We start from the raw sequence: 144,179 nt of genomic DNA, 5'->3' as shown, positions 1-144,179 counted from the left end.
CTTGTGTGAAAGGAAGCTTGTGAGTGTGTGTGTATTTCTCTCTCATCCCGTACTTCTTGAGCTCGCTTCCTCCTTTGTAGGACATGGGAATACTTTTTTACACACATACAAAGCATCCAAATTTCCTAAGCTTGACCATTGGATTCAAGCTTTGAATTTTGGAACCTTAGCATTCTGAAAATCTTAATGGGTTGAACCTTAGGGTCTTTTAAGCTCATTGTTGCACAATGATCTTTTGCAGATGGCCCCCCCTTTGGATCCCTATTTTCTCTCCTTTGGATCCCTACTGTGGCCGATCTGCCAGCTTAACAATTATTCTAACTTTTTTTCCCTGGTACTTTCCCATATTAATGATCAGTTTAACATGAGAAAATCATTTAGGAGAATTAGAATTAGTTATTATGACATTACCTCTCTCTTGAAATCATAGTTGTCCTCGACTATGGGGTAGAGAAGATAAAGCATATTCATTAGTCATTTTCTTAGTGGGTAGAGGAGCCCTATGTTACCCTACAAGATCGTTCCAGAATGGATGACTAGTCCATTTGGCGCTTGAGAGCCTAAGCTGCCGCAAGCATATCTGCACATTAGTCCTATAAATTTTCCATAGTAGAGTGACAAGCTCCACTTGGTGTTTGGGAGACGTCGTCTCCGATAAACTTGATCTAAGCATGCATACTACTTCATTTTTTCTGCACAATAAATAAAAAGAGAGTCTTATAAGACAAAACTTTGTTCATTTTTAACATTTGTACATTTGCTTACTCTAGGGAAGCATGTAAGCATTGACAAGTTTAGGTTAACCTTTAATTGGATGCTTCATCCATCTAGCATCTTCAAAAGAAACTCTTAAACTTAATAAGATATTGTTGGATAGTCTTAGCGCCTCTTAGTACCTTGTCTTCATGTCGGAGAATGGACTCGGGCTGCATCAACTCTATAGTAGTTCTTGAGGTGGCTCTCCTTTGTAAGGCTTTAGTAGGCTCACATGGAAGCATTGTTATGAGCCAATGGTTGGGCAACTTGAGTTGACAGGCCATCTCATTGATTGGTCTAAGAATCTGAAAGGACCATAGTACCTTTTTGCTAACTCAGTATAAGACTTTTGGTGTCCCGAAAGATTCTTGCCCGTCGTGGGCTTAATTGAGCCTTGGGAAATTTAAGTAAGACCCAATCATTTTATTTAAAGGTTTGGGCTCTTCTGTGCTTGTCAGCAGTAGCCTTTTGCCTTTGCTGTGAGACAAGATAGCATCCTTAATCTTTTGAAAAGATTCCCTTAAATCTCGGCTATACTCATCTGCAATGAAGATCTTCCCGTTTACCTTAAGTAGCAGGGTTTTTTTAATCTTCTCTCAATTACCTCAAAAGGGCTTTCCGTGGAAGTATGTACAGTGTTATTGTAGGCATACTCCACTAAGGGTAAGTACTTTCCCAATTGGGATCTTTGATCTACTTCCGTTACAGAGGCTTTTAGTAGATCAAGGATTGTTAGGTAAGCTATTTCACTTTGGCCAACCATTTGTGGGTGATAGTCCAAAAAGAAATTTAGCCTTGTCCCTAAATTCTCAAAGAACACCCTTCTAGAAAATACTGGTCATTCTAGGATCTCTATCCAACACTATGGACATTGGCAAGCCATGGTACTTGAAGATTTGTGATATGAAAAGGGTTGCCATTTGATGGGCTTTGATAGTCTTTTTGACTGGTATAAAAATTGGCTCGTTTACTGAACCTGTCTACTATCCTCCATATTTATGTATTCCCATGGATAGACTTAGGCAATCCAAAGATAAAATCCATGGATATGCTCTCCCATGGTGAATTAGGGATTGGCAAAGGTTGAAGCAATCGAGGTTGCTTGCCTCTATCAAACTTTGTCTTTTGGCATACCACACATTTAGAAACATACGATTGTATGTTAGGCCAAGAAATATGTTTCAATCTCCTTTAGGTAGATTGAATCCCTCTATGCCCCGCATAAGGAGGAGCATGAGATTCATACATTACTTCCTCACGTAGTGAGTTAGTAACACATAGTCTATTGCCATAGAGAAGATAACCATCTTGTAAAGTAAACGGTTCCTCTTTCTTCCCCAATGCAAGGTCTGAAATCACATCTCTAGAATTGGATCAATACCATACTCATCTATCATAGAAGATAGATCATTGTGAGTTGCTATGGAAACCGCATTCACTCTCGGCCGTCTTGAGAGTGCAACGGCTACTTGATTATGCTTGCCTGCAATGTAAGTAATATAAAAATGAAATTGCGAAAGGAAATTTTCCCACCTCATTTGTTTGTCGGAGAGCTTGGTCTGCGTCATGAAGTACTTAAGACTCTGGTGATCCGTTGCAAAATGAAAGGAGTCCCCAATAAATAGTGTTTCCATGAGTCTAAGGCATGTAGAACTTTGAGAAGTTCCTTTTCATATATGCCTAGAGCTTGCTCAACAGGGTCGAGCCTTCGACTTTCATAGCCTATGGTGTGCCCTTCTTGGAGAAAAATAGCTCCAAGGCAATCACCACAAGCATCACATTGGAGCACAGGTTGAGAGATAAGCTTTTCTTTAAGCTTTTTGAAAGCATTTTCTCCTTGGCAGACCATGTATACCTAACATGTTTTTTTTGTTAGTTCATGTAATGGTCCTGCTATTAGTGAGAACTTTCTATGAAGCGTCTATAGTATGCACACATACCTATAAAGCGTCTTAGTTCATGAAGATTCCTTGGTTATGCCATCCTGTTATGACCTCTAAATTTGATGGATCCATTTGGATGCCATCTTGAAGATTCCCTAGTTTAGGCCATCCTTTTATGACCTCTAACTTTGATGGATCCATTTGGATGCCATCTTGAGAGATAATGTGACCTAAATACTGAATCTCTTGCAAGAAAAATTCACTTTTCTTTCGATTAACATAAAGATTATTCTCTCTTAGAACTTGAAATGTTACCTAGAGGTGTTTCTTGTGTTTATCCAATGAATTAGAGTAGATGATGATATCATCAAAGAACACTCCAGTAAAGGTTCGGTGAGGCCTGAATAGCTTCTCCATCAAGCGGTTGAATGTGGCTGGTTCATTGGTCAAGACAAAAGGCATGACAATATATTCTTAAAGACCAAACGTAGTGTCAAATGCGGTCTTTACAATGTCTTGATCAACTATCCTTACTTGGTGATAGCCACTTTTTAGGACCCTTATAGCTTATCAAATAGGTCTTCTACTCGTGGAACGGGAAACCTATTCTTGATAGTGATCCTATTTAGTGTTCTATAGTCAACACACATACGATATGTGCTGTCTTTGTTTTGCACTAATAGCACAGGTGAGCAAAATGGAGATGATCTAGGCCTAACCATGCCCTTCTCAACTAACTCATGCACTTGCCGCATAGTCTCCTCTTGCTGAAGTTGAGAAACTCTATAAGGAGGTTTATTAGGCGGTGAACTTCCTGGAAGAAGTTCAATTGCATGGTCATCATTGCCTCGTTTAGGAGGTAGCTCACAAGGGATGTCGTCAATAAAGACATCTTGAAACCCCTTGAGAAAATTCGATAACTCTAATTCTTTGTGATTGTTTATATTTTCTTTTGTTAAAGCATTAGGTTCATTTTGAGAATCTTTAACAAAAATCATCTACACGGAAATAGAGCTCTTTATTGACTTGTTGAAAGCTTGTGTAGCTACAATGGGTATGGTGTTACCCATTTTCTTAGCATCTATGTACATATCTTTTTGCCCTAACCTAAAGTAGGTTCTCCTTTCAGGGAATTTAACATTGGCAGCCATGCGATCAAACCATGGTGCCCCTAGGATTACATCCTCGTGCTTGAGAGGAGAGATAAAGAAGTCCTCTTTGTCCACGTAGCTTTGGACATGGAGTCTCAATTTCTTGTTTAAGGGAGCGACTGAAGCTTCTTGCCCTTGAAAGCACCATGTGAGGGCAGGACATCTCCCATCTCATAGACTTGTGAGTAGAACCAGGGTCAAAGAGATAAAACCATCATGTTCTCCTACCTTTTCCCCAGCATGGCATAGAGGAGATCCTTTGTGGTGAGTTTCCTCCTCTTGGATTTTGACCAGGTAGCTCTAGGAGGCTCATGGCGGTTGTTCTTTTGGGGACAAGCGCGGTACGCATGCCCTTGCTCACCGCACTTGAAACAACGGTTATCCTTGCGATAACGCTCAAGCTCTTCAGGAGAGAATTTTATTTTTGCCTTCGTAAACTCGCTTCTCTTTAGCTTTGTTGGAGTTGCCCTTAGGAACTTTTGGACATTGTCCTTCCCCTTACGCTCATTGGAACCCTTGTTTCCGTGGGCTTATAATTTCTTTTAGACCCTGTTTGGAAATTGATTCGAGAAGCCACCATAGTATGGTGTATAACTGCCGATATGGTGCGTGGCCTTTGGAGTTGACATACTCCGCCATTTCTTCGGTTAAGCCCGCAAAAAATTGTTGCTTTTTCTCTCCAAAATCCAACTTTTTGAAGACAGTGGATTTGAGTTGTAGGTCCCAAAACTTGTCTACATATTTGTGGATGGATTCATTGGGGGAGAGCTTTAAGCTTCGCCATTCGGTGAGTGCTTTGTCTTTGGCATCGGTGGCCAAAAACTGCTTAATAATGGAAGCTCTTAAAGCTTTCCATGTTCGTGGAGCTTCACCGTTGTCCCATAGGCTAGACCACCATTGCCTGGCTGAATTTTGAAAGTTCATAGTTACATGGCATAGCTTAGAGGACTCTGTGAAGCCCTCATCTCCCAAATGCTGCATTGAATTGTTGGATAAAGGCCAAGACTTTGTCCGTAGCACCCAAGGTGCCATTGTAGGTAAGGAAAGAGATTCTCTTTCCTCCCTCTTGAACTTCTTGAGCTTGGGCGACCTCTTTCACGTGGCATAGGATTGTTAGGAAATAAGACGTAGCTAAATAGATAATTGAGTAGATTACTTAATGGAGAGAGACAGATTTATATACACGATATTATAGAGTAGAGAGAGAGAGAGAGAGTACACACGATATACGTGGTTCACCCAATGTGGGCTACGTCCACGGGAAAGCAGCCACTCAATGGCTTTAGCACTTCAAAACAAGAAGTAGTTTACAAAGGGGTTATACCCTTAATGGAGCTCCCGCCTTGCTTCACTCTCACCACCTCACACTCACCTTGTTGCATCAACTTTACACTATGAAATGTGTGTAGAAATGGCCTCCTTTTATAGGCCAAAAGGGCTGCCCTCTCTTATGAGAGACAGCCATGTGTAGCCGCCCTTGTGCGAATAAGTCCAAATCGGACCCTCCAATCCGCCCATGTGTGGCCGCCCTTGAGAAGACAAGTCCGCTTTTGAATTCGGCCACCGGCCACCGGCCATTGACTTCCGACCATCGGCCATCGGCCATTGACTACCGGCCACCGGCCAACCGACCGGTTGTTTTCCGACCACTTTTCGGCCGCCGTCCGGCCATAATATTCCGGCGAAAAAGAATATTCCGACGGAAAAAAGTCTCAGGGGCGGAGAATATTCCGACGGAAAAAAGTCTCAGGGGCCTCCGCCCCTGAGGCCTTTAAAGTTGCCCCTGATTCTTGTCCGTGAAAATTTTTGTTTCCGGTGAGTAATTTTCCTTCACGCACGATGGCTTCTCCTCATAATGGGGGCCTTACAAATGTGCGCTTTTACCACAGAAAATTACAAGGGTAAATCAGGCTCCATACTTAACAAGGATTTCCTATGGCCTCTTCTTTTTGATGGTTCAAAGATTTTACCATCATTTTCTTCAAAAGATGAAGAATTTGAGGAAGATGGAGAAGAGGGTGACCTCTTTCTCGCCTTGACTTCTTTGTCTTCACCATCACTTTCATAAGAGGAAGAGGATGAAGAAGATGGAGAAGAGGGTGTTCTCTTTCTTGCCTTTTTCTTCTCTTGATTTTTGTCATCCCTCTTTGACTTATAGTGTAGAGAAGTGTGTGATGGTCTTCTCCGTTTTGGAGGTGATGGAGAGCGTTTAGCCCGCCGTCTTCATGGAGACATCTCCATCGAGGTGGCGGGAGGCTCACTTCTTTCTCGTTCCTTCAGGGGGACTCTTGAATTTTCCTTTTGGAAGGAGATGCATCATCAAGAAGCAAATTTTTGAGCCCTTCGTATGGATCCTCTTCTTCTTCCCGAATCTGAGAGAGGCCTCTTTTGAGAGTCTCACAAGGAGGCTTCCTAGGTACTCTCTTGTAAGTGATAGTAGTATAAGTGATAGCCTTTTGACATGTGTCCCCCTTTCCCCTTTTGTGAGAGCTTTAGGTATTAATAAATGCAACTAAACTCTCATTGGACCCCTTTCAATCCTGGCCAATAGGAATCAGGCAAGCCATTGGGCTGCTGAATGCTCATTGGATCCCTTGGGAGACTGTCCAATAGTCTTCTAGAGAGCTTAATTCTTATTGGTTCTTTTATTAAGTGTTTTTAAATTAATTAAACTATATTTCTAGCCTAATTCTCATTGGTCCACCTCCATGGCCATCCAATAGGAATTGAGTACACCTTGTGGGCATCTCGGCTAGGGAGCTTACATATGTCCCTCTTTCCCCTTGTGAGCAAAGGAAGGTTGTGTGTGTGTGTGTGTGTTTCTCTCTCATCCCCTACTTCTTGGGCTCGCCCCATCCTTTGTAGGACTTGGGAAGACTTTTTAACACACAAACAAAGCATCCAAATTTCCTAAGCCATTGGAGTCAACCTTTGAATTTTGGAACCTTAGCATTTTGGAAGTCTTAATGGACTGAACCTTAGGGTCTTTTAAGCTCATGGTTGCACATTGCTCATTTGTAGATGCCCCCCCCTTTGGATCCCAATTTCCCTCCTTTGGATCCCTACTGTGGCCAGTCTGCTAGCTTAACCAATATTCTAGCTTTTTCTCCCTTGGTCCTGAGGCAAGCTTTTCCATGCATGGGTACCCCCCATATATTTTTTCTCTTTTACCAAAATTATTTCCGATTATATAAGTTACTTTTGATTTTTCTTCTCTTTTTCACAAACATTTTAGCCTTTATTAAATAAATAAGACTTATGCTAATCAATCACGATGTAGCATAAATAAGCTTTCTTTGTTGATCTTTTTTTTGAGCTTAAATATTAAACATATATATTCTAAATTACATTATATATATTTTTTAGTATTTTCTAATATATTTTCATGTATATATATTATTCCACCCTACCAAATATTTTATTCACTAGTTTTCATTTTCAAACCCTCAACCCCACTTTCAAATTTCAATAATACCTCCATCTAGATGATTGCCAATCTTTTCAAAACTTTAGGTCATGTTTTCATACACATGAAGGAGCTTACACTTGAAGGCAAGATAGAAGTCCACTCAAAGGGGACCACCAAAAGACCTTTGCAGCCACAAATAATACATTATTTGGCTGAATTTTTTAAGTAGAGAAGAATCCCGAATCTGAAGGAGTGTTCAACATGAAAGATGTAGCTTGTGAGCCCCACTTTTAGCTCAATTTTTTTCAAAATTTTTGGAGTTATGAACGCGAAGCTATGATCTTTGTGGTGGACCCCAATTTTCTCGTGTAATGGTGACACAGGCCATCCCCAATTTTCTTCCCTCTAGAATGGCTATGGTTCTACAAGTCTTCAAGCATGATTACAAGAGACAAGGATCTTTTAATGAGGTCTTGGCTAGTCTAGAGTGATTCTCTCACCATTTTTGGAGGATCCATCATCATCAACAACTATCCACCTTCGAAAACCTCTCTTATAAATTTCTTACCTCTCTCCTCTCCCTAATAAGCTTATGTCTAGCCAAAGCTAAACTATTGTAAATATCTCCTATCCTCTACATCCTACCCACATTCTCTCTTCTTCTGTCTCTATTGACTCTGGTATTTTAAATAATGAGGAGACAAGATGGGAGCCACAGTCACATGCACCCCATTTTCCTAGTCACCACAGTGGGTCACTCACTTCAATTAGAAATATTGCTAAATCCTCTCCTCCTTCCCTATAAGGTACTATGACATAGTAAGATTATCCGACAGTATCTTATTAAGTTCAAAAATTATCCTTTTGAAGATGCTAGATGGATGCAAGGAATCCAGCTTAAGGATAGTATGAACCTTGTCAACGCTTACAATGCTACATTAGAGTAAGCAAATGTACATATTTCTTTTAATGATCAATGTTTTGTCTTATAAGACTAATTCTCTCTTTATTGTGCACAAATTTAAGTGGTATACATACTAAGAATCATGTTTGGGATGATGACGTCTCTCAAACACCATGTAGAATTTGTCACTCTACTTGGGAAGATCAAATGGACTAAAGAGCAGACATGCTTGCGGCAGCTGATAGGCCTAAGAGAAATTCAATCTTGTACCTAGATTTTTTGAGAGACCTTTCTAGAAATTACTGGTCATTCTAGGATCTCTATCTGACACGATGGATGTTGGTAATCCATTGTGTTTAAAAATCTGTGATATGAAGAGAGTTGCCATTTGGTGTGGCTTAATAGTATTCTTGACAGCGATAAAGTGTGCTTGCTTGCTAAACCTGTCGACTATTGTCCATATTTTTGTATTCCCATGGATAGATTTTGGTAATCCAAAGATAAAATCCATGGATATACTCTCCCATGGTGAATTAGGAATGGGCAATGGCTAGAGCAATCCAAGTTGCTTCCATCTATCATACTTGGTCTTTTGGTATACTACACATTTTGAAATATACTCTTGTATGTCCACTTTCATGGTAGGCCAATAAAAGTACATCTCTACTCCTTGAAGAGTAGGTTGAATGCCTCTATGCCCCACATAGGGAGGAGCATGGGATTCATACATGACTTTCTCATGAAGGGAGTGGGAACACATAGCCTATTGCCATGGAGAAGATAACCATCCTTCAAGGTGAATGTTTCCTCTTTCTTCCCCAAAGTAAGGGCTGACATTATGTCTTTAAAGTCAGGTTCAATAGCATACTCATCTATCATAGAAGGTAGATCATTGTGAGTTGCTATTGACACCACATTAACTTTTGGTTATTGTGAAAGTGCATCAGCCAGTTGATTGTGATTACCACCAATGTGGAAATTAAAATTGTGAAAGAAAATTTGCCCACCTCATTTGTTTGTTGGAAAGCTTTGTTTGCGTCATGAAGTACTTGAGACTTTGATGGTCTGTTCTTGAGATGAATGGAGTCCCCAATAGATAGTGCTTCCATGTATCTAGGGCATGTAGAACAGCTAACAGCTCTTTCTCATAAATGCCTAAGACCCGTTCATCCGTGTTGAGCCTTCGGCTCTCATATGCTATGGCATGCCCTTCTTGAAGCAAGACTGCTCCAAGGCAATCACCACAAGCATCACATTGGAGCTCAAATGGCTTTGAGAGATCCAGAAGAATAAGGACTGATTGGGAGATAAACTTCTCTTTGAGATTGTCAAAAGCACTTTTCTCCTTAGCAGTCCATGAATACTTAACGTTTTTCTTTGTTAAGTCATGTAATGGTCCTGCTATTTAAGAGAATTTTGCTATGAAGCGTATATAGTATGCACATATACCAACAATAAAGCTTCTTAGCTCATGTAGATTCCTTGGATTAGGCCATGCTTTTATTACCTCCAACTTTGATGCATCCATACGGATACCATCTCGAGAGATAATATGACCTAGGTATTGAATGTCTTGAAGGAAAAATTCGCTTTTCTTTTGATTGAGAAAAAGCTTATTCTCCCTTAATGCTTGAATTACTTGGAGATGTTGCTTGTGTTCCTCCAAGGAATTGGAGTAGATGATGGTATCATCAAAGACTAGCCAATGACCATTAAGCAGCATAAGTGATAGCCTTTTGACATGTGTCCCCCTTTCCCCTTTTGTGAGAGCTTTAGGTAATTTAATAATTAAACTAAACTCTCATTGGACCCCTTGTGAGACTGCCCAATAGTCTTCTAGGAGACTTAATTCTCATTGGTTTCTTTTATTAAATGTTTTTTAAATTAATTAAACTAGATTTACTCTAGCTTAATTCTCATTGGTCCACTTCAAGGGTCATCCAATAGAAACTGGGCACACCTTGTGGGCATCTGGCCTAGGGAGGTGACATGTGTCACTCATTCCCTTTGTGTAAAGGGAGACTGTGTGTGTGGTGTGTGTGGCTTTCTCTCTCATCCCCTAGAAGAAGGCTCCCTTGGACACAACCTTTGAATTTGGAACCTTAGCAGTTTTGGAAGTCTTAATGGGCTGAACCTTAGGGTATTTTTAGCCCATTGTTGCACATGGCTCTTTTGCAGATGGCCCCCCCTTTGGATCCCTATTTTTCTCTCCTTTGGATCCCTACTAGTGGCCGGTCTGCTAGATTAACCAATATTCTAGCCTTTTCTCCCCTTGGCACTTCCCCACATTAAATGATCAGTTTAATATGAGAAAATCATTTAGGAGAATTAGATATTGATTATTATGACATTACCTCTGTCTTGAAATCATAGTCGTCCTCGACTATGGGTAGAGAAGATAAAGCATATTCATGAGTCCTTTTCTTAGCGGGTAGAGGACCCCTATGTTACCCTACGACATCATTCCACAATGGATGACTAGTCCACTTGGCGCTTGAGAGCCTTAGGCTGCCGCAAGCATGTCTGAACATAGTCCTATCAGTCTTCCATAATAGAGTGACAAGCTCTACTTGGTGTTTGGGAGACGTCGTCTCCGCAACTTGATCTAAGCAGCATACTACTTTCATTTTTTGTGCATAATAAAGAAAAAGAAGTCTTATAAGACAAAAAATTTGTTCATTTTTAACATTTTGTACATTTGCTTACTCATTGGGAAGCATGTAAGCATTGACAAGTTTTAGGTATCCTTTAATTGTATGCCTTGCATCCATCTAGCATCTTCAAAAGGATAATTCTTAAACTTAATAAGATATCGTCGGATAGTCTTACCGCCTCTTAGCACCTTGTCTTCATGTCGGAGAATGGACTCGGGCTGCAGCACCTCCTCTTGGTCCTCGATCTCCGGTGGGTCTTCAATAGTTGGTTCTTGAGGTGGCTCTCCTTTGTAAGGCTTTAATAGGCTCACATGGAAAGCATTTGTTTATGAGCCAATGAATGGGAAACTGAGTTGATAGGCCATCTCATTGATTGGCCTAAGAATCTGAAAGGGACCATAGTACCTTTTTGCTAGTTTAGCATAGTACTTTTGGTGGCCCGTAGGATTCTTGCCCGTTGTGTGCCTTAATCGAGCCTTGGGAAACTTTAACAAGACCCAATCGTGTTTTTCAAAGGCTTGGGCTCTTCTGTGCTTGTCAGCAACAACCTTTTGCCTTTGCTGTGAGATAGAGATAGCATCCTTAATCTTTTGGAAAGATTCTTGTAGGTCTCTCGGCTATACTCATCTGCAGCGAAGATCTTCCCATGTACCTTAAGTGGCAAGGGACTTTTTGATCTTCCCTCAATTACCTCGAAAGGTGCTTTTCCTGTGGAAGTATGTACAGTGTTATTGTAATCATACTCCACTAAGGGTAAGTACTTCTCCCATTGGGATCTTTGATCTACTTCCGTTACATAGGCTTTTAGTAGATTGAGAATGGTTAGGTTAGCTATTTCACTTTGGCCATCCGTTTGTGGATGATAGGCCGAAGAGAAGTTTAGCCTTGTCCCTAAATTCTCAAAGAGACCCTTCCAGAAATTAATGGTCATTCTAGGATCTCTATCTGACACTATGGACATTGGCAAGCCATGGTACTTGAAAATTTGTGAAATGAAGAGGGTTGCCATTTGATGGGCTTTGATAGTCTTTTTGACAGGTATAAAATGAGCTTGTTTACTGAACTGTCTACTATCGTCCATATTTCCATATTCCCATGGATAGACTTAGGCAATCCAAAGATAAAATCCATGGATATGCTCTCCCATGGTGAATTAGGGATTGGCAAGGGTTGAAGCAATCCAAGTTGCTTCCCTCTATCAAATTTTGTCTTTTGGCATACCACACATTTAGAAACATACTCTTGTATGTTCACTTTCATGGTAGGCCAATAGAAATATGTTTCAATTCCCTTTAAGGTAGACTGAATCCCTCTATGCCCCGCATAAGGTGGAGCATGAGATTCATACATTACTTTATCACGTAGTGAGTTAGTAACGCATAGTCTATTGCCATAGAGAAGATAACCATCTTGTAAGGTAAATGGTTCTCCTTTCTTCCCTAATGCAAGGGCTGAAATCACATCTCTAAAATCGGGATCAATAGCGTACTCATCTATCATTGAAGATAGATCATTGTGAGTTGCTATGGAAACCGCATTCACTCACTCTCGGCCGTCTTGAGAGTGCATGAGCTACTTGATTATGCTTGCCAGCAATGTGAGCAATATGAAAATGAAATTGCGAAAGGAAATTTGCCCACCTCATTTGTTTGTCGGAGAGCTTGGTCTGCGTCATGAAGTACTTAAGACTTTGTGATCCGTTCGCAGAATGAAAGGAGTCCCCAATAAATAGTGCTTCCATGAGTCTAAGGCATGTAGAACTGCAAGGAGTTCCTTTTCATATATGCCTAGAGCTTGCTCAACAGGGTCGAGCCTTCGACTCTCATAGCCTATGGCATGCCCTTCTTGGAGCAAAACAGCTCCAAGGCAATCACCACAAGCATCACATTGGACCTCAAATGGTTTTGAGAGATCTGGTAGTGTAAGCACAGGTTGAGAGATAAGCTTTTCTTTAAGCTTTTCGAAAGCATTTTTCTCCTTAGCAGACCATGTATACCTAACGCTTTTCTTTGTTAGGTCATGTAATGGTCCTGCAATTTGTGAGAACTACTCTATGAAGCGTCTATAGTATGCACACATACCTATAAAGCTTCTTAGTTCATGAAGATTCCTTGGTTTAGGCCATCCTTTTATTACCTCTAACTTAGATGGATCCATTTGGATGCCATCTTGAGAGATAATATGACCTAAATACTGAATCTCTTGCAAGAAAAATTCACTTTTCTTTCGATTAACATAAAGTTTATTCTCTCTTAAAACTTGAAATATTACCTGGAGGTGTTGCTTGTGTTCCTCCAATGAATTAGAGTAGATGATAATATCATCAAAGAACACTCCAGTGAAGGTTCGAACAGCTTCTCCATCAAGCGGTTGAATGTGGCTGGTGCATTGGTCAAGCCAAAAGGCATGACAATGTATTCGTAAAGACCAAATGTGGTGCGAAATGCGGTCTTTACAATGTCTTGATCAACTATCCTTATTTGATAATAGCCACTTTTTAGGTCAATCCTACTGAAGTAGGTCGATCCTTGTAGCTTATCAAATAGGTCTTCTACCCGTGGAACGGGAAACCTATTCTTGATAGTGATCCTATTTAGTGCTCTATAGTCGACACACATACGATATGTGCCGTCTTTCTTTTGCACTAATAGCACAGGTGAGCAAAATGGAGATGAGCTTGGCCTAACCATACCCTTCTCAACTAACTCATGCACTTGCTGCATAATCTCCTCTTGTTGAGCTTGAGAAACTCTATAAGGAGGTTTGTTAGGCGGTGAACTTCCTGGAAGAAATTCAATTGCATGGTCATCATTACCTCGTTTAGGGGTAGCTCACAAGGGATGTCGTCAATAAAAACATCTTGAAACCCCTCGAGAAAATTGGATAACTCTAATTCCTTTGGGTTGCTTTTATTTTCTTTTGCTAAAGCATTAGGTTCATTTTGAGAGTCTTTAACAAAAATCATGTACACGGAAATAGAGCTCTTTATTGACTTGTTGAAAGCTGGTGTATGTACAATGGGGATAGTGTTACCCATTTCCTTAGCATCTATATACATGTCTTTTCCCTGAACTTAAAGGAGATTCTCCTTTCAGGAAATTTAACATCGGCAGCCAGGCGGTCAAACCATGGTGCCCCTAGGATTACATCCTCATGCTTGAGAGGAGAGATAAATAAGTCCTCTTTGTCCACATAGCCTTGGACATGAAGCCTCAATTTCCATTATTAAGGGAGTGACTGAAGCTTCTTGCCCCTTGAAGGCACTGTCTGCGGGTAGGACATCTCCCATCTCGTAGGATTGTATGCCTAGCTTGGTGGCTAACTCCATAGATATAAAATTGTGAGTAGAACCAGGGTCAACGAGAATAAAAGCATCATGTTCTCTTACCTTTCCCCAAGCATGGCATAGAGGAGATCCTTTGTGGTGAGTTTGGTGAGTCTCCTCCTCTTGGATTTCAACCAGGAATCTCTAGGAGGATCTAGGCGGTTGTTCTTTTGGGGACAAGCGCGGTACGCATGCCCTTGTTCGCCGCACTTGAAAACCGGTTCCCTTACCTACGATAACGCTCAAGCTCTTCAGGAGAGAGTTTATTCTTACCTTTGTAAACTCCCTTCTCTTTAGCTTTGTTGGAGTTGCCCTTAGGAGACTTTTGGACATTGTCCTTCCCCTTAGGCTCATTGGAACCCTTGTTTTCCGGGGGCTTATTATTTCTTTTAGCCCCCGTTTGGAAATTGATTCGAGAGGCCACCATAGTATGGTGTATTACCGCCGATATGGTACGTGGCCTTTGGGAGTTGACATACTCCGCCATTTCTTCGGTTAAGCCCGCACAAAATTGTTGCTTTTGCTCTCCAAAATCCAACTTTTTGAAGACAGTGGCTTTGAGTTGTAGGTCCCAAACTTGTCTACATAGTTTGTGGATGGATTCATTGGGGGAGAGCTTTAAGCTTCGCCATTCGGTGAGTACTTTGTCTTTTGCATCGGTGGCCAAAAACTGCTTCATAATGGAAGCTCTTAAAGCTTTCCATGTTCGAGGAGCTTCACCGTTGGCTCGTAGGCTAGACCACCATTGTCTGGCGGACTTTTGAAAGTGCATAGCTACATGGCGTAGCTTAGAGGACTCCGTGAAGCCCTCATCTCCAAACGCCGCATCGAATTGCTGGATAAAGGCCAAGACTTTGTCCGTAGCACCAAAGGTGCCATCATAAGTAAGGAAAGAGATGCTCTTCCCTCCCTCTTTGAATGTCTTCCGCTTGGACGACCTCTTCCATGCGGCATAGGATTTCGTATGGCCTCTTCTTTTTGATGGTTCAAAGGTTGCACCATCACTTTCTTCAGAAGGTGAAGAATTTGAAGAAGGTGGAGAAGAGGGTGACCTCTTTCTCGCCTTTTTCTTGTCTTGATCTTTGTCGTCTTCACCATCACTTTCATAAGAGGAAGAGGATGAAGAAGATGGAGAAGAGGGTGTCCTCTTTCTCGCCTTTTTCTTCTCTTGCTTTTTATCATCCCTCTTTGAATTGTGGTGAGGAGAAGAATACGATGGTCTCGCTTCTTTCTCGTTCCTTCGGTGGAGGCTCTTGAGTTCTCCTTTGGGAAGGAGATGCATCATCAAGAAGTAAATTCTTGAGCCCTTCATATGGATTCTCTTCTTCTTCCCGAATCGGAGAGAGACCTCTTTTGGTAGTCTCACAAGGAGGCTTCCTACGTGTTCTCTCGTCATGGTGATGAGCTTGGAGAATCCCGTGAGCACGGACCTACCGTTGCACTTCACTTTGGAGAGATGGATTGCCCATGGCTTGTTGAAGCCTAGAAATAAGATAGTTAACAAGCATTGAAGCATCATTAGTAGCTTGCTCATGAGCGAAATCAAAGTTATCAACATTAATTTCACTCTCTTTACTATTATCAACCATTCTAACAACTTTTAGGTGTAAACTTTTTAGGTGTACTTTGACAGTTCAAGCCCTAGTTGCTACTCCTCTTTACCCCTTTAGAAAAAGCACTCAAGCTACTGTACCCGCGGCTCGAATACCATTAATTGCAAGGAATAGAAGAGAGGGTCTTTCGACACCAAAACAACACCGGCTCCTGTCAAGCTTATAATAGCTCAATAGTGGTTAAGCCATAGGCAAGCCCCGTAGGACTCCACTATTAAGACCATAGCTCTAGACGGTGATGCCCTATTAACTGCACAAAGGCAGGCGCACTGCAAGGCTGAAAAATCCCTATTCTACTTACTCACAGGCAATCAATAATACCAACCATTTGTAGCTAGCTTGAGGACCTCCCTTCTTGAGCAAGAAAAGAGAAACCTTGTGCTCTGATACCAATGTAACATAGTGGGCATTTCATTAGAATAGATTCCTAATGAGAATTACAAGAGTGCTTGGGTGGAGAGAGCAACAAAAAGCATAACACCTAGTTAGATAGCATCGACAATACTTTCAAAAGAGAGAGAAATTAAGCTAATGACAACAGTTGAGGACCGGATTTGCATGGAGCCGGTCCCCCCTCCAAAAGGCTTTGTATTATGGTTTCTCTCATCAAGAGAGACATCGTACAATACAATTCTTTGTGTTACTTCAAGACTAGCTAGTGCAATGAAGATGAAAGCTTCATGCACTAAGCAAAACACATAGCAAAAACAACTTGAATTATCCCCGTTCTTAGACCCAAGACCTCACCCACCTTTGAAGATGGTGAGAGCTAGCAGGGTATGAGAGTAGATTGAGAGGAAGAAGGAGTATCTTACGAGAAAGATGTACATCTACTCACATAATCACTCATATTAGCATAGCTTAGCATGGTAGAGGAGATGAGCATGCATTGAAGCTTGGCTCTTGGTTGGAGTTGCATCCACATGCCAAGAGTGTGTTGATGTAGGCTTCTATCTCACAAGCTTGGAGTAGGTGATGAGCTCTCCATTAAAGCTTGGGAAGAGATAGTCTTCTCTTTCTTCACACATGAGATTGTGTGAGTGTGTGTGTGATAATCCTTGCAAAAATCAGCCCCCTCTCTCTCTTGGGCGAGCCCTCTTGCTATTTGCTCTTGCTGAGCCCTCATTGGCTCTCCCCAAGTCAAGCCAATGACTATTAAGCAGCATAAGTGATAGCCTTTTGACATGTGTCCCCCTTTCCCCTTTTGTGAGAGCTTTAGGTAATTAAATAATTAAACTAAACTCTCATTGGACCCCTTTGCCTCCTGGACAATAGGAATCAGGCAAGCCATTGGGCTCCTGAATGCTCATTGGACCCCTTGTGAGACTGCCCAATAGTCTTCTAGGAGACTTAATTCTCATTGGTTTCTTTTATTAAATGTTTTTTAAATTAATTAAACTAGATTTACTCTAGCTTAATTCTCATTGGTCCACTTCAAGGGTCATCCAATAGAAACTTGGGCACACCTTGTGGCATCTGGCCTAGGGAGCTGACATGTGTCCCTCATTCCCTTTGTGTAAAGGGAGCCTGTGTGTGTGTGTGTTGGCTTTCTCTCTCATCCCCTAGAAGAAGGGCTCGCCCCCTCCCATGTAGGGATATGTGTTGACTTTGGAGAGCACACAAAGCATCCAATTCCCCCTAAGCTTTAACCCTTTGGACACAACCTTTGAATTTTGGAACCTTAGCATTTTGGAAGTCTTAATGGGCTTAACCTTAGGGTATTTTTAGCCCATTGTTGCACATGGCTCTTTTGCAGATGGCCCCCCCTTTCGATCCCTATTTTCTCTCCTTTTGATCCCTACTGTGGCCGGTCTGCTAGTTGAACCAATATTCTAGCCTTTTCTCCCCTGGCACTTCCCCACATTAAATGATCAGTTTAATATGAGAAAATCATTTAGGATAATTAGATATTGATTATTATGACAGTCAACCGTGTACAGAATGATTGGAATCAACTTGAAAAGTGTGTTCGTTCGCTACCTGCGTGGTAGATTGCGAAAGTCTTTGCTTGAAAGTATAACTGGGAGAGATTAACTATGATCCTCAATGCAGATAAAACTGTGATCCTTAATGCCTATGGGGTGATGTAGCAATCACCCGCCGGGTCTTACCCCAAAACAGTATGTCTATAGACACTCTGTAGTGCTATAGAGAGAGCAGGAGACCCACACAAGTGATCTGCCGAGCTCTTATGGACAGCCATGCTGTCACAACTGATTGCTGCATCTATACTTTCTTGTAGAGATCAGCTGATGTGAGTTGAAGATTAGTAAAAACTCAACTTGAGTGTCTCATGTAGTGCAAAAATGACACCCTAAACTTCCGTAATGACAAGACTCTTCCCTTGTCAATTAACGTCAATGTGTACTCCACTGGGTAGAGCTGTTCAATCCTGAGAACAATCATCCAAGGAATACCAATAGGTGGGTCTTACCCTTGGCATGACAATGGCTCTTAGCCTGTTTGGCTCATAGTCCTTATGAAAAATAGTGTTCAATCGACGAACTGTTGAAGACTAACTTGAGTAGCATCTTGGCCACGTGCTAGCTGTGAGTTAGAGCACCTTGGCTCAAGCTGACTCACTAGAAAAACATGTATCAAAAGCTTCTTAGAAGATTAGAGATAGAGAACGAAAAGAAGAGCATGCTGGGCTAAGGAACTTGCCTTAAGTTTTTAGAGTGTGTGCCCAAGCTATGTGCTCTTACACATCTTATGCCTGACTTGCAACTTATCGTATAAGCATTCCCCGGTTTTCCGGTATGACTCTTGCATCGAGAGAGGTAACAAAAAAACACAAAACTCATTCCGATCCACCTACCTTGCAGGGGTCATGATTGCCCGTGAAATAAGTCCTAGAATTAGGCTCCTTTTGGTGTTGTGTGTTGATATCAACCAAAAATCATATTAAACAATCTATCCTTAATCTTTCCTTGACAGAGTTGCGAGTGTGATAGCGGAAGCGTAATTGCATGAAGTGGGGGAATTGAATCCACGTCACTAGCATGCCTTGCATGCAGAATTGTAAGCCCTTGCGGAGAGTGATGGCATCAACCGTGAGAACCAAAACCATAAGTGCTATGCACAGTTTAGACTGGTAGGGATTCTGTGAGTGATATTCCCTATTTGCTTTCCACAACTTTGACAGTAAATTGCCAAGTAAAGTGTAAAAAATAGGAAAAAACTTAAACTTGGCTAACCTGGTCGTTGCTGTAACTAGTTGTCCTGAAATGTGGAAGGAAAAACTTGTTCCAAAACGGCTTATAGCCATATCTGCACAGACGCCATCGTATATCCTATACACCTGTCTGGTACATAATGAAATAACCTGCAAACACATTGCCTATTTCTTCGCAATTTTGATGGTGAAACCATATGCCAAACGTGCAAAGTCTCAATACAAAATTGAGCAATTATAAAAGCCGTGCTTCACATAAATACTTCTATGCTCATAGCGTAGAGATATGCTTGCCAATTTACCGAGAAAAAGAAAGTCGACGTTGTTGAGCATTTACTGATAATTGACCTTGTTGAATTGGCCCCATGTACTGAAAAGCAGAAAAACTTGCAAAATATGTACTATGTACCTGCTTGGCTTGATTACGTTGTCTTTGGGATATACGTAAATATTGTCCCTGACATATATGTAGATATGGAGCCCTCCTGCCGGAATCCTTGCTTCCCCCCAAGTCAGCGACCATGCCCGGCCTTGCCCTTACTCGCTAGGTAACTTTGCCTTGGTGGAGCCTTGTTCGTTGTGAAAACATGATGGAAGTACCATCGTGCAGCTTATGATGGTGGTATATCGAAAGTAATTCCCACCACTCTGTGGCTTTGTCGAGCAAAATGCCGTACCCAAGGCATATAAATATTTACCTTAAGGACACAAAGAAAACGTAAACGAAGAAAATAAAAATAAAAAGAATTAGTCGGCCATGCCAACATCTGTACCATACCCATTGTAGGCATTGCATGTACTTTCGTGAATGCAATTGAGTAACAGTACCAATTGGTAGCAACCTGCGGTGCATCATCATTCATGGCTACCTTGATTGGACAATAATAATTCTTGAAGCAAGAATTAACTTGTGAAAATATCTGGAATATCCCCTGCAATTGACATCATACATAAAACGAGAAAACCTTAAAAACATGAAACCTCAAACCTGTGGATTAGTCTGAATCCTTGTGCTCTTGTTGAACCTTGGTCCAGTCAAACCACTAGCACATCCCTTGGAGCATCATTAGAACATGCTATTGGTCGAGTTTTTTCGTGAAAGTTGGCTAACACTTTGTGTTGCCCAGTGCAATCCTTGATCGAAGTGAAATCATCGGTGATTTTGGGACAAAAACACCCTGGCAAATCTCTTTCCAAAGATGCGGAAGCACTTTGCTTCGCTTCCTGTCGATTGTGATGAGCATGCCGTATAATATGGCCGTGCCAGTAGCAATGCTTGAGGCCCTTACTGTGCCGATTGTTGCTTGCCATCGGCATGATGCTAATTCCTTCCCGTCCAAATGAGTGTGGTAGATGTCGTGTTGCTCGCATGCCTTGCATGCCTTGACAAGTTGAGGCCTTTTCAAAACTAGGCAGTCGTGGTACTGAGATGACATGAAAGAGTTGTAACCAAGTGTTGCCCTGTGTAGATTCGGGGAAAAATTTTCAAAAACTGCAGCAAATCAAATACACAGGAAAATTTGGTGAAGAGATGCTCGTGCACTCTGAAGCCCCTACTCCGAACTAGCTTGAAAACAGCGAGGCTCGACTGTGTTGTGGGTGAATGGGTTCTTAATCAATCAAAACCCAAAGTCCTTGGCCCTTGGCCAAGTGTGAAGGCCATCGAGAAAAAAAAACTCAGCCATAGCAACGGGCCGCTTGCGCAGGAGAAGACAGAGGGAGAGAGTGCGCCATTTGGGCTTTGCTTCCTAATGGAGTTGTAGCGTGATTTTCTCTACGCATGAGGAGGCGCTCCGAACGACCCTGCTTTGGCTTGATTTGGCACAGGTCGACTGGCGGCCTACTCTTGTGTTAGCAGCCCCTCCCACGCGGGTAGCGAGATTCCCTGCTTGTACTCAAGGGGCCATGCCCGCCCTGCAGAATCGAGAAGAGCACATCGTCATGGAGCTTGCCCACTACCCACCTCCATGGAACTCCAAGAGAGAGACAAGGAGAGAGAGAGAGAGAGAGAGAGAGAGAGAGAGAGAGAGAGAGAGAGAGAGAGAGAGAGAGAGAGAGAGAGAGAGAGAGAGAGAGAGAGAGAGAGAGAGAGAGAGAGAGAGAGAGAGAGAGAGAGAGATCATGCAACTCCCTCTTCCCTAGCCCTTCCCTTCCCCCTGAGCTCTGATACCAATGTAAGACCTAGGAGACTAAGACGTAGGATCCTCCTCCCCTACCGCCCTTTATATAGGCCTAGCTCCTAGCTCTTGCCCTAAGCGGATCCCCAGTCCACACTGGTCCCGTCCAGGCCCTTGGCCTAGGTCCCTGACCCCCTAGGTTGGGCCTTGCCCCGTAGGACCCTTGTCCTGACAACCAAGCTTTGGCCGCATCTACCATCATATCAACCTTGCGGCAAAGTATCATCTTCATGCATGGTTGCCAACAACCAGCACGCAAGGACGATGTCCCCCTCTAGGGTAAACTAACGCAATTACTTACAAAAGGCTTGGGTCTTCAAAATAAATTACAAAATTTCATGAAGTCGCCCTCCCCTAGCATTCGTTAGTGGACTCATGAAGTCCCCTTTTCAAGGGAGACGTGTCGTGTAGTGACACATCAAATGCCCCATCTCAGCTCTCTAGCTTAGCAAGCAACTCCAAGATCCTACATAGCAACAAAGATGTGGGTTGTAATGGAAATTGAGAGATGTGGGGTTCAGAGATTGCCTTTTGGCCAAATATTTCTCTGTTGTCCCCACTTGGGCTAATGGGCGTTTTCCTTAGTTGACACTGCCTTTGCTTTTTCCTTCCCTTTAGCTGGTGGTTCTGTTGCCGTGTCCTTGTCCTGTTCTTAACTAGCATCGCGAGTTTCTGTGTCATATGATACGGTCATCTTTGGTGACCTTTCTTTTTTCACCTTATCCACGAAGTCTAAACATTAATGTGTATTGGGGCCAAGATTTCCCAATATAAAAACTTCCAGTCCTTGACCAAATTTGGGATTTGGCTTTATCCGTCTGTTGCACAACAGTGTATACAGGAACTAATTGATGTTGATCGTGGCTTCTTAATTTTTGAAATCCTCGTAACTAATGGTCTCAACGATGAATCGATATACTGAGTGCATTCCACTGTCGCTATTGGAATGCCATGTGAACCATCCTGGCGCTTCTTCCTTGCCTAATCATCCTCCTTTAGAAATTTCTTACGTTGTTAGCTATTGCTGGTGTGGGTTTTTGTGCATTTGGGGTTTTGAACACATGGGCCAACTCACCAGGTGCTAGTTTCTATTTTCGGTCCGTTCACACTGCACTGCTGTGCTGTTGTCAGCTTGATAAGTAGCCATCACCTGTTGAGTGGTTCTTGCATCAAAGGGTAGCTGCTGCAACCTCTACCATTTCCTCTAGCGCCGTAATTTTAGCAAGGCTTGCTCTTTTTGTTGGAACACATATTTTGCGATTTTGCTGTGTGCCACCACATCTATAGCTTCTACTACGGATCCATTCAAGCTCTCACCTTCTTCGATCATGGTGTCTAGCGTCTCTTGTATTTTCTGTGAGGTTTCCTTTTCTGCCTATACATGACTCTATCAGGTTTGTGTAAAAGAAGACAAACACTCCTTTACGAAGTAACGAGGGTTTTCGAGTAATGTAAGGGCAACTATTGAGGGTGTCATCCATCATGTCAACGTTGTTACAAAGTATCATCTTCAGACTTCGTTGCCCACAACAACCACGGATGTCCTGCTCTAGGGTAAAGTGATGCAATTACTTACAAATGCTTATGTATTCAAAATAAATTACAAAATTGCATGAAGTTGCCGTCCCCCAACGTTGATTCTATCAACATTGGCTACTTGCCTAACGTACGCCTACCTTGTCTCTATAAATTGTATGTATATAATATCATTCAGTACAAGTGTTGACACTTGGACCATTCAACCATATCCTCTCAAGAGCTACCAATGCCCTTTGTATTTCTTCTATTTTTGTGTCAACTCTAGAGTTTCATGGACATAAAGCAGTAGACATGGAATCATGTAGTTGCCCATGTTGAGTGTACCTTTGCATGGGAAGAGAGGTGAAATTTCATGCATTGACTGTCCCAAGTATCATTATAAAGCAAGTCTCCACCTTTTTCTTCTAGGTCTTCTAAGTAGCCTATAGGCACATAGTCTAATGGGACTTTATTATGATGCATTAATAGTTATTTATTGCACAGGTCTGATAGTATGCAAAGCACGCTTGATCTATAGGCTATGCAATTGGTAGCTACTTTATGGATACTTTACTAGTGGAGAGATCTTTATGAGCAAGGGTCATTTTATGTCTAGGTGGACATTTGTTATCATTTTTGAGCATTGATATAAATTTATAAGTAAATATGTGCAAGAGGAAAACACTTAATTTTGCACACTTGGAGCTTGTACCTAGTGCTCTATGCCTTCCTCTCTCCTCTCTCCTCTCTTCCCTCTCTCTCTCTCTCCTCTCTCTCTCTCTCTCTCTCTCATATAGGGGTAGCACTCCAGTCTAGGAGGTGTCCCACATAAGCGCTCTCATGCTCTCCTTCACTCTCTACCTCATGCTCTATCATGGATGTTGTGCCAAGGTTGATAGTTATGTGCAATTGGTATTTCATATATGCTTTATGTGTTCTTATATGGGGCCGCTATGGTCTTGACTATTGCAATGGTATCAGAGCCCTAGCTATTCTCTTGGGCATAAAATGATCATGGCTATGAAGATTTTTTCTTACAACAATTGAAACTATTTTTTTCTTTGTTTTCTTTTTACCATTGCAATGGTATCAGAGCCCTAGCTATGCTCTTGGGCATAGAATGATCATGGCTATGAAGAATTTTTCTTACAACAATCGAAACTATTATTTTTCTTTGTTTTTTCTTATTACAATTAAAAACGGTTTTCCATATGCTTTGATGTCCTTTGCATAATTTGTGTACTTGCTGTGTGATATGACCCTCCTCATTAGTTGATGAGGAATATCAATCGTTATTGCATAAATATTGTGTATAGAAATGTACAGGCATTGTAGAACCGTGTAGAAGAACAATAAAGCTAATCTAAAATACAGATTATGTAGATATGTCACAAGAAAAAGAAGAACAAGGAAGGATAAATTCTCTAAATCCTTTAAATTTTGTAAAGAAAGCGTGACACCCATCAAAATTACAATCCTCCATCAAATCCCTTATTATGACTTACATTACCACCCTGATTAACATAATACTCACCTCCTCTCGCTATCAGTCCCCAACCACAAAGCCCTCCCACCCCTTGAAAACCATAGTCACTTTCCAAACTAACCTTCTCATTGCCCCCTTTTTCTGTCCTGCGTAATCGCCATATGCATAACCAATACAATCCCCCCCCCCCCCCCCCCCCCCCCCGCCCCTCCAAACACAAATGAGCCTCATTCCCCCATACTTAACATGCCGGACATAAATAAAAAAAATTATAGAAACTCAAAGACTTGTAGCGGAGCTGCCACTTTTCAACACCTACATCAATAACAACACCCCATTTTTAGCTGATATGGATCACAAGTACTATCACCAAGGCATTGCATTATATGACATTCAAACCACCATACTCAGCACCTACATCAATAACAACACCACTTTAGTTGCTATGGATCACAAGTACTATCCCCAAGCGATGGCATTACATGACATTCAAACCACCATACTCAAAGAAAATGCGGTAGGCCATGATATCTAATGGGCTTTCAAGGTCAAAGGTATCTTCCACGGGGGATGCAAAATTGTCAATTACCTCATTCCAAATACACCACGTGCTTGGCACAAATACTTGGAGGGGTATCCCGAATTCTAGGGTATATGCATGGTAAGGTGGACTGAATACCTATGTCTTGGACGTTGGTAGTGGAATGGTAGCTCCGTGTTTCTAAAAGCATGGTGAGAAAATTTAGAGAGTTGTGGCAATAATAAAGTAAAAAGTTGACCCACATTTTACTAGCAAAACCCTAGTATGCGTGCTCAAACAAAACCTTTACCCCTCATTTTGAAAAATGCATGAGAAGGGGGATGGGAGTGGAGCGAGATTTTTGAGCGAGCTTTTTCTAAGCCTTTCACTAAAGGGGTGATTTTTGGGAAAACACTTTCCACGTTGGAGAGGGGAATGAGGAACACACCCGAAACAAACACAGATGCCGCTCTATAGCTCAAGGCCTTCACAACACCCCAATACTCTCAAAAACACCTTCAGAAACAACACGATCTCGACTATCACACACACTGCACGATACCGACACACATGTACGATCACGATCCTTGGGGATGGATCACGATCAATGATGAGAAATCAACCCACACTTGATAAAAGAGACCTGAAGCACCCTTCAGAATCAGATGCACACCCACACGAGGTGCCAATTTCACTTCCACACACCCTTAGTGCTCGAGCTCTCCATGCTGGCAGGGGACAAACCCTATGTAGAATACGCACCCGCTGCTGCCTGCTACGCCCTCTTCACACCTTGCCTACCCATTAGAAGACACTACTCCTATGTACAATGGCGTGCCCAGTCTATATCTTACCGAAGTAATAATGAATTAAGAAAGGCATCCGCATGAGGCCCACATGACAATATGTATTCCAATCATCGACTACGCTTCTTTCTCTCTCACTCTCGTACCACACAAAGGACACACAACACTGCCAAAAAGAAAGCAAGGCAAAAGAGAGTAGAAGGGGAATGGGGGTAATGACAACATAGAGAGGATGGGGGCACTTGATTCAATCCAAAAAACGACGGTACAATCGCTCCTCAGAGCGCATTCACATCTATCATAGCTCTACTCAGCTTCGGCTTCACCTCCTTCCTTTTGCTCCAGCTTCCCGATAGCAAAAAATGGTGGATCTCCTTCCTCTTGGTCTTCTCCAACTAGACAAGCTTCTCGTTGATCTCCCAAAACAGCCCTTGCGAGCTCCTTCGTTCCCACCAAAAAGAGGCCCTCCCTCGATGAGCTGAATTTGGCCCTCCATTGGCATGTGCCTCCCTTGTTTTAGTTCATCCCTCTATTTTCGGACCTTGTATGCATGTGAGGCTACCTTTGGCTGCTATTCTTAGCACCCCTTCCTTGAGTCCCAAGCCATTGCACAAACACCACTTAGGTGGGGCACGATGACCTGCACGTGACCTGCACGTGACCACACCCAACCCGGCAACGATGTCAGCACTGTGCTGCGAGATAGTTGAACGTCCAATGACGATGAACGCCATCAATGCACCTCCACCCCCATCAAAACCGTCGGGCATACACCCGTGTACAGCCTACAGCCATGTCGCGAGCGGAATCACCATGGTCAGATCCCTCGAGGTCTCTCACCATGCCACATAGATGCTTAATGAAGGGTCTCCTGTAGCCTAAGTACCCCGGTTCGGACCCCTGCATGTGGGTTTAATTCCTCGACGTGGTGGTCTCACAAGCATTGGACCTCCAAACTCCACAAAAACACTTCAGAGAATCACCAAAACAACTGCTTTTTCCTTCAACTTCCAAGCTTTCCACCAGTTGCCCAACGCTCTTCTCCCTGAGACCATAAAATGGAACTTGTAAACCGGGTTCCCGGATATCATCCCGTGCAAACACCTCCCCGTTTTGACTTGGTCAGCCCATCAACCAAGGCAATCAAAACTACCCAAAATCATCCAGCAATCCTTGGTAGGCAACTGCCGCCAATTTCAACCGCCTGTATCTTGATCGTTGCCGGATTTCGTGACATGCAGTCACTTCCTGTGGCCTTCCCTTGCCACATAGAACACATAGAAATGTTGTAAAAGATTCAAAAATCTTTGATGGCACACCGATCGAGGCGATCAAAACCATTGTCAACTGTAACATTTAATGGCCTAATAACTTGTGTGTAGCAAAATGAGCATGAACATAGTGGGCATTTCATTAGAATAGATTCCTAATGAGAATTACAAGAGTGCTTGGGTGGAGAGAGCAACAAAAAGCATAACACCTAGTTAGATAGCATCGACAATACTTTCAAAAGAGGGAGAAATTAAGCTAATGACAACAGTTGAGGACCGGATTTGCATGGAGCCGGTCCCCCCTCCAAAAGGCTTTGTATTATGGTTTCTCCCATTAAGAGAGACATTGTACAATACAATTCTTTGTGTTCCTTCAAGACTAGCTAGTGCAATGAAGATGAAAGCTTCATGCACTAAGCAAAACACTTAGCAAACACAACTTGAATTATCCTCGTTCTTAGACCCAAGACCTCACACACCTTCGAAGATGGTGAGAGCTAGCAGGGTATGAGAGTAGATTGAGAGGAAGAAGGAGTATCTTACGAGAAAGATGTACATCTCCTCACATAATCACTCATATTAGCATAGCTTAGCTTGGTAGAGGAGATGAGCATGCATTGAAGCTTGGCTCTTGGTTGGAGTTGCATCCACATGCCAGAGTGTGTTGATGTAGGCTTCTATCTCACAAGCTTGGAGTAGGTGATGAGCTCTCCATTAAAGCTTGGGAAGAGATAGTCTTCTCTTTCTTCACACATGAGATTGTGTGAGTGTGTGTGTGATAATCCTTGCAAAAATCAGCCCCCTCTCTCTCTTGGGCGAGCCCTCTTGCTATTTGCTCTTGCTGAGCCCTCATTGGCTCTCCCCAAGTCAAGCCAATGACTATTAAGCAGCATAAGTGATAGCCTTCTGACATGTGTCCCCCTTTCCCCTTTTGTGAGAGCTTTAGGTAATTAAATAATGAAACTAAACTCTCATTGGACCCCTTTGCCTCCTGGCCAATAGGAATCAGGCAAGCCATTGGGCTCCCGAATGATCATTGGACCCCTTGTGAGACTGCCCAATAGTCTTCTAGGAGACTTAATTCTCATTGGTTTCTTTTATTAAATGTTTTTTAAATTAATTAAACTAGATTTACTCTAGCTTAATTCTCATTGGTCCACTTCAAGGGTCATCCAATAGAAACTGGAGGCACACCTTGTGGGCATCTGGCCTAGGGAGCTGACATGTGTCCCTCATTCCCTTTGTGTAAAGGGAGCCCTGTGTGTTGTGTGTGTGTGTGGCTTTTCTCTCTCATCCCCTAGAAGAAGGTCTCCCTTTGGACACAACCTTTGAAATTTGGAACCTTGCATTTTGGAAGTCTTAATGGGCTGAACCTTAGGGTTTTTTAGCCCATTGTTTGACATGGCTCTTTTGCAGATGGCCCCCCCTTTGGATCCCTAATTTCTCTCCTTTGGATCCCTACTGTGGCGGTCTGCTAGATTAACCAATATTCTAGCTTTTTCTCCCTTGGCACTTGCCCACATTAAATGATTAGTTTAATATACGAGAAAATCATTTAGGAGAATTAGAATTTAGATATTGATATTATGACATTACTTCTCTCTTGAAATCATAGTCGTCCTCGACTATGGTGTAGAGAAGATAAAGCATATTCATGAGTCCTTTTCTTAGTGGGTAGAGGATCCCTATGTTACCCTACGACATCATTCCACAATGGATGACTAGTCCATTTGGCGCTTGAGAGCCTTAGGCTGCCGCAAGCATGTCTGTACATTAGTCCTATCAGTCTTCCATAATAGAGTGACAAGCTCTACTTGGTGTTTGGGAGACGTCGTCTCCGCAAACTTGATCTAAGCATGCATACTACTTCATTTTTGTGCACAATAAAGAAAAGAGAGTCTTATAAGACTTATAAGACAAAAACATTGTTCATTCATTTTTAGCATTTTGTACATTTTCTTACTCTTGGGAAGCATTGTAAGCATTGACAAGGTTTAGGTTATCCTTTAATTGTATGCCTTGCATCCATCTAGCATCTTCAAAAGGATAATTCTTAAACTTAATAAGATATCGTCGGATAGTTACTCTTACCGCCTCTTAGCACCTTGTCTTCATGTCGGAGAATGGACTCGGGCTGCAGCACCTCCTCTTGGTCCTCGATCTCCGGCGGGGTCTTCAATAGTTGGTTCTTGAGGTGGCTCTCCTTTGTAAGGCTTTAATAGGCTCACATGGAAAGCATTGTTTATGAGCCAATGAATGGGAAACTTGAGTTGATAGGCCATCTCATTGATTGGCCTAAGAATGTGAAAGGGACCATAGTACCTTTTTGCTAGTTTAGCATAGTACTTTTGGTGGCCCGTAGGATTCTTGCCCGTTGTGTGCCTTAATCGAGCCTTGGGAAACTTTAACAAGACCCAATCGTGTTTTTTCAAAGGCTTGGGCTCTTCTGTGCTTGTCAGCAACAACCTTTTGCCTTTGCTGTGAGATAGAGATAGCATCCTTAATCTTTTGGAAAGATTCTTTTAGGTCTCGGCTATACTCATCTCCAGCGAAGATCTTCCCATGTACCTTAAGTGGCAAGGGACTTTTTGATCTTCCCTCAATTACCTCGAAAGGTGCTTTTCCCGTGGAAGTATGTACAATGTTATTGTAAGCATACTCACTAAGGGTAAGTACTTCTCCCATTGGGATCTTTGATCTACTTCGTTAAATAGGCTTTTAGTAGATTGAGAATGGTTAGGTTAGCTATTTCACTTTGGCCATCCGTTTGTGGATGATAGGCCGAAGAGAAGTTTAGCCTTGTCCCTAAATTCTCAAAGAGACCCTTCCAGAAATTACTGGTCATTCTAGGATCTCTATCCGACACTATGGACATTGGCAAGCCATGGTACTTGAAAATTTGTGAAATGAAGAGGGTTGCCATTTGATGGGCTTTGATAGTCTTTTTGACAGGTATAGTATAAAATGAGCATGTTTACTGAACCTGTCTACTATCGTCCATTTTTCCATATTCCCATGGATAGACTTAGGCAATCCAAAATTAAAATCCATGGATATGCTCTCCCATGGTGAATTAGGGATTGGCAAGGGTTGAAGCAATCCAAGTTGCTTCCCTCTATCAAATTTTGTCTTTTGGCATACCACACATTTAGAAACATACTCTTGTATGTTCACTTTCATGGTAGGCCAATAAAAATATGTTTCAATTCCCTTTAAGGTAGACTGAATCCCTCTATGCCCTGCATAAGGTGGAGCATGAGATTCATACATTACTTTATCATGTAGTGAGTTAGTAACGCATAGTCTATTGCCATAGAGAAGATAACCATCTTGTAAGGTAAATGGTTCTCCTTTCTTCCCTAATGCAAGGGCTGAAATCACATCTCTAAAATCGGGATCAATAGCGTACTCATCTATCATTGAAGATAGATCATTGAGAGTTGCTATGGAAACCGCATTCACTCTCGGCTGTCTTGAGAGTGCATGAGCTACTTGATTATGCTTGCCAGCAATGTCAGCAATATGAAAATGAAATTGCGAAAGGAATTTTGCCCACCTGATTTGTTTGTCGGAGAGCTTGGTCTGCGTCATGAAGTACTTAAGACTTTGGTGATCCATTTGCAGAATGAAAGGAGTCCCCAATAAATAGTGCTTCCATGAGTCTAAGGCATGTAGAACTACAAGGAGTTCCTTTTCATATATGACTAGAGCTTGCTCAACAGGGTCGAGCCTTCGACTCTCATAGCCTATGGCATGCCCTTCTTGGAGTAAAACAGCTCCAAGGCAATCACCACAAGCATCACATTGGACCTCAAATGGTTTTGAGAGATCTGGTAGTGTAAGCACAGGTTGAGAGACGCTTTTCGAAAGCATTTTTCCCTTAGCAGACCATGAATACCTAACGCTTTTCCTTGTTAGGTCATGTAATGGTCCTGCAATTTGTGAGAACTACTCTATGAAGCGTCTATAGTATGCACACATACCTATAAAGCTTCTTAGTTCATGAAGATTCCTTGGTTTAGGCCATCCTTTGAGTACCTCTAACTTAGATGGATCCATTTGGATGCCATCTTGAGAGATAATATGACCTAAATACTGGATCTCTTGTAAGAAAAATTCACTTTTCTTTCGATTAACATAAAGTTTATTCTCTCTTAAAACTTGAAATATTACCTAGAGGTGTTGCTTGTGTTCCTCCAATGAATTAGAGTAGATGATAATATCATCAAAGAACACTCCAGTGAAGGTTCGAACAGCTTCTCCATCAAGCGGTTGAATATGGCTGGTGCATTGGTCAAGCCAAAAGGCATGACAATGTATTCGTAAAGACCAAATGTGGTGCGAAATGCGGTCTTTACAATGTCTTGATCAACTATCCTTATTTGATAATAGCCACTTTTTAGGTCAATCCTACTGAAGTAGGTCGATCCTTGTAGCTTATCAAATAGGTCTTCTACCCGTGGAACGGGAAACCTATTCTTGATAGTGATCCTATTTAGTGCTCTATAGTCGACACACATACGATATGTGCCGTCTTTCTTTTGCACTAATAGCACAAGTGAGCAAAATGGAGATGAGCTTGGCCTAACCATACCCTTCTCAACTAACTCATGCACTTGCTGCATAATCTCCTCTTGTTCAGCTTGAGAAACTCTATAAGGCGGTTTGTTAGGCGGTGAACTTCCTGGAAGAAGTTCAATTGCATGGTCATCATTACCTCGTTTAGGCGGTAGCTCACAAGGGATGTCGTCAATAAAAACATCTTGAAACCCCTTGAGAAAATTGGATAACTCTAATTCCTTTGGGTTGCTTTTATTTTCTTTTGCTAAAGCATTAGGTTCATTTTGAGAGTCTTTAACAAAAATCATGTACACGGAAATAGAGCTCTTTATTGACTTGTTGAAAGGTGGTGGATGTACAATGGGGATACTGTTACCCATTTCCTTAGCATCTATATACATGTCTTTTTCCCTGAACTTAAAGGAGATTCTCCTTTCAGGAAATTTAACATCGGCAGCTAGGCGGTCAAACCATGGTGCCCCTAGGATTACATCCTCATGCTTGAGAGGAGAGATAAAGAAGTCCTCTTTCTCCACATAGCCTTGGACATGAATGAAGCTCAATTTCCCAATTAAGGGAGTGACTGAAGCTTCTTGCCCATGAAGGCACTGTCTGCGGGTAGGACATCTCCCATCTCATAGGATTGTATGCCTAGTTTGGTGGCTAACTCCATAGATATAAAATTGTGAGTAGAACCCGGGTCAACGAGAATAAAAGCATCATGTTCTCTTACCTTTCCCCAAGCATGGCATAGAGGAGATCCTTTGTGGTGAGTTTGGTGAGTCTCCTCCTCTTGGATTTCAACCAAGGAATCTCTAGGAGGATCTTGGCGGTTGTTCTTTTGGGGACAAGCACGGTACGCATGCCCTTGTTTACCGCACTTGAAACACCGGTTATCCTTACAATAACGCTCAAGCTCTTCAGGAGAGAGTTTATTCTTACCTTTGTAAACTCCCTTCTCTTTAGCTTTGTTGGAGTTGCCCTTAGGAGACTTTAGGACATTGTCCTTCCCCTTAGGCTCATTGGAACCCTTGTTTTCCGGGGGCTTATTATTTCATTTAGCCCCCGTTTGGAAATTGATTCGAGAGGCCACCATAGTATGGTGTATTACCGCCGATATGGTACGTGGCCTTTGGGAGTTGACATACTCCGCCATTTCTTCGGTTAAGCCCGCACAAAATTGTTGCTTTTGCTCTCCAAAATCTAACTTTTTGAAGACAGTGGCTTTGAGTTGTAGGTCCCAAAACTTGTCTACATATTTGTGGATGGATTCATTGGGGGAGAGCTTTAGGCTTCGCCATTCGGTGAGTACTTTGTCTTTTGCATCGGTGGCCAAAAACTGCTTCATAATGAAATCTCTTAAAGATTTCTATGTTCGTGGAGCTTCACCGTTGGCTCGTAGGCTAGACCACCATTGTCTGGCGGACTTTTGAAAGTGCATAGCTACATGGCGTAGCTTAGAGGACTCCGTGAATCCCTCATCTCCAAACGCCGCATCGAATTGCTGGATAAAGGCCAAGACTTTGTCCGTAGCACCAAAGGTGCCATCATAAGTAAGGAAAGAGATGCTCTTCCCTCCCTCTTTGAATGTCTTCAGCTTGGACGACCTCTTCCATGCGGCATAGGATTTCGTATGGCCTCTTCTTTTTGATGGTTCAAAGGTTGCACAATCACTTTCTTCAGAAGGTGAAGAATTTGAAGAAGGTGGAGAAGAGGGTGACCTCCTTCTCGCCTTTTTCTTGTCTTGATCTTTGTCCTCTTCAACATTACTTTCATAAGAGGAAGAGGATGAAGAAGATGGAGAAGAGGGTGTCCTCTTTCTTGCCTTTTTCTTCTCTTGCTTTTTATCATCCCTCTTTGAATTGTGGTGAGGAGAAGAATACGATGGTCTCGCTTCTTTCTCGTTCCTTCGGTGGAGGCTCTTGAGTTCTCCTTTGGGAAGGAGATGCATCATCAAGAAGTAAATTCCGGAGCCCTTCATATGGATTCTCTTTACTATTATCAGCCATTCTAACAACTTTTAGGTGTAAACTTTTTACGTGTAATTTGGCTGTTCAGGCCCTTGTTACTACTCCTCTTTACCCCTTTAGAAAAAGCACTCAAGCTACTGTACCCACGGCTCGAATACCATTAATTGCAAGGAATAGAAGAGAGGGTCTTTCGACACCAAAACAACACCAGCTCCTGTCAAGCTTCTAATAGCTCAATAGTGGTTAAGCCGTAGGCAAGCCCCGTAGGACTCCACTATTAAGACCAGAGCTCTCGACGGTGATGCCCTGTTAACTGCACAAATCCATATTCTACTTACTCACAGGCAATTAATAATACCAACCATTTGTAGCTAGCTTGAGGACCTCCCTTCTTGAGCAAGAAAAGAGAAACCTTGTGATTTCATACCAATGTAACATTTAATGTCCTAATAACTTGTGTGTAGCGGAAATGAGCATGAACATAGTGGGCATTTCATTAGAATAGATTCCTAATGAGAATTACAAGAGTGCTTGGGTGGAGAGAGCAACAAAAAGCATAACACCTAGTTAGATAGCATCGACAATACTTTCAAAAGAGAGAGAAATTAAGCTAATGAAAACAGTCGAGGACCGGATTTGCATGGAGCCGGTCCCCCCTCCAAAAGGCTTTGTATTATGGTTTCTCTCATCAAGAGAGGCATTGTACAATACAATTCTTTGTGTTACTTCAAGACTAGCTAGTGCAATGAAGATGAAAGCTTCATGCACTAAGCAAAACACTTAGCAAACACAACTTGAATTATCCTCGTTCTTAGACCCAAGACCTCACACACCTTCGAAGATGGTGAGAGCTAGCAGGGTATGAGAGTAGATTGAGATGAAGAAGGAAGTATCTTACGAGAAAGATGTACATCTCCTCACATAATCACTCATATTAGCATAGCTTAGCTTGGTAGAGGAGATGAGCATGCATTGAAGCTTGGCTCTTGGTTGGATTTGCATCCACATGCCAAGAGTGTGTTGATGTAGGCTTCTATCTCACAAGCTTGGAGTAGGTGATGAGCTCTCCATTAAAGCTTGGAGGAAGAGATAGTCTTTCTTTCTTCACACATGAGATTGTGTGAGTGTGTGTGTGATAATCCTTGCAAAATTCAGCCCCCTCTCTCTCTTGGGCGAGCCCTCTTGCTATTTGCTCTTGCTGAGCCCTCATTGGCTCTCCCCAAGTCAAGCCAATGACTATTAAGCAGCATAAGTGATAGCCTTCTGACATGTGTCCCCCTTTCCCCTTTTGTGAGAGCTTTAGGTAATTAAATAATTAAACTAAACTCTCATTGGACCCCTTTGCCTCCTGGCCAATAGGAATCAGGCAAGCCATTGGGCTCCTGAATGCTCATTGGACCCCTTGTGAGACTGCCCAATAGTCTTCTAGGAGACTTAATTCTTATTGGTTTCTTTTATTAAATGTTTTTTAAATTAATTAAACTAGATTTACTCTAGCTTAATTCTCATTGGTCCACTTCAAGGGTCATCCAATAGAAATTGGGCACACCTTGTGGGCATCTGGCCTAGGGAGCTGACATGTGTCCCTCATTCCCTTTGTGTAAAGGGGAGCCTGTGTGTGTGTGTTGTGTGTGTGTTGTGTGTGTGTGTTGGCTTTCTCTCTCATCCCACTAGAAGACCTAAGGCTCCCTTTGGACACAACCTTTGAATTTTGGAACCTTAGCATTTTGGCGGAAAGTCTTAATGGGCTGAACCTTAGGGTTTTTTAGCCATTGTTGCACATGGTCTTTGCAGATGGCCCCCCCTTTGGATCCCTATTTTCTCCTTTGGATCCCTTACTGTGGTCGGTCTGCTGATTAACCAATATTCTAGCCTTTTCTCCTTGGCACTTCCACACATTAAATGATCAGTTTAATACGAGAAAATCATTTAGGAGAATTAGATATTGATTATTATGACATTACCTCTCTCTTGAAAATCATAGTCGTCCTCGACTATGGTGTAGAGAAGGAAAGCATATTATGAGTCCTTTTCTTAGCGGGTAGAGGATCCCTATGTTACCCTGACATCATTCCACAATAGATGACTAGTCCATTTGGCGCTTGAGAGCCTTAGGCTGCTGCAAGCATGTTGTACATTAGTCCTATCAGTCTTCCATAATAGAGTGACAAGCTCTACTTGGTGTTTGGGAGACGTCGTCTCCGCAAACTTGATCTAAGCATGCATACTACTTCATTTTTGTGCACAATAAAGAAAAAGAAAGTCTTATAAGACAAAAACCTTGTTCATTTTTAACATTTTGTACATTTGCTTACTCATTGGGAAGCATTGTAAGCATTGACAAGGTTTAGGTTATCCTTTAATTGTATGCCTTGCATCCATCTAGCATCTTCAAAAGGATAATTCTTAAACTTATAAGATATCGTCGGATAGTCTTACCGCCTCTTAGCACCTTGTCTTCATGTCGGAGAATGGACTCGGGCTTCAGCACCTCTCTTGGTCTCGATCTCCGGCGGGTCTTCAATAGTTGGTTCTTGAGGTGGCTCTCCTTTGTAAGGCTTTAATAGGCTCACATGGAAAGCATTGTTATGAGCCAATGAATGGGCAACTTGAGTTGATAGGCCATCTCATTGATTGGCCTAAGAATCTGAAAGGGACCATAGTACCTTTTTGCTAGTTTAGCATAGTATTTTGGTGGCCCGTAGGATTTTTGCCCGTTTGTGTGCCTTAATCGAGCCTTGGCAAACTTTAACAAGACCCAATCGTGTTTTTCAAAGGCTTGGGCTCTTCTGTGCTTGTCAGCAACAACCTTTTGCCTTTGCTGTGAGATAGAGATAGCATCCTTAATCTTTGGAAAGATTCTTGTAGGTCTCGGCTATACTCATCTCCAGCGAAGATTCTTCCCATGTACCTTAAGTGGAAAGGACTTTTTGATCTTCCCTCAATTACCTCGAAAGGTGATTTTCCTGTGGAAGTATGTACAGTGTTATTGTAAGCATACTCCACTAAGGGTAAGTACTTCTCCATTGGGATCTTTGATCTACTTCCGTTACATACGCTTTTAGTAGATTGAGAATGGTTAGGTTAGCTATTTCACTTTGGCCATCCGTTTGTGGATGATAGGACGAAAGAGAAGTTTAGCCTTGTCCTAAATTCTCAAAGAGACCCTTCCAGAAATTACTGGTCATTCTAGGATCTCTATCCGACACTATGGACATTGGCAAGCCATGGTACTTGAAAATTTGTGAAATGAAGAGGGTTGCCATTTGATGGGTTTGATAGTCTTTTTGACAGGTATAAAATGAGCTTGTTTACTGAACCTGTCTACTATCGCCCATATTTCCATATTCCCATGATAGACTTAGGCAATCCAAAGATAAAATCCATGGATATGCTCTCCCATGGTGAATTAGGGATTGGCAGGGTTGAAGCAATCCAAGTTGCTTCCCTCTATCAAATTTTGTCTTTTGGCATACACAGATTTAGAAACATACTCTTGTATGTTCACTTTCATGGTAGGCCAATAAATATGTTTCAATTCCCTTTAAGGTAGACTGAATCCCTCTATGCCGCATAAGGTGGAGCATGAGATTCATACATTACTTTATCACGCAGTGAGTTAGTAACGCATAGTCTATTCCATAGAGAAGATACCATCTTGTAAGGTAAATGGTTTCCTTTCTTCCCTAATGCAAGCCTGAAATCACATCTCTAAAATCGGGAATCAATAGGTACTCATCTATCATTGAAGATAGATCATTGTGAGTTGCTATGGAAACCGCATTCACTCTCGGCATCTTGAGAGTGCATGAGCTACTTGATTATGCTTGCCAGTAATGTGAGCAATATAAAATAAAATTGTGAAAAGGAAATTTGCCAACTCATTTGTTTGTCGGAGAGCTTGGTGGTGCGTCATGATGTACTTAAGATTTGGTGATTCATTCGCATAATGAAGGAGTCCCAATAAATAGTGCTTCCATGAGTCTAAGGCATGTAGAACTGCAAGGAGTTCTTTCATATATGAGCTTGCTCAACAGGGTCGAGCCTTCGACTTTCATAGCCTATGGCATGCCCTTCTTGGAGTAAAACAGCTCCAAGGCAATCACCACAAGCCTCACATTGGACCTCAATGGTTTTGAGAGATATGGTAGTGTAAGCACAGTTGAGAGATAAGCTTTTTCTATAGATTTTGAAAGCACCTTTCTCCTTAGCAGACCATGTATACCTACGCTTTTCTTTGTTAGGTCATGTAATGGTCCTGCAATTTGTGAGAACTACTCTATGAAGGTCTATAGTATGCACACATACCTATAAATCTTCTTTGTTCATGAAGATTCCTTGGTTTAGGCCATCCTATTATTACCTCTAACTTAGATGGATCCAAACATAAAGTTTATTCTCTCTTAAAACTTGAAAATATTACTGGAGGTGTTGCTTGTGTTCCTCCAATGAATTAGAGTAGATGATAATATCATCAAAGAACACTCCAGTGAAGGTACGAACAGCTTCTCATCAAGCGGTGAATGTGGCTGGTGCATTGGTCAAGCCAAAAGGCATGACAATGTATTCGTAAAGACAAATGTGGTGCGAATGCGGTCTTTACAATGTCTTGATCACTATCCTTATTTGATAACAGCCACTTTTTAGGTCATCCTACTGAAGTAGGTCGATCCTTGTAGCTTATCAAATAGGTCTTCTACCGTGGAACGGGAACTATTCTTGATAGTGATCCTATTTAGTGCTCTATAGTCGGACACACATACGATATGTGCCGTCTTTCTTTTGCACTAATAGCACAGGTGAGCCAAAATGGAGATGAGCTTGGCCTACCATACCCTTCTCAATAATCATGCACTTGCTGCATAATCTCCTCTTGTTGAGCTTGAGAAACTCTATAAGGAGGTTTATTAGGCGGTGAACTTCCTAGAAGAAATTCAATTGCATGGTCATCATTACCTCGTTTTAGGGATAGCTCACAAGGGATGTCGTCAATAAAAAACATCTTGAAACCCTTGAGAAATTGGATAACTCTAATTCCTTTGGTTGCTTTTATTTTCTTTTGCTAAAGCATTAGGTTCATTTTGAGAGTCTATAACAGAAATCATGTACACGGAAGGAAATGAGCTCTTTATTGACTTGTTGAAAGCTGGTGTATGTACAATGGGGATAGTGTTATCCATTTTCTTTGCATCTATATACATGTCTTTTTCTTGAACTTAAAGGAGATTCTCCTTTCAGGAAATTTAACATCGGCGCCAGGCGGTCAAACCATGGTGCCCCTAGGATTACATCCTCATGCTTGAGAGGAGAGATAAATAAGTCCTCTTTGTCCACATAGCCTTGGACATAAAGACTCAATTTCATTATTAAGGGAGTGACTGAAGCTTCTTGCCCTTGAAGGCACTGTCTGCGGGTTAGGACATCTCCCATCTCGTAGGATTGTATGCCTAGCTTGGTGGCTAACTCCATAGATATAAAATTGTGAGTAGAACCAGGGTCAAAGAGAATAAAAGCATCATGTTCTCTTACCTTTCCCAAGCATGGCATAGAGGAGATCCTTTGTGGTGAGTTTGGTGAGTCTCCTCCTTTGGATTTCAACCAAGGAATCTCTAGGAGGATCTAGGCGGTTGTTCTTTTGGGACAAGCGCGGTACGCATGCCCTTGTTCGCCGCACTTGAAACACCGGTTATCCTTACGATAACGCTCAAGCTCTTCAGGAGAGAGTTTATTCTTACCTTTGTAAACTCCCTTCTCTTTAGCTTTGTTGGAGTTGCCCTTAGGAGACATTTTGGACATTGTCCTTCCCCTTAGGCTCATTGGAAACCTTGTTTTCCGGGGGGTTTATTATTTCTTTTAGCCCTTGTTTGGAAATTGATTCGAGAGGCCACCATAGTATGGTGTATTACCGCCGATATGGTACGTGGCCTTTGGGAGTTGACATACTCCGCCATTTCTTCGGTTAAGCCCGCACAAAATTGTTGCTTTTGCTCTCCAAAATCCTACTTTTTGAAGACAGTGGATTTGAGTTGTAGGTCCCAAAACTTGTCTACATATTTGTGGATGGATTCATTGGGGGAGAGCTCTAAGGTTCACCATTCGGTGAGTACTTTGTCTTTTGCATCGGTGGCCAAAAATGCTTCATAATGGAAGCTCTTAAAGCTTTCCATGTTCGAGGAGCTTCACCGTTGGCTCGTAGGCTAGACCCCATTGTCTGGCGGTTTTTGAAAGTGCATAGCTACATGGCGTAGCTTAAAGGACTCCGTGAAGCCCTCATCTCCAAACGCCGCATCGAATTGCTGGATAAAGGCCAAGACTTTGTCGTAGCACCAAAGGTGCCATCATAAGTAAGGAAAGAGATGCTCTTCCCTCTCTTTGAACGTGTTCCGCTTGGACGACCTCTTCCATGCGGCATAGGATTTCCTATGGCCTCTCTTTTTGATGGTTCAAAGGTTGCACCATCACTTTCTTCAATAGGTGAAGAAATTGAAGAAGGTGGAGAAGAGGGTGACCTCTTTCTCACTTTTTCTTGTCTTGATCTTTGTCGTCTTCACCATCACTTTCATAAGAGGAAGAGGATGAAGAAGATGGAGAAGAGGGTGTCCTCTTTTTCGCCATTTTCTTCTCTGCTTTTTATCATCCCTCTTTGAATTTTGGTGAGGAGAAGAATACGATGGTCTCTTTCTTTTCGTTCCTTCGGGGAGGCTCTTGAGTTCTCCTTTGGGAAGGAGATGCATCATCAAGAGTAAATTCTTGAGCCCTTCATATGGATTCTCTTCTTCTTCCCGAATCGGAGAGAGACCTCTTTTGGTAGTCTCACAAGGAGGCTTCCTACGTGTTCTCTCGTCATGGTGATGAGCTTGCACGAAGGCAGGCGCACTGCAAGGCTGAAAAATCCCTATTCTACTTACTCACAGGCAAAAAATAATACCAACCATTTGTAGCTAGCTTGAGGACCTCCCTTCTTGAGCAAGAAAAGAGAAACTTGTGCTTTGATACAATGTAACATTTATGGCCTAATAACTTGTGTGTAGCGGAATGAGCATGAACATAGTGGGCATTTCATTAGAATAGATTCCTAATGAGAATTACAAGAGTGCTTGGGTGGAGAGAGCAACAAAAAGCATGTCTGTACATTAGTCCTATCAGTCTTCCATAATAGAGTGACAAGCTCTACTTGGTGTTTGGAGAGTCGTTCCGCAAACTTGATCTAGCATGCATACTACTTCATTTTTGTGCACAATAAAGAAAAGAAAGTCTTATAAGACAAAAACTTTGTTCATTTTTAACATTTTGTACATTTTCTACTTCATTGGGAAGCATTGTAAGCATTGACAAGGTTTAGGTTATTCTATAATTGTATGCCTTGCATCCATCTAGCATCTTCAAAAGGATAATTCTTAAACTTAATAAGATATCGTCGGATAGTCTTACCGCTCTTAGACCTTGTCTTCATGTCGGAGAATGGACTCGGGCTTCAGCACCTCCTCTTGGTCCTCGATCTCGGGGGTCTTCAATAGTTGGTTCTTGTGCACAATAGTTGGTTCTTCACACATGAGTTGTGTGAGTGTTGTGTGTTGATATTCCTTGCAAAAATCAGCCCCCTCTCTCTCTTGGGCGAGCCCTCTTGCTATTTGCTTTGCTGAGCCCTCATTGGCTCTCCCCAAGTCAAGCCAATGACTATTAAGCAGCATTAAGTGATAGCCTTTGACATGGTCCCCCTTTCCCCTTTTATGAGAGCTTTATCTATAATTAAATAATTAAACTAAACTCTCATTGGACCCCTTTGCCTCCTATCCATAGGAATCAAGCAAGCATTGGGCTCGTGAATGCTCATTGGACCCTTGTGAAAACTGCCCAATAGTCTTCTAGGAGACTTAATTCTCATTGGTTTCTTTTATTAAATGTTTTTTAAATTAATTAAACTAGATTTACTCTAGCTTAATTCTCATTGGTCCACTTCAAGGGTCATCCAATAGAAACTGGGCACACCTTGTGGGCATCTGGTGGAAGCTGAATGTGTCCCTCATTCCTTTGTGTAAAGGGAGCCTGTGTGTGTGTGTGTGTGGCTTTCTCTCATCCCTAGAAGAAGGGCTCGCTCTCATGTAGGGATATGTGTTGACTTTGGGGAGGCACAAAAAGCATCCAATTCCCCCTAAGCTTTAACCCTTGGACACAACCTTTGAATTTTGGAACCTTAGCATTTTGGAAGTCTTAATGGGCTTAACCTTAGGGTTTATTTTAGCCATTGTTGCACATGGCTCTTTTGCAGATGGCCCCCCCTTTCGATCCCTATTTTCTCTCCTTTTGATCCCTACTGTGGCGGTCTGCTAGTTGAACCAATATTCTAGCCTTTTCTCCCCGGCACTTCCCCACATTAAATGATCAGTTTAATATGAGAAAATCATTTAGGATAATTAGATATTGATTATTATGACAGTCAACCGTGTACGAATGATTGGAATCAACTTGAAAAGTGTGTTCGTTCGCTACCGCGTGGTAGATTGCGAAAGTCTTTGTTGAAAGTATAACTGGGAGAGATTAACTATGATCCTCAATGCAGATAAAACTGTGATCCTTAATGCCTATGGGGTGATGTAGCAATCACCCGCGGGTCTTACCCCAAAAAAGTATGTCTATAGACTCTGTAGTGCTATAGAGAGAGCAGGAGACCCACACAAGTGATCTGCCGAGCTCTTATGGACAGCCATGCTATCACAATGATTGCTGCTTCTATACTTTCTGTAGAGATCAGCTGATGTGAGTTGAAGATTAGTAAAAACACAACTTGAGTGTCTCATGTAGTGCAAAAAGACACCCTAAACTTCCGTAATGACAAGACTCTTCCTTGTCAAATTAACGTCAATGTGTACTCCACTGGGTAGAGAGCTGTTCAATCCTGAGAACAATCATCCAAGGAATACCAATAGGTGGGTCTTACCCTTGGCATGACAATGGCTCTTAGCCTGTTTGGCTCATAGTCCTTATGAAAAATAGTTTTCAATCGACGAACTGTTGAAGACTAACTTGAGTAGCATCTTGGCCACGTGCTAGCTGTGAGTTAGAGCACCTTGGCTCAAGATGACTCACTAGAAAAACATGTATCAAAAGCTTCTTAGAAGATTAGAGATAGAGAACGAAAAGAAGAGCATGCTGGGGCTAAGGAACTTGCCTTAAGTTTTTAGAGTGTGTGCCCAAGCTATGTGCTCTTACACATCTTATGCCTGACTTGCAACTTATCGTATAAGCATTCCCGGTTTTCCGGTATGACTCTTGCATCGAGAGAGGTAACAAAAAAACACAAAACTCATTCGATCCACCTACCTTGCAGGGGTCATGATTGCCCGTGAAAATAAGTCCTAGAATTAGGCTCCTTTTGGTGTTGTGTGTTGATATCAACCAACAATCATATTAAACAATTATCCTTAATCTTTCCTTGACAGAGTTGCGAGTGGGATAGCGGAAGCGTAATTGCATGAAGTGGGGGAATTGAATCCACGTCACTAGCATGCCTTGCATGCAGAATTGTAAGCCCTTCCGGAGAGTGATGGCATCAACCGTGAGAACCAAAACCATAAGTGCTATGCACAGTTTAGACTAGTAGGGATTTTGTGAGTGATATTCCCTATTTGCCAGTTCCTCAATGCTTTGCTTCATATGAAATTGCCAGAGCACTTTGCTTTGCACAACGACAGTAATTGCCAAGTAAAGTGTAAATAGGAAAAAACTTAAACTTGGCTAACCTGGTCGTTGCTGTAACTAGTTGTCCTGAAATGTGGAAGGAAAAACTTGTTCCAAAACGGCTTATAGCCATATCTGCACAGACGCCATCGTATATCCTATACACTGTCTGGTACATAATGAAATAACCTGCAAAACAATTGCCTATTTCTTCGCAATTTTCATGGTAAAACCATATGCCAAACGTGCGAAGTCTCAATAAAAATTGAGCAATTATAAAAGCTGTGCTTCACATAAATACTTCTATGCTCATAGCGTAGAGATATGCTTGCCAATTTACCGAGAAAAAGAAAGTCGACGTTGTTGAGCATTTACTGATAATTGACCTTGTTGAATTGGCCCCATGTACTGAAAAGCAAAAAAAACTTGCAAAATATGTACTATGTACCTGCTTGGCTTGATTACGTTGTCTTTGGGATATACGTAAATATTGTCCGTGACATATATGTAGATATGGAGCCCTCCTGCCGGAATCCTTGCTTCCCCCAAGTAAGCGACCATGCCCGGCCTTGCCCTTACTCTCTAGGTAACTTTGCCTTGGTGGAGCCTTGTTCGTTGGGAAAACATGATGGAAGTACCATCGTGCAGTTTATGATGGTGGTATATCGAAAGTAATTCCCACTCTGTGGCTTTGTCGAGCAAAATGCCGTACCCAAGGCATATAAATATTTACCTTAAGGACACAAAGAAAACGTAAACGAGAAAATAAAAATAAAAAGAATTAGTCGGCCATGCCAACATCTGTACCATACCATTGTAGGCATTGCATGTACTTCGTAAATGCAATTGAGTAACAATACCAATTGGTAGCAACCTGCGGTGCATCATCATTCACGGTACCTTGATGGACAATAATAATTCTTGAAGCAAGAATTAACTTGTGAAAATATCTGGAATATCCCCTGCAATTGACATCATACATAAAATGAGAAAATTAAAAACATGAAACCTCAAACCTGTGGATTAGTCTGAATCCTTGTGCTTGTTGAAACTTGGTCCAGTCAAACCACTAGCACATCCCTTGGAGCATCATTAGAACATGCTATTGGTCGAGTTTTTTCGTGAAATTTGGACACTTTGTGTTGCCCAGTGCAATCCTTGATCGAAGTGAAAATCATCGATGAGTTTGGGACAAAACCACCCTGGCAAATCTCTTTCCAAAGATGCGGAAGCACTTTGCTTCGCTTCCTGTTGATTGTGATGAGCATGCCGTATAATATGGCCGTGCGTAGCCAGTAGCCATGCTTGAGGCCCTTACTGTGCCGATTGTTGCTTTCCATCGGCATGATGCTAATTCCTTCCCGTCCAAATGAGTGTGGTAGATGTCGTGTTGCTCGCATGCCATGCATGCTTGACAAGTTGAGCCTTGTCAAAACTAGGCAGTCGTGGTACAATGAAAGAGTTGTAACCAAGCGTTGCCCTGTGTAGATTCGGGGAAAAATTTTCAAAAACTGCAGCAAATCGAATACACAGGAAAATTTGGTGAAGAGATGCTCGTGCACTCTGAAGCCCTGCTCCGAACTAGCTTCAAAACATCGAGGCTCGACTGTGTTGTGGGTGAATGGGTTCTTCATCAATGAAAACCCAAAGTCCTTGGCCCTTGGCCAAGTGTGAAGGCCATCGAGAAAAAAAACTCAGGAGAGACAGAGGGAGAGAGTGCGCCATTTGGGCTTTGCTTCCTAACGGAGTTTGTAGCGTTATTTTCTAACCCTGAGGAGGCGCTCCCAACGAGCCTGCTTTGGCTTGATTTGGCACAAGTCGACTGGCGGCCCACTCTTGTGTTAGCAGCCCCTCCCACGCGGGTAGCGAGATTCCCTGCTTGTACTCAAGGGGCCATGCCCGCCCTGCAGAATCGAGAAGAGGACATCGTCATGGAGCTTGCCCACTACCCACCTCCATGGAACTCCAAGAGAGAGACAAGGGGGGGGGGGGGAGAGAGGAGAGAGAGAGAGAGAGAGAGAGAGAGGGAGAGAGAGAGAGAGCAGAGAGAGAGAGAGAGAGAGAGAGAGAGAGAGAGAGAGAGAGAGAGAGAGAGAGAGAGAGAGACAAGAGAGATCATGCAACTCCCTCTTCCCTAGCCCTTCCCTTCCCCCTGAGCTATGATACCAATGTAAGACCTAGGAGACTAAGACGTAGGATCCTCCTCCCTACCGCCCTTTATATAGGCCTAGCTCCTAGCTCTTGCCCTAAGCGAATCCCCAGTCCACACTGGTCTCGTCCAGGCCCTTGGCCTAGGTCCCTGACCCCCTAGGTTGGGCCTTGCCCCGTAGGACCCTTGTCCTGACATCCAAGCTTTGGCCGCATCTACCATCATGTCAACCTTGCGGCAAAGTATCATCTTCATGCATGGTTGCCAACAACCAGCACGCAAGGACGATGTCCCGCTCTAGGGTAAACTAACGCAATACTTACAAAATGCTTGGGTCTTCAAAATAAATTCAAAATTTCATGAAGTCGCCCTCCCCTAGCATTCGTTAGTGGACTCATGAAGTCCCCTTTTCAAGGGAGACGTGTCGTGTGTGACACATCAAATGCCCCATCTCAGCTCTCTAGCTTAGCAAGCAACTCCAAGATCCTACATAGCAACAAAGATGGGGGTTGTAACGGAAATTGAGAGATGTGGGGTTCAGAGATTGCCTTTTTGGCCAAATCTTCTCTGTTGTCCCCACTTGGGCTAATGGGCGTTTTTCCTTAGTTGGCACTGCCTCTTTTCCTTTCCTTTCAGCTGGTGGTTCTGTGCCGTGTCCTTGTCCTGTTCTTACTACCATCGCAAGTTTCTGTGTCATATGATACGGTCATCTTTGGTGATCTTTCTTTTTTGCCTTATCCACGAAGTCTGAACATTAATGTGTATTGGGGCCAAGATTTCCCAGTATAAAAACTTCCAGTCCTTGACCAAATTTGTGGATTTGGCTTTAGCCGTCTGTTGCACAACACTGGTATACAGGAACTAATTGATGTTGATCGTGGCTTCTGAATTTTTGAATCCTCGTAACTAATGGTCTCAATGATGAATCGATATACTGAGTGCATTCCAATGTCGCTATTGGAATGCCATGTGAACCATCCTGGCGCTTCTTCCTTGCCTAATCATCCTCCTTTAGAAATTTTCTGACGTTGTTAGCTATAGCTGGTGTGGGTTTTTGTGTATTTGGGGTTTTGCACACATGGGCCAACTCACCAGGTGCTAGTTCCAGTGTTCGGCCGTTCACGACTGCTGTGCCGTTGTCAGCTTGATAAGTAGCCATCACCTGTTGAGTGGTTCTTGCATCAAAGGGTAGTGCTGCAACCTCTACCATTTCCTCTAGTCGCCGTAATTTTAGCAAGGCTTGCTCTTTTTGTTGGAACACATATTTTGCGATTTTGCTGTGTGCCACCACATCTATAGCTTCTACTACGGATCCCTTCAAGCTCTCACTTCTTCGATCATGGTGTCTAGCGTCTCTTGTATTTTCTGTGAGGTTTCCTTTCTGCCTATACATGACTCTATCAGGTTTGTGTAAAAGAAGACAAACACTCCTATACGAAGTAACGAGGGGTTTCGAGTAACGTAAGGGCAACTATTGAGGGTGTCATCCATCATGTCAACGTTGTTACAAAGTATCATCTTCAGACTTCGTTGCCCACAACAACACGGATGTCCACCTTTTTCTTCTAGGTCTTTAAGTAGCCTATAGGCACATAGTCTAATGGGACTTTATTATGATGCATTAATAGTTATATATTGCACAGGTCTGATAGTATGCAAAGCATGTTTGATCTATAGGCTATGCAATTGGTAGCTACTTTATGGATACTTTACTAGTGAGAGAGATCTTTATGAGCAAGGTCATTTTATGTCTAGGTGGACATTTGTAATCATTATTGAGCATTGATATAAATTTATAAGTAAATATGTGCAAGAGGAAAACACTTAATTTTGCACACGTGGAGCTTGTACCTAGTGCTCTATGCCTCTTCCTCTCTCCTCTCTTCCCTGCTCTCTCTCTCTCTCTCTCTCTCTCTCTCTCTCTCTCTCTCTCATATAGGGGTAGCACTCCAGTCTAGGAGGTGTCCACATAAGCGCTCTCATGCTCTCCTTCACTCTCTACCTCATGCTCTATCATGGATGTTGTGCCAAGGTTGATAGTTATGTGCAATTGGTATTTCATATATGCTTTATGTGTTCTTATACGGGCCGCTATGGTCTTGACTATTGCAATGGTATCAGAGCCCTAGCTATTCTCTTGGGCATAAAATGATCATGGCTATGAAGATTTTTTCTTACAACAATTGAAACCATTTTTTTCTTTGTTTTCTTTTTACCATTGCAATGGTATCAGAGCCCTAGCTATGCTCTTGGGCATAGAATGATCATGGCTATGAAGAATTTTTCTTACAACAATCGAAACTATTATTTTTCTTTGTTTTCTTATTACAATTAAAAACGGTTTTTCCATATGCTTTGATGTCCTTTGCATAATTTGTGTACTTGCTGTGTGATATGACCCTCCTCATTAGTTGATGAGGAATATCAATCGTTATTGCATAAATATTGTGTATAGAAATGTACAGGCATTGTAGAACCGTGTAGAAGAACAATAATGCTGATGTAAAATACAGATTATTTAGGATATGTCCCAAGAAAAAGAAGAAACAAGGGAGGATAATTTCTCTAAATCTTTAAATTTTGTAAAGAAGCGTGACGGAATAGTGCAATTTTTACCGTCGCACAAAACAACTTCAAGAGACAGATCTTTACCAACAGTAGACCAAGTTTCGGGCACAACAACCTTTGATAACTATCCGCTTGAATGTGACCCAAAGGACAATTGGTTGAGATGGTTGCCCAACGGCCACACACCCCATCCACCACCACTCATGCATGGCCGCACATGCTTACATGATGGGCAACAAACCACATGCCACCATCTTGAATAACCACCTCTCCTATGCTTGGTGGCTCCATTATCGACATCACTCTCATGAGGGACTAACCACATCCAAGTGCCATTCAACACCAGTGCCACTTTCTATGGCGATCACCCTACACGAAGCTCCCACTTTCTAATTGTATGCGCACCTACTCACTCACTATTCACGACTACAAGCACTCCTTGCACAAAAACGAGTGGAATAGCCCCTTTTTGATTTAAAATGCCTCAAAACCACTACACTTAACACATTATTCTAAAGTGCACCACATAGATGCCTACCATAGAAACTCTCTCTCTCTCTCTCTTCTCTCTCTCTCTCTCTCTTCTCTCTCTCTCTCTCAACCATCTTCATCTTGTGTGGGCTATACATGGGGTTGGTGCTTGTTTCATATCATCAAGCGGCTCGACTTTGACCATGCAATCATCCACATGTCTATGGCATCCACAAAAAATTCCATGATCATAGGTGCCGCCATGCAACCTACCCTCCCCTCGTCCTTGGGCACTCCCACTTTTAACACCCACACATAAGCGTCCCTTTCCCTCTCTCTTCTCTCACTCTTCCATCCTTTTTCAATGCTTGTTCACCTTCCTTGAGGTGATCCTTGACAACTACACACCTCACACGACCATTCACGAGCCCTCTCTCCCTTGATGTGCACACACATACAAAACATGTGCATTCTAATCTCTATTTATCATATATACCTCTTTTTTTGAAACCACAAACCCATCAAATTACAATCCTCCTCAAATCCCTTATTATGAAATACATTACCACCCTGATTAACATAAATACTCACCTCCTCTCGCTATCATCCCCAACCACAAAGCCCTCACCCTTGAATACCATAGTCACTTTCCAAACTAGACCTTCTCATTGCCCCCTTTTTCTTGTCTTCGTATAAGTCGCCATATGCATAACCAATACAATCCCCCCCCCCTCCCCCTCCACAACACATATGAGCCTCATTCCCCATACTTAACATGCCGGACATAAATAAAAAATTATAGAAACTCAAAGACTTGTAGCGGAGCTGCCACTTTTCAACACCTACATCAATAAAAAACACCCATTTTTAGCTGATATGGATCACAAGTACTATCACCAAGGCATTGCTTTATATGACATTCAAACCACCATACTCAGCACCTACATCAATAACAACACCACTTTTAGTTGCTATGGATCACAAGTACTATCCCAAGCGATGGCATTACATGACATTCAAACCACCATACTCAAAGAATATGCGGTAGGCCATGATATCTAATGGGCTTTCAAGGTCAAAGGTATCTTCCACGGGGGATGCAAAATTGTCAATTACCTCATTCCAAATACACCACGTGCTTGGCACAAATACATGGAGGGGTATCCCGAATTCTAGGGTATATGCATGGTAAGGTGGACTGAATACCTATGTCTTGGGTTGGTAGTGGAATGGTAGCTCCGTGTTTCTAAAAGCATGGTGAGAAATTTAGAGAGTTGTGGCAATAATAAAAGTAAAAAGTTGACCCACATTTTACTAGCAAAAACCTAGTATGCGTGCTCAAACAAAACCTTTACCCCTCATTTTGAAAAATGCATGAGAAGGGGGATGGGAGTGGAGCGAGATTTTTGAGCGAGCTTTTCTAAGCCTTTCACTAAAGGGGTGATTTTTGGGAAAAACACTTTCCACGTTGGAGAGGGGAATGAGGAACACACCCGAAACAAACACAGATGCCTCTCTATAGCTCAAGGCCTTCACAACACCCCAATACTCTCAAAAACACCTTCAGAAACAACACGATCTCGACTATCGACACACACTGCACGATACCGACACACATGTACGATCACGATCTTGGGATGTATCACGATCAATGATGAGAAATCAACCCACACTTGATAAAAGAGACCTGAAGCACCCTTCAGAATCAGATGCACACCCACACGAGGTGCCAATTTCACTTCCACACACCCTTAGTGCTCGAGCTCACCATGCTGGCAGGGACAAACCTATGTAGAATACGCACCGCTGCTGCCTGCTACACCCTCTTCACACCTTGCCTACCCATTAGAAGACACTACTCCTATGTACAATGGCATGCCCAGTCTATATCTTACCGAAGTAATAATGAATTAAGAAAGGCATCCGCATGAGGCCCACATGACAATATGTATTCCAATCATCGACTACGCTTCTTTCTCTCTCACTCTCGTACCACACAAAGGACACACAACACTGCCAAAAAGAAAGCAAGGCAACAGAGAGTAGAAGGGGAATGGGGGTATGACAACATAGAGAGGATGGGGGCACTTGATTCAATCCAAAAAACGACGGTACAAACGCTCCTCAGAGCGCATTCACATCTATCATAGCTCTACTCAGCTTCGGCTTCACCTCCTTCTTTTGCTCCAGCTTCCTGATAGCAAAAAATGGTGGATCTCCTTCCTCTTGGTCTTCTCCAACTAGACAAGCTTCTCGTTGAGCTCCCAAAACAGCCCTTGCGAGCTCCTTCGTTCCCACCAAAAAGAGGCCCTCCCTCGATGAGCTGAATTTGGCCCTCCATTGGGCGTGTGCCTCCCTTGTTTTAGTTCATCCCTCTATTTTCGGACCTTGTATGCATGTGAGGCTACCTTTGGCTGCTATTCTTAGCACCCCCTTCCTTGAGTCTCAAGCCATTGCACAAACACCACTTAGGAAGGGCACCGACGACGCCGTCAGTGCTCCCAAATATTTTCTCAAAAAACCTGCGCGTGACCACACCCAACCCGCAACGATGTCAGCACTGTGTTGCGAGATAGTTTGAACGTCCAATGACGATGAAGCCATCAATGCACCTCCACCCCCATCAAAACCGTCGGGCATACACCCGTGTACAGCCTACAGCAGTGTCGCGAGCCCTTGAGGTCTCTCACCATGCACACATAGATGCTTATGAAGGGGTCTCACTGTAAAGTACCCCGGTTCGGACCCCTGCATGTGGGTTTAATCCTCGGCGTGGTGGTCTCACAAGCATTGGACCTCCAAACTCCAAAAAAAACACTTCAGAGAATCACCAAACAACTGCTTTTTCCATCAACTTCCAAGCTTTCACTAGTTGCCCAATTCTCTTCTCCCCGAGCATTAAAATGGAACTTGTAAACCGGGTTCCCGGATATCATCCCGTGCAAAACCTCCCCGTTTTGACTTGGTCAGGCCCATCAACCAAGGCAATCAAAATACCAAAATCATCCAGCAATCCTTGGTAGGCAACTGCCGCCAATTTCAACCGCCTGTATCTTGATCGTTTGCCGGATTTCGTGACATGCAGTCACTTACTGTGGCCTTCCCTTGCCACATAGAACACATAGAAATGTTGTAAAAGATTCAAAAATCTTTGATGGCTGTTGAGCCAGCAGAGGATCACACCCGCATTTTTGCTCACACCCATCATTTCGTAACCATTGATTGTAATAAATGTCTTTCCGACATTAATTTTGATTTGAGCCATTCATTAAGTAACAGGACTCAATTGAGTTTCCAGCTTGTAATCCCGACGTAATTTCACCTGCTGATGTAAATAATTAGAGATGTTCTCACGTCCAAGGCTGAGGTATATAAGCCAAAGTTTTGTAACCTAAGGGAGATTCAATTATTAATCAAAGTGAGTTTTTGAGTGCCGTGACTGTGTCTGAGAGAGAGTGAGAGAGAGAGAGAAGTCTTATCACCTTGCTACGCGAGCTACGGAGCCGCCATTGGAGAAGCGACACCGCCATTGTGTTAGCAACGGCGAGAGCTACGCACAGATACCAAGAGTGCGCGCTATCGGCTTCTATGTGTGGTAAGTTCCTACGAGCTTCGGTGTGAGTTTTCTTCCAACTCGTGTGTGTCGGAATAGAGCGTGCAGCATATCTATAGAACCACAACGAGTAGAGCTACACATTAGTACCATCGGGGTCAAGTTTTGGTCACCTGTATTTTTCGGCCTGTCTTCATACGCGTTTACCGCACGGAGTGGTTATAGGTTGATTTTGCAGTTCAAGTCTTTAGGGTGTTGTTCTTACCTAGTGTATAGACTTCCCCTTGAGTTTGAGATCGATTCGATGATTCTAGATCCTGTTTCGTATAGCATTCGTTCGTAGTAGTCCGGATTTCAGTCACTTGCGTATTTTAGAACTTAGATTTGATTTCCTTAGTAGTGATTGTCATTAGAAGGTCGAGTAGGTGATTTGACACCCACCTAGTTGTTTCCATGCGCCTGCGGGTCAAGCTCCGTCCTCGTCTGACAAATTCTGTTGTTGGTTGAGTTCTCGCTATTTAGCTTCCGCTAGCGGCGTAACCGCCTTAACATTTGGCGCCGCTGCCGGGGACGAGAGCCCTAAGTAGGTGACCTTAGACTAATCCTACGAGGTGAGTCGTATAAACTACTTTGTATACTTTAGTTAGAAAAGATCTAGGAGTGGTGGACTCCGAAGATCTCGAGAGATACTAGGAAGTGGGGTATTCCTGGGTCTTCCGTGTTGACAGTATTTTTAGTTTAGCTTAGATTAGATTGTTTTTGATGGTGTTTAAGTGGTTGTTGACATAAAAAGCATTTGCTACTCCTTGTGTGGTAGTAAATCTCTTTATATTTTCAATTGCAAAAAATCCATTTTATGATTAGAAGTAGCTTAGGTAGGGCCTGATTTGATCCTGATCTAGAGCTATCAATTGTGTTCTATTTGCTTGATGTGTTTGATTGCATGTTAGATCACTGAAAAAGTCGCTTGGTAGTGAAATATGCAATAAACAAAGTTATTTTCTGTGTAACTGATTGTTGCTGAGCACTTAAAAAGCTTTAGGAAGGATTCTGTGCCAAAAAACTGGAAATCTGCAACTTTAGACATCATACGCGTATGATGTCTAAATGACCAAACAGAGACCAAAACAGAAATTTTGACTTTACCAGAGTGTTTAAAAGGGGGTTATACCCTAATTTCAACTTAAAACAAGAGCATTAACACTCAAAGAAACCCAAAAAGACAAGTCGGAGTCCAAGAAACGCAAAGAATAGGAAATTTTGGATTCAGATCTTGTTTTTACATTCAAACCTGACAAAAACACTTGAAACTCAATTATAAACATTGGAGAAGGCTTAAAACCAAAAATAGTCAAAATCTGGGACAAAAGACATCATACGCGTATAATGTCTTTTGCACATCCACTGCTTATTTTTGATATCTGACCTGACAAGATTGTTACAAACACTGTAGAAAGCATAAATATCAAGTTTTGGACCCAAATTGATGAAAAAGACATCATACGCGTATGATGTCTTTGACCTAATTTTGGACATATTTTGATACTTTGCTAACACAGATCCATTGTAATAGCTGTCTAGAGGTTATATTTCAAGTTTCATCCCATTTGGATCACAATTGACCCAAAAACAAGTCAAAAGCGGAAAATTGCCAAGAAAAGCCTAAATTAGCCATAACTTGCTCAAACAGAGTTCAAACTGAATTTTGTGAGAGGAAAGAGCATAAGGGGCTACTGAGAGTGAGCATAACCAAAATAGTCAAAATCTGTGAAAAAAGACATCATACGCGTATAATGTCTTTTTCAGCATAACTGCAACAAAATTCTCACTTGATGAAACAGAAGTTGTCCAACTGACAAGATTAAACAATTGACCAAGTATCAATCAGTTTGGATCAATTCTGACCACAAAAACTTGGGGAAAACAAATTGCCGAGACGGAAAAGTTAAAGTCCTTTAGGGGAATTGATGAATTTGAGATCGGGCAGGAATCTCCAGAATAATCAACCAAAACAAGGGGAACCAGCAAGTGTCATATCAACCGAGGGAAGTGTAAACCAAAGTTGGGTGCAACCATTAGAGCCGATCTTTGAAGGAAGTGTTTCTGATACTTCTTCGGAGAGATCTTACGAGATTTTCACCGAACACTTGGAACACTTGAACCTGAACAACAGAGAAAATATGGCAGCAGGATCATCAAACCCTTCCGCCACAATGAAGCTATTGTTCATAAAATACCAGTACGACAATGAGCAAGGTGCCAAGATCTACAAAGATGGAATGGACCGCTATTGTGTAAAGATAGAAGATAGACCTAGTGAGTTCAAGGACTTAGTGCCTGTGAGCTATAGCGGAGATAGATATCTAGATGACGAGGGTACCATGTACTTGGTAGTCCTAAACCCTAACATTGTGGACAAGTGGGGATTGATGGGCACCAAAGCCAAAATAGATGAAGAACTCGAGGAGAAAGCACCAATAATGAACTTCCCTAATGCGAGGTTAAGAAGAGAGAATGAAACTACAAGGATCAACACTGATAACATCTATGTGGGGCTATACAAATATAATAATGGGGAGCAAGATCTCTATTATAGATGTGAAGAACCCTACACCGGAGAGTTGACAGACCAAAAAAGACTTTATGTCTTTACCTACACAGAGGGATCGGAAGTGAAAATTGCCGCTTACGATAAGTATGGCAGGCAATACTCAACAATGGGCAAGAAAGAATTAGAAGGATATACATACTTTGGGGGACCACTACATCAGTATTATGTTACTTCTAGCTCACAAGACCAGCACCAACAAATGGAGTGCAAAACTCAATGACAACAGGAGGACAAAGAACTCAGGTTGCTGACTCTTTCAGTCAACCTTGGGACTCGAAGCTCGGACCAATGGGATCATTACATTCCAGAGAGTCAATGGAGACGAATCGAGGTAGTGCAGTTCCAATCCCCACCTATACCACTCCAGGTCCAAGGTTTGAAGCGGAACCATCACATTTACCTCCTAGTAGTAGATTCAGGGCAGGGGAACCGACAAGGGTAACCCATGAAGTCCATGATGCTAGAGAAAGCTTTAGCCGAGACACAGGAGCAATGAGATTGGTAGCAGATCATAGACGTATGAGACCATCTCAAGTAGCCAAGTGTATGCCAAAGAAGTATGGTGGTTCAGGAGATCCGTATGCACATGTGTCACTCTTTAAGCAAGTCTTAAGAGCTGAGCAGATAACAGATTTCCATACACAATACGAGGGATTTGGTCTTACTCTAGAAGGTACTGCATTGACATGGTTTCAACCAATGAACATAGGGGGATTCCATGACATTGACCATTTGCTAAGAGAGTTTGCTGAGGAATTCTCAAAACGAGGGATTAAGCACAATACGGTCTCACAAATATATGCTTTTAAACAGAGAGAACACGAAAAAGTGAAGGAAGCTTCACTTCGCTTCAAACAATACATTGAGAGATGTCCAGTACGTGAACGACCACAAGATGACAGACTATCTGTTCTCTTTATTGAGGGACTGAGGAACGACACTCTCAAGAAGGACTTGCACTTGAAAGCTTGTACAAGTTTCGAGCAAGTAACGAGAGAGGCATTGTACTTAGTGGATAACTGTACGGTTTATGGAGAGGTGTCAGCGGATACAGATTTTGCATCCAGTAGCTCCTCCTCCGTAGCGAGCGAGACTACCACTAAAAAGAATGTTCAAACAACAACCATGCCAAATGTAGAGCAAATGATAGAAGATGCTCTAAAAAGGATGGCACCATACCAAAAACCATTGCCAAAAACACTGAAATGGTGTGCTATTGAACAAAAATGGACAAATCATCCAACAGAGGAGTGCTATTACAACAAAGGGTATGTAAGGGAGCGCCAGTATGCACCTCCTGCTCAATTAGCACCACCTCAAGTACATCCAGTACCTCGATACCCAACGGGAAATGTACCAGGACCTATGGGGATAGAAAGACCGCAACCGGTATTGGGACAACAACCACCTTTACCAGGAGCAAGACCAGTGGGCATTAGATATGCACCAACCTTAGAGAATCAGGAAGAACAAGCCTTAGTGCCTGTTCAAGCCTATTATGAAGAATCGGGTGCACACATGTCTCCAACAGTGTATTACCCACCAGAAGAACCAAAACAACCAGAACCATGGGGCATGATGGGGAATGTTGGAACACCAACAGTTACAAGTGCTTCTGATGAAGAGAGATACAATTTGGACGCAAGAACATTGATGTTCATAGCTCATGGAGGGTTAACAGGACAAAGACCATCCTATCCACAAAGGACGAATCAAATGGGACCAAGACCAGCACTAGGACCCTGTTACAAGTGTGGAGGTGACCATCTGATGAATGTTTGCCCACATACGGAAATCATTAGAATTAACGCTTATTGCACTGAGTGTGGGGTTACTCACTTCATTGAGGATTGTTCAAAGAATCCAAACAAAGTGCAAAAGACGACATTGAATATGCTAGAAACTATTCCTACCAGCAGTGGGTCTGAAAATGAAACTCTGATACCAACGCAAGTTGTTACTAGAGCTCAAGCTAAGAAAACCACTAGAGAACCTGAGAATGGAAAGTTAGCGACTGAAGTGGTTAGTCAAGGACCGCGGAGTCAGAAAACACATGGAAAGGAAAGCTAGAAAAGCACGCATGAAGTTGAGAAAAGAACGTGAAGACGCTATTCTAGCTGAGGAACTAAAGCAAACTAAAGCTAGATTAGAAAAACTTGAGAGTCAAAACGGGAAACGAGAGATGAGCCCGGAAAGAACGAAACAAAAGAGTATCAAAGAAACAACGAGCTTAAGCTCAGGGGATCAGTGCTAGTCGACAAAGTACACGAACCATTGGACGCACTGATGAGAGCTTACGAAGCTAGGTTAAAGAACAACCAAACACAAGAACAGAGGTGGATGACATACCCAAACGCGGAATTGGAAAAGCAGAGACTTGAAATGTGCCAGAGAATGATCGAGACTGCACAAGCCTTATTAGAACCACCAAAAGAAACAATGAATTGTGGAAAGGAAAACCCAATTCAGCAAGAGACTATCGTTTCACGGGTAGCTGAAAAGACTCCCAGTGCACAAAAGCCTGAAAATACACAAAAGGATGACCGCATAGTATTGAACACAACCGATCAGGAGATAGAGAGTTTTCATCCAGTCATACAGAGGTCTTACGGAAGAGATGAGGATTACAATGAATTTTGGAAACAAGTGAGAGAGGCAAACTTTGCAAACGAGCTAAGTTGCCAAGCTAATCAGACAAATTGGGAAAAGGACATCAGGAATCCTCCCATAGTGGAATTTGAGGCAGGATCTCAAGTGGACTTGGATCTGCAATCTTACTGGGGAGATGGGGGCTCTGTTAGAACAATGGAGAGCAAACCTCATTCACTGAAAACCTTACCTTCATACTTAGGAGAGTATGAAGCAAAATCCGAGATTAGAGCACTTCCCTCACGAAAATCTCATCAGAAAAAGTCATGGACTCGCAAGGATTGATAGAGATTTTGTCAACACCAGTGACATGCACTATCACTCTAGCTGAGCTTTTGAGGCTAAGACCACATATGTGGACCACTGTAGGAAAATGCTTGGAGAAATTCGGGATAAAAGATCCAACATCGAGATTGCAAGAGAGCATAGAGGAGCTGAGCAAGCCACAAAAGAACGCTAAGCCTGTACCCTTAAACAAGGTCGGAGAGTATTGCGAAGGTGAAGAGGGGAATACAACCTTACCAGTTGAATTCCAAGGAGTGAACACATGGCAATACTAGACAGCGGAGCTGGGGTAGCCATTGCTACAAAAGAAATCTGGAAAAAATGGGGGAAACCAGCAATAAGGAAGACTAGGTTGAAACTCCAATTAGCAGATGGACACATGGAGAAACCTATGGGGTTATTAGAGAAAGTTGTAGTGACTTCTTGCGGCATTGAATACGAACATACTTTTGCTATTGTCGATTTTGGCAAGGAGAATAACTATGATATCATACTGGGAAGACCATTCATGAGACAGTTGAAAATGGTCCAGGATTGGGGCTACGATCACATATACCTGAGAAATATGGAAACCACTACACGTGTGAACCTGAAAGACCATAGCTACAAAGATGTGAACCGAACACCGGTAGAGGAGTTTGATTCAGCTACTTTGGCGGGATCCGAATTTCCAGCTTGGTTAGGTAAACCCAAGGAGTTATGGATGTGTGGAGCTTCGAAATGTGGAAGTCTGAAACGAGAAGAATGTGTTTTAGAAAGGGCTATCGAAGACGAAACTTATGTAGGAGAACCCTTTCCAGAGGACACGTTTGAACCATTAGAATGGACACACATTCTAGCAACCCTAGATGTTTGTGCAATTCCGGATGGTCCCACAACGAAATTTTGCGACAAGGACGGGTACGACGTGGTTCCGTATTCATGTTGAGAACTGTACTCAAAAAGAAACTGAAAAGAACGATACACTGGAAAAGGAAGATGAAGAAGAGGTGTTTCACGACATTCCCAATCATCCAGAGTGGGGAAATGAAGCAGACAACGAGTCAACGGACAATTCAAGCGGAAACGAAGAAACTATAACGGATGTCCGATTTTATGATTTTCCGAACCAAACTAAACAACGCCAGAAACACTATAGAGCAAAGAAAAAAAACAAAAGGGGTTAGAACCAATCCGATGCCTAGAATAAGAGGAAAAAATCAATTCCTAATGCTAGTAAAGGCTGAAGATTGTGTTAAGGATAAGATTTCTGGAAGAATGAGAGGCAGTGATCAAAAGAGCTTACGAAAAGACAAAAGAGGCTCAAGAAATCAAGTTCAAAAGAATGGAACGAAAACTGAAACAGAAAAATCAGAAAAGAACAAGCGCAACAGAGAATACACGGAGTCCAAGTTAGAACGTAGAAACAAGTACAGAGAGCTCAAGAAAACTCTGAAAGAAGTTTGGACGACAGAAATTGAGAGTGGAGAGGACGAAAACGCCAAAATCAAGGAAAACATGGATGTTCCCTCTCACTATAGGAAATTCACAATAGAGGATAGGAAGGTGATATTAACCCCACCTATTCGAGAGAGGAAGGAGAACGAATCTTATGACGGACCGGAGGATGCAAAAAAAGTTGATTTAGCAGCTCCAGGTGAGACACCTAGACCGGTGTACATAGCCACAGATTTGTCTCCAAGCGAGGAAGAGAGACTTTTGAGTCTTCTCAGAGAGTATAGGGATGTGTTTTGCATGGTCTTATAAGGACTTAAAGGGAGTTGACCCATCGATATGCCAACACTCAATCCCACTGAAACAAGACGCAAAGCCTAGCAGACAGAGACCATACACATATAATGATACTTTTGCTAAGCGAATCAAGGAAGAGATAGATAAGCTAATGGAAGCTGAATTCATATACGAGATTGAACACACCGATTGGGTATCTCCGATTGTGGTAGTACCTAAGAAGAACGGAAAACTCCGAGTGTGTGTCAACTTAAAGAAAGTGAATGCTGCAACAATCAGGGACAATTATCCCCTGCCGATAACTGATCATGTTCTAGAGCGTGTATCAGGGAAAACAGCATACTCCTTTCTTGATGGTTTTTCAGGATATAACCAGCTAGCCATAGCACTGGAAGATCAACATAAAACAGCTTTTGCAACGGAGTGGGGAATTTATGCTTATCGGGTTATGCCTTTTGGTCTAACCAATGCTCCCGCAACCTTCCAGAGGCTGATGACGCATGCTTTCAAAGAATACTTAAGGCTGTTTCTAGAAATATACATGGATGACTTATGTGTACATTCTCTACTGAGAGATGAGCATCTAGAACACCTAAGAAAAGTATTTGAGAAATGTAGGACATATCGCATTTGTCTCAATCCTGAGAAATGTGTGTTTATGGTCCGACAGGGCAGAATTCTGGGACATATTGTCTCACAAAACGGAATATCCACGGATTTAGAGAAGATAAAAGTTATAGTGGATATGCCTAGACCAACCAATGCGAAACAAGTACAGAGCTTTATGGGACATTTCATTGATATTATAGACGATTTTTACATGTACGCTATAATAGGCCAACCACTTTACAGGCTAATAGTGAACTTTGAATGGACAGAGGAGTGTGAGGAATCATTCAAGAAATTGAAAGAGGCACTCATTACTGCTCCAGTCTTGAAATCACCAGATTGGGAGAAGATATTCCATGTGCATATAGATGCTTCGGCATATGCAATAGGATGCATTCTGGCTCAGCCAGAAGAAGGAAACATGGATTTTCCTATCTGTTACGCCAGTCGACAGCTCAACAATGCAGAGAAGAATTACACCACAACAGAGCGAGAAGGATTAGGAATGATATATGCTGTGAAGAAATTTCGGCATTATCTTCTAGCCAACAAGTTTGTGTTTTTTACGGATCACCAAGCCTTGCTCTACCTAGTGAATAAACCATGCAATACCGGGAGAATAGTGAGATGGTTCATTATCTTACTGGAATTCGACTTCACGGTAGTAGTAAAGAAAGGAAAAACACATCTTAGAGCTGATCATCTTTCGCGATTGACGAATGGAGAAGACCCTATAGGAGTAGATGACGACATGCCAGACGCGTACTTGTTCAACATAGAAATGATACCGAAGTGGTCTCAAAATGTCGTTGACCTATTAACCTATGGAGGAGAGTTCGATAGAAGAGAATACAACCTGAAACATATTGCTATTCAGCAATCCAAGAATCTTCAATTGATTGCAGGAAGGTTGTATCAATTGGGAAATGATCATGTTTTACGACTATGCATCAATCCTGAGGAATATAATATATATCTGCGCGAAGCACATGTTCAGGAATGTGCATTTCATTGTTCAAGAAGGAACACATATAGGAATTTGTTACAATTGGGAGTCTATTGGCCAGGAATGAAAGAAAGCGTACATGAATATGTCACTGTATGTATTGTATGTTCATCAAAACCGCCAGCCGAGTATTCGACATTATATCAGATAATGATCGCTCCAGAATGGAGTCAGTATATTGTTGAATATCTCACAAATAGAACTTTCCCAGAAGGAACGTCAAAAGCTCGTCAGAAATCTGTAGAGACAGAAGCTAGAGATTACGCTTTAATAGGAGATCAACTCTATAAGAGAGGTAAAGACAACCAGCTTAGGATTTGCGCATCAGAGTCTGAGTATGTGATAATCCTGGAGCAAGCTCATGGAGGAGTAGGTGGAGGCCATTTCTCAGGTGATAAGACAGCAAAACTTGTCTTAGCCGCAGGAATATGGTGGCCAACATTACATATGGACGCTGAGGAATACGTTAAACGGTGTGATGACTGTCAGCGGACCAAAGTACCACTTAAAAGAGATGATATGCCGCTTAGACCAATGATGGGGGCAAGAGCTTTTGCAAAATGGGGGATTGATTATGTCGGACCCATTTCACCTCCTGCATATAAGACTCATGCACAATACATCGTTGTGGCTACAGACTATCTAACAAAGTGGGTCGAAGCAAAGGCAACTCAAAAAGCAGATGCCAGGACCACGGCACAATTTCTATATGAATACGTCTTTGTACGATATGGATTGCCAATAGAAATTGTGAGTGATCGAGGCACACATTTCATAAATGAAGTGATAGAGATCCTTCTAGATGAATTCATGGTAATCCATAGGAAATCAGCCCCGTATCATCCACAAGCAAACGGACAAGCTGAAGCAACAAACAAAACCATATGCACGGTCCTTACGAAGATTGTATCTGAGTCGAGAACTGACTGGGACCAGAAGTTGCATTCAACATTATGGGCATATAGGGTAGCATATAAAACATCAATAGGAACGACCCCATATAACATGGTTTTTGGGCTAAATGCTATCTTACCAATAGAATTCTTGATTTCAACCTTAAGGGTGGCTAAGGATCTAGAGTGGACAGGGCACGAGCTCTCTGATAGAATAGATGACCTGGAAAAGCTAGATGAGCTTCGCCTAAAAGCAGTAGCTTCCATCTACGCTCAAAAAAGGCGACAAAAGGAATTTTTTGATAAGCATGTGCGGACTAAAGAGTTTAAAGTTGGGGACTATGTCCTAGTTTACACTCTGAAACAGCATGCTAAGAAGCTTAAAAAGCGAGGGATGGGACCTCTGGTGATTAAAGATCTATCACCAAGTGGAGCCGTCAAGCTTGCTACATTAGACGGAGAAGAAATGCCCAATTGGATTAGTGGATGCAGAGTGAAAAAGTATCTGTTGCCGCTAACACAAGACATGCTTCTCAAAATACATCAAGAAAAGCTGCGTGTCCAGAAAAAGAAAAAGATTGAGGAGGAAGCGCAAGCCGAGGCGAAGGAAAGAATGGAGAAAAGAAGACTACTGCGTCAGAAACAGCGCAATGAAGGAGCAATACGAATAAACGCAGTCAGTATAACAGAAATGGATAATGACAAAGAAGAACCCATCATTGAATGCAAAGTAGGAACCAACCAAATCAAAGCCAGAGCACTATTGGATTCAGGAGCTCAAGCTAACCTACTTTCACTCAGTTTGTATAGACAATTGACAAATGACACTAAACTACAAACTGCCAAGCAAGAGTTAAAGAGTTACTCTGAGAATTCAATCAAAACTGTCGGATGCACAGTTTTACATATACAGATTAACCAATATGTGTATCCTCATATGTTTTACGTGGTTGAAGACCAAGCTACACAACATCCATTATTGCTAGGACAACCATGGCAGAAGCAATACAATGCAATGATTGACTGGAGTTCTAAATCAGTGCTTATCAAATACGAAGGTGAAAGTCAATCAGTTAAGTTCACCAAAGGAGCAGAGCCAACTCCAAAGGAAGAATCCACGGACAAGGGCAAACAACAAACAGAGAAAAAAAAGAAGAAGCAATGGCAACCAAAAGTTTCTATACAACCGGATTACTCTTCGACGAGGAATTCTCAACAGTGGATAAGGAAGACAAGCAATAATATAACAGCTCAACCTTGGAAAAAAACGGAGTCAAAGTTGGTATGGAGACCAAAAAAGGTGGTGCCAGAAAACACAAACAGAGTCTTCAATACCAGACAACAGAGTGATCCCCGACAATCAAGGAAAGTGAAACAGATCTGGATTCCAAAGAAGTTCATGACGGCACAAAGCTACAGCAAGCAAATTTGGATCCCAAAGATTTGTAAAAGGAACTCCCTTCAATACAATCAACGGAAACTCCTAGGTATTTCAAGGCGAGGAAATCAACACACAGAACAAAGCAGTTTGGGTCGCAAAGAGTTTGTGGCAAGCACAAGCAAAGCGGAGCAGATTTGGATTGTGAAAAAAGACAACAAGGTAACGAAGAATCCATCTACTGATTCTACTACCGAAGTGCCAAACCAACCCAAAACCCGACCACCAATCCTTCAATCAAACAAAGAGCAGCTTTATTGGAAAGAATGTTGTATCGTCGCTCTACAATTGCATTGGGAACTTATGACCAAAACAACTACAATGCTTCACCCACAGACACTTCATAGTCGTCCGGGAGGACTCAGACTAGGAGGGGGGGAGGTATACAGGAGCTACAAAGCAGCTACAAGCGGAAAAACAAAGAAAAACAAAAATTATATTACAAGGGCAGTGTCTTACATGATTTTGCAATTTTTATGTTTGATTGCGGATATTGATAATATTTATGCCCTTATATACCTTGTTTTGCAACAAGAAGAGATCAAATGATGAATTTGGGTCTCTAGATGTGTAAATATCACTAAATAAGAGTGTTTTTGGAGCTAAAAAGTGGAAAAAAGTGGTAATCCAAGTCCAGAAATCACAAAGAAGTGTATATTCATATACACAGGGTTACCAGCTATTTATCATGTATGTTTGGAATTTTTTGGCTTCAATTTGCTATTTTCCTTTATTTTTTATGATTTTCTTAATAAAAGTAAAAGAAAAATAAAAAAGCAGGTGAAATGAGATCGGAAAAAAGAAAAGAATAGACGGTGATGATCCTAATGACAAGGGCAACCCAGATAAAAATTGGGTACAATTCTGAAAAAGTTGCGGAAAGCCCGAAATGACAGAATTTTGGCAAAGTGGACAGATTTCTCAGAAACAGGTCAAATGGAGTCCAAATTGAGAAATTTCAAATCCTAAAGTGCATTTCACGACGAATAGGAGCACATGTCAAATTTGGTAACAAGTGATCCGGAAGCCCGAAGTTAAGTATTTTTCACTTCACTATCAAGCTCATTTCCACTATTACCTTCTTGGAGAGAGCAAAGAGCACCAAGGAGCATCCGACCTTCTACCCCCTACCGCCTTCTACGAGAGCTCAGAGCTCAGAGGACACCAGACATGAGAGGTAGACTCGTTGCCATAAGCTTTTGATGCTTATCGTTAACTTTTGTCGCGAAAACTCACCAAAACCAAGAAACAAGAGCAGACGGGGAATGGGGAAGAACGCTAGGTAGGGGCACAACCGCCTAACCAAACTTTGCAAGAACTTAGAGGTGGGTTACCCTAACATAGAGGATGAGTTTTCTAGCACTCAAAGCTCGAGAAAGAACGACTGGAAAAACCCTAGGTCAACAGAGCCTGCAAGAGGCAAACAGAAAAAAGTTGTCGGAACGACACAAAACTTCTCAGGAAGCTTAACAACATCGAGGGCAATGCAACCATGGAGTATCTCCAGGTTTGTACCACCAAAAGTAGGTCGGAACAACCGATTCTGTGGACACACAAAGCGTCATTTTGGCATAACAGCTAAAATTGACGACCAAATGACATGAAACTTCACAAGCAGTTTCAACTATACATGGATGACTTATGTTTGCAAGCAAAACCCAAAAGAAAGCTGATTCACTTACCGATGGTGAAAAAGACGCTTTCGGGCAACCAAATGGAGAAAGATGGAGAACGGGGAGCCAAAGTCAAGTTCAACCGAATAGGTGGCTTCACAACATATCCAATGAGCTGGAAATGCAACTCTCAAGAAGAAAAGTTGAAGAAATTCAACTCCAAGGCAAAAAGACGACTTCGGAGACTGAAATGCCTATAAGGGGGCTTTTTAGCTAAACTGATGACTTTTTAAGTTGAAAACTAGTTAGCAGGGCTTAGGGCACTAGCACAAAGCATTCTTTGCACAAAAAGACCAACATTTCAAGAAAAGACATCATACGCGTATGATGTCTCACAGCATGATTTTCACATTCATTTCAACATTTGAGTGCATAGCCTCATTCCACATGTTAATCACATCCTATGAACCAAGTATCATGAGAATTGGAGTTAGAAAACCCAAGGAAAACCAAAAAGACGCAAAGTAGGCCATAAAATTGATTTTTGGTCCTAATTTTGTCAAAATAACTCCAAACTCATTGAAACTTTGTAGGATTGTTGTTTAACACATCTACAAGCTATCTGGAACCAAAAAGCACCATTTTGACACAAAAGACATCATACGCGTATAATGTCTATTTGCACTTACAGAGCCAAAAATGCTCATTTGTCATCATACATCCATTATATATATCTAATACATGCTACATATGAAGTTTGGAACCATTTGGTCAAGTGGATCACCCCATTAGCCCAATTAAGAGAAAATCCTTCATACAAAGCCTATTTTTGTCCCAAATCCAACATATTCAAGTCCAAACCAAGATTTGAGTATAAACAGTCCTTCACTAGCACATGGAGAGTCCACAGAACCAATCCCATGAAAAATTGATGAAAAAGACATCATACGCGTATGATGTCCCCAGAGCCATTTTTAGTCCAAATTCTACCCAAACTTGATAAATCCACTGAATAAGCCTATCTAAAGCCAAATCCAAGCTTATAGAGAAAATTGGTCCAAAAATGCACTAAAAGACATCATACGCGTATGATGTCTCACTATGTGATTTTGGCACCTCAGGGCTTCAACCACCAAACAGAAGTGTTCTACATGCCATTTGAAAGTAATCCACCAAGTTTTATCCAATATTTTGGATCATAAAATCCAATTCCTTTCAAATTTTGCCCAGAGCTTGAACTGGACTAAAACTGGCCAAAACTTGACCAAATGGGATCCAAACTCAAATCCAAGCATATGACACTCATGTATACACTATCAGCTACAAGCACAACCAATATGAAGTCATTCTGACACAAAAGACATCATACGCGTATGATGTCTCAAGCATGTTTTTGAGCCCAGTTTGCATATTTTTTCACCTACATTGCATCCTTAGGCCCTGAATAGCTCATGTTTCAATTTTCAAGTCATTTGAATAGTTAAAAGCTTCATTTCGGCTTTCAGTACTAAAAAGACGCTAACTTCTGAAATTGGAGTTACAGGATCCATGGATTCCGCTAAGTCATCGGCAACTAAGAGAAAAAGACCAACCATCAAGGATGCTCTTGCAGAAGCAGAACCTTTTGATATTCCAACAGAAACCCTCAAGCCAACCAAGACTTGGGTGGAGGAGAAGCAGTACTAGAAAAAGAGGGAATAAAGATCTACCAGGGGACTTTCAGAGATCCTCAAGGGCAATCGGTCGATGTACCTATGATCCCACGAGAATTAGTGGATTATAGCAGATCAGAGAACATAAGCAGATACCTGGAAAAGGCTGACTTACACAGGTTCTTCACCTCGAGACCATCAGGTGTAGACACAAGAAGAGTGTATGAGTTGGCAACATCCATTCAGAAGGATGGGAAAGCCACGTTGACAGCCATGGATGGAGAAACAGTTGAAGTACAGATCACTCCACAGCTCATTGCAGATGCATTGAAGCTGCACAACAAAGGGAGTTCTGTCAGAGAAAGAAGGGAGGCCATAGAGGTCTATGGATCAAAGAAACAAAATACAACCTACGGAGATATGGCAGATCAACGAGCGGCAACCCTTTGCCGATTATACAACCAGTTTTTCCATGTGTGCAGTAAAAGACCGCAGAAGTATACTACACCACCCCATGCCATTGCGACAACCATCACATGGGCACTGAAGAGCAACATGCCAAAGGAGGTGAATTATGCTCAATACATCCACGAGCAAGTAATCGCCATGCACAACCAGAAAGCCAAAGTACATCGGAGGAGGAGAAATCCTAACAAGAATAGCTTATGAAGCTATTGGAGCTAGGGATCAAGGGCCACGGGTTCCCTCCCAGAATGAGTGGCTTAGAGAAGCCGATGAAGAGAAAGAACAGCAAGAAGTATCCAAGAGGGCGTCCACAAGAGCACGCCGAAAACTAGAAATAGTTTCAGAACCTGAAGAGGCTGTGGACGAGCCGCTCAAGAAAAAAGCGAAGAAGAAGGCTGATCCCAAGCAAACCAAAAGTCAAAAAGCCGCAAGAATGGAAAGGCTGGTGGAGCAGTTTAGAGCGGAAAGAGCTCTAAAGGGGGACTTCGAAGAAATGTGGGTGCCAGACCCCAGTAAAGTCGGAACCAGCTCAGCCAGGCCACATGTTGATCAATATGATCAATATATTAGAGCTTATGAGGAGTCGGAGGCCATACTGGAGCAGCAACCTGTCGAGCCTTATACTGAAGAGGAAGTACAGCTTTTAAAAGCTGAGCTGCAAAAGGACGACAAGGGAAGAAGAAGTAGATGAGTCTACTGAACCTCAAGAGAAAGACGGGCAAGAAAACAAGGGGAAAGCCAAGATGACTGAGGACAATCAGCCCTCTTTTACTGTTGTACCAAGCCCGAAGAAGATGGAAATTATTGTGGAGGAAACCACAATAGAAATGGAAACAGAAATTATGGAAAAACCGGAGGCCGGGACCAAGGAAAAGAGGATAGATCCAGTTCAGCAAAAGAAAGATGATTATGAGGATCTGGTCGCGATCGGATACAGTGAAGAAGAAGCCCTGGAGGCAGTTTATGGGATATCCCTACGGAAACAAGATGATCGGAAAGGGACGAAAGAAAAGACAAAGGGTACAATGGAGAGTGAAGAAAAAATGGACGAGCCGAAGCCATTGGAGGTGGTGGCAGATGAAGATGAAAAAGACATGCACATGGTGCATGAACTGCTCAGCAAGATTAAAGAAAGATCCAGAGCAAAGGAAGTAGCACTTGAGACAGCAAACCAAAAGGAAGCAGAGTTGCAGAAGAAGTTAGAGAATGCTATGACTGAATCTGAAAGTCATAAAGCATCACTCTACGATGCCGAAAACGAGAGAGACGGCTTGATACTCCAACTAGCCGAAGCTTCAAGAGAGGTAACAAGTTCACAGGAAGCAAAGGAGAGAATAGAAGATGAGCTGGAGGCAGCCAAGGATGAGCTCATTGAGCTAAGGGAAAGAGTCGAACTTCAAGAAAGGACAATCACGAGACTCAGAACCACCCCTAGAGCTAGCAGAGCAGGAACAGAACAAGAGGGAGCCCTTGTACCAGCTCTGGAAGAGCAGGTCAGAAGTTTGCAAAGAGAGCTGAGGTTAGAGCAAGTACAAAGATTGCACATGGCGGAGGGATCATTGGCTGCAGAGGAGAGGCTCACATCAGAAAACCAAACACTAAGGACAGAAAATGAGGCCCTCCGCAAACAGCTCCAATACCTCCAAGAGCAACAAAGAAGAGAAACAGAGACACCACAAGAAGAAGCAGCGGGAGCAGCCATAGAGCTACCAGAAACTGGAGAGGCAACCACAATCGAAGATCCAGCCCCAGTTCAAGAAGTGTCCTCGACTTCAGGAATCTCTGAAGGAGAAGAACAAAGGCTCCAGGACCAAATAGAAAAGTCAACAGAGGAAAGTGCCAAGGCGGAAATGGAATGGGAAAGGAGACTCCTCATCTCCATTAGACTTCAAGGTTTAGACACAAAAGTGCTCCACGAAGAGTGGATGCAACCCAGCCTGCCTTTCCCTCTGATGAAATTTGAAGTGATAAAGACGAAAAAGAGAATAGAGGAGGAGCAGTATGTCTCTCTTTATGAAGGCGACATCACAAAGGATGAACAATCAAAGAAGATTGTAGATTCTCAACCTAGATGGAAGAAAGGTTGGATGAACAAATACCCAGCCTACCTCATCTACTTGGTAGAGGCTCCAAAGGAGATTCGGGAGGATGCAACCTTCTGCCCGGTGCCGAGAGTCAGAAACTGGAAAGAGCATGGCAGGATTGCAGAAAAGAAGCCAAATTGGCTTAATTATCCCAGGATGCCAGGACCAAAGGAAGGAGAGAGAATAGGTAAAGCCTACATGGTGAAAACCCTAACGGGCACCATCAAACTCTTTACTGGCTCTCCTGACCTTTCGTGTCAGATGCTAAAGAAAATCTGCAGGACTCTCTTAGCATGCATTGAAGTGTTCGCGCCAGATAAAGCTACGACCTCGAGTCTACTATCGACGGCCGACACAGTGACAGATATGATGTATGATCTTTCTTTGCAGCCATCACCAAAGGTGTTACATCTCTTATACCAAAGAATTATGTTTTTGCCTAGCTTCCACATGCAAACATTCGAAGAAGCTTTCTACAACGGCTTTTTCACTCACGAAAGCAAAATATTCGGCCCAACCATGACCATCGGCAACCTACGCTACAAATCACATTTGCAGATACTCAAGACGACAGGACTCTATTGATCAAGCCTCAAAGTCATGTCAGGGACGACATGAACGCGGAGGGGGGGAGTGTTGAGCCAGCAGAGGATCACACCCGCATTTTTGCTCACACCCATCATTTCGTAACCATTGATTGTAATAAATGTCTTTCCGACATTAATTTTGATTTGAGCCATTCATTAAGTAACAGGACTCAATTGAGTTTCCAGCTTGTAATCCCGACGTAATTTCACCTGCTGATGTAAATAATTAGAGATGTTCTCACCTCCAAGGTTGAGGTATATAAGCCAAAGTTTTGTAACCTAAGGGAGATTCAATTATTAATCAAAGTGAGTTTTTGAGCGCCGTGACTGTGTCTGAGAGAGAGTGAGAGAGAGAGAGAGTCTTATCTACTTGCTACGCGAGCTACGGAGCCGCCATTGGAGAAGCGACACCGCCATTGTGTTAGCAACGGCGAGAGCTACGCACTGATACCAAGAGTGCGCGTTATCGGCTTCTATGTGTGGTAAGTTCCTACGAGCTTCGGTGTGAGTTTTCTTCCAACTCGTGTGTCGGAATAGAGCGTGCAGCATATCTATAGAACCACAACGAGTGAGCTACACATTAGTACCATCGGGGTCAAGTTTCGGTCACCTGTATTTTTCGGCCTGTCTTCATACGCGTTTACCGCACGGAGTGGTTATAGGTTGATTTTGCAGTTCAAGTCTTTAGGGTGTTGTTCTTACCTAGTGTATAGACTTCCCCTTGAGTTTGAGATCGATTCGATGATTCTAGATCCTGTTTCGTATAGCATTCGTTCGTAGTCCGGATTTCAGTCACTTGCGTATTTTAGAACTTAGATTTGATTTCCTTAGTAGTGATTGTCATTAGAAGGTTGAGTAGGTGATTTGACACCCACCTAGTTGTTTCCATGCGCCTGCGGGTCAAGCTCCGTCCTCGTCTGACAAATTCTGTTGTTGGTTGAGTTCTCGCTATTTAGCTTCCGCTAGCGGCGTAACCGCCTTAACAATGGCACACCGATCGAGGCGATCAAAACCGTCACAGAACTGGCCCTGATGAGATTTCAACTGACAATAACTCTCTCATTTTGTCTTTGATTCGCTGGCATCACTTGCCGTGCACGTCTCGGATCTATAATACACTATCTCGGATCTGCAATACACTCCAGCTTTGGACGCACATATCTTACATTTCCAAGCAAAAAAACCTATCCTTTAGACATCCTTTTCCTACCATCAAAATTGGCCCCTTTTGAAGCCCATAGGGTCTGAAAACCCACATAAAACATATATCACCGCTGCCACTTGCCTGCCTAGGCTCTTCCCATCTGTTCTAACGCTCTGCCATGTTGGAGTCAAATTTTCCTTGCCTACTTAGCCGATGCTATTGTCAGCAGGGAGGCATGGTCGGGATGCCATAGTGGGATGTACTTAGCGTTGTTGCATAACTTTGATCATTGGCAGATGCCCCCAAGGCCTATTGCATTGTTGGCAATGGGGCAATACCCTACAATGGCCGTCGCCAATCCCAAAAAAGGTTTTACACAACAACAGTTACATAGCAATTGGTGCATCTCTCAAGCCTAGGTGAATGATGAGGAACACACATTCATCCTGCCCTCAAAGCTTGCCTTAGACCGTAGTTCCACCTGTGCAATGCAATCTACAACATGACAAGTTTCAGGCTCGTAAAGGAGGAGGGTCACACCCCAGGTCCTCTAGTCTCTCCAATATAGCCCTTATGGGATATATTGGTAGCATGCCTGACTTGCTGTGGACAAAAACTGGTCGCATCCCATATCTTCAAGCCCAAGTCAAAACTCACTACCAACCAATCATCCTTGAGCTAACCAGAGTATGTATGCCCACTGCTTGTAACATTTAATGGCCTAGTAACTTGTGTATAGTGGAAATTAGTATGAACATAGTAAGCATTTCATTAGAATAGATTCCTAATGAGAATAACGAGAGTGCTTGGGTGGAGAGAGCAACAAAAAGTATAACACCTAGTTAGATAGCATGAACAATACTTCAAAAGAGAGAGAAATTTAGCTATTGACAACAGTTGACGACCATATTTACATGGAACCGGTCCCCAGGCTCCCCCCTCCAAAAGGCTTTGTATTATGGTTTCTCCCATCAACAGAGACATTTTACAATACAATTCTTTGTGTTCCTCAATACTAGATAGCACAATGAAGATGGAAACTTCGTGCACTAAGCAAAACACTTATCAAAACACAACATCAATTCCCTCACGTTCTCAGACCCAAGACCTCACAAAAAATTAATTCCCTCACGGTCTCAGACCAACACCTCACACCTTTGAAGATGGTGAGAGCTAGCGGGGTATGAGAGTAGATTGAGAGGAAGAAGGAGTATTCTTACGAGAAAGATGTACATCTCCTTACATAATCACTCATATTAGTATAGATTAGCTTAGTAAAATTAGCATGGTAGAGGAGATGACCATGCATTGAATCTTGGATCTTGGTTGGATTTGCATCACAAAGCCAAGAGTGTTGGTGTAGGCCTCCCTTCTCACAAGCTTGGAGTAGGTGATAAGCTTTCCATTAAAGCTTGAGAAGGAGAGAGAGAGAGAGTCTTCTTGCTCCACACATGAGATTGTGTGAGTGTGTAAGTGATAATGCCTTGAGAAATCACCCCCCTCTCTCTCTGGTCGACCCCTCTTAGTATTTGCTCATGCTCAAACCCTATTGGCCCATGCCAGGCTTAGCCAATGAAATTTAAGCAGCATAAGTGATAGCCGTCTGACATGAGTCCCCTTTCCCCTTTTGTGAGAGATTTAGGTAATTAATAAATGCAACTAAACTCTCATTGGACCCTTTGCCTCTGGCCAATAGGAATTAGGTAAGCCATTGGGCTGTTGAATGCTCATTGGACCCTTGGGAGACTGTCCAATAGTCTTCTAGAGAGCTTAATTCTTATTGGTTCTTTTATTAAGTGTTGTTAAATTAATTAAACTAGATTTACTCTAGCCTAATTCTCATTAGTCCACCTCCATGGCCATCCAATAGAAATTGAGTACACCTTGTGGGAATCTGGGCTAGGGAGCTGACATGTGTTCTCTTTCCCTTGTGTGAAAGGAAGCTTGTGAGTGTGTGTGTATTTCTCTCTCATCCCGTACTTCTTGAGCTCGCTTCCTCCTTTGTAGGACATGGGAATATTTTTTACACACATACAAAGCATCCAAATTTCCTAAGCTTGACCATTGGATTCAAGCTTTGAATTTTGGAACCTTAGCATTCTGAAAATCTTAATGGGTTGAACCTTAGGGTCTTTTAAGCTCATTGTTGCACAATGATCTTTTGCAGATGGCCCCCCTTTGGATCCCTATTTTTCTCTCCTTTGGATCCCTACTGTGGTCGATCTGCCAGCTTAACAATTATTCTAACTTTTTTTCCCCTGGTACTTTCCCATATTAATGATCAGTTTAACATGAGAAAATCATTTAGGAGAATTAGATATTAGTTATTATGACATTACCTCTCTCTTGAAATCATAGTTGTCCTCGACTATGGGGTAGAGAAGATAAAGCATATTCATTAGTCATTTTCTTAGTGGGTAGAGGAGCCCTATGTTACCCTACAAGATCGTTCCAGAATGGATGACTAGTCCATTTGGCGCTTGAGAGCCTAAGCTGCCGCAAGCATATCTGCACATTAGTCCTATAAATTTTCCATAGTAGAGTGACAAGCTCCACTTGGTGTTTGGGAGACGTCGTCTCCGCAAACATGATCTAAGCATGCATACTACTTCATTTTTCTGCACAATAAATAAAAAGAGAGTCTTATAAGACAAAAACTTTGTTCATTTTTAACATTTGTACATTTGCTTACTCTAGGGAAGCATTGTAAGCATTGACAAGGTTTAGGTTATCCTTTAATTGGATGGCTTGCATCCATCTAGCATCTTCAAAAGGATAACTCTTAAACTTAATAAGATATTGTTGGATAGTCTTAGCGCCTCTTAGTACCTTGTCTTCATGTCGGAGAATGGACTCGGGCTGCATCACCTCTATAGTAGGTTCTTGAGGTGGCTCTCCTTTGTAAGGCTTTAGTAGGCTCACATGGAAAGCATTGTGTATGAGCCAATGGTTGGGCAACTTGAGTTGACAGGCCATCTCATTGATTGGTCTAAGAATCTGAAAGGGACCATAGTACCTTTTTGCTAACTCAGTATAAGACTTTTGGTGTCCCGTAAGATTCTTGCCCGTCGTGGGGCTTAATTGAGCCTTGGGAAATTTAATTAAGACCCAATCATTTTATTTAAAGGTTTGGGCTCTTCTGTGCTTGTCAGCAGTAGCCTTTTGCCTTTGCTGTGAGATAGAGATAGCATCCTTAATCTTTTGAAAAGATTCCCTTAAATCTCGGCTATACTCATCTGCAATGAAGATCATCCCGTTTACCTTAAGTAGCAGGGTTTTTTTTAATCTTCTCTCAATTACCTCAAAAGGTGCTTTTCCGTGGAAGTATGTACAGTGTTATTGTAGGCATACTCCACTAAGGGTAAGTACTTCTCCAATTGGGATCTTTGATCTACTTCCGTTACAGAGGCTTTTAGTAGATCAAGGATTGTTAGGTAAGCTATTTCACTTTGGCCATCCATTTGTGGGTGATAGTCCAAAAAGAAATTTAGCCTTGTCCCTAAATTCTCAAAGAGACCCTTCTAGAAATTACTGGTCATTCTAGGATCTCTATCCAACACTATGGACATTGGCAAGCCATGGTACTTGAAGATTTGTGATATGAAAAGGGTTGCCATTTGATGGGATTTGATAGTCTTTTTGACTGGTATAAAATTGGCTTGTTTACTGAACCTGTCTACTATCCTCCATATTTATGTATTCCCATGGATAGACTTAGGCAATCCAAAGATAAAATCCATGGATATGCTCTCCCATGGTGAATTAGGGATTGGCAAAGGTTGAAGCAATCGAGGTTGCTTGCCTCTATCAAACTTTGTCTTTTGGCATACCACACATTTAGAAACATACGATTGTATGTTAGGCCAATAGAAATATGTTTCAATCTCCTTTAAGGTAGATTGAATCCCTCTATGCCCCGCATAAGGAGGAGCATGAGATTCATACATTACTTCCTCACGTAGTGAGTTAGTAACACATAGTCTATTGCCATAGAGAAGATAACCATCTTGTAAAGTAAACGGTTCCTCTTTCTTCCCCAATGCAAGGTCTGAAATCACATCTCTAGAATTGGGATCAATACCATACTCATCTATCATAGAAGATAGATCATTGTGAGTTGCTATGGAAACCGCATTCACTCTCGGCCGTCTTGAGAGTGCAACGGCTACTTGATTATGCTTGCCTGCAATGTAAGTAATATAAAAATGAAATTGCGAAAGGAAATTTTCCCACCTCATTTGTTTGTCGGAGAGCTTGGTCTGCGTCATGAAGTACTTAAGACTCTGGTGATCCGTTGCAAAATGAAAGGAGTCCCCAATAAATAGTTTTCCATGAGTCTAAGGCATGTAGAACTGTGAGAAGTTCCTTTTCATATATGCCTAGAGCTTGCTCAACAGGGTCGAGCCTTCGACTTTCATAGCCTATGGTGTGCCCTTCTTGGAGAAAAATAGCTCCAAGGCAATCACCACAAGCATCACATTGGAGCACAGGTTGAGAGATAAGCTTTTCTTTAAGCTTTTTGAAAGCATTTTCTCCTTGGCAGACCATGTATACCTAACATGTTTTTTTGTTAGTTCATGTAATGGTCCTGCTATTAGTGAGAACTTTTCTATGAAGCGTCTATAGTATGCACACATACCTATAAAGCGTCTTAGTTCATGAAGATTCCTTGGTTTATGCCATCCTGTTATGACCTCTAAATTTGATGGATCCATTTGGATGCCATCTTGAAGATTCCCTAGTTTAGGCCATCCTTTTATGACCTCTAACTTTGATGGATCCATTTGGATGCCATCTTGAGAGATAATGTGACCTAAATACTGAATCTCTTGCAAGAAAAATTCACTTTTCTTTCGATTAACATAAAGTTTATTCTCTCTTAGAACTTGAAATATTACCTAGAGGTGTTTCTTGTGTTTATCCAATGAATTAGAGTAGATGATGATATCATCAAAGAACACTCCAGTAAAGGTTCGGTGAGGCCTGAATAGCTTCTCCATCAAGCGGTTGAATGTGGCTGGTTCATTGGTCAAGACAAAAGGCATGACAATATATTCTTAAAGACCAAACGTAGTGTCAAATGCGGTCTTTACAATGTCTTGATGAACTATCCTTACTTGGTGATAGCCACTTTTTAGGACCCTTATAGCTTATCAAATAGGTCTTCTACTCGTGGAACGGGAAACCTATTCTTGATAGTGATCCTATTTAATGTTCTATAGTCAACACACATACGATATGTGCTGTCTTTGTTTTGCACTAATAGCACAGGTGAGCAAAATGGAGATGAGCTAGGCCTAGCCATGCCCTTCTCAACTAACTCATGCACTTGCCGCATAGTCTCCTCTTCCTGAAGGTGAGAAACTCTATAAGGAGGTTTATTAGGCGGTGAACTTCCTGGAAGAAGTTCAATTGCATGGTCATCATTGCCTCGTTTAGGAGGTAGCTCACAAGGGATGTCGTCAATAAAGACATCTTGAAACCCCTTGAGAAAATTCGATAACTCTAATTCTTTGTGATTGTTTATATTTTCTTTTGTTAAAGCATTAGGTTCATTTTGAGAATCTTTAACAAAAATCATCTACACGGAAATAGAGCTCTTTATTGACTTGTTGAAAGCTTGTGTAGCTACAATGGGTATGGTGTTACCCATTTTCTTAGCATCTATGTACATATCTTTTTCCCCTAACCTAAAGTAGGTTCTCCTTTCAGGGAATTTAACATTGGCAGCCATGCGATCAAACCATGGTGCCTCTAGGATTACATCCTCGTGCTTGAGAGGAGAGATAAAGAAGTCCTCTTTGTCCACGTAGCTTTGGACATGGAGTCTCAATTTCTTGTTTAAGGGAGTGACTGAAGCTTCTTGCCCCTTGAAAGCACCATGTGAGGGCAGGACATCTCCCATCTCATAGACTTGTGAGTAGAACCAGGGTCAAAGAGAATAAAACCATCATGTTCTCCTACCTTTTCCCAAGCATGGCATAGAGGTGATCCTTTGTGGTGAGTTTCCTCCTCTTGGATTTTGACCAAGGTAGCTCTAGGAGGCTCATGGCGGTTGTTCTTTTGGGGACAAGCGTGGTACGCATGCCCTTGCTCACCGCACTTGAAACAACGGTTATCCTTGCGATAACGCTCAAGCTCTTCAGGAGAGAATTTATTTTTGCCTTCGTAAACTCGCTTCTCTTTAGCTTTGTTGGAGTTGCCTTTAGGAGACTTTTGGACATTGTCCTTCCCCTTAGGCTCATTGGAACCCTTGTTTTCCGTGGGCTTATAATTTCTTTTAGACCCTGTTTGGAAATTGATTCGAGAAGCCACCATAGTATGGTGTATAACTGCCGATATGGTGCGTGGCCTTTGGGAGTTGACATACTCCGCCATTTCTTCGGTTAAGCCCGCACAAAATTGTTGCTTTTTCTCTCCAAAATCCAACTTTTTGAAGACAGTGGATTTGAGTTGTAGGTCCCAAAACTTGTCTACATATTTGTGGATGGATTCATTGGGGGAGAGCTTTAAGCTTCGCCATTCGGTGAGTGCTTTGTCTTTGGCATCGGTGGCCAAAAACTGCTTCATAATGGAAGCTCTTAAAGCTTTCCATGTTCGTGGAGCTTCACCGTTGTCCCATAGGCTAGACCACCATTGCCTGGCGGAATTTTGAAAGTTCATAATTACATGGCATAGCTTAGAGGACTCTGTGAAGCCCTCATCTCCAAATGCTGCATTGAATTGTTGGATAAAGGCCAAGACTTTGTCCGTAGCACCCAAGGTGCCATTGTAGGTAAGGAAAGAGATTCTCTTTCCTCCCTCTTTGAACTTCTTGAGCTTGGGCGACCTCTTTCACGTGGCATAGGATTGTTAGGAAATAAGACGTAGCTAAATAGATAATTGAGTAGATTACTTAATGGAGAGAGACAGATTTATATACACGATATTATAGAGTAGAGAGAGAGAGAGAGAGAGTACACACGATATACGTGGTTCACCCAATGTGGGCTACGTCCACGGGAAAGCAGCCACTCAATGGCTTTAGCACTTCAAAACAAGAAGTAGTTTACAAAGGGATTATACCCTTAGTGGAGCTCCCGCCTTGCTTCACTCTCACCACCTCACACTCACCTTGTTGCATCAACTTCACACTATGAAATGTGTGTAGAAATGGCCTCCTTTTATAGGCCAAAAGGGCTGCCCTCTCTTATGAGAGACAGCCATGTGTAGCCGCCCTTGTGCGAATAAGTCCAAATCGGACCCTCCAATCCGCCCATGTGTGGCCGCCCTTGAGAAGACAAGTCCGCTTTTGAATTCGGCCACCGGCCACCGGCCATTGACTTCCGACCATCGGCCATCGGCCATTGACTACCGGCCACCGGCCAATCGACCGGTTGTTTTCCGACCACTTTCCGGCCGCCGTCCGGCCATAATATTCCGGCGAAAAAGAATATTCCGACGAAAAAAAGTCTCAGGGGCCTCCGCCCCTGAGGCCTTTAAAGTTGCCCCTGATTCTTGTCCATGAAAATTTTTGTTTCCGGTGAGTAATTTTCCTTCACGCACGATGGCTTCTCCTCATAATGGGGGCCTTACAAATGTGCGCTTTTACCACAGAAAATTACAAGGGTAAATCAGGCTCCATACTTAACAAGGATTTCCTCTGGCCTCTTCTTTTTGATGGTTCAAAGATTTTACCATCATTTTCTTCAGAAGATGAAGAATTTGAGGAAGATGGAGAAGAGGGTGACCTCTTTCTCGCCTTGACTTCTTTGTCTTCACCATCACTTTCATAAGAGGAAGAGGATGAAGAAGATGGAGAAGAGGGTGTTCTCTTTCTTGCCTTTTTCTTCTCTTGCTTTTTGTCATCCCTCTTTGACTTATAGTGTAGAGAAGTGTGTGATGGTCTTCTCCGTTTTGGAGGTGATGGAGAGCGTTTAGCCCGCCGTCTTCATGGAGACATCTCCGCCGAGGTGGCGGGAGGCTCACTTCTTTCTCGTTCCTTCAGGGGGACTCTTGAATTTTCCTTTTGGAAGGAGATGCATCATCAAGAAGCAAATTTTTGAGCCCTTCGTATGGATCCTCTTCTTCTTCCCGAATCTGAGAGAGGCCTCTTTTGGGAGTCTCACAAGGAGGCTTCCTAGGTACTCTCTTGTAAGTGATAGTAGTATAAGTGATAGCCTTTTGACATGTGTCCCCCTTTCCCCTTTTGTGAGAGCTTTAGGTATTAATAAATGCAACTAAACTCTCATTGGACCCCTTTCCCTCCTGGCCAATAGGAATCAGGCAAGCCATTGGGCTGTTGAATGCTCATTGGATCCCTTGGGAGACTGTCCAATAGTCTTCTAGAGAGCTTAATTCTTATTGGTTCTTTTATTAAGTGTTTTTAAATTAATTAAACTATATTTCTAGCCTAATTCTCATTGGTCCACCTCCATGGCCATCCAATAGGAATTGAGTACACCTTGTGGGCATCTCGGCTAGGGAGCTTACATATGTCCCTCTTTCCCCTTGTGAGCAAAGGAAGGTTGTGTGTGTGTGTGTTTCTTTCTCATCCCCTACTTCTTGGGCTCGCCCCATCCTTTGTAGGACTTGGGAAGACTTTTTTACACACAAACAAAGCATCCAAATTTCCTAAGCCATTGGAGTCAACCTTTGAATTTTGGAACCTTAGCATTTTGGAAGTCTTAATGGACTGAACCTTAGGGTCTTTTAAGCTCATGGTTGCACATTGCTCATTTGTAGATGCCCCCCCCTTTGGATCCCAATTTCCCTCCTTTGGATCCCTACTGTGGCCAGTCTGCTAGCTTAACCAATATTCTAGCTTTTTCTCCCTTGGTCCTGAGGCAAGCTTTTCCATGCATGGGTACCCCCCATATATTTTTTCTCTTTTACCAAAATTATTTCCGATTATATAAGTTACTTTTGATTTTTCTTCTCTTTTTCACAAACATTTTAGCCTTTATTAAATAAATAAGACTTATGCTAATCAATCACGATGTAGCATAAATAAGCTTTCTTTGTTGATCTTTTTTTTGAGCTTAAATATTAAACATATATATTCTAAATTACATTATATATTTTTTTTTAGTATTTTTCTAATATATTTTCATGTATATATATTATTCCACCCTACCAAATATTTTATTCACTAGTTTTCATTTTCAAACCTCAACCCCACTTTCAAATTTCAATAATACCTCCATCTAGATGATTGCCAATCTTTTCAAAACTTTAGGTCATGTTTTCATACACATGAAGGAGCTTACACTTGAAGGCAAGATAGAAGTCCACTCAAAGGGGACCACCAAAAGACCTTTGCAGCCACAAATAATACATTATTTGGCTGAATTTTTTAAGTAGAGAAGAATCCCGAATCTGAAGGAGTGTTCAACATGAAAGATGTAGCTTGTGAGCTCAACTTTTAGCTCAATTTTTTTCAAAATTTTTGGAGTTATGAACGCGAAGCTATGATCTTTGTGGTGGACCCCAATTTTCTCGTGTAATGGTGACACAGGCCATCCCCAATTTTCTTCCCTCTAGAATGGCTATGGTTCTACAAGTCTTCAAGCATGATTACAAGAGACAAGGATCTTTTAATGAGGTCTTGGCTAGTCTAGAGTGATTCTCTCACCATTTTTGGAGGATCCATCATCATCAACAACTATCCACCTTCGAAAACCTCTCTTATAAATTTCTTACCTCTCTCCTCTCCCTAATAAGCTTATGTTTAGCCAAAGCTAGACTATTGTAAATATCTCCTATCCTCTACATCCTACCCACATTCTCTCTTCTTCTCTCTCTATTGACTCTGGTATTTTAAATAATGAGGAGACAAGATGGGAGCCACAGTCACATGCACCCCATTTTCCTAGTCACCACAGTGGGTCACTCACTTCAATTAGAAATATTGCTAAATCCTCTCCTCCTTCCCTATAAGGTACTATGACATAGTAAGATTATCCGACAGTATCTTATTAAGTTCAAAAATTATCCTTTTGAAGATGCTAGATGGATGCAAGGAATCCAGCTTAAGGATAGTATGAACCTTGTCAACGCTTACAATGCTACATTAGAGTAAGCAAATGTACATATTTCTTTTAATGATCAATGTTTTGTCTTATAAGACTAATTCTCTCTTTATTGTGCACAAATTTAAGTGGTATACATACTAAGAATCATGTTTGGGATGATGACGTCTCTCAAACACCATGTAGAATTTGTCACTCTACTTGAGAAGATCAAATGGACTAAAGAGCAGACATGCTTGCGGCAACTGATAGGCCTAAGAGAAATTCAATCTTGTACCTAGATTTTTGAAGAGACCTTTCTAGAAATTACTGGTCATTCTAGGATCTCTATCTGACACGATGGATGTTGGTAATCCATTGTGTTTAAAAATCTGTGATATGAAGAGAGTTGCCATTTGGTGTGGCTTAATAGTATTCTTGACAGCGATAAAGTGTGCTTGCTTGCTAAACCTGTCGACTATTGTCCATATTTTTGTATTCCCATGGATAGATTTTGGTAATCCAAAGATAAAATCCATGGATATACTCTCCCATGGTGAATTAGGAATGGGCAATGGCTAGAGTAATCCAAGTTGCTTCCATCTATCATACTTGGTCTTTTGGCATACTACACATTTTGAAACATACTCTTGTATGTCCACTTTCATGGTAGGCCAATAAAAGTACATCTCTACTCCTTGAAGAGTAGGTTGAATGCCTCTATGCCCCACATAGGGAGGAGCATGGGATTCATACATGACTTTCTCATGAAGGGAGTGGGAACACATAGCCTATTGCCATGGAGAAGATAACCATCCTTCAAGGTGAATGTTTCCTCTTTCTTCCCAAAGTAAGGGCTGACATTATGTCTTTAAAGTCAGGTTCAATAGCATACTCATCTATCATAGAAGGTAGATCATTGTGAGTTGCTATTGACACCACATTAACTTTTGGTTATTATGAAAGTGCATCAGCCAGTTGATTGTGCTTACCACCAATGTGGAAATTAAATTGTGAAAGAAAATTTGCCCACCTCATTTTTTCGTTGGAAAGCTTTATTTGCGTCATGAAGTACTTGAGACTTTGATGGTCTGTTCTTGAGATGAATGGAGTCCCCAATAGATAGTGCTTCCATGTATCTAGGGCATGTAGAACAGCTAACAGCTCTTTCTCATAAATGCCTAAGACCCGTTCATCCGTGTTGAGCCTTCGGCTCTCATATGCTATGGCATGCCCTTCTTGAAGCAAGACTGCTCCAAGGCAATCACCACAAGCATCACATTGGAGCTCAAATGGCTTTGAGAGATCCAGAAGAATAAGGACTGGTTGGGAGATAAACTTCTCTTTGAGATTGTCAAAAGCACTTTTCTCCTTAGCAGTCCATGAATACTTAACGTTTTTCTTTGTTAAGTCATGTAATGGTCCTGCTATTTAAGAGAATTTTGCTATGAAGCGTATATAGTATGCACATATACCAACAATAAAGCTTCTTAGCTCATGTAGATTCCTTGGATTAGGCCATGCTTTTATTACCTCCAACTTTGATGCATCCATACGGATATCATCTCTAGAGATAATATGACCTAGGTATTGAATGTCTTGAAGGAAAAATTCACTTTTCTTTTGATTGAGAAAAAGCTTATTCTCCCTTAATGCTTGAATTACTTGGAGATGTTGCTTGTGTTCCTCCAAGGAATTGGAGTAGATGATGGTATCATCAAAGACTAGCCAATGACCATTAAGCAGCATAAGTGATAGCCTTTTGACATGTGTCCCCCTTTCCCCTTTTGTGAGAGCTTTAGGTAATTTAATAATTAAACTAAACTCTCATTGGACCCCTTTGCCTCCTGGCCAATAGGAATCAGGCAAGCCATTGGGCTCCTGAATGCTCATTGGACCCCTTGGGAGACTGCCCAATAGTCTTTTAGGAGACTTAATTCTCATTGGTTCTTTTATTAAGTGTTTTTAAATTAATTAAACTAGATTTACTCTAGCTTAATTCTCATTGGTCCACCTCCAAGGCCATCCAGTAGGAATTGTGCACACCTTGTGGGCATCTGGGCTAGGGAGCTGACATGTGTCCCTAATTCCCTTTGTGTAAAGGGAGCCTGTGTGTGTGACTTTCTCTCTCATCCCCTACCTTTAGGGCTCGCCCCCTCATGTGTAGGGATGTGTGTTGACTTTGGAGAGCACACAAAGCATCCAACTCCCCCTAAGCTTTAACCTTTTGGACACAACCTTTGAATTTTGGAACCTTAGCATTTTGGAAGTCTTAATGGGCTGAACCTTAGTGTCTTTTTAGCCCATTGTTTCACATGGCTCTTTTGCAGATGGCCCCCCGTTTGGATCCCTATTTTCCCTCCTTTGGATCCCTATGTGGCCGGTCTGCTAGCTTAACCAATATTCTAGCTTTTTCTCCCCTGGCACTCCCACACATTAAATGATCAGTTTAATATGAGAAAATCATTTAGGAGAATTAGATATTGATTATTATGACATTACCTCTCTCTTGAAATCATAGTCGTCCTCGACTATGGTGTAGAGAAGATAAAGCATATTCATGAGTCCTTTTCTTAGCGGGTAGAGGATCCCTATGTTACCCTACGACATCATTCCACAATGGATGACTAGTCCATTTGGCGCTTGAGAGCCTGAGAGTGCCGCAAGCATGTCTGCACATTAGTCCTATCAATCTTCCATAGTAGAGTGACAAGCTCTACTTGGTGTTTGGGAGACGTCGTCTCCGCAAACTTGATCTAAGCATGCATACTACTTTATTTTTGTGCACAATAAATAAAAAGAGAGTCTTATAAGACAAAAAAAACTTTGTTCATTTGTAACATTTTGTACATTTTCTTACTCTTGGGAAGCATTGTAAGCATTGACAAGGTTTAGGTTATCCTTTAATTGTATGCCTTGCATCCATCTAGCATCTTGAAAAGGATAACTCTTAAACTTAATAAGATATCGTCGGATAGTCTTACCGCCTCTTAGCACCTTGTCTTCATGTCGGAGAATGGACTCGGGCTGCAGCACCTCCTCTTGGTCCTCGATCTTCGGTGTGTCTTCAATAGTTGGTTCTTGAGGTGGCTCTCCTTTGTAAGGCTTTAATAGGCTCACATGGAAAGCATTGTGTATGAGCCAATGATTGGGCAACTTGAGTTGATAGGCCATCTGATTGATTGGCCTAAGAATCTGGAAGGGACCATAGTACCTTTTTGCTAGTTTAGCATAGTACTTTTGGTGGCCTGTAGGATTCTTGCCTGTCGTGTGCCTTAATCGAGCCTTGGGAAACTTTAACAAGACCCAATTGTTTTCTTTAAAGGCTTGGGCTCTTCTGTGCTTGTCAGCAGCAGCCTTTTGCCTTTGCTGTGAGATAGAGATAGCATCCTTAATCTTTTGAAAAGATTCTTGTAGGTCTTGGCTATACTCATCTGAGCGAAGATCTTCCCATGTACCTTAAGTAGCAAGGGACTTTTTGATCTTCCCTCAATTACCTCGAAAGGTGCTTTTCCGTGGAAGTATGTACAGTGTTATTGTAAGCATACTCCACTAAGGGTAAGTACTTCTCCCATTGGGATCTTTGATCTATCTCCGTTACATAGGCTTTTAGTAGATCGAGAATGGTTAGGTTAGCTATTTCACTTTGGCCATCCGTTTGTGGATGATAGGCCGAAGAGAAGTTTAGCCTTGTCCCTAAATTCTCAAAGAGACCCTTCCAGAAATTATTGGTCATTCTAGGATCTCTATCCGACACTATGGACATTGGCAAGCCATGGTACTTGAAAATTTGTGAAATGAAGAGGGTTGCCATTTGATGGGCTTTGATAGTCTTTTTGACAGGTATAAAATGAGCTTGTTTACTGAACCTGTCTACTATCGTCCATATTCCCATATTCCCATGGATAGACTTAGGCAATCCAAAGATAAAATCCATGGATATGCTCTCCCATGGTGAATTAGGGATTGGCAAGGGTTGAAGCAATCCAAGTTGCTTCCCTCTATCAAATTTTGTCTTTTGCATACCACACATTTAGAAAACATACTCTTGTATGTTCACTTTCATGGTAGGCCAATAGAAATATGTTTCAATTCCCTTTAAGGTAGACTGAATCCCTCTATGCCTCGCATAAGGTGGAGCATGAGATTCATACATTACTTTCTCACGTAGTGAGTTAGTAACGCATAGTCTATTGCCATAGAGAAGATAACCATCTTGTAAAGTAAATGGTTCTTCTTTCTTCCCTAATGCAAGGGCTGAAATCACATCTCTAAAATCGGGATCAATAGCGTACTCATCTATCATTGAAGATAGATCATTGTGAGTTGCTATGGAAACCGCATTCACTCTCGGCCATCTTGAGAGTGCATCAGCTACTTGATTATGCTTGCCAGCAATGTCAGCAATATGAAAATGAAATTGCGAAAGGAAATTTGCCCACCTCATTGGTTTGTCGGAGAGCTTGGTGTGCGTCATGAAGTACTTAAGACTTTGGTGATCCGTTTGCAGAATGAAAGGAGTCCCCAATAAATAGTGCTTCCATGAGTCTAAGGCATGTAGAACTGCAAGGAGTTCCTTTTCGTATATGCCTAGAGCTTGCTCAACAGGGTCGAGCCTTCGACTCTCATAGCCTATGGCATGCCCTTCTTGGAGCAAAACAGCTCCAAGGCAATCACCACAAGCATCACATTGGACCTCAAATGGCTTTGAGAGATCCGGTAGTGTAAGCACAGGTTGAGAGATAAGCTTTTCTTTAAGATTTTTGAAAGCATTGTTCTCCTTAGCAGACCATGTATACCTAACGCTTTTCTTTGTTAGGTCATGTAATGGTCCCGCAATTTGTGAGAACTTTTCTATGAAGCGTCTATAGTATAGTATGCACACATACCTATAAAGCTTCTTAGTTCATGAAATTCCTTGGTTTAGGCCATCCTTTTATTACCTCTAACTTAGATGGATCCATTTGGATGCCATCTTGAGAGATAATATGACCTAAATAGTGAACTCTTGCAAGAAAAATTCACTTTTCTTTCGATTAACATAAAGTTTATTCTCTCTTAAAACTTGAAATATTACCTGGAGGTGTTGCTTGTGTTCCTCCAATGAATTAGAGTAGATGATAATATCATCAAAGAACACTCAGTCAGTGAGAGGTTCGAACAGCTTCTCCATCAAGCGGTTGAATGTGGTTGGTGCATTGGTCAAGCCAAAAGGCATGACAATGTATTCGTAAAGACCAAATGTGGTGCGAAATGCGGTCTTTACAATGTCTTGATCAACTATCCTTATTTGATGATAGCCACTTTTTAGGTCAATCCTACTGAAGTAGGTCGATCCTTGTAGCTTATCAAATAGGTCTTCTACCCGTGGAACGAGAAACCTATTGTTGATAGTGATCCTATTTATTGCTCTATAGTCGACACACATACGATATGTGCCGTCTTTCTTTTGCACTAATAGCACAGGTGAGCAAAATGGAGATGAGCTTGGCCTAACCATACCCTTCTCAACTAACTCATGCACTTGCCACATAATCTCCTCTTGTTGAGCTTGAGAAACTCTATAAGGAGGTTTATAAGGCGGTGAACTTCCTGGAAGAAGTTCAATTGCATGGTCATCATTACCTCGTTTAGGAGGTAGCTCACAAGGGATGTCGTCAATAAAAACATCTTGAAACCCCTTGAGAAATTTGGATGACTCTAATTCCTTTTGGTTGCTTTTATTTTCTTTTGCTAAAGCATTAGGTTCATTTTGAGAATCTTTAACAAAAATCATGTACACGGAAATAGAGCTCTTTATTGACTTGTTGAAAGCTGGTGTATGTACAATGGGGATAGTGTTACCCATTTCCTTAGCATCTATATATATGTCTTTTTCCCTGAACTTAAAGGAGATTCTCCTTTCAGGAAACTTAACATCGGCAGCCAGGCGGTCAAACCATGGTGCCCCTAGGATTACATCCTCATGCTTGAGAGGAGAGATAAAGAAGTCCTCTTTGTCCACATAGCCTTGGACATGAAGCCTCAATTTCCCAATTAAGGGAGTGACTAAAGCTTCTTGCCCCTTGAAGGCACTGTCTGCGGGTAGGACATCTCCCATCTCATAGGATGGTATGCCTAGCTTGGTGGCCAACTCTATAGATATAAAATTATGAGTAGAACCAGGGTCAAAGAGAATAAAAGCATCATGTTCTCTTAACTTTCCCCAAGCATGGCATAGAGGTTGGTGAGTCTCCTCCTCTTGCATTTCAACCAAGTAAACTCTAGGAGGATCTTGGCGGTTGTTGTTTTGGGGACAAGCACGGTACGCATGCCCTTGCTCGCCGCACTTGAAACACCGGTTATCCTTATGATAACGCTCAAGCTCTTCAGGAGAGAGTTTATTCTTACCTTTGTAAACTCCCTTCTCTTTAGCTTTGTTGGAGTTGCCCTTAGGAGACTTTTGGACATTGTCCTTCCCCTTAGGCTCATTGGAACCCTTGTTTTCCGTGGGCTTATTATTTCTTTTAGCCCCCGTTTGGAAATTGATTCGAGAGGCCACCATAGTATGGTGTATTACCGCTGATATGGTACGTGGCCTTTGGGAGTTGACATACTCCGCCATTTCTTCGGTTAAGCCCGCACAAAATTGTTTCTTTTGTTCTGTAAAATCCAACTTTTTGAAGACAGTGGCTTTGAGTTGTAGGTCCCAAAACTTGTCTACATATTTGTGGATGGATTCATTGGGAGAGAGCTTTAAGCTTCTCCATTCGGTGAGTACTTTGTCTTTGGCATCGGTGGCCAAAAATTGCTTCATAATGGAAGCTCTTAAAGCTTTCCTTGTTCGTGGAGCTTCACCGTTGGCTCGTAGGCTAGACCACCATTGTCTGACAGACTTTTGAAAGTGCATAGCTACATGGCGTAGCTTGGAGGACTCCGTGAAGCCCTCATCTCCAAACGCCGCATCAAATTGCTCGATAAAGGCCAAGACTTTGTCCGTAGCACCAAAGGTACCATCATAGGTAAGGAAAGAGATGCTCTTCCCTACCTCTTTGAATTTCTTCAATTTGGACGACCTCTTCCATGCCGCATAGGATTTCCTATGGCCTCTTCTTTTTGATGGTTCAAAGGTTGCACCATCACTTTCTTCAGAAGATGAAGAATTTGAAGAAGGTGGAGAAGAGGGTGACCTCTTTGTTGCATTTTTCTTGTCTTGATCTTTGTCGTCTTCACCATCGCTTTCATAAGAGGAAGAGGATGAAGAAGATGGAGAAGAGGGTGTCCTCTTTCTCACCTTTTTCTTCTCTTGCTTTTTATCATCCCTCTTTGAATTATGGCATGGAGAAGAGTGTGATGGTCTTCTCCGCGTTGGTGGTGATGGAGAGCGTTTAGCCTGCCGTCTTCGTGGAGCCATCTCCGCCGAGGTGGCGGGAGACTCGCTTCTTTCTCGTTCCTTCGGTGGAGGCTCTTGAGTTCTCCTTTGGGAAGGAGATGCATCATCAAGAAGTAAATTCTTGAGTCCTTCATATGGATTCTCTTCTTCTTCCCGAATCGGAGAGAGACCTCTTTTGGTAGTATTACAAGGAGGCTTCCTAGGTGTTCTCTCATCATGGTGATGAGCTTGGAGAATCCCGTGAGCACGAAGGTGCCTTTGCACTTCACTTTGGAGATATGGATTGCCCATGGCTTGTTGAAGCCTAGAAACAAGATAGTTAACAAGCATTGAAGCATCATTAGTAGCTTGTTGCTCATGAGCAAAATCAAAGTTATCAACATTAATTTCACTCTCTTTACTATTGTCAGCCATTCTAACAACCTTTAGGTGTAAAATTTTTAGGTGTACTTTGGCACTTCAAGTCCTAGTTGCTACTCCTCTTTACCCCTTTAGAAAAAGCACTCAAGCTACTGTACCCGTGGCTCGAATACCATTAAATGCAAGGAATAGAAGAGAGGGTCTTTCGACACCAAAACAACATCTAGATTTAATTCTCATTGGTTCTTTTATTAAGTGTTCCCATCCAGTAGGAATTGGGCACACCTTGTGGGCATTTGGGCTAGGGAGCTGACATGTGTCCCTAATTCCCTTTGTGTAAAGGGAGCATGTGTGTGTGTGTGTGTGTGTGTGAATTTCTCTCTCATCCCCTACCTTTAGGGCTCACCCCCTCATGTATAGGGATGTGTGTTGACTTTGGAGAGCACATAAAGCATCCAATTCCCCCTCATGTATAGGGATGTGTGTTATTGTGAAAGTGCATCAGCCAGTGGATTGTGCTTACCACCAATGTGAGCAATGTGGAAATTAAATTGTGAAAGAAAATTTGCCCACCTCATTTGTTTGTTGGAAAGCTTTGTTTGCGTCATGAAGTACTTGAGACTTTGATGGTCTGTTCTTGAGATGAATGGAGTCCCCAATAGATAGTGCTTCCATGTATCTAGGGCATGTAGAACAGCTAACAGCTCTTTCTCATAAATGCCTAAGACCCGTTCATCCGTGTTGAGCCTTCGGCTCTCATATGCTATGGCATGCCCTTCTTGAAGCAAGACTGCTCCAAGGCAATCACCACAAGCATCACATTGGAGCTCAAATGGCTTTGAGAGATCCAGAAGAATAAGGACTGGTTGGGAGATAAACTTCTCTTTGAGATTGTCAAAAGCACTTTGCTCCTTAGCAGTCCATGAATACTTAACGTTTTTCTTTGTTAAGTCATGTAATGGTCCTGCTATTTAAGAGAATTTTGCTATGAAGCGTATATAGTATGCACATATACCAACAATAAAGCTTCTTAGCTCATGTAGATTCCTTGGATTAGGCCATGCTTTTATTACCTCCAACTTTGATGCATCCATACGGATACCATCTCGAGAGATAATATGACCTAGGTATTGAATGTCTTGAAGGAAAAATTCGCTTTTCTTTTGCTTGAGAAAAAGCTTATTCTCCCTAATGCTTGAATTACTTGGAGATGTTGCTTGTGTTCCTCCAAGGAATTGGAGTAGATGATGGTATCATCAAAGAACACTCCAGTGAATTTGCGGTAGGGTCTAAAATTTTCTCCATTAATCGATAAATGCCAAATGTTGTACAAAACGCGGGTTTAGGATATCTTCATTCACTATCCTTATTTGATGGTAGCCACTATTAAGGTCAATCCTACTGAAGTAGGTAGAGCCTTGTAGCTTGTAACATTTAATGGCCTAATAACTTGTGTGTAGCGGAAATGAGCATGAACATATTGGGCATTTCATTAGAATAGATTCCTAATAAGAATTACAAGAGTGCTTGGGTGGAGAGAGCAACAAAAAACATAACACCTAGTTAGATAGCATCAACAATACTTTCCAAAGAGAGAGAAATTAAGCTAATGACAATAGTTGAGGACCGGATTTGCATGGAGTCGGTCCCCCCTCCAAAAGGCTTTGTATTATGGTTTCTCCCATCAAGAGAGACATTGTACAATACAATTCTTTGTGTTACTTCAAGACTAGCCAATGACCATTAAGTAGCATAAGTGATAGCCTTTTGACATGTGTCCCCCTTTCCCCTTTTGTGAGAGCTTTAGGTAATTTAATAATTAAACTAAACTCTCATTGGACCCCTTTCCCTCCTGGCCAATAGGAATCAGGCAAGCCATTGGGCTCCTGAATGCTCATTAGACCCCTTGGGAAACTGCCCAATAGTCTTTTAGGAGACTTAATTCTCATTGGTTCTTTTATTAAGTGTTTTTAAATTAATTAAACTAGATTTACTCTAGCTTAATTCTCATTGGTGCACCTCCAAGGCCATCTAGTAGGAATTGGGCACACCTTGTGGGCATCTGGGCTAGGGAGCTGATATGTGTCCCTAATTCCCTTTGTGTAAAGGGAGCCTGTGTGTATGTGTGTGTGTGTGACTTTCTCTCTCATCCCCTACCTTTAGGGATTGCCCCCTCATGTGTAGGGATGTGTGTTGACTTTGGAGAGCACACAAAGCATCCAATTCCACCTAAGCTTTAACCCTTTGGACACAAACTTTGAATTTTGGAACCTTAGCATTTTGGAAGTCTTAATGGCTTGAACCTTAGGGTCTTTTTAGCCCATTGTTGCACATGGATCTTTTGCACATGGCCCACCCTTTGGATCCCTATTTTCCCTCCTTTGGATCCCTACTGTGGCCGGTCTGCTAGCTTAACCAATATTCTAGCTTTTCTCCCCTGGCACTTCCCCACATTAAATGATCAGTTTAATATGAGAAAATCATTTAGGAGAATTAGATATTGATTATTATGACATTACCTCTCTCTTGAAATCATAGTCGTCCTCGACTATGGTGTAGAGAAGATAAAGCATATTCATGAGTCCTTTTCTTAGCGGGTAGAGGATCCCTATGTTACCCTACGACATCATTCCACAATGGATGACTAGTCCATTTGGTGCTTGAGAGCCTGAGACTGCCGCAAGCATGTCTGCACATTATTCCTATCAATCTTCGATAGTAGAGTGACAAGCTCTACTTGGTGTTTGGGAGACGTCGTCTCCGCAAACTTGATCTAAGCATGCATACTACTTTATTTTTGTGCACAAAAAAGAAAAAGAGAGTCTTATAAGACAAAAAAAACTTTGTTCATTTTTAACATTTTGTACATTTGCTTACTCTTGGGAAGCATTGTAAGCATTGACAAGGTTTAGGTTATCCTTTAATTGTATGCCTTGCATCCATCTAGCATCTTCAAAAGGATTATTCTTAAACTTAATAAGATATCGTCGGATAGTCTTACCGCCTCTTAGCACCTTGTCTTCATGTCGGAGAATGGACTCGGGCTGCAACACCTCCTCTTGGTCCTCGATCTCCGGTGTGTCTTCAATAGTTGGTTCTTGAGGTGGCTCTCCTTTGTAAGGCTTTAATAGGCTCACATGGAAAGCATTGTGTATGAGCCAATGATTGGGAAACTTGAGTTGATAGGCCATCTCATTGATTGGCCTAAGAATCTGGAAGGGACCATAGTACCTTTTTGCTAGTTTAACATAGTACTTTTGGTGGCCTGCAGGATTCTTGCCCGTCCTGTGCCTTAATCGAGCCTCGGGAAGCTTTAACAAGACCCAATTGTTTTCATTAAAGGCTTCGGCTCTTCTGTGCTTGTCAGCAGCAGCCTTTTTCCTTTGCTGTGAGATAGAGATAGCATCCTTAATCTTTTGAAAAGATTCTTGTAGGTCTTGGCTATACTCATCTGTAGCGAAGATCTTCCCATGTACCTTAAGTAGCAAGGGAATTTTTGATCTTCCCTGAATTACCTCGAAAGGTGCTTTTCCCGTGGAAGTATGTACAGTGTTATTGTAAACATACTCTACTAAGGGTAAGTACTTCTCCCATTGGGATCTTTGATCTATCTCCATTACATAGGCTTTTAGTAGATCGAGAATGGTTAGGTTAGCTATTTCACTTTGGCCATCCGTTTGTAGATGATAGGCCGAAGAGAAGTTCAGCCTTGTCCCAAAATTCTCAAAGAGACCCTTCCAGAAATTATTGGTCATTCTAGGATCTCTATCCGACACTATGGACATTGGCAAGCCATGGTACTTGAAAATTTGTGAAATGAAGAGGGTTGCCATTTGATGGGCTTTGATAGTCTTTTTGACAGGTATAAAATGAGCTTGTTTACTGAACCTGTCTACTATCGTCCATATTTCCATATTCCCATGGATAGACATAGGCAATCCAAAAATAAAATCCATGGATATGCTCTCCCATGGTGAATTAGGGATTGGCAAGGGTTGAAGCAATCCAAGTTGCTTCCCTTTATCAAATTTTGTCTTTTGGCATACCACACATTTAGAAACATACTCTTGTATGTTCACTTTCATGGTAGGCCAATAGAAATATATTTCAATTCCCTTTAAGGTAGACTGAATCCCTGTATGCCCCGCATGAGGTGGAGCATGAGATTCATACATTACTGTATCACGTAGTGAGTTAGTAACGCATAGTCTATTTCCATAGAGAAGATAACCATCTTGTAAGGTAAATGGTTCTCCTTTCTTCCCTAATGCAAGGGCTGAAATCACATCTCTAAAATCGGGATCAATAGCGTACTCATCTATCATTGAAGATAGATCATTGTGAGTTGCTATGGAAACCGCATTCACTCTCGGCCGTCTTGAGAGTGCATGAGCTACTTGATTATGCTTGCCAGCAATGTCAGCAATATGAAAATGAAATTGCGAAAGGAAATTTGCCCACCTCATTTGTTTGTCGGAGAGCTTGGTCTGCGTCATGAAGTACTTAAGACTTTGGTGATCCGTTTGCAGAATGAAAGGAGTCCCCAATAAATAGTGCTTCCATGAGTCTAAGGCATGTAGAACTGCAAGGAGTTCCTTTTCATATATGCCTAGAGCTTGGTTAACAGGGTCGAGCCTTCGACTCTCATAGCCTATGGCATGCCCTTCTTGGAGCAAAACAGCTCCAAGGCAATCACCACAAGCATCACAATGGACCTCAAATGGCTTTGAGAGATCCGGTAGTGTAAGCACAGGTTGAGAGAGAAGCTTTTCTTTAAGATTTTTGAAAGCATTGTTCTCCTTAGCAGACCATGTATACCTAACGCTTTTCTTTGTTAGGTCATGTAATGGTCCCGCAATTTGTGAGAACTTTTCTATGAAGCGTCTATAGTATGGACACATACCTATAAAGCTTCTTAGTTCATGAAGATTCCTTGGTTTAGGCCATCCTTTTATTACCTCTAACTTAGATGGATCCATTTGGATGCCATCTTGAGAGATAATATGACCTAAATATTGAATCTCTTCCAAGAAAAATTCACTTCTCTTTTGATTAACATAAAGTTTATTCTCTCTTAAAACTTGAAATATTACCTGGAGGTGTTGCTTGTGTTCCTCCAATGAATTAGAGTAGATGATAATATCATCAAAGAACACTCCAGTGAAGGTTCGAACAGCTTCTCCATCAAGCGGTTGAATGTGGCTGGTGCATTGGTCAAGCCAAAAGGCATGACAATGTATTCGTAAAGACCAAATGTGGTGCGAAATGCGGTCTTTACAATGTCTTGATCAACTATCCTTATTTGATAATAGCCACTTTTTAGGTCAATCCTACTGAAGTAGGTCGATCCTTGTAGCTTATCAAATAGGTCTTCTACCCGTGTGTCATTATAGGCTTCTATCTCACAAGCTTGGAATAGGTGATGAGCTCTCCATTAAAGCTTGGGAAGAGATAGTCTTCTCTTTCTTCACACATGAGATTGTGTGAGTGTGTGTGTGTGATAATGCTTTTCAAAAATCAGCCCCCTCTCTCTCTTGGGCGAGCCCTCTTGCTATTTGCTCTTGCTCCAGCCTCATTGGCCCTCCCCAAGTCAAGCCAATGACCATTAAGCAGCATAAGTGATATCCTTTTGACATGTGTCCGCCTTTCCCCTTTTGTGAGAGCTTTAGGTAATTTAATAATTAAACTAAACTCGCGTTGGACCCCTTTGCCTCTTGGCCAATAGGAATCAGGCAAGCCATTGGGCTCCTGAATGCTCATTGGACCTCTTGGGACACTGCCCAATAGTCTTTTAGGAGATTTAATTCTCATTGGTTCTTTTATTAAGTGTTTTTAAATTAATTAAACTAAATTTACTCTAGCTTAATTCTCATTGGTCCACCTCCAAGGCCATCCAGTAGGAATTGGGCACCCCTTGTGGGCATCTGGGCTAGGGAGCTGACATGTGTCCCTAATTCCCTTTGTGTAAAGGGAGCATGTGTGTGTGTGTGTGTGTGTGTGTGTGACTTTCTCTCTCATCCCCTACCTTTAGGGCTCACCCCCTCATGTGTAGGGATGTGTGTTGACTTTGGAGAGCACATAAAGCATCCAATTCCCCCTAAGCTTTAACCCTTTGGACACAACCTTTGAATTTTGGAACCTTAGCATTTTGGAAGTCTTAATGGGCTGAACCTTAGGGTCTTTTTAGCCCATTGTTGCACATGGATCTTTTGCAGATGGCCCCCCCTTTGGATCCCTATTTTCCCTCCTTTGGATCCCTACTGTGGCTGGTCTGCTAGCTTAACCAATATTCTAGCTTTTTCTCCCCTGGCACTTCCCCACATTAAATGATCAGTTTAATATGAGAAAATCATTTAGGAGAATTAGATATTGATTATTATGACATAGCTTATCAAACAGACCTTCTACCCGAGGTACGGGAAATTTGTTTTTGATAGTGATATGGTTTAGTGCACGATAGTCCACACACATGCGGTATATACCATCTTTCTTTTGCACTAAAAGGCTTGGAGAGCAAAAGGGAGAGGATAGTAGGCCTCACCATTCCTTTGCCTACCAATTCTTGTACTTGCCTCATGATTTCCTCTTGGTGAGCTTGTGAAACTCGATAGGGAGGTTTGTTAGGCGGTGAGCTTCGTGATAGGAGGTCAATTTGATGGTCATCATCCCCTCGTTTTGGAGATAAGTCCATAGGGATATCATCAATGAACACATCTTGGAATCCTTTTAGAAAGTTAGACAAGTCTAACTCTTCTTGATTCTTACCATTCACCTTTGATGAAACATTAGGACCTTTTAGGGATTCTTTGACAAAAATCATGTACATAGAAACTGAGCTTTTCATTGATTTATCAAGGGCAAGAGGATTTACAAGTGGTATAGTACGACCAGACTCATTAGCATCTATATACATATTCTTTCCCCTGTAGGTGAAGTAGATTCTCCTTTCAGGGAACTTCATGTTGGCAGCCATGCAGTTGAACCATGGTATCCCTAGGATAGTATCCTCATGTTGGAGAGAAGAGATAAAGAAGTCTTCTTTGTCGACATAGCTTTGGATATGAAGCCTCAACTTTCCAATCAAGGGAGTAACGGAGGCTTGTTGTCCCTTGAAAGCGGCATCGACAGTTACTGCATCTCCCATCTCAAAAGCTTGAATGCCCAACTTGGTGGCCAACTCCATTGATATGAAGTTGAGAGTAGAACCGATCACGCTCCCTTACCTTTCCCCAAGCATAGGAGAGAGGTGATCCTTTGCAATGAGTATCCTCTTTTGGAACTTCGATAGTCGAAGCTCTAGGAGTCTCATTGTGAGCATTTCTTTTGGGGCAAAGAACGACAGCCATGTCCTTGCTCCCCACACTTAAAACATTTGTGATCCTTGAGAAAAGTTTCAAGCTCGTAAGGAGAGAGTTTATTTTTACCTTTGTAAGTTCCTTTCTCCTTGGACCAATTGTTGTTGTTGTTATTGGAATGGCTGTGGGAAAAATTTTGGGCATTAATTTTTCCCTTTGCATCACTTTTGTCTTTATTTTCCATGGGTTTGACATTCTGTCTAACCTCTTGTTGGAAATTGATGCATGAAGCAACCATGGTATGGTGGATTACTTTGCTGATAGAGTTAGGCCGTTGAGAGTTGACATACTCGGCCATCTCTTCAGGTAATCTCGCATATAATTGTTGTTTTTGCTCAGGAATCTTTTGAAAGACAGTAGCCTTGAGATGTAAATCCCAAAACTTGTCCACATATTTGTGGATAGCCTCATGAGAGAGAGCCTTAAACTCTGCCATTCGATGAGCACTTTGTCCTTTGCATCGCTTTGCAAGGAATTGCTTCATGATGGAAACTCGTAGAGTTTTCCATGTCTTTGGGGCTTCGCCATTGCCACGAAGGCCAGCCCACCATTGACGAGCTGATTTTTGGAAGTGCATAGCTACATGGTGTAGCTTGGAGGACTCCGTGAAGCCCTAGTCTCAAAGGCATCATCAATTTGTTGGATGAAGGCCAATACTTTGTCGGTAGCACCAAGGGTGCCATCATAGGTGAGAAAAGAGATACTCTTTCCTCCCTCTTTGAACTTCTTGAGCTTTTGTGACCCTGCAGCAGTAAGCAAATGTTGAGCCCAAAATCAATTGCCCCCCAGAGAATAGAGCACCGTTACCTTGTTGAAACACACACACAAGATTATTTGAAATCGACACTACAGACGTAGCATGGGGAGTGTATGCCCATGCAACTAGCCTTCAAGATCCAAACCTAGACTAATGGAAGTGTTGATACCGCATGTTAAGTAAAGAGGTTAAGAATGATAGAGCCTACATTAAAATTTTGGAAATAGAGACCTCTATGAGCCCTTCCAAAGTTCTTATCCCCATGAAAATGCTCATCAAATATCACTATGATATGAGAAAGTGAACCAGGAGGGTGTTGGCAATGCTGCTCGGGATATGGAAGTTTGCGATGGTACCAAATGTTGGAAATGGGAGTGCAAGATGTACAAAAATGTGGGGAAGAAGAAGAATTGCAAAGTCTACTCTGATAACAAATGTTGGAGATGGGATTACAGGAATGCACACGCAAGTGCCCCAATGGTCCGAAGTGTGTTCACAGTCATCAATACCATATCATGGTGAGGGATATAGAATACGGGCCAAATAGGAGATATTGACAAGGGAAAAGATTGTGAAGAGATGTAGGGAAGTGTGTAGAGCGTACTAGAGTCATGCGGCTGTGCTGACATATGGTAGTGAAATTTATGAGAATAATAAGACACAACTGAGAATGATTTTTGGGTAGGGCCAAGAAGCTATGGGTTGCTTTGAACAAATGTGAAGTGAGGGTTTGATGTGTGGCATGTGAGCATTCTTGAGGGGTGCAAATGAAGGGGAAGAGAAGGGTGCACAGCATGCTCGTGGTATTGTCCATCATATCCAGCATGCGGGCAAGTGGACGTGGTGCTGTCTATAATATCCCACATGCGGGGGGCGCAAGGTTGTTGCACCACTAAGGCTGAGGCCTGCTCCTTCCTGGGTTAAGGTGCGGGTTGAGCACAGAGCGAACTATTCTTTCGCCTTTTACTAAAGAATACCGTGTGCTCGGCCCAGATGAAGCACCATACTCTGAATTTTTGGCAAGGGCTTCCTCCTCTGCGAGGGGGGCCCCTCTCAATCTTCCATTTTGAAGTTACATCATGCACCATCGTCTTCCTCAGGCAGCCTGTTGACCCTCACTAAGCTATCAAGATGCTGTGCCGTTGCTGTGCAGTAGGGACTAGATGCAAGTGTTCATGATCTGATTTGGAGGCACGCCCTTACTTTGCACGTGATCTTCTTTGTCCTTTCCACATGGGGCATACCTCAAGACACTGCTGTAATTGCCTACTCTCTCAACAATCAAAGGCAAACACCATGAATGCTTGTGGAGCGTTGCTGAATCCCTCAAGGAGAAGTCGATCTGCTTCTTTTATTGATTGCTTGAAGTGTTGTACTTTTTATGTTAGAATTTACATGCTTTGGGAGAGGATTGTCTGGTCCAATTGCTTGATGCAGCTTTCTCCTGAGCATGCATATTTGGGAGCTCATCAATGAGAGGGTCTCGACGAGAAGCCCCCTGGATGTCATGAATGAGATGACTAGAGGGTCCCCTAGTATCCTGTTGGATTACTAAACTGATCAGGTGAGGAAGGACTTTTTGTGGTGCATTGTCTCTACGCTTAGAGATTGGTCTAGTGTGTGTTGGATTCACTAGCTCTTCTCAGCCGAAGCTATTGCAAGCAGGGAGGTATGGTCGAGATGCCCTCGTGGGAGTTGCATGACTTTGATCAGGTGAGGAAGGACTTTTTGTGGTGTTTGTCTCTACGCTTAGAAAGCGTGTGTTGGATTCAGATTTGCCTTGCCTACTAGCTCCTCTCAGCCGATGCTATTGCCAGCACGGAGGCATGCTCGGGATGCCCTGGTGGGATGTACTTAGCGTTGTTGCATAACTTTGATCCTTGGCAGATGCCCCCAAGGCCTATTGCATTGTTGGCAACGGGGCAATCCCTACAATGGCCGCCGCCAATCCAGAAAAGGCTGTACACAACAGCAGTTACATAGCAATGGTGCATCTCTCAAGCCTAGGCGAATGATGAGGAATAGCTTTGCTAGTGCTCAAACTATTGAAAGGGCATCACTAATTATGTCATCGATGGCTAATCACGGGTAGAGCATATACAACAGGCAGTACTTAGAACCTTACAACAATTTCAACAAGATACAAGAGATTGTTAGGAGCTTACAGCAGATTGTTAGGATCACATCATGTACTGCATCAAACAAGACCACCTTGCAAGAATCCACATACCCAAACAGTTTGACAAACTTTACATTCAGTACTACATATTTGGGCATCTAGGGTTTCACAAAGTACTCGACAACATCAACATTGTCCTATTACTGGCCTAAGTCATGCAATCCAGAATCCACACATCTCAAAGCATGCACAATTCGCCAAAAAATCAATGACCCACACAACATGCATGGAGAGTAAGCTCAGTCAAGGTTAATTGCCCCATTCAAACTTATCGGTTGGGATTTGGTGGGCCCTTGCCCTACATTTGTCATCTCGCAATCACTATTTATTGCTCATGACAGAGAAATCTCACCAGGTGGTGTGAGATCCAATGTAAGACCTAGGAGACTAAGGTAGGATCCCCCCTCCCTAACTCCCTTTATATAGGCCTAGTCCTAGCGCTTGCCCTAAGCGGATCCGCAATCCACATTGGTCCCGTCCAGGCCCTTGGCATAGGTCCCTGACCCCCTAGGTTGGGCCTTGCCCCGTAGGACCCTTGTCCTGACATTACTCCTCCCTTAAGAAGAGTTTTCGTCCTCGAAAACAAAAGTGGAGAATTTCTTCTTAAAAACACTAATGTTTTTCCAAGTGGCATCCTCAAGGATCTAGCTGTTTCGTTCCCCGGAACACGGTTCCGCAGGAGGTTCAATGAAACCAAGAGTAACATCTTGATTTTCCACATTGCTGTCCATTTGCAACAATCCAGTGTATAAACTCCATTTAGAACGTACATGAGCATGCTAAACGAGTTAACATGGCAAAGATGTACCTGAAGAGTACCGCTTTTCACTTTCTGTGAAAGTAACTTGCTGACCTAAGTCATTAGCCAAGTGTAAGTCCTTGACTTGTTCTCAAATTTCATCAGTAAACAACCCCACCCTAACGAGTGTCAAGGTTGAGAACCTGACTTATACATTAAGAGACTACCGAGTCGCAACATGCATTAACTGATAGTAAGTAAACTCCATGAAGAGCAATAAATGCTTACTAATTGGATCGCTTGGTGCTAACGTACGCACTTTGCTTATCCTTGAGCACAAGATTACTTTTTGTAATCTGCCTATCCCGTTGGATAACTGACAGTACTGAAGTGTGTTTTCCTCACGGCTTACAGACAGTCGTCCCAAATGACTGGTAAACGGAGAATCACAGTAGTGTATAACATTGGTGAGGAATCAACAATGTCCGAAATAACCATCGTGGTTAACTTGAAAAAATCCACAGACGCCCAAACCGAGCCATGACCTCTATTGGTGATTAGTAGACCCAAAAGTAATCTCCTAGAGATATTGCACTTAGAGTGCAAAATGCTTTATAAGCAACAACTTAAGGAATATGCATGCCGCTCCAAATCAGCTTTTGCTAAACACTAGGGCCCATAACATCTAGTGTGCATGCATTTAGCAAAAACAAACCCGAACCTGTATATCCATAATGATCCTTGCCAATACTTATGGCAAATGTGATGCGCCTAGCACATATTTAAAGAGGAATGTAAATAGTTCTGAAAAGAAACTAAATACTTTCAGTTGCAATCTTGTGCAATCCTTGCTGAAGCGTCTGAACCATAATAGAAGGGGAAATAGTGATCACTTCTAGGTACAAACAATGAAACTTTTTCATTTGCTATATGTATAAACAACCATATGTAATGTTGGTTAGCAGTACTTGTACATTAACAAGTCATTCTAAGTATCCAACAATTGTTGGCCACGAAATTTCTCTTGATACGTCGTGCTAAAATTGGTAGAGAAAACAGATGCAACCAGCACCTAGGGACTTTGTCGTAACACATATTTGAACTAGTGGGCGTCGTGTCAGTCCCAGAGACTCATATTCGCCACATGTGGAATATGTCTCAACTAAGGATATCTGAAAAAAGAACATCCTACAAGTACAAGAGGTAGTTGTGTGTGAGGCAACTCTAAATACTCTGCGAGACAAGAGTGAGAGGGACCCTCATTCTTTGCTCCACACTGACTAAACCGAAATCCTTGAGTTCCTAAACCATGTTGTATCCTATGTGACAACATATGCCAAATTGAACCCTACAAGTAGGTTAGTAACAACATAAGGCTGAAAGATAGATTGGACACTTGGCCCAAAATACTTTGTGTCAACATGCTCTTGGCATGGCTCTGTAACATTCAAGCGTACTTATACGTCTTGAAAAACCGAGCAAAGCATACTTAAAATGGAATAACACCAAATGAATAGATGCGTACCTGGAGATTTGAACGTAATGTTCACTTACCCGTATTCAAATGGAGAGGAGCACGTCCCCTACCTGAAAAAACAAATAGCATTGCATTCGGAACCCTGGGTGTTGCCTTTGCAATCCAAGCCCTTGGATATAGAATCTACGTAGTCAAACCCCTTGGTAAGACGCCTTGTAGAAATAGCTCAACTAGCAGATAACGGTAACCAACATAGTCAACTGTAACATTTAATGGCCTAATAACTTGTGTGTAGCGAAAATGAGCATGAACATAGTGGGCATTTCATTAGAATAGATTCCTAATGAGAATTACAAGAGTGCTTGGGTGGAGAGAGCAACAAAAAGCATAACACCTAGTTAGATAGCATCGACAATACTTTCAAAAGAGGGAGAAATTAAGCTAATGACAACAGTTGAGGACCGGATTTGCATGGAGCCGGTCCCCCCTCCAAAAGGCTTTGTATTATGGTTTCTCCCATTAAGAGAGACATTGTACAATACAATTCTTTGTGTTCCTTCAAGACTAGCTAGTGCAATGAAGATGAAAGCTTCATGCACTAAGCAAAACACTTAGCAAACACAACTTGAATTATCCTCGTTCTCAGACCCAAGACCTCACACACCTTCGAAGATGGTGAGAGCTAGCAGGGTATGAGAGTAGATTGAGAGGAAGAAGGAGTATCTTACGAGAAAGATGTACATCTCCTCACATAATCACTCATATTAGCATAGCTTAGCTTGGTAGAGGAGATGAGCATGCATTGAAGCTTGGCTCTTGGTTGGAGTTGCATCCACATGCCAAGAGTGTGTTGATGTAGGCTTGTATCTCACAAGCTTGGAGTAGGTGATGAGCTCTCCATTAAAGCTTGGGAAGAGATAGTCTTCTCTTTCTTCACACATGAGATTGTGTGAGTGTGTGTGTGATAATCCTTGCAAAAATCAGCCCCCTCTCTCTCTCTTGGGCGAGCCCTCTTGCTATTTGCTCTTGCTGAGCCCTCATTGGCTCTCCCCAAGTCAAGCCAATGACTATTAAGCAGCATAAGTGATAGCCTTCTGACATGTGTCCCCCTTTCCCCTTTTGTGAGAGCTTTAGGTAATTAAATAATGAAACTAAACTCTCATTGGACCCCTTTGCCTCCTGGCCAATAGGAATCAGGCAAGCCATTGGGCTCCTGAATGCTCATTGGACCCCTTGTGAGACTGCCCAATAGTCTTCTAGGAGACTTAATTCTCATTGGTTTCTTTTATTAAATGTTTTTTAAATTAATTAAACTAGATTTACTCTAGCTTAATTCTCATTGGTCCACTTCAAGGGTCATCCAATAGAAACTGGGCACACCTTGTGGGCATCTGGCCTAGGGAGCTGACATGTGTCCCTCATTCCCTTTGTGTAAAGGGAGCCTGTCTGTGTGTGTGTGGCTTTCTCTCTCATCCCCTAGAAGAGGGGCTCCCTTTGGACACAACCTTTGAATTTTGGAACCTTAGCATTTTGGAAGTCTTAATGGGCTGAACCTTAGGGTATTTTTAGCCCATTGTTGCACATGGCTCTTTTGCAGATGGCCCCCCCTTTGGATCCCTATTTTCTCTCCTTTGGATCCCTACTGTGGCCGGTCTGCTAGATTAACCAATATTCTAGCCTTTTCTACCTTGGCACTTCCCCACATTAAATGATCAGTTTAATATGAGAAAATCATTTAGGAGAATTAGATATTGATTATTATGACATTACCTCTCTCTTGAAATCATAGCCGTCCTCGACTATGGTGTAGAGAAGATAAAGCATATTCATGAGTCCTTTTCTTAGCGGGTAGAGGATCCCTATGTTACCCTACGACATCATTCCACAATGGATGACTAGTCCACTTGGCGCTTGAGAGCCTTAGGCTGCCGCAAGCATGTCTGTACATTAGTCCTATCAATCTTCGATAGTAGAGTGACAAGCTCTACTTGGTGTTTGGGAGACGTCGTCTCCGCAAACTTGATCTAAGCATGCATACTACTTTATTTTTGTGCACAATAAAGAAAAAGAGAGTCTTATAAGACAAAAAAAACTTTGTTCATTTTTAACATTTTGTACATTTGCTTACTCTTGGGAAGCATTGTAAGCATTGACAAGGTTTAGGTTATCCTTTAATTGTATGCCTTGCATCCATCTAGCATCTTGAAAAGGATAACTCTTAAACTTAATAAGATATCGTCGGATAGTCTTACCGCCTCTTAGCACCTTGTCTTCATGTCGGAGAATGGACTCGGGCTGCAGCACCTCCTCTTGGTCCTCGATCTCCGGCGGGTCTTCAATAGTTGGTTCTTGAGGTGGCTCTCCTTTGTAAGGCTTTAATAGGCTCACATGGAAAGCATTGTTATGAGCCAATGAATGGGAACTTGAGTTGATAGGCCATCTCATTGATTGGCCTAAGAATCTGAAAGGGACCATAGTACCTTTTTGCTAGTTTAGCATAGTACTTTTGGTGGCCCGTAGGATTCTTGCCCGTTGTGTGCCTTAATCGAGCCTTGGGAAACTTTAACAAGACCCAATCATGTTTTTCAAAGGCTTGGGCTCTTCTGTGCTTGTCAGCAACAACCTTTTGCCTTTGCTGTGAGATAGAGATAGCATCCTTAATCTTTTGGAAAGATTCTTGTAGGTCTCGGCTATACTCATCTGCAGCGAAGATCTTCCCATGTACCTTAAGTAGCAAGGGACTTTTTGATCTTCCCTCAATTACCTCGAAAGGTGCTTTTCCCGTGGAAGTATGTACAGTGTTATTGTAAGCATACTCCACTAAGGGTAAGTACTTCTCCCATTGGGATCTTTGATCTACTTCCGTTACATAGGCTTTTAGTAGATTGAGAATGGTTAGGTTAGCTATTTCACTTTGGCCATCCGTTTGTGGATGATAGGCCGAAGAGAAGTTTAGCCTTGTCCCTAAATTCTCAAAGAGACCCTTCCAGAAATTACTGGTCATTCTAGGATCTCTATCCGACACTATGGACATTGGCAAGCCATGGTACTTGAAAATTTGTGAAATGAAGAGGGTTGCCATTTGATGGGCTTTGATAGTCTTTTTGACAGGTATAAAATGAGCATGTTTACTGAACCTGTCTACTATCGTCCATATTTCCATATTCCCATGGATAGACATAGGCAATCCAAAAATAAAATCCATGGATATGCTCTCCCATGGTGAATTAGGGATTGGCAAGGGTTGAAGCAATCCAAGTTGCTTCCCTCTATCAAATTTTGTCTTTTGGCATACCACACATTTAGAAACATACTCTTGTATGTTCACTTTCATGGTAGGCCAATAAAAATATGTTTCAATTCCCTTTAAGGTAGACTGAATCCCTCTATGCCCTGCATAAGGTGGAGCATGAGATTCATACATTACTTTATCATGTAGTGAGTTAGTAACGCATAGTCTATTGCCATAGAGAAGATAACCATCTTGTAAGGTAAATGGTTCTCCTTTCTTCCCTAATGCAAGGGCTGAAATCACATCTCTAAAATCGGGATCAATAGCGTACTCATCTATCATTGAAGATAGATCATTGTGAGTTGCTATGGAAACCGCATTCACTCTCGGCCGTCTTGAGAGTGCATGAGCTACTTGATTATGCTTGCCAGCAATGTCAGCAATATGAAAATGAAATTGCGAAAGGAAATTTGCCCACCTCATTTGTTTGTCGGAGAGCTTGGTCTGCGTCATGAAGTACTTAAGACTTTGGTGATCCGTTTGCAGAATGAAAGGAGTCCCCAATAAATAGTGCTTCCATGAGTCTAAGGCATGTAGAACTGCAAGGAGTTCCTTTTCATATATGCCTAGAGCTTGCTCAACAGGGTCGAGCCTTCGACTCTCATAGCCTATGGCATGCCCTTCTTGGAGTAAAACAGCTCCAAGGCAATCACCACAAGCATCACATTGGACCTCAAATGGTTTTGAGAGATCTGGTAGCGTAAGCACAGGTTTTGAGATAAGCTTTTCTTTAAGCTTTTCGAAAGCATTTTTCTCCTTAGCAGACCATGTATACCTAACGCTTTTCTTTGTTAGGTCATGTAATGGTCCTGCAATTTGTGAGAACTACTCTATGAAGCGTCTATAGTATGCACACATACCTATAAAGCTTCTTAGTTCATGAAGATTCCTTGGTTTAGGCCATCCTTTTATTACCTCTAACTTAGATGGATCCATTTGGATGCCATCTTGAGAGATAATATGACCTAAATATTGAATCTCTTGCAAGAAAAATTCACTTTTCTTTCGATTAACATAAAGTTTATTCTCTCTTAAAACTTGAAATATTACCTGGAGGTGTTGCTTGTGTTCCTCCAATGAATTAGAGTAGATGATAATATCATCAAAGAACACTCCAGTGAAGGTTCGAACAGCTTCTCCATCAAGCGGTTGAATGTGGCTGGTGCATTGGTCAAGCCAAAAGGCATGACAATGTATTCGTAAAGACCAAATGTGGTGCGAAATGCGGTCTTTACAATGTCTTGATCAACTATCCTTATTTGATGATAGCCACTTTTTAGGTCAATCCTACTGAAGTAGGTCGATCCTTGTAGCTTATCAAATAGGTCTTCTACCCGTGGAACGGGAAACCTATTCTTGATAGTGATCCTATTTAGTGCTCTATAGTCGACACACATACGATATGTGCCGTCTTTCTTTTGCACTAATAGCACAGGTGAGCAAAATGGAGATGAGCTTGGCCTAACCATACCCTTCTCAACTAACTCATGCACTTGCCGCATAATCTCCTCTTGTTGAGCTTGAGAAACTCTATAAGGAGGTTTGTTAGGCGGTGAACTTCCTGGAAGAAATTCAATTGCATGGTCATCATTACCTCGTTTAGGGGTAGCTCACAAGGGATGTCGTCAATAAAAACATCTTGAAACCCCTTGAGAAAATTGGATAACTCTAATTCCTTTGGGTTGCTTTTATTTTCTTTTGCTAAAGCATTAGGTTCATTTTGAGAGTCTTTAACAAAAATCATGTACACGGAAATAGAGCTCTTTATTGACTTGTTGAAAGCTGATGTATGTACAATGGGGATAGTGTTACCCATTTCCTTAGCATCTATATACATGTCTTTTTCCTTGAACTTAAAGGAGATTCTCCTTTCAGGAAATTTAACATCGGCAGCCAGGCGGTCAAACCATGGTGCCCCTAGGATTACATCCTCATGCTTGAGAGGAGAGATAAATAAGTCCTCTTTGTCCACATAGCCTTGGACATGAAGCCTCAATTTCATTATTAAGGGAGTGACTGAAGCTTCTTGCCCCTTGAAGGCACTGTCTGCGGGTAGGACATCTCCCATCTCGTAGGATTGTATGCCTAGCTTGGTGGCTAACTCCATAGATATAAAATTGTGAGTAGAACCAGTGTCAATGAGAATAAAAGCATCATGTTCTCTTACCTTTCCCCAAGCATGGCATAGAGGAGATCCTTTGTGGTGAGTTTGGTGAGTCTCCTCCTCTTGGATTTCAACCAAGGAATCTCTAGGAGGATCTTGGCGGTTGTTCTTTTGGGGACAAGCGCGGTACGCATGCCCTTGTTCGCCGCACTTGAAACAACGGTTATCCTTACGATAACGCTCACGCTCTTCAGGAGAGAGTTTATTCTTACCTTTGTAAACTCCCTTCTCTTTAGCTTTGTTGGAGTTGCCCTTAGGAGACTTTTGTACATTGTCCTTCCCCTTAGGCTCATTGGAACCCTTGTTTTCCGGGGGCTTATTATTTCTTTTAGCCCCCGTTTGGAAATTGATTCGAGAGGCCACCATAGTATGGTGTATTACCGCCGATATGGTACGTGGCCTTTGGGAGTTGACATACTCCGCCATTTCTTCGGTTAAGCCCGCACAAAATTGTTGCTTTTGCTCTCCAAAATCCAACTTTTTGAAGACAGTGGCTTTGAGTTGTAGGTCCCAAAACTTGTCTACATATTTGTGGATGGATTCATTGGGGGAGAGCTTTAAGCTTCACCATTCGGTGAGTACTTTGTCTTTTGCATCGGTGGCCAAAAACTGCTTCATAATGGAAGCTCTTAAAGCTTTCCATGTTCAAGGAGCTTCAACGTTGGCTCGTAGGCTAGACCACCATTGTCTAGCGGACTTTTGAAAGTGCATAGCTACATGGCGTAGCTTAGAGGACTCCGTGAAGCCCTCATCTCCAAACGCCGCATCAAATTGCTGGATAAAGGCCAAGACTTTGTCCGTAGCACCAAAGGTGCCATCATAAGTAAGGAAAGAGATGCTCGTCCCTCCCTCTTTGAATGTCTTCCTCTTGGAAGATCTCTTCCATGCGGCATAGGATTTCCTATGGCCTCTTCTTTTTGATGGTTCAAAGGTTGCACCATCACTTTCTTCAGAAGGTGAAGAATTTGAAGAAGGTGGAGAAGAGGGTGACCTCTTTCCCGCCTTTTTCTTGTCTTGATCTTTGTCTTCTTCACCATCACTTTCATAAGAGGAAGAGGATGAAGAAGATGGAGAAGAGTGAGTCCTCTTTCTCGCCTTTTTCTTCTCTTTCTTTTTATCATCCCTCTTTGAATTGTGGTGACGAGAAGAATACGATGGTCTCGCTTCTTTCTCGTTCCTTCGGTGGAGGCTCTTGAGTTCTCCTTTGGGAAGGAGATGCATCATCAAGAAGTAAATTCTTGAGCCCTTCATATGGATTCTCTTCTTCTTCCCGAATCGGAGAGAGACCTCTTTTGGTAGTCTCACAAGGAGGCTTCCTACGTGTTCTCTCGTCATGGTGATGAGCTTGGAGAATCCCGTGAGCACGGACTGCCGTTGCACTTCACTTTGGAGAGATGGATTGCCCATGGCTTGTTGAAGCCTAGAAACAAGATAGTTAACAAGCATTGAAGCATCATTAGTAGCTTGCTCATGAGCGAAATCAAAGTTATCAACATTAATTTCACTCTCTTTACTATTATCAACCATTCTAACAACTTTTAGGTGTAAAATTTTTAGGTGTACTTTGGCAGTTCAAGCCCTAGTTGCTACTCCTCTTTACCCCTTTAGAAAAAGCACTCAATCTACTTTACCCGCGGCTCGAATACCATTAATTGCAAGGAATAGAAGAGAGGGTCTTTCGACACCAAAACAACACCGGCTCCTGTCAAGCTTCTAATAGCTCAATAGTGGTTAAGCCGTAGGCAAGCCCCGCACGACTCCACTATTAAGACCATAGCTCTAGACGGTGATGCCCTATTAACTGCACAAAGGCAGGCGCACTGCAAGGCTGAAAAATCCCTATTCTACTTACTCACAGGCAATTAATAATACCAACCATTTGTAGCTAGCTTGAGGACCTCCCTTCTTGAGCAAGAAAAGAGAAACCTTGTGCTCTGATACCAATGTAACATAGTGGGCATTTCATTAGAATAGATTCCTAATGAGAATTACAAGAGTGCTTGGGTGGAGAGAGCAACAAAAAGCATAACACCTAGTTAGATAGCATCGACAATACTTTCAAAAGAGAGAGAAATTAAGCTAATGACAACAGCTGAGGACCGGATTTGCATGGAGCCGGTCCCCCCTCCAAAAGGCTTTGTATTATGGTTTCTGTCATCAAGAGAGACATTGTACAATACAATTCTTTGTGTTACTTCAAGACTAGCTAGTGCAATGAAGATGAAAGATTCATGCACTAAGAAAAACACTTAGCAAACACAACTTGAATTATCCCCGTTCTTAGACCCAAGACCTCACCCACCTTTGAAGATGGTGAGAGCTAGCAGGGTATGAGAGTAGATTGAGAGGAAGAAGGAGTATCTTACGAGAAAGATGTACATCTCCTCACATAATCACTCATATTAGCATAGCTTAGCATGGTAGAGGAGATGAGCATGCATTGAAGCTTGGCTCTTGGTTGGAGTTGCATCCACATGCCAAGAGTGTGTTGATGTAGGCTTCTATCTCACAAGCTTGGAGTAGGTGATGAGCTCTCCATTAAAGCTTGGGAAGAGATAGTCTTCTCTTTCTTCACACATGAGATTGTGTGAGTGTGTGTGTGATAATCCTTGCAAAAATCAGCCCCCTCTCTCTCTTGGGCGAGCCCTCTTGCTATTTGCTCTTGCTGAGCCCTCATTGGCTCTCCCCAAGTCAAGCCAATGACTATTAAGCAGCATAAGTGATAGCCTTCAGACATGTGTCCCCCTTTCCCCTTTTGTGAGAGCTTTAGGTAATTAAATAATGAAACTAAACTCTCATTGGACCCCTTTGCCTCCTGGACAATAGGAATCAGGCAAGCCATTGGGCTCCTGAATGCTCATTGGACCCCTTGTGAGACTGCCCAATAGTCTTCTAGGAGACTTAATTCTCATTGGTTTCTTTTATTAAATGTTTTTTAAATTAATTAAACTAGATTTACTCTAGCTTAATTCTCATTGGTCCACTTCAAGGGTCGTCCAATAGAAACTGGGCACACCTTGTGGGCATCTGGCCTAGGGAGCTGACATGTGTCCCTCATTCCCTTTGTGTAAAGGGAGCCTCTGTGTGTGTGTGTTGCTTTCTCTCTCATCCCCTAGAAGAAGGGCTCGCCCCCTCCCATGTAGGGATATGTGTTGACTTTGGAGAGCACACAAAGCATCCAATTCCCCCTAAGCTTTAACCCTTTGGACACAACCTTTGAATTTTGGAACCTTAGCATTTTGGAAGTCTTAATGGGCTTAACCTTAGGGTATTTTTAGCCCATTTTTGCACATGGCTCTTTTGCAGATGGCCCCCCTTTCGATCCCTATTTTCTCTCCTTTTGATCCCTACTGTGGCCGGTCTGCTAGCTTAACCAATATTCTAGCCTTTTCTCCCCTGGCACTTCCCCACATTAAATGATCAGTTTAATATGAGAAAATCATTTAGGATAATTAGATATTGATTATTATGACAGTCAACCGTGTACAGAATGATTGGAATCAACTTGGAAAGTGTGTTCGTTCGCTACCGCGTGGTAGATTGCGAAAGTCTTTGCTTGAAAGTATAACTGGGAGAGATTAACTATGATCCTCAATGCAGATAAAACTATGATCCTTAATGCCTATGGGGTGATGTAGCAATCACCCGCCGGGTCTTACCCCAAAACAGTATGTCTATAGACACTCTGTAGTGCTATAGAGAGAGTAGGAGACCCACACAAGTGATCTGCCGAGCTCTTATGGACAGCCATGCTGTCACAACTGATTGCTGCATCTATACTTTCTTGTAGAGATCAGCTGATGTGAGTTGAAGATTAGTAAAAACTCAACTTGAGTGTCTCATGTAGTGCAAAAATGACACCCGAAACTTCCGTAATGACAAGACTCTTCCTTGTCAATTAACGTCAATGTGTACTCCACTGGGTAGAGCTGTTCAATCCTGAGAACAATCATCCAAGGAATACCAATAGGTGGGTCTTACCCTTGGCATGACAATGGCTCTTAGCCTGTTTGGCTCATAGTCCTTATGAAAAATAGTGTTCAATCGACGAACTGTTGAAGACTAACTTGAGTAGCATCTTGGCCACGTGCTAGCTGTGAGTTAGAGCACCTTGGCTCAAGCTGACTCACTAGAAAAACATGTATCAAAAGCTTCTTAGAAGATTAGAGATAGAGAACGAAAAGAAGAGCATGATGGGCTAAGGAACTTGCCTTAAGTTTTTAGAGTGTGTGCCCAAGCTATGTGCTCTTACACATCTTATGCCTGACTTGCAACTTATCGTATAAGCATTCCCCGGTTTTCCGGTATGACTCTTGCATCGAGAGAGGTAACAAAAAAACACAAAACTCATTCTGATCCACCTACCTTGCAGGGGTCATGATTGCCCGTGAAATAAGTCCTAGAATTAGGCTCCTTTTGGTGTTGTGTGTTGATATCAACCAAAAATCATATTAAACAATCTATCCTTAATCTTTCCTTGACAGAGTTGCGAGTGTGATAGCGGAAGCGTAATTGCATGAAGTGGGGGAATTGAATCCACGTCACTAGCATGCCTTGCATGCAGAATTGTAAGCCCTTGCGGATGGCATCAACCGTGAGAACCAAAACCATAAGTGCTATGCACAGTTTAGAGTGGTAGGGATTCTGTGAGTGATATTCCCTATTTGCCAGTTCCACAAAGCTTTGCTTCATATGAAATTGCCAGAGTACTTTGCTTTGCACAACGACAGTAATTGCCAAGTAAAGTGTAAATAGGAAAAAACTTAAACTTGGTTAACCTGGTCGTTGCTGTAACTAGTTGTCCTGAAATGTGGAAGGAAAAACTTGTTCCAAAACGGCTTATAGCCATATCTGCACAGACGCCATCGTATATCCTATACACCTGTCTGGTACATAATGAAATAACCTGCAAACACATTGCCTATTTCTTCGCAATTTTGATGGTGAAACCATATGCCAAACGTGCAAAGTCTCAATACAAAATTGAGCAATTATAAAAGCCGTGCTTCACATAAATACTTCTATGCTCATAGCGTAGAGATATGTTTGCCAATTTACCGAGAAAAAGAAAGTCGACGTTGTTGAGCATTTACTGATAATTGACCTTGTTGAATTGGCCCCATGTACTGAAAAGCAGAAAAACTTGCAAAATATGTACTATGTACCTGCTTGGCTTGATTACGTTGTCTTTGGGATATACGTAAATATTGTCCCTGACATATATGTAGATATGGAGCCCTCCTGCCGGAATCCTTGCTTCCCCCAAGTCAGCGACCATGCCCGGCCTTGCCCTTACTCGCTAGGTAACTTTGCCTTGGTGGAGCCTTGTTCGTTGTGAAAACATGATGGAAGTACCATCGTGCAGCTTATGATGGTGGTATATCGAAAGTAATTCCCACCACTCTGTGGCTTTGTCGAGCAAAATGCCGTACCCAAGGCATATAAATATTTACCTTAAGGACACAAAGAAAACGTAAACGAAGAAAATAAAAATAAAAAGAATTAGTTGGCCATGCCAACATCTGTACCATACCCATTGTAGGCATTACATGTACTTTCGTGAATGCAATTGAGTAACAGTACTAATTGGTAGCAACCTGCGGTGCATCATCATTCATGGCTACCTTGATTGGACAATAATAATTCTTGAAGCAAGAATTAACTTGTGAAAATATCTGGAATATCCCCTGCAATTGACATCATACATAAAACGAGAAAACCTTAAAAACATGAAACCTCAAACCTGTGGATTAGTCTGAATCCTTGTGCTCTTGTTGAGCCTTGGTCCAGTCAAACCACTAGCACATCCCTTGGAGCATCATTAGAACATGCTATTGGTCGAGTTTTTTCGTGAAATTTGGCCAACACTTTGTGTTGCCCAGTGCAATCCTTGATCGAAGTGAAATCATCGGTGAGTTTGGGACAAAACCACCCTGGCAAATCTCTTTCCAAAGATGCGGAAGCACTTTGCTTCGCTTCCTGTCGATTGTGATGAGCATGCCGTATAATATGGCCGTGCCAGTAGCCATGCTTGAGGCCCTTACTGTGCCGATTGTTGCTTGCCATCGGCATGATGCTAATTCCTTCCCGTCCAAATGAGTGTGGTAGATGTCGTGTTGCTCGCATGCCTTGTATGCCTTGACAAGTTGAGGCCTTGTCAAAACTAGGGAGTCGTGGTACTGAGATGGCATGAAAGAGTTGTAACCAAGCGTTGCCCTGTGTAGATTCGGGGAAAAATTTTCAAAAACTGCAGCAAATCGAATCCACAGGAAAATTTGGTGAAGAGATGCTCGTGCACTCTGAAGCCCCTACTCCGAACTAGCTTGAAAACAGCGAGGCTCGACTATGTTGTGGGTGAATGGGTTCTTAATCAATCAAAACCCAAAGTCCTTGGCCCTTGGCCAAGTGTGAAGGCCATCGAGAAAAAAAAACTTAGCGATAGCAACGGGCCGCTTGCGCAGGAGAAGACAGAGGGAGAGAGTGCGCCATTTGGGCTTTGCTTCCTAATGGAGTTGTAGCGTGATTTTCTACGCATGAGGAGGCGCTCCGAACGACCCTGCTTTGGCTTGATTTGGCACAGGTCGACTGGCGGCCTACTCTTGTGTTAGCAGCCCCTCCCACGCGGGTAGCAAGATTCCCTGCTTGTACTCAAGGGGCCATGCCCGCCCTGCAGAATCGAGAAGAGCACATCGTCATGGAGCTTGCCCACTACCCACCTCCATGGAACTCCAAGAGAGAGACAAGGAGAGAGAGAGAGAGAGAGAGAGAGAGAGAGAGAGAGAGAGAGAGAGAGAGAGAGAGAGAGAGAGAGAGAGAGAGAGAGAGAGAGACAAAGAGATCATGCAACTCCCTCTTCCCTAGCCCTTCCCTTCCCCCTGAGCTCTGATACCAATGTAAGACCTAGGAGACTAAGACGTAGTATCCTCCTCCCTACCGCCCTTTATATAGGCCTAGCTCCTAGCTCTTGCCCTAAGCGGATCCCCAGTCCACACTGGTCCCGTCCAGGCCCTTGGCCTAGGTCCCTGACCCCCTAGGTTGGGCCTTGCCCCGTAGGACCCTTGTCCTGACAACCAAGCTTTGGCCGCATGTACCATCATATCAACCTTGCGGCAAAGTATCATCTTCATGCATGGTTACCAACAACCAGCACGCAAGGACGATGTCCCGCTCTAGGGTAAACTAACGCAATTACTTACAAAAGGCTTGGGTCTTCAAAATAAATTACAAAATTTCATGAAGTCGCCCTCCCCTAGCATTCGTTAGTGGATCCTGGCGCTTCTTCCTTGCCTAATCATCCTCCTTTAGAAATTTTCTGACGTTGTTAGCTATTGCTGATTTGTTTTTGTGCATTTGGGGTTTTGAACACATGGGCCAACTCACCAGGTGCTAGTTCTAGTGTTCGGCCGTTCACGACTGCTGTGCTGTTGTCAGCTTGGTAATTAGCCATCACCTGTTGAGTGGTTCTTGCATCAAAGGGTAGTGCTGCACCCTCTACCATTTCCTCTAGTCGCCGTAATTTTAGCAAGGCTTGCTCTTTTTGTTGGAACACATATTTTGCGATTTTGCTGTGTGCCACCACATCTATAGTTTCTACTACGGATCCCTTCAAGCTCTCACCTTCTTTGATCATGGTGTCTTGCGTCTCTTGTATTTTCTGTGAGGTTTCCTTTCTGCCTATACATGACTCTATCAGGTTTGTGTAAAAGAAGACAAACACTCCTTTACGAAGTAACGAGGGGTTTCGAGTAACGTAAGGGCAACTATTGAGGGTGTCATCCATCATGTCAACGTTGTTACAAAGTATCATCTTCAGACTTCGTTGCCCACAACAACCATGGATGTCCTGCTCTAGGGTAAAGTGATGCAATTACTTACAAAATGCTTATGTATTCAAAATAAATTACAAAATTGCATGAAGTTGCCGTCCCCCAACGTTGATTCTATCAACATTGGCTACTTGCCTAACGTACGCCTACCTTGTCTCTATAAATTGTATGTATATAATATCATTCAGTACAAGTGTTGACACTTGGACCATTCAACCATATCCTCTCAAGAGCTACCAATGCCCTTTGTATTTTCTTCTATTTTTGTGTCAACTCTAGAGTTTCATGGACATAAAGCAGTAGACATGGAATCATGTAGTTGCCCATGTTGAGTGTACCTTTGCATGGGAAGAGAGGTGAAATTTCATGCATTGACTGTGCCAAGTATCATTATAAAGCAAGTCTCCACCTTTTTCTTCTAGGTCTTCTAAGTAGCCTATAGGCACATAGTCTAATGGGACTTTATTATGATGCATTAATAGTTATTTATTGCATAGGTCTGATAGTATGCAAAGCACGCTTGATCTATAGGCTATGCAATTGGTAGCTACTTTATGGATACTTTACTAGTGGAGAGATCTTTATGAGCAAGGGTCATTTTATGTCTAGGTGGACATTTGTTATCATTTTTGAGCATTGATATAAATTTATAAGTAAATATGTGCAAGAGGAAAACACTTAATTTTGCACACGTGGAGCTTGTACCTAGTGCTCTATGCCTCTTCCTCTCTCCTCTCTTCCCTGCTCTCTCTCTCTCTCTCTCTCTCTCTCTCTCTCTCTCTCTCTCTCTCTCTCTCATATAGGGGTAGCACTCCAGTCTAGGAGGTGTCCACATAAGCGCTCTCATGCTCTCCTTCACTCTCTACCTCATGCTCTATCATGGATGTTGTGCCAAGGTTGATAGTTATGTGCAATTGGTATTTCATATATGCTTTATGTGTTCTTATATGGGGCCGCTATGGTCTTGACTATTGCAATGGTATCAGAGCCCTAGCTATTCTCTTGGGCATAAAATGATCATGGCTATGAAGATTTTTTCTTACAACAATTGAAACTATTTTTTTCTTTGTTTTCTTTTTACCATTGCAATGGTATCAGAGCCCTAGCTATGCTCTTGGGCATAGAATGATCATGGCTATGAAGAATTTTTCTTACAACAATCGAAACTATTATTTTTCTTTGTTTTCTTATTACAATTAAAAACGGTTTTCCATATGATTTGATGTCCTTTGCATAATTTGTGTACTTGCTGTGTGATATGACCCTCCTCATTAGTTGATGAGGAATATCAATCGTTATTGCATAAATATTGTGTATAGAAATGTACAGGCATTGTAGAACCGTGTAGAAGAATAATAAAGCTGATGTAAAATACAGATTATGTAGGATATGTCACAAGAAAAAGGAAGAACAAGGGAGGATAAATTCTCTAAATCTTTAAATTTTGTAAAGAAGCGTGACGGAATATTGCAATTTTTACCGTCGCACAAAACAACTTCAAGAGACAGATCTTTACCAACAGTAGACCAAGTTTCGGGCACAACAACCTTCGATAACTATCCGCTTGAATGTGGACCCAAAGGAAAATTGGTTGAGATGGTTGCCCAACGGCCACACACCCCCATCCACCACCACTCATGCATGGCCGCACATGCTTACATGATGGGCAACAAACCACATGCCACCATCTTGAATAACCACCTCTCCTATGCTTGGTGGCTCCATTATCGACCATCACTCTCATGAGGGACTAACCACATCCAAGTGCCATTCAACACCAGTGCCACTTTCTATGGCGATCACCCTACACGAAGCTCCCACTTTCTAATTGTATGCGCACCTACTCACTCACTATTCACGACTACAAGCCACTCCTTGCACAAAAACCAGTGGAATATCGCCCCTTTTTGATTTAAAATGCCTCACAACCACTACACTTAAACACATTATTCTAAAGTGCACCACATAGATGCCTACCATAGAAACTCTCTCTCTCTCTCTCTCTCTCTCTCTCTCTCTCTCTCTCTCTCTCTCTCTCTCTCTCTCTCACTCAACCATCTTCATCTTGTGTGGGCTATACATGGGGTTGGTGCTTGTTTCATATCATCAAGCGGCTCGACTTTGACCATGCAATCATCCACATGTCTATGGCATCCACAAAAAATTCCATGATCATAGGTGCCGCCATGCAACCTACCCTCCCCTCCTCCTTGGGCACTCCCACTTTTAACACCCACACATAAGCGTCCCTTTCCCTCTCTCTTCTCTCACTCTTCCACTCCTTTTTCAATGCTTGTTCACACCTTCCTTGAGGTGATCCTTGACAACTACACACCTCACACGACCATTCACGAGCCCTCTCTCCCTTGATGTGCACACACATACAAAACATGTGCATTCTAATCTCTATTTATCATATATACCTCTTTTTTTGACACCACACACCCATCAAATTACAATCCTCCTCAAATCCCTTATTATGAATTACATTACCACCCTGATTAACATAAATACTCACCTCCTCTCGCTATCAGTCCCCAACCACAAAGCCCTCACCCCTTGAATACCATAGTCACTTTCCAAACTAGACCTTCTCATTGCCCCCTTTTTCTTGTCTTCGTAAGTCGCCATATGCATAACCAATACAATCCCCCCGCCCCTCCCCTCCGCAACACATATGAGCCTCATTCCCCATACTTAACATGCCGGACATAAATAAAAAAATTATAGAAACTCAAAGACTTGTAGCGGAGCTGCCACTTTTCAACACCTACATCAATAACAACACCCCATTTTTAGCTGATATGGATCACAAGTACTATCACCAAGGCATTGCATTATATGACATTCAAACCACCATACTCAGCACCTACATCAATAACAACACCACTTTTAGTTGCTATGGATCACAAGTACTATCCCCAAGCGATGGCATTACATGACATTCAAACCACCATACTCAAAGAATATGCGGTAGGCCATGATATCTAATGGGCTTTCAAGGTCAAAGGTATCTTCCACGGGGGATGCAAAATTGTCAATTACCTCATTCCAAATACACCACGTGCTTGGCACAAATACTTGGAGGGGTATCCCGAATTCTAGGGTATATGCATGGTAAGGTGGACTGAATACCTATGTCTTGGACGTTGGTAGTGGAATGGTAGCTCCGTGTTTCTAAAAGCATGGTGAGAAATTTAGAGAGTTGTGGCAATAATAAAGTAAAAAGTTGACCCACATTTTACTAGCAAAACCCTAGTATGCGTGCTCAAACAAAACCTTTACCCCTCATTTTGAAAAATGCATGAGAAGGGGGATGGGAGTGGAGCGAGATTTTTGAGCGAGCTTTTTCTAAGCCTTTCACTAAAGGGGTGATTTTTGGGAAAACACTTTCCACGTTGGAGAGGGGGAATGAGGAACACACCGAAACAAACACAGATGCCGCTCTATAGCTCAAGGCCTTCACAACACCCCAATACTCTCAAAAACACCTTCAGAAACAACACGATCTCGACTATCGACACACACTGCACGATACCGACACACATGTACGATCACGATCCTTGGGGATGGATCACGATCAATGATGAGAAATCAACCCACACTTGATAAAAGAGACCTGAAGCACCCTTCAGAATCAGATGCACACCCACACGAGGTGCCAATTTCACTTCCACACACCCTTAGTGCTCGAGCTCACCATGCTGGCAGGGGACAAACCCTATGTAGAATACGCACCCGCTGCTGCCTGCTACGCCCTCTTCACACCTTGCCTACCCATTAGAAGACACTACTCCTATGTACAATGGCGTGCCCAGTCTATATCTTACCGAAGTAATAATGAATTAAGAAAGGCATCCGCATGAGGCCCACATGACAATATGTATTCCAATCATCGACTACGCTTCTTTCTCTCTCACTCTCGTACCACACAAAGGACACACAACACTGCCAAAAAGAAAGCAAGGCAACAGAGAGTAGAAGGGGAATGGGGGTAATGACAACATAGAGAGGATGGGGGCACTTGATTCAATCCAAAAAACGACGGTACAACCGCTCCTCAGAGCGCATTCACATCTATCATAGCTCTACTCAGCTTCGGCTTCACCTCCTTCCTTTTGCTCCAGCTTCCTGATAGCAAAAAATGGTGGATCTCCTTCCTCTTGGTCTTCTCCAACTAGACAAGCTTCTCGTTGAGCTCCCAAAACAGCCCTTGCGAGCTCCTTCGTTCCCACCAAAAAGAGGCCCTCCCTCGATGAGCTGAATTTGGCCCTCCATTGGGCGTGTGCCTCCCTTGTTTTAGTTCATCCCTCTATTTTCGGACCTTGTATGCATGTGAGGCTACCTTTGGCTGCTATTCTTAGCACCCCTTCCTTGAGTCTCAAGCCATTGCACAAACACCACTTAGGAAGGGCACCGACGACGCCGTCAGTGCTCCCAAATATTTTCTCAAAAAACCTGCGCGTGACCACACCCAACGCGGCAACGATGTCAGCACTGTGCTGCGAGATAGTTGAACGTCCAATGACGATGAACGCCATCAATGCACCTCCACCCCCATCAAAACCGTCGGGCATACACCCGTGTACAGCCTACAGCCATGTCGCGAGCGGAATCACCATGGTCAGATCCCTCGAGGTCTCTCACCATGCCACATAGATGCTTAATGAAGGGTCTCCTGTAGCCTAAGTACCCCGGTTCGGACCCCTGCATGTGGGTTTAATTCCTCGACGTGGTGGTCTCACAAGCATTGGACCTCCAAACTCCACAAAAAACACTTCAGAGAATCACCAAAACAACTGCTTTTTCCCTTCAACTTCCAAGCTTTCCACCAGTTGCCCAACGCTCTTCTCCCTGAGCCATAAAATGGAACTTGTAAACCGGGTTCCCGGATATCATCCCGTGCAAACACCTCCCCGTTTTGACTTGGTCAGGCCCATCAACCAAGAAAATCAAAACTACCCAAAATCATCCAGCAATCCTTGGTAGGCAACTGCCGCCAATTTCAACCGCCTGTATCTTGATCGTTGCCGGATTTCGTGACATGCAGTCACTTCCTGTGGCCTTCCCTTGCCACATAGAACACATAGAAATGTTGTAAAAGATTCAAAAATCTTTGATGGCACACCGATCGAGGCGATCAAAACCATTGTCAACTGTAACATTTAATGGCCTAATAACTTGTGTGTAGCGAAAATGAGCATGAACATAGTGGGCATTTCATTAGAATAGATTCCTAATGAGAATTACAAGAGTGCTTGGGTGGAGAGAGCAACAAAAAGCATAACACCTAGTTAGATAGCATCGACAATACTTTCAAAAGAGGGAGAAATTAAGCTAATGACAACAGTTGAGGACCGGATTTGCATGGAGCCGGTCCCCCCTCCAAAAGCTTTGTATTATGGTTTCTCCCATTAAGAGAGACATTGTACAATACAATTCTTTGTGTTCCTTCAAGACTAGCTAGTGCAATGAAGATGAAAGCTTCATGCACTAAGCAAAACACTTAGCAAACACAACTTGAATTATCCTCGTTCTTAGACCCAAGACCTCACACACCTTCGAAGATGGTGAGAGCTAGCAGGGTATGAGAGTAGATTGAGAGGAAGAAGGAGTATCTTACGAGAAAGATGTACATCTCCTCACATAATCACTCATATTAGCATAGCTTAGCTTGGTAGAGGAGATGAGCATGCATTGAAGCTTGGCTCTTGGTTGGAGTTGCATCCACATGCCAAGAGTGTGTTGATGTAGGCTTCTATCTCACAAGCTTGGAGTAGGTGATGAGCTCTCCATTAAAGCTTGGGAAGAGAAAGTCTTCTCTTTCTTCACACATGAGATTGTGTGAGTGTGTGTGTGATAATCCTTGCAAAAATCAGCCCCCTCTCTCTCTTGGGCGAGCCCTCTTGCTATTTGCTCTTGCTGAGCCCTCATTGGCTCTCCCCAAGTCAAGCCAATGACTATTAAGCAGCATAAGTGATAGCCTTCTGACATGTGTCCCCCTTTCCCCTTTTGTGAGAGCTTTAGGTAATTAAATAATGAAACTAAACTCTATTGGACCCCTTTGCCTCCTGGCCAATAGGAATCAGGCAAGCCATTGGGCTCCCGAATGATCATTGGACCCCTTGTGAGACTGCCCAATAGTCTTCTAGGAGACTTAATTCTCATTGGTTTCTTTTATTAAATGTTTTTTAAATTAATTAAACTAGATTTACTCTAGCTTAATTCTCATTGGTCCACTTCAAGGGTCATCCAATAGAAACTGGGCACACCTTGTGGGCATCTGGCCTAGGGAGCTGACATGTGTCCCTCATTCCCTTTGTGTAAAGGGAGCCTGTGTGTGTGTGTGTGGCTTTCTCTCTCATCCCCTAGAAGAAGGGCTCCCTTTGGACACAACCTTTGAATTTTGGAACCTTAGCATTTTGGAAGTCTTAATGGGCTGAACCTTAGGGTATTTTTAGCCCATTGTTGCACATGGCTCTTTTGCAGATGGCCCCCCCTTTGGATCCCTATTTTCTCTCCTTTGGATCCCTACTGTGGCCGGTCTGCTAGATTAACCAATATTCTAGCCTTTTCTCCCTTGGCACTTCCCCACATTAAATGATCAGTTTAATACGAGAAAATCATTTAGGAGAATTAGATATTGATTATTATGACATTACCTCTCTCTTGAAATCATAGTCGTCCTCGACTATGGTGTACAGAAGATAAAGCATATTCATGAGTCCTTTTCTTAGCGGGTAGAGGATCCCTATGTTACCCTACGACATCATTCCACAATGGATGACTAGTCCACTTGGTGCTTGCGAGCCTTAGGCTGCCGCAAGCATGTCTGTACATTAGTCCTATCAGTCTTCCATAATAGAGTGACAAGCTCTACTTGGTGTTTGGGAGACGTCGTCTCCGCAAACTTGATCTAAGCATGCATACTACTTCATTTTTGTGCACAATAAAGAAAAAGAAAGTCTTATAAGACAAAACATTGTTCATTTTTAACATTTTGTACATTTGCTTACTCATTGGGAAGCATTGTAAGCATTGACAAGGTTTAGGTTATCCTTTAATTGTATGCCTTGCATCCATCTAGCATCTTCAAAAGGATAATTCTTAAACTTAAAAGGATATCGTCGGATAGACTTACCGCCTCTTAGCACCTTGTGTTCATGTCAGAGAATGGACTCGGGCTGCAGCACCTCCTCTTGGTCCTCGATCTCCGGCGGGTCTTCAATAGTTGGTTCTTGAGGTGGCTCTCCTTTGTAAGGCTTTAATAGGCTCACATGGAAAGCATTGTTTATGAGCCAATAAATGGGAAACTTGAGTTGATAGGCCATCTCATTGATTGGCCTAAGAATGTGAAAGGGACCATAGTACCTTTTTGCTAGTTTAGCATAGTACTTTTGGTGGCCCGTAGGATTCTTGCCCGTTGTGTGCCTTAATCGAGCCTTGGGAAACTTTAACAAGACCCAATCGTGTTTTTCAAAGGCTTGGGCTCTTCTGTGCTTGTCAGCAACAACCTTTTGCCTTTGCTGTGAGATAGAGATAGCATCCTTAATCTTTTGGAAAGATTCTTTTAGGTCTCGGCTGTACTCATCTGCAGCGAAGATCTTCCCATGTACCTTAAGTGGCAAGGGACTTTTTGATCTTCCCTCAATTACCTCGAAAGGTGCTTTTCCCGTGGAAATATGTACAGTGTAAGTACTTCTCCCATTGGGATCTTTGATCTACTTCCGTTACATAGGCTTTTAGTAGATTGAGAATGGTTAGGTTAGCTATTTCACTTTGGCCATCCGTTTGTGGATGATAGGACGAAGAGAAGTTTAGCCTTGTCCCTAAATTCTCAAAGAGACCCTTCCAGAAATTACTGGTCATTCTAGGATCTCTATCTAACACTATGGACATTGGCAAGCCATGGTACTTGAAAATTTGTGAAATGAAGAGGGTTGCCATTTGATGGGCTTTGATAGTCTTTTTGACAGGTATAAAATGAGCTTGTTTACTGAACCTGTCTACTATCATCCATATTTCCATATTCCCATGGATAGACTTAGGCAATCCAAAGATAAAATCCATGGATATGCTCTCCCATGGTGAATTAGGGATTGGCAAGGGTTGAAGCAATCCAAGTTGCTTCCCTCTATCAAATTTTGTCTTTTGGCATACCACACATTTAGAAACATACTCTTGTATGTTCACTTTCATGGTAGGCCAATAGAAATATGTTTCAATTCCCTTTAAGGTAGACTGAATCCCTCTATGCCCCGCATAAGGTGGAGCATGAGATTCATACATTACTTTATCACGTAGTGAGTTAGTAACGCATAGTCTATTGCCATAGAGAAGATAACCAACTTGTAAGGTAAATGGTTCTCCTTTCTTCCCTAATGCAAGGGCTGAAATCACATCTCTAAAATCGGGATCAATAGCGTACTCATCTATCATTGATGATAGATCATTGTGAGTTGCTATGTAAACCGCATTCACTCTCGGCTGTCTTGAGAGTGCATGAGCTACTTGATTATGCTTGCCAGCAATGTCAGCAATATGAAAATGAAATTGCGAAAGGAATTTTGCCCACCTCATTTGTTTGTCGGAGAGCTTGGTCTGCGTCATGAAGTACTTAAGACTTTGATGATCCGTTTGCAGAATGAAAGGACTCCCCAATAAATAGTGCTTCCATGAGTCTAAGGCATGTAGAACTGCAAGGAGTTCCTTTTCATATATGCCTAGAGCTTGCTCAACAGGGTCGAGCCTTCGACTCTCATAGCCTATGGCATGCCCTTCTTGGAGTAAAACAGCTCCAAGGCAATCACCACAAGCATCACATTGGACCTCAAATGGTTTTGAGAGATCTGGTAGTGTAAGCACAGGTTGAGAGACGCTTTTCGAAAGCATTTTTCCCTTAGCAGACCATGTATACCTAACGCTTTTCTTTGTTAGGTCATGTAATGGTCCTGAAATTTGTGAGAACTACTCTATGAAGCGTCTATAGTATGCACACATACCTATAAAGCTTCTTAGTTCATGAAGATTCTTTGGTTTAGGCCATCCTTTTAGTACCTCTAACTTAGAGGGATCCATTTGGATGCCATCTTGAGAGATAATATGACCTAAATACTGAATCTCTTGCAAGAAAAATTCACTTTTCTTTCAATTAACATAAAGTTTATTCTCTCTTTAAACTTGAAATATTACCTAGAGGTGTTGCTTGTGTTCCTCCAATGAATTAGAGTAGATGATAATATCATCAAAGAACACTCCAGTGAAGGTTCGAACAGCTTCTCCATCAAGCGGTTGAATATGGCTGGTGCATTGGTCAAGCCAAAAGGCATGACAATGTATTCGTAAAGACCAAATGTGGTGCGAAATGCGGTCTTTACAATGTCTTGATCAACTCTCCTTAGTTGATGATAGCCACTTTTTAGGTCAATCATACTGAAGTAGGTCGATCCTTGTAGCTTATCAAATAGGTCTTCTACCCGTGGAACGGGAAACCTATTCTTGATAGTGATCCTATTTAGTGCTCTATAGTCGACACACATACGAGATGTGCCGTATTTCTTTTGCACTAATAGCACAAGTGAGCAAAATGGAGATGAGCTTGGCCTAACCATACCCTTCTCAACTAACTCATGCACTTGCTGCATAATCTCCTCTTGTTGAGCTTGACAAACTCTATAAGGAGGTTTGTTAGGCGGTGAACTTCCTGGAAGAAGTTCAATTGCATGGTCATCATTACCTCGTTTAGGCGGTAGCTCACAAGGGATGTCGTCAATAAAAACATCTTGAAACCCCTTGAGAAAATTGGATAACTCTAATTCCTTTGGGTTGCTTTTATTTTCTTTTGCTAAAGCATTAGGTTCATTTTGAGAGTCTTTAACAAAAATCATGTACACGGAAATAGAGCTCTTTATTGACTTGTTGAAAGCTGGTGTATGTACAATGGGGATACTGTTACCCATTTCCTTAGCATCTATATACATGTCTTTTTCCCTGAACTTAAAGGAGATTCTCCTTTCAGGAAATTTAACATCGGCAGCCAGGCGGTCAAACCATGGTGCCCCTAGGATTACATCCTCATGCTTGAGAGGGGAGATAAAGAAGTCCTCTTCGTCCACATAGCCTTGGACATGAAGGCTCAATTTCCCAATTAAGGGAGTGACTGAAGCTTCTTGCCCCATGAAAGCACTGTCTGCGGGTAGGACATCTCCCATCTCATAGGATTGTATGCCTAGTTTGGTGGTTAACACCATAGATATAAAATTGTGATTAGAACCAGGGTCAACGAGAATAAAAGCATCATGTTCTCTTACCTTTCCCCAAGCATGGCATAGAGGAGATCCTTTGTGGTGAGTTTGGTGAGTCTCCTCGTCTTGGATTTCAACCAAGGAATCTCTAGGAGGATCTTGGCGGTTGTTCTTTTGGGGACAAGCAAGGTACGCATGCCCTTGTTTACCGCACTTGAAACACCGGTTATCCTTACGATAACGCTCAAGCTCTTCAGGAGAGAGTTTATTCTTACCTTTGTAAACTCCCTTCTCTTTAGCTTTGTTGGAGTTGCCCTTAGGAGACTTTTGGACATTGTCCTTCCCCTTAGGCTCATTGGAACCCTTGTTTTCCGGGGGCTTATTATTTCTTTTAGCCCCCATTTGGAAATTGATTCGAGAGGCCACCATAGTATGGTGTATTACCGCTGATATGGTACGTGGCCTTTGGGAGTTGACATACTCCGCCATTTCTTCGGTTAAGCCAGCACAAAATTGTTGCTTTTGCTCTCCAAAATCTAACTTTTTGAAGACAGTGGCTTTGAGTTGTAGGTCCCAAAACTTGTCTACATATTTGTGGATGGATTCATTGGGGGAGAGCTTTAGGCTTCGCCATTCGGTGAGTACTTTGTCTTTTGCATCGGTGGCCAAAAACTGCTTCATAATGAAATCTCTTAAAGATTTCCATGTTTGTGGAGCTTCACCGTTGGCTCGTAGGCTAGACCACCATTGTCTGGCGGACTTTTGAAAGTGCATAGCTACATGGCGTAGCTTAGAGGACTCCGTGAATCCCTCATCTCCAAACGCCGCATCGAATTGCTGGATAAAGGCCAAGACTTTGTTCGTAGCACCAAAGGTGCCATCATAAGTAAGGAAAGAGATGCTCTTCCCTCCTTCTTTGAATGTCTTCATCTTGGACGACCTCTTCCATGCGGCATAGGATTTCCTATGGCCTCTTCTTTTTGATGGTTCAAAGGTTGCACAATCACTTTCTTCAGAAGGTGAAGAATTTGAAGAAGCTGGAGAAGAGGGTGACCTCTTTCTCGCCTTTTTCTTGTCTTGATCTTTGTCGTCTTCACCATCACTTTCATAAGAGGAAGAGGATGAAGAAGATGGAGAAGAGGGTGTCCTCTTTCTCGCCTTTTTCTTCTCTTGCTTTTTATCATCCCTCTTTGAATTGTGGTGAGGAGAACAATACGATGGTCTTGCTTCTTTCTCGTTCCTTCGGTGGAGGCTCTTGAGTTCTCCTTTGGGAAGGAGATGCATCATCAAGAAGTAAATTCTTGAGCCCTTCATATGGATTCTCTTTACTATTATCAGCCATTCTAACAACTTTTAGGTGTAAACGTTTTACGTGTAATTTGGCTGTTCAAGCCCTTGTTGCTACTCCTCTTTACCCCTTTAGAAAAAGCACTCAAGCTACTGTACCCACGGCTCGAATACCATTAATAGCAAGGAATAGAAGAGAGGGTCTTTTGACACCAAAACAACACCGGCTCCTGTCAAGCTTCTAATAGCTCAATAGTGGTTAAGCCGTAGGCAAGCCCCTTAGGACTCCACTATTAAGACCAGAGCTCTCGACGGTGATGCCCTGTTAACTGCACAAATCCCTATTCTACTTACTCACAGGCAATTAATATTACCAACCATTTGTAGCTAGCTTGAGGACCTCCCTTCTTGAGCAAGAAAAGAGAAACCTTGTGCTTTAATACCAATGTAACATTTAATGGCCTAATAACTTGTGTGTAGCGGAAATGAGCATGAACATAGTGGGCATTTCATTAGAATAGATTCCTAATGAGAATTACAAGAGTGCTTGGGTGGAGAGAGCAACAAAAAGCATAACACCTAGTTAGATAGCATCGACAATACTTTCAAAAGAGAGAGAAATTAAGCTAATGACAACAGTTGAGGACCGGATTTGCATGGAGCCGGTCCCCCCTCCAAAAGGCTTTGTATTATGGTTTCTCTCATCAAGAGAGACATTGTACAATACAATTCTTTGTGTTACTTCAAGACTAGCTGGTGCAATGAAGATGAAACCTTCATGCACTAAGAAAAACACTTAGCAAACACAACTTGAATTATCCTCGTTCTTAGACCCAAGACCTCACACACCTTTGAAGATGGTGAGAGCTAGCAGGGTATGAGAGTAGATTGAGAGGAAGAAGGAGTATCTTACGAGAAAGATGTACATCTCCTCACATAATCACTCATATTAGCATAGCTTAGCTTGGTAGAGGAGATGAGCATGCATTGAAGCTTGGCTCTTTGTTGGAGTTGCATCCACATGCCAAGAGTGTGTTGATGTAGGCTTCTATCTCACACGCGTGGAGTAGGTGATGAGCTCTCCATTAAAGCTTGGGAAGAGATAGTCTTCTCTTTCTTCACACATGAGATTGTGTGAGTGTGTGTGTGATAATCCTTGCAAAAATCAGCCCCCTCTCTCTCTTGGGTGAGCCCTCTTGCTATTTGCTCTTGCTGAGCCCTCATTGGCTCTCCCCAAGTCAAGCCAATGACTATTAAGCAGCATAAGTGATCGCCTTCTGACATGTGTCCCCCTTTCCCCTTTTGTGAGAGCTTTACGTAATTAAATAATTAAACTAAACTCTCATTGGACCCCTTTGCCTCCTGGCCAATAGGAATCAGGCAAGCCATTGGGCTCCTGAATGCTCATTGGACCCCTAGTGAGACTGCCCAATAGTCTTCTAGGAGACTTAATTCTTATTGGTTCTTTTATTAAATGTTTTTTAAATTAATTAAACTAGATTTACTCTAGCTTAATTCTCATTGGTCCACTTCAAGGGTCATCCAATAGAAACTGGGCACACCTTGTGGGCATCTGACCTAGGGAGCTGACATGTGTCCCTCATTCCCTTTGTGTATGTTAAGTATGGAGCCTGATTTACCCTTGTAATTTTCTGTGGTAAAAGCGCACATTTGTAAGGCCCCCATTATGAGGAGAAGCCATCGTGCGTGAAGGAAAATCACTCACCGGAAACCAAAATTTTCACGGACAAGAATCAGAATATTCCTTTTCGCCGGAATATTATGGCCGGACGGCGGTCGGAAAGTGGTCAGAAAACAACCGGTCGGTTGGCCGGTGGCCGGTGGTCGAAAGTCAATGACCGGTGGCCGGTGGTCGGAAGTCAATGGCCGGTGGCCGGTGGCCGAATTCAATGGCCGGTGGCCGAATTCAAAAGCGGACTTGTCTTCTCAAGGGCGGCCACACATGGGCGGATTGGAGGGTCCGATTTGGACTTATTCGCACAAGGGCGGCTACACATGGCTGTCTCTCATAAGAGAGGGCAGCCCTTTTGGCCTATAAAAGGAGGCCATTTCTACACACATTTCATAGTGTGAAGTTGATGCAACAAGGTGAGTGTGAGGTGGTGAGAGTGAAGCAAGGCGGGAGCTCCATTAAGGGTATAATCCCTTTGTAAATTACTTCTTGTTTTGAAGTACTAAAGCCATTGAGTGGCTGCTTTCCCGTGGACGTAGCCCACATTGGGTGAACCACGTATATCGTGTGTACTCTCTCTCTCTCTCTCTCTCTACTCTATAATCTCGTGTATGTAAATCTGTCTCTCTCCATTAATTAATCTACTCAATTATCTATTTAGCTACGCCTTATTTCCTAACAACTGGTATCAGAGCAAGGTTTGCTCGTAGCTAAACTATCTCAAGGAAAGGATTCCTTGAATTGAGTGGGAGTTATGGCGGAGGAGGGGAAGCTCAAGATTGAGAAGTTCAACGGCAAAAACTACCAACATTGGAAGATGCAGATTGAAGACTATCTCTACCAGAAGGACCTCTATTTGCCACTAGGCGGTCTTGCGAAGAAGCCCGCAACAATGGCAGATGAAGCATGGATTGTCCTTGATCGAAAGGCACTGGGAACAATCCGGTTAAGCTTGGCGTCAACGGTGGCCTTCAATGTTTCGGAGATGAAGACCACGGAGGACTTGATGAAGTCACTTGACGACTTCTACGAGAAACCATCGGCATCCAATAAGGTATTTCTTATGAAGCGCTTGTTCAATCTAAAGATGGCAGAGAATGGTTCAGTTGCAGAACACCTAAATGACTTTAACACAAACATAAGTCAACTTCGATCAGTGAAAATCAATTTCGATGACGAAGTGCGAGCTCTCCTTATACTATCATCTCTACCGGATAGTTGGGACAGCCTTGTGATGGCTGTAAGTAATTCTATCTCTGGCACAAATACTCTTAAGTTTGATGATGTTGTGGGTGTTCTTCTAAGCGAGGAAATGCGAAGGAGAAGCACAAGAGAATCATCAAGTGCTGCACTATCAGTGGAAACAAGAGGAAGGCCTAAGGAGAGGTTCAAAAACCAAAAGGGTCGTGATCGCTCAAGGCGGAGCAAGTCACGCACAAAGTCAGTTCTTGAATGTTGGAACTGCGGCAAGAAGGGCCACGTCAAGAAGGATTGCTGGTCCAAGAAGAAGAAGGAGACAGAGTCTCAAGACAACAAGCCAACATCGGAGGCCAATGTGGCAGGTAAAGTAGAGCAAGATGCTCTTATTCTCTCATTAGACAATGTGTCTAATTCCTGGATAGTAGATTCTGGGGCTTCATTCCATGCGACACCACACAAGCAACATTTCCAAGACTACACCAAAGGTAATTTTGGGTATGTATACTTGGGAGATGATGAAGCTTGTGAGATTGTCGGCAAAGGTACAGTTTCTATCAAAACTGCTAACGGAAATGAATGGAAGCTTAAAGATGTTAGGCATGTTCCTTCTCTTCGCAAAAATTTGATCTCTACAGGACAATTGGACGATGAAGGTCACAACATTGCATTCGGAAACAAACAGTGGAAGATCTCAAAGGGATCTTTGGTGGTTACCAAGGGTGAAAAAGTCGGTACACTTTACTTGTGTGCTGTTAGCACGCAACCTTCAGCTTGTGCAACAACTACAGAAGTTGACAGTGTGGTGTGGCACTACCGACTTGGGCATATGAGTGCCAAAGGAATGCAAATCCTTCAAACAAAGAAGCTTCTACCAGGTTTGAAAGAAGTGGACTTAGAGTTCTGTGAAGATTGTGTTTATGGTAAACAAAAGAGGGTAAAATTTCAAAAATTAGGAAATGAAAGAAAAAATAAAAAACTTGAGTTGGTTCATTCTGATGTTTGGGGTCCTGCAAGTACACCATCACTTGGTGGCTCATTGTACTATGTAACATTCATAGACGATGCGACTAGAAAAACATGGGTTTATGTCATGAAGAATAAATCCGATGTATTTTCCATATTTCAAAGGTGGAAAGCCTTTGTGGAGAATGAAACAGGTACCAAGGTTAAATGCCTCAGATCCGACAATGGAGGCGAATATTGCAGCCAAGCTTTTGAAAGCTTTTGTGCTAGCAATGGCATTCGGAGGCAAAGGACAACCCCAAGGACACCTCAACAAAATGGGATTTCGGAAAGGATGAACAGGACAATCATGGAACGAGCACGAAGCATGCGGCTACATGCAGGCCTACCGCTTGAGCTTTGGGCGGAAGCTGTAAGTACGTCTGTGTACTTAATCAATCGGTCACCCTCAACGGCATTGGATGGGGGAGTTCCAGAAGAGGCATGGACAGGTAAACCGGTGAATTATGCATTTCTCAAAGTGTTTGGGTGTGAGGCTTTCATGCACATAGATAGAAGCCTAAGATCAAAGTTAGATGCAAAGTCCAAAAAGTGTTTCTTCATTGGCTATGGAGAAGGAGACTTTGGGTATCGCCTATGGAATCCTGAAGATGGTAAAATCTTAAGGAGTAGGGATGTAATTTTTAACGAACAAAATATGTACAAAGATTACTTGGAAAGAAAACAAACAAAAGAAACAGGTGATGAGTACATGGAGCTTGAGGACGGTGAAGACTCAAGGACTGCAAACGGTGACAATGTGCAACAACGTCAACCAAATGAGGAGCCTCAACCTATTCCCCGAAGATCTACAAGAGCAAGTAGACCTCCAAAAAGGTTTGTTCCTTCCTTCAACCATCTCTTGATCTCAGATTCTGGAGAGCCGGAATCATATGAAGAAGCTATGCAACATGAATCCAAAGAAGAATGGACGAAGAGCATGCAAGTGGAGATGGACTCACTACATCAGAACCAAACATGGGAGTTGGTTGAGTTGCCTAAAGGTAAGCGGGCACTTCAAAACAAATGGGTGTACAAGATAAAGGAAGAAGAAGGTGGGAAGAAAAGGTACAAATCTAGGCTTGTGGTAAAAGGTTTTTCTCAAAAGAAAGGTATTGACTTCAATGAAATATTTTCTCCTGTTGTAAAAATGAACTCAATTAGGCTTGTCTTAAGCCTTGTGGCTGCTCATGATCTAAATCTCGAGCAAATGGATGTAAATACGGCATTCCCTCACGGTGACTTAGAGGAGGAAATCTACATGCTTCAACCAAAGGGGTATGAAGTAAAAGGTAAGGAGAAAATGGTTTGCAGATTAAAGAAGAGCTTGTATGGTTTAAAGCAAGCATCAAGACAATGGTACTTGAAGTTTGATCGATGGATGTTGGATCATGGATTCACAAGATGCAACTCGGATCACTGCGTCTACACGAAGAATTTGGGAGATGGGAAATTCATCATCCTAATGTTGTATGTTGATGACATGTTGATTGCAAGTGCTAACATGCAGGACATCAAAGACCTAAAAGAGGAGCTGTCCAAATCTTTTTCAATGAAAGATTTAGGTGCTGCAAAGAGGATACTTGGTATGAAAATATCAAGGGACAGGACGAAGAAAACAATAAAGCTATCTCAAGAAGATTACATCAAGAAGGTACTAGAAAGGTTTGCAATGCAAAATGCAAAACCAGTTTCTACACCTTTGGCTGGTCATTTTAAACTAACGAAGGATATGTGTCCAAAGACACAAGAGGAGATAGCCTATATGTCTAAAGTTCCATATGCTGCAGCGGTAGGTTCTCTAATGTATGCTATGGTCTGGACAAGGCCAGACATTGCACATGCAGTGGGAGTTGTGAGTAGGTTCATGGACAACCCAGGTAAAGAGCATTGGCAAGATGTGAAGTGGATACTTAGGTATCTAAAAGGGACAACAACAAATGCTTTGTATTTTGGAGGAACTGATATTTTTCTAGAAGGGTATGCTGATGCAGATATGGCAGGTGATAAAGATACTCGAAGGAGCACTACTGGCTATGTGTTCACGATTGGAGGCACAGCAGTAAGCTGGGCTTCAAAGCTGCAGAAAGTGGTTTCACTTTCTACCACGGAAGCAGAGTATGTAGCAATGACGGAGGCAAGCAAAGAAATTCTGTGGCTTCACAGATTCTTAGAAGAGCTTGGATTCAAACAAGACAATTGTGTCTTGTACAGTGATAGCCAAAGCGCTATCCATCTTGCGAAGAACTCAGCCTTTCATTCAAGGACAAAGCACATTGAGGTGAGATATCACTTCATACGCACTCTTTTGGAAGAGGGACAACTAAAGCTAGGAAAGGTGCATACAAGTGAAAATCCTGCAGACATGTTTACAAAGGTGGTCAACAAGGAGAAGTTGAGCTTTTGCTCATCTTCAATCGGCATTCAAGGATAAGAAGCCAGAATGGAAAGCAGTCACAGGTTTGGTTTGGAGATCAGTCTCCAAGTGGGAGATTGTTAAGTATGGAGCCTGATTTACCCTTGTAATTTTCTGTGGTAAAAGCGCACATTTGTAAGGCCCCCATTATGAGGAGAAGCCATCGTGCGTGAAGGAAAATCACTCACCGGAAACCAAAATTTTCACGGACAAGAATCAGGGGCAACTTAAAGGCCTCGGGGGCGGAGGCCCCCGAGACTTTTTTTTGCCGGAATATTATGGCCGGACGGCGGTCGGAAAGTGGTCAGAAAACAACCGTTCGGTTGGCCGGTGGCCGGTGGTCGGAAGTCAATGACCGGTGGCCGGTGGTCGGAAGTCAATGGCCGGTGGCCGGTGGCCGAATTCAATGGCCGGTGGCCGAATTCAAAAGCGGACTTGTCTTCTCAAGGGCGGCCACACATGGGCGGATTGGAGGGTCCGATTTGGACTTATTCGCACAAGGGCGGCTACACATGGCTGTCTCTCATAAGAGAGGGCAGCCCTTTTGGCCTATAAAAGGAGGCCATTTCTACACACATTTCATAGTGTGAAGTTGATGCAACAAGGTGAGTGTGAGGTGGTGAGAGTGAAGCAAGGCGGGAGCTCCATTAAGGGTATAATCCCTTTGTAAATTACTTCTTGTTTTGAAGTACTAAAGCCATTGAGTGGCTGCTTTCCCGTGGACGTAGCCCACATTGGGTGAACCACGTATATCGTGTGTACTCTCTCTCTCTCTCTCTCTCTCTACTCTATAATCTCGTGTATGTAAATCTGTCTCTCTCCATTAATTAATCTACTCAATTATCTATTTAGCTACGCCTTATTTCCTAACAGTGTAAAGGGAGCCTGTGTGTGTGTGTGTGTGTGTGTGGCTTTCTCTCTCATCCCCTAGAAGAAGGCCTCCCTTTGGACACAACCTTTGAATTTTGGAACCTTAGCATTTTGGAAGTCTTAATGGGCTGAACCTTAGGGTATTTTTAGCCCATTGTTGCACATGGCTCTTTTGCAGATGGCCCCCCCTTTGGATCCCTATTTTCTCTCCTTTGGATCCCTACTGTGGCCGGTCTGCTAGATTAACCAATATTCTAGCCTTTTCTCCCTTGGCACTTCCCCACATTAAATGATCAGTTTAATACGAGAAAATCATTTAGGAGAATTAGATATTGATTATTATGACATTACCTCTCTCTTGAAATCATAGTCGTCCTCGACTATGGTGTACAGAAGATAAAGCATATTCATGAGTCCTTTTCTTAGCGGGTAGAGGATTCCTATGTTACCCTACGACATCATTCCACAATGGATGACTAGTCCATTTGGCGCTTGAGAGCCTTAGGCTGCTGCAAGAATGTCTGTACATTAGTCCTATCAGTCTTCCATAATAGAGTGACAAGCTCTACTTGGTGTTTGGGAGACGTCGTCTCCGCAAACTTGATCTAAGCATGCATACTACTTCATTTTTGTGCACAATAAAGAAAAAGAAAGTCTTATAAAACAAAAACTTTGTTCATTTTTAACATTTTGTACATTTGCTTACTCATTGGGAAGCATTGTAAGCATTGACAAGGTTTAGGTTATCCTTTAATTGTATGCCTTGCATCCATCTAGCATCTTCAAAAGGATAATTCTTAAACTTAATAAGATATGGTCGGATAGTCTTACCCCCTCTTAGCACCTTGTCTTCATGTCGGAGAATGGACTCGGGCTTCAGCACCTCCTCTTGGTCCTCGATCTCCGGCGGGTCTTCAATAGTTGGTTCTTGAGGTGGCTCTCCTTTGTAAGGCTTTAATAGGCTCACATGGAAAGCATTGTTTATGAGGCAATGAATGGGCCACTTGAGTTGATAGGCCATCTCATTGATTGGCCTAAGAATCATAAAGGGACCATAGTACCTTTTTGCTAGTTTAGCATAGTACTTTTGGTGGCCCGTAGGATTCTTGCCCGTTGTGTGCCTTAATCAAGCCTTGGGAAACTTTAACAAGACCCAATCGTGTTTTTCAAAGTCTTGGGCTCTTCTGTGCTTGTCAGCAACAACCTTTTGCCTTTGCTGTGAGATAGAGATAGCATCCTTAATCTTTTGGAAAGATTCTTGTAGGTCTCGGCTATACTCATCTCCAGCGAAGATCTTCCCATGTACCTTAAGTGGAAAGGGACTTTTTGATCTTCCCTCAATTACCTCGAAAGGTGCTTTTCCCGTGGAAGTATGTACAGTGTTATTGTAAGCATACTCCACTAAGGGTAAGTACTTCTCCCATTGGGATCTTTGATCTACTTCCGTTACATAGGCTTTTAGTAGATTGAGAATGGTTAGGTTAGCTATTTCACTTTGGCCATCCGTTTGTGGATGATAGGCCGAAGAGAAGTTTAGCCTTGTCCCTAAATTCTCAAAGAGACCCTTCCAGAAATTACTGGTCATTCTAGGATCTCTATCCGACACTATGGACATTGGCAAGCCATGGTACTTGAAAATTTGTGAAATGAAGAGGGTTGCCATTTGATGGGCTTTGATAGTATTTTTGACAAGTATAAAATGAGCTTGTTTACTGAACCTGTCTACTATCGCCCATATTTCCATATTCCCATGGATAGACCTAGGCAATCCAAAGATAAAATCCATGGATATGCTCTCCCATGGTGAATTAGGGATTGGCAAGGGTTGAAGCAATCCAAGTTGCTTCCCTCTATCAAATTTTGTCTTTTGGCATACCACACATTTAGAAACATACTCTTGTATGTTCAGTTTCATGGTAGGCCAATAGAAATATGTTTCAATTCCCTTTAAGGTAGACTGAATCCCTCTATGCCCCGCATAAGGTGGAGCATGAGATTCATACATTACTTTATCACGTAGTGAGTTAGTAACGCATAGTCTATTGCCATAGAGAAGATAACCAACTTGTAAGGTAAATGGTTCTCCTTTCTTCCCTAATGCAAGGGCTGAAATCACATCTCTAAAATCGGGATCAATAGCGTACTCATCTATCATTGAAGATAGATCATTGTGAGTTGCTATGTAAACCGCATTCACTCTCGGCTGTCTTGAGAGTGCATGAGCTACTTGATTATGCTTGCCAGCAATGTCAGCAATATGAAAATGAAATTGCGAAAGGAATTTTGCCCACCTCATTTGTTTGTCGGAGAGCTTGGTCTGCGTCATGAAGTACTTAAGACTTTGGTAATTCATTCGCATAATGAAAGAAGTCCCCAATAAATAGTGCTTCCATGAGTCTAAGGCATGTAGAACTGCAAGGAGTTCCTTTTCATATATGCCTAGAGGTTGCTCAACAGGGTCGAGCCTTCGACTTTCATAGCCTATGGCATGCCCTTCTTGGAGTAAAACAGCTCCAAGGCAATCACCACAAGCATCACATTGGACCTCAAATGGTTTTGAGAGCTCTGGTAGTGTAAGCACAGGTTGAGAGACGCTTTTCGAAAGCATTTTTCCCTTAGCAGACCAGGTATACCTAACGCTTTTCTTTGTTAGGTCATGTAATGGTCCTGCAATTTGTGAGAACTACTCTATGAAGCGTCTATAGTATGCACACATACCTATAAATCTTCTTAGTTCATGAAGATTCCTTGGTTTAGGCCATCCTTTTATTACCTCTAACTTAGATGGATCCATTTGGATGCCATCTTGAGAGATAATATGACCTAAATACTGAATCTCTTGCAAGAAAAATTCACTTTCCTTTCGATTAACATAAAGTTTATACTCTCTTAAAACTTGAAATATTACCTGGAGGTGTTGCTTGTGTTCCTCCAATGAATTAGAGTAGATGATAATATCATCAAAGAACACTCCAGTGAAGGTTCGAACAGCTTCTCCATCAAGCGGTTGAATGTGGCTGGTGCATTGGTCAAGCCAAAAGGCATGACAATGTATTCGTAAAGACCAAATGTGGTGCGAAATTCGGTCTTTACAATGTCTTGATCAACTATCCTTATTTGATAATAGCCACTTTTTAGGTCAATCCTACTGAAGTAGGTCGATCCTTGTAGCTTATCAAATAGGTCTTCTACCCGTGGAACGGGAAACCTATTCTTGATAGTGATACTATTTAGTGCTCTATAGTCGACACACATACGATATGTGCCGTCTTTCTTTTGCACTAATAGCACAGGTGAGCAAAATGGAGATGAGCTTGGCCTAACCATACCCTTCTCAACTAATTCATGCACTTGCTGCATAATCTCCTCTTGTTGAGCTTGAGAAACTCTATAAGGAGGTTTATTAGGCGGTGAACTTCCTGGAAGAAATTCAATTGCATGGTCATCATTACCTCGTTTAAGGGGTAGCTCACAAGGGATGTCGTCAATAAAAACATCTTGAAACCCCTTGAGAAAATTGGATAACTCTAATTCCTTTGGGTTGCTTTTATTTTCTTTTGCTAAAGCATTAGGTTCATTTTGAGAGTCTATAACAGAAATCATGTACACGGAAATAGAGCTCTTTATTGACTTGATGAAAGCTGGTGTATGTACAATGGGGATAGTGTTATCCATTTTCTTTGCATCTATATACATGTCTTTTTCCTTGAACTTAAAGGAGATTCTCCTTTCAGGAAATTTAACATCGGCAGCCAGGCGGTCAAACCATGGTGCCCCTAGGATTACATCCTCATGCTTGAGACGAGAGATAAATAAGTCCTCTTTGTCCACATAGCCTTGGACATGAAGCCTCAATTTCATTATTAAGGGAGTGACTGAAGCTTCTTGCCCCTTGAAGGCACTGTCTGCGGGTAGGACATCTCCCATCTCGTAGGATTGTATGCCTAGCTTGGTGGCTAACTCCATAGATATAAAATTGTGAGTAGAACCAGGGTCAACGAGAATAAAAGCATCATGTTCTCTTACCTTTCCCCAAGCATGGCATAGAGGAGATCCTTTGTGGTGAGTTTGGTGAGTCTCCTCGTCTTGGATTTCAACCAAGGAATCTCTAGGAGGATCTAGGCGGTTGTTCTTTTGGGGACAAGCGCGGTACGCATGCCCTTGTTCGCCGCACTTGAAACACCGGTTATCCTTACGATAACGCTCAAGCTCTTTAGGAGAGAGTTTATTCTTACCTTTGTAAACTCCCTTCTCTTTAGCTTTGTTGGAGTTGCCCTTAGGAGACTTTTGGACATTGTCCTTCCCCTTAGGCTCATTGGAACCCTTGGTTTCCGGGGGTTTATTATTTCTTTTAGCCCTTTTTGGAAATTGATTCGAGAGGCCACCATAGTATGGTGTATTACCGCCGATATGGTACGTGGCCTTTTGGAGTTGACATACTCCGCCATTTCTTCGGTTAAGCCCGCACAAAATTGTTGCTTTTGCTCTCCAAAATCCAACTTTTTGAAGACAGTGGATTTGAGTTGTAGGTCCCAAAACATGTCTACATATTTGTGGATGGATTCATTGGGGGAGAGCTCTAAGCTTCGCCATTCGGTGAGTACTTTGTCTTTTGCATCGGTGGCCAAAAATTGCTTCATAATGGAAGCTCTTAAAGCTTTCCATGTTCGAGGAGCTTCACCGTTGGCTCGTAGGCTAGACCACCATTGTCTGGCGGTCTTTTGAAAGTGCATAGCTACATGGCGTAGCTTAGAGGACTCCGTGAAGCCCTCATCTCCAAACGCCTCATCGAATTGCTGGATAAAGGCCAAGACTTTGTCCGTAGCACCAAAGGTGCCATCATAAGTAAGGAAAGAGATGCTCTTCCCTCCCTCTTTGAATGTCTTCCGCTTGGACGACCTCTTCCATGCGGCATAGGATTTCCTATGGCCTCTTCTTTATGATGGTTCAAAGGTTGCACCATCACTTTCTTCAGAAGGTGAAGAATTTGAAGAAGGTGGAGAAGAGGGTGACCTCTTTCTCGCCTTTTTCTTGTCTTGATCTTTGTCGTCTTCACCATCACTTTCATAAGAGGAAGAGGATGAAGAAGATGGAGAAGAGGGTGTCCTCTTTCTCGCCTTTTTCTTCTCTTGCTTTTTATCATCCCTCTTTGAATTGTGGTGAGGAGAAGAATACGATGGTCTCGCTTCTTTCTCGTTCCTTCGGTGGAGGCTCTTGAGTTCTCCTTTGGGAAGGAGATGCATCATCAAGAAGTAAATTCTTGAGCCCTTCATATGGATTCTCTTCTTCTTCCCGAATCGGAAAGAGACCTCTTTTTGTAGTCTCACAAGGAGGCTTCCTACGTGTTCTCTCGTCATGGTGATGAGCTTGGAGAATCCCGTGAGCACGGACCTGCCGTTGCACTTCACTTTGGAGAGATGGATTGCCCATGGCTTGTTGAAGCCTAGAAACAAGATAGTTCACAAGCATTGAAGCATCATTAGTAGCTTGCTCATGAGCGAAATCAAAGTTATCAACATTAATTTCACTCTCTTTACTATTATCATCCATTCTAACAACTTTTAGGTGTAAACTTTTTAGGTGTACTTTGGCAGTTCAAGCCCTAGTTGCTACTCCTCTTTACCCCTTTAGAAAAAGCACTCAAGCTACTTTACCCACGGCTCGAATACCATTAATTGCAAGGAATAGAAGAGAGGGTCTTTCGACACCAAAACAACACCGGCTCCTGTCAAGATTCTAATAGCTCAATAGTGGTTAAGCCATAGGCAAGCCCCGTAGGAGTCCACTATTAAGACCATAGCTCTCGACGGTGATGCCATGTTAACTGCACGAAGGCAGGCGCACTGCAAGGCTGAAAAATTCCTATTCTACTTACTCACAGGCAATAAATAATACCAACCATTTGTAGCTAGCTTGAGGACCTCCCTTCTTGAGCAAGAAAAGAGAAACCTTGTGCTTTGATACCAATGTAACATTTAATGGCCTAATAACTTGTGTGTAGCGGAAATGAGCATGAACATAGTGGGCATTTCATTAGAATAGATTCCTAATGAGAATTACAAGAGTGCTTCGGTGGAGAGAGCAACAAAAAGCATGTCTGTACATTAGTCCTATCAGTCTTCCATAATAGAGTGACAAGCTCTACTTGGTGTTTGGGAGACGTCGTCTCTGCAAACTTGATCTAAGCATGCATACTACTTCATTTTTGTGCACAATAAAGAAAAAGAAAGTCTTATAAGACAAAAACTTTGTTCATTTTTAACATTTTGTACATTTTCTTACTCATTGGGAAGCATTGTAAGCATTGACAAGGTTTAGGTTATCCTTTAATTGTATGCCTTGCATCCATCTAGCATCTTCAAAAGGATAATTCTTAAACTTAATAAGATATTGTCGGATAGTCTTACCGCCTCTTAGCACCTTGTCTTCATGTCGGAGAATGGACTCCGGCTTCAGCACCTCCTCTTGGTCCTCGATCTCTGGCGGGTCTTCAATAGTTGGTTCTTGTGCACAATAGTTGGTTCTTCACACATGAGATTGTGTGAGTGTGTGTGTGATAATCCTTGCAAAAATCAGCCCCCTCTATCTCTTGGGCGAGCCCTCTTGCTATTTGCTCTTGCTGAGCCCTCATTGGCTCTCCCCAAGTCAAGCCAATGACTATTAAGCAGCATAAGTGATAGCCTTCTGACATGTGTCCCCCTTTCCCCTTTTGTGAGAGCTTTACGTAATTAAATAATTAGACTAAACTCTCATTGGACCCCTTTGCCTCCTGTCCAATAGGAATCAAGCAAGCCATTGGGCTCCTGAATGCTCATTGGACCCCTTGTGAGACTGCCCAATAGTCTTCTAGGAGACTTAATTCTCATTGGTTTCTTTTATTAAATGTTTTTTAAATTAATTAAACTAGATTTACTCTAGCTTAATTCTCATTGGTCCACTTCAAGGGTCATCCAATAGAAACTGGGCACACCTTGTGGGCATCTGGCCTAGGGAGCTGACATGTGTCCCTCATTCCCTTTGTGTAAAGGGAGCCTGTGTGTGTGTGTGTGGCTTTCTCTCTCATCCCCTAGAAGAAGGGCTCGCCCCCTCCCATGTAGGGATATGTGTTGACTTTGGAGAGCACACAAAGCATCCAATTCCCCCTAAGCTTTAACCCTTTGGACACAACCTTTGAATTTTGGAACCTTAGCATTTTGGAAGTCTTAATGGGCTTAACCTTAGGGTATTTTTAGCCCATTGTTGCACATGGATCTTTTGCAGATGGCCCCCCCTTTCGATCCCTATTTTCTCTCCTTTTGATCCCTACTGTGGCCGGTCTGCTAGTTGAACCAATATTCTAGCCTTTTCTCCCCTGGCACTTCCCCACATTAAATGATCAGTTTAATATGAGAAAATCATTTAGGATAATTAGATATTGATTATTATGACAGTCAACCGTGTACAGAATGATTGGAATCAACTTGAAAAGTGTGTTCGTTCGCTACCGCGTGGTAGATTGCAAAAGTCTTTGCTTGAAAGTATAACTGGGAGAGATTAACTATGATCCTCAATGCAGATAAAACTGTGATCCTTAATGCCTATGGGGTGATGTAGCAATCACCCGCCGGGTCTTACCCCAAAACAGTATGTCTATAGACACTCTGTAGTGCTATAGAGAGAGCAGGAGACCCACACAAGTGATCTGCCGAGCTCTTATGGACAGCCATGCTGTCACAACTGATTGCTGCATCTATACTTTCTTGTAGAGATCAGCTGATGTGAGTTGAAGATTAGTAAAAACTCAACTTGAGTGTCTCATGTAGTGCAAAAATGACACCCTAAACTTCCGTAATGACAAGACTCTTCCTTGTCAATTAACGTCAATGTGTACTCCACTGGGTAGAGCTGTTCAATCCTGAGAACAATCATCCAAGGAATACCAATAGGTGGGTCTTACCCTTGGCATGAAAATGGCTCTTAGCCTGTTTGGCTCATAGTCCTTATGAAAAATAGTGTTCAATCGACGAACTGTTGAAGACTAACTTGAGTAGCATCTTGGCCACGTGCTAGCTGTGAGTTAGAGCACCTTGGCTCAAGCTGACTCACTAGAAAAACATGTATCAAAAGCTTCTTAGAAGATTAGAGATAGAGAACGAAAAGAAGAGCATGCTGGGCTAAGGAACTTGCCTTACGTTTTTAGAGTGTGTGCCCAAGCTATGTGCTCTTACACATCTTATGCCTGACCTGCAACTTATCGTATAAGCATTCCCCGGTTTTCCGGTATGACTCTTGCATCGAGAGAGGTAACAAAAAAACACAAAACTCATTCCGATCCACCTACCTTGCAGGGGTCATGATTGCCCGTGAAATAAGTCCTAGAATTAGGCTCCTTTTGGTGTTGTGTGTTGATATCAACCAACAATCATATTAAACAATCTATCCTTAATCTTTCCTTGACAGAGTTGCGAGTGTGATAGCGGAAGCGTAATTGCATGAAGTGGGGGAATTGAATCCACGTCACTAGCATGCCTTGCATGCAGAATTGTAAGCCCTTGCGGAGAGTGATGGCATCAACCGTGAGAACCAAAACCATAAGTGCTATGCACAGTTTAGACTGGTAGGGATTCTGTGAGTGATATTCCCTATTTGCCAGTTCCTCAAAGCTTTGCTTCATATGAAATTGCCAGAGCACTTTGCTTTGCACAACGACAGTAATTGCCAAGTAAAGTGTAAATAGGAAAAAACTTAAACTTGGCTAACCTGGTCGTTGCTGTAACTAGTTGTCCTGAAATGTGGAAGGAAAAACTTGTTCCAAAACGGCTTATAGCCATATCTGCACAGACGCCATCGTATATCCTATACACCTGTCTGGTACATAATGAAATAACCTGCAAACACATTGCCTATTTCTTCGCAATTTTGATGGTGAAACCATATGCCAAACGTGCGAAGTCTCAATACGAAATTGAGCAATTATAAAAGCCGTGCTTCACATAAATACTTCTATGCTCATAGCGTAGAGATATGCTTGCCAATTTACCGAGAAAAAGAAAGTCGACGTTGTTGAGCATTTACTGATAATTGACCTTGTTGAATTGGCCCCATGTACTGAAAAGCAGAAAAACTTGCAAAATATGTACTATGTACCTGCTTGGCTTGATTACGTTGTCTTTGGGATATACGTAAATATTGTCCCTGACATATATGTAGATATGGAGCCCTCCTGCCGGAATCCTTGCTTCCCCCAAGTCAGCGACCATGCCCGGCCTTGCCCTTACTCGCTAGGTAACTTTGCCTTGGTGGAGCCTTGTTCGTTGTGAAAACATGATGGAAGTACCATCGTGCAGCTTATGATGGTGGTATATCGAAAGTAATTCCCACCACTCTGTGGCTTTGTCGAGCAAAATGCCGTACCCAAGGCATATAAATATTTACCTTAAGGACACAAAGAAAACGTAAACGAAGAAAATAAAAATAAAAAGAATTAGTCGGCCATGCAACATCTGTACCATACCCATTGTAGGCATTGCATGTACTTTCGTGAATGCAATTGAGTAACAGTACCAATTGGTAGCAACCTGCGGTGCATCATCATTCACGGCTACCTTGATTGGACAATAATAATTCTTGAAGCAAGAATTAACTTGTGAAAATATCTGGAATATCTCCTGCAATTGACATCATACATAAAACGAGAAAACCTTAAAAACATGAAACCTCAAACCTGTGGATTAGTCTGAATCCTTGTGCTCTTGTTGAACCTTGGTCCAGTCAAACCACTAGCACATCCCTTGGAGCATCATTAGAACATGCTATTGGTCGAGTTTTTTCGTGAAAGTTGGCTAACACTTTGTGTTGCCCAGTGCAATCCTTGATCGAAGTGAAATCATCGGTGATTTTGGGACAAAAACACCCTGGCAAATCTCTTTCCAAAGATGAGGAAGCACTTTGCTTCGCTTCCTGTCGATTGTGATGAGCATGCCGTATAATATGGCCGTGCCAGTAGCCATGCTTGAGGCCCTTACTATGCCGATTGTTGCTTGCCATCGGCATGATGCTAATTCCTTCCCGTCCAAATGAGTGTGGTAGATGTCGTGTTGCTCGCATGCCTTGCATGCCTTGACAAGTTGAGGCCTTGTCAAAACTAGGCAGTCGTGGTACTGAGATGACATGAAAGAGTTGTAACCAAGTGTTGCCCTGTGTAGATTCGGGGAAAAATTTTCAAAAACTGCAGCAAATCGAATACACAGGAAAATTTGGTGAAGAGATGCTCGTGCACTCTGAAGCCCCTACTCCGAACTAGCTTGAAAACAGCGAGGCTTGACTGTGTTGTGGGTGAATGGCTTCTTAATCAATCAAAACCCAAAGTCCTTGGCCCTTGGCCAAGTGTGAAGGCCATCGAGAAAAAAAAACTCAGCGATAGCAACGGGCCGCTTGCGCAGGAGAAGACAGAGGGAGAGAGTGCGCCATTTGGGCTTTGCTTCCTAATGGAGTTGTAGCGTGATTTTCTACGCATGAGGAGGCGCTCCGAACGACCCTGCTTTGGCTTGATTTGGCACAGGTCGACTGGCGGCCTACTCTTGTGTTAGCAGCCCCTCCCACGCGGGTAGCGAGATTCCCTGCTTGTACTCAAGGGGCCATGCCCGCCCTGCAGAATCGAGAAGAGCACATCGTCATGGAGCTTTCCCACTACCCACCTCCATGGAACTCCAAGAGAGAGACAAGGAGAGAGAGAGAGAGAGAGAGAGAGAGAGAGAGAAAGAGATCATGCAACTCCCTCTTCCCTAGCCCTTCCCTTCCCCCTGAGCTCTGATACCAATGTAAGACCTAGGAGACTAAGATGTAGGATCCTCCTCCCTACCGCCCTTTATATAGGCCTAGCTCCTAGCTCTTGCCCTAAGCGGATCCCCAGTCCACACTGGTCCCGTCCAGGCCCTTGGCCTAGGTCCCTGACCCCCTAGGTTGGGCCTTGCCCCGTAGGACCCTTGTCCTGACATCCAAGCTTTGGCCGCATCTACCATCATATCAACCTTGCGGCAAAGTATCATCTTCATGCATGGTTGGCAACAACCAGCACGCAGGGACGATGTCCCGCTCTAGGGTAAACTACGCAATTACTTACAAAATTCTTGGGTCTTCAAAATAAATTACAAAATTTCATGAAGTCGCCCTCCCCTAGCATTCGTTAGTGGACTCATGAAGTCCCCTTTTCAAGGGAGACGCGTCCTGTAGTGACACATCAAATGCCCCATCTCAGCTCTCTAGCTTAGCAAGCAACTCCAAGATCCTACATAGCAACAAAGATGTGGGGTTGTAATGGAAATTGAGAGATGTGGGGTTCAGAGATTGCCTTTGGCCAAATATTTCTCTGTTGTCCCCACTTGGGCTAATGGGCGTTTTTCCTTAGTTGACACTGCCTCTTTTCCTTTCCCTTCAGCTGGTGGTTCTGTTGCCGTGTCCTTGTCCTGTTCTTAACTAGCATCGCGAGTTTTTGTGTCATATGATACGGTCATCTTTGGTGACCTTTCTTTTTTCACCTTATCCACGAAGTCTGAACATTAATGTGTATTGGGGCCAAGATTTCCCAGTATAAAAACTTCCAGTCCTTGACCAA

General features: G+C 42.4%; 1 non-coding gene across 1 annotated transcript; it reads left to right on the top strand.

Annotated features, from left to right (window-relative positions):
* The first annotated feature begins 97,119 nt into the window (after positions 1 to 97,119).
* On the top strand, positions 97,120 to 97,244 carry LOC147452077 (U5 spliceosomal RNA). The gene has a single exon (XR_015189043.1). It is a non-coding gene; the product is annotated as a U5 spliceosomal RNA (small nuclear RNA).
* Positions 97,245 to 144,179: the final 46,935 nt, after the last annotated feature.

This window comes from Adiantum capillus-veneris, chromosome 8, assembly GCF_014529385.1.
Source record: "Adiantum capillus-veneris isolate H3 chromosome 8, ASM1452938v2, whole genome shotgun sequence".
Taxonomy (NCBI): domain Eukaryota; kingdom Viridiplantae; phylum Streptophyta; class Polypodiopsida; order Polypodiales; family Pteridaceae; genus Adiantum; species Adiantum capillus-veneris.
This window is presented reverse-complemented; position numbering and strand designations above follow the sequence as displayed.